Source organism: Pseudopodoces humilis, chromosome 5 (genome assembly GCF_049639895.1).
Source record: "Pseudopodoces humilis isolate 2021_Gansu_Grassland_sample_001 chromosome 5, ASM4963989v1, whole genome shotgun sequence".
Lineage (NCBI taxonomy): Eukaryota > Metazoa > Chordata > Aves > Passeriformes > Paridae > Pseudopodoces > Pseudopodoces humilis.
In genome coordinates, this window is record NC_142204.1 from 38,821,400 (window position 1) to 38,949,882 (window position 128,483).

The 128,483-nt window shown below is 38.7% G+C and overlaps 4 protein-coding genes across 10 annotated transcripts; 1 reads left to right on the forward strand and 3 right to left on the reverse strand.

Annotated features, from left to right (window-relative positions):
- Positions 1-6,327: 6,327 nt before the first annotated feature.
- Positions 6,328-43,934, reverse strand: MYRFL (myelin regulatory factor like). The gene is made up of 25 exons (XM_014248886.2): positions 43,645-43,934; positions 37,168-37,258; positions 34,183-34,250; positions 33,830-34,088; positions 32,939-33,030; positions 31,002-31,149; positions 27,669-27,864; positions 27,122-27,198; positions 25,754-25,864; positions 25,092-25,182; positions 22,061-22,261; positions 21,542-21,650; positions 20,974-21,083; positions 17,422-17,585; positions 16,776-16,839; positions 15,962-16,047; positions 15,088-15,159; positions 14,919-14,965; positions 14,649-14,813; positions 12,236-12,310; positions 10,018-10,105; positions 9,725-9,799; positions 8,669-8,777; positions 6,541-6,615; positions 6,328-6,447 (listed from the first exon to the last, which is right to left on the reverse strand). Exons 1-25 carry the CDS (start codon positions 43,688-43,690, stop codon positions 6,361-6,363), a joined length of 2,706 nt encoding a protein of 901 aa, XP_014104361.2. The 5' UTR covers positions 43,691-43,934; the 3' UTR covers positions 6,328-6,360.
- Positions 43,935-46,269: 2,335 nt separating this feature from the next.
- Positions 46,270-78,838, reverse strand: RAB3IP (RAB3A interacting protein). Of its 3 annotated transcripts, none has more exons than XM_005519355.3 (11): positions 78,801-78,838; positions 70,529-70,801; positions 70,059-70,320; positions 63,258-63,353; positions 60,697-60,774; positions 60,125-60,328; positions 55,362-55,490; positions 53,042-53,154; positions 49,510-49,609; positions 49,333-49,402; positions 46,270-46,639 (listed from the first exon to the last, which is right to left on the reverse strand). In XM_005519355.3, exons 2-11 carry the CDS (start codon positions 70,774-70,776, stop codon positions 46,557-46,559), a joined length of 1,383 nt encoding a protein of 460 aa, XP_005519412.1. In that variant the 5' UTR covers positions 70,777-70,801; positions 78,801-78,838; the 3' UTR covers positions 46,270-46,556. The 3 variants fall into 3 exon arrangements, with proteins under 3 accessions (XP_005519412.1, XP_014104514.1, XP_005519413.1); XM_014249039.2 differs by lacking the exon at positions 78,801-78,838 and adding an exon at positions 78,143-78,251; XM_005519356.3 differs by lacking the exon at positions 63,258-63,353.
- Positions 78,839-88,997: 10,159 nt separating this feature from the next.
- Positions 88,998-113,340, forward strand: BEST3 (bestrophin 3). Of its 4 annotated transcripts, XM_005519354.3 has the most exons (10): positions 88,998-89,159; positions 92,882-93,051; positions 94,724-94,818; positions 95,349-95,582; positions 100,603-100,757; positions 101,465-101,542; positions 101,961-102,113; positions 105,370-105,450; positions 106,733-106,884; positions 109,145-113,340. In XM_005519354.3, the coding sequence occupies exons 2-10, from the start codon at positions 92,900-92,902 to the stop codon at positions 110,049-110,051; spliced, it is 2,007 nt and encodes a 668-aa protein (XP_005519411.2). In that variant the 5' UTR covers positions 88,998-89,159; positions 92,882-92,899; the 3' UTR covers positions 110,052-113,340. The 4 variants fall into 4 exon arrangements, with proteins under 4 accessions (XP_005519411.2, XP_014104414.2, XP_014104412.2 ...); XM_014248939.2 differs by lacking the exon at positions 92,882-93,051 and having other exon boundaries at positions 88,999-89,159; XM_014248937.2 differs by lacking the exon at positions 92,882-93,051 and having other exon boundaries at positions 88,999-89,159; positions 94,738-94,818.
- Positions 113,341-114,682: 1,342 nt separating this feature from the next.
- On the reverse strand, positions 114,683-124,115 carry LOC102101700 (cathepsin E-A-like). 2 transcript variants are annotated; one of them, XM_005519353.3, is made up of 9 exons: positions 124,038-124,115; positions 123,683-123,860; positions 121,555-121,672; positions 120,935-121,053; positions 120,286-120,485; positions 119,504-119,626; positions 118,417-118,561; positions 115,881-115,979; positions 114,683-115,788 (listed from the first exon to the last, which is right to left on the reverse strand). In XM_005519353.3, exons 1-9 carry the CDS (start codon positions 124,091-124,093, stop codon positions 115,609-115,611), a joined length of 1,218 nt encoding a protein of 405 aa, XP_005519410.1. In that variant the 5' UTR covers positions 124,094-124,115; the 3' UTR covers positions 114,683-115,608. The 2 variants fall into 2 exon arrangements, with proteins under 2 accessions (XP_005519410.1, XP_014104591.1); XM_014249116.2 differs by lacking the exon at positions 119,504-119,626.
- Positions 124,116-128,483: the final 4,368 nt, after the last annotated feature.

Consider the following 128,483-nt stretch of genomic DNA (forward strand, 5'->3'; position numbering starts at 1 on the left):
TGAGGGATGAGGAGAGGAAGCCTGCTTTACACCCAGGAGCAGGAAGATGCAGGCTTGTCCAATAGAGGGGCATGCAGCCAAAGGATGGGAAGGATGGGACTTCTAGTGTGCAGAGGAACAGCTTTGGGTGCCTGGGAGAAGGTGCCTCCTCCAGGACACAGACTCAGAGAGGCATCAGACACTGCAGCCTGACCAGCTCCTGACCAGAAGATGTAGGCTGCTGCCAGCTGCTGTGGGGTAGAGGAGAAGGGGGGAAATAAGCTGGCTGGACCCTGGCCAAGGAGCAACAAAAGGCTTGTGTGCCATCCCCACATCGTCCTGCCCCGCCAGCTACCCAGCCCACAGAACACCATAGCAACCAGAGTTAAAATTGGGTCAGGATTGCCAGTGCAAAACCTGTTATTTTGAATATAGGGTTTGCACTGAAAATGCTGGTTCATGTGCTGTTTTGACAGAAAACATGCTGTTCAGTGAAGCTGAAGAGGGGACAGGAAACTGTGCTTCTGAGGAAAGCAGTGCCCAAAGTGCTGTGAGTGCATGAATTTTAATTTTTTTACCGGCACTGTACCTGGACAAGACACACTAGGACTAACTAAAGTGCCATTACACATCTTGAATCTCCCTGAGGTAGTCACTGGACAAATACAGGACTGGGAAACACTTATGCCTTGGCCTTTCCTTACAAAGCACAGTTCTTTCAGCTAAATGCATGACTCATAGCCAACAACTGCCACTCAGGTATTATGTGATGGTTTGCAGATGTTTATTAAAATTACTCTGTCCATACTAGAAGAATTCAACAAATACTCTGCATGCATAAGTGAGGGTGTGTGGAAGTGTAACAGTGAGAAGAGTTTCTTCCAATTACTCGATCCCCACTGTACAGAAAAAAAAACCCCATACTTTTTCTGGAGAAATATTGCTGTCGCTTGAGAAGGATATTGAGTTAACATGCCAGAATCAAAGCATTCAGGCTGAAAATCTAAATCTAGACCTAGTATACTCCTCACTGGGCCGGATTTTTCTAAAGTGCTGAGCACATTGTTTTACTAGAACAGGACCTGTTTGATTAGTCCCAGACATATATAATCCTGAAACATCTGAGCATCTCAGTGTGTCTATTTCATTTACCCTTACAACACTGACCCACTTCCAAATCCTCTTCCCCTCCACAAAGTAAAAACACAATTAGCAAAGTTTTATTAGTGAGCAATGGAGGCATGAAGGCTTCATCAGTGGTCCCAGGTCTACAGAGGGGCGGGACTGCATCCCAGCCTCCTTGTGTCACAGATGTTATCCAAAGATTTTAGTTACAAACTAAAACTTCCTAAATATCCTGTTTCAAAAAGAAGCATCTCCTTTAAGAAACCTGAGAGACATTACTCACTATTCTTTTGTCTGGAATGAACTAAAATCCTGGCTTTTAACCCAACATCAAAACCACAAGCTGGTACGATCAGCTTCACTGTTCTGCTTACTAATAATTTTAAGGTGTTGACCAATTACAATCAAATTTGATGGAGGCTCAGCCAAATTATGTTTCTTCAACATGCAAGAAAATCTGAAGCCAGGAAGTTGAAAAATACGAAACTTTTGCCCACAGAAAGAAACAGATAGGAACAATTTAATATTTCCAAAGGCAAGTAAGAAATCCCTGTGTGAGGGAGCAGCCAGTTATACTCCATCAATATAAGAAAAGCTCAGATCAAAGCCAGTCCAAGATGAAAGCAAGATCAGTAAATAATTCTTCATCATGAGTTTCCATCAGTTGTTCAATGTTTCCAAGTGTACTATAATATCACATATAAAAGTCATGTCTTCATATAAAGCAACATGTCAAATAAAAGACTTACAGCACTGCAATTAAAAAATTATGATTATTTTTCTGTCTATTTTGAAAGTAGTTTCTGTACCTAAAATGAACTGACTTATTTAAAAGACACTGTAGCACTTAGATCAATTGAAAGAGTAAACATTATATAAATCAGGTTTCCATTTTGCAGATTGGCTCAGGTTCTATGCCACAGATTTGTAGTTCAAGAAGTCGGTGACTCCTGATTGAGGAGCTCCTTGTACTGTGAACACAATTTAGCCCAATAGAAAAATCTTAACGAAAGTATTTTTCTGACTTTATAAAGCTAGCAAAAATCCTAGAAAAATGTAGATAATCAGGATTTCATCTAAAGCTCACCCCCAGGTCTCCCTTCAGACCTGTGCTATGCAGGACTGCAAACTCTGTTTTAGGATTGCTAACTTCTCAGGATAGGCTCACATCATGCCACCAGACAGCCTCCTCACTATCTACCAAGCATCTTCTGAACTAGAGAGTCACTTGAACTGAGCTGTAGTAAGAGACCAAAATTCCTTTCTGCTCACAGCTGTCTAGAGCTGTGTCAAGGGCTATCAGCAATTCCAGCTGCAGACTCACACCTCAGAAATGCTCATTCTGCTCTTCTGCTTCATCCTTGGTTTCCATAAAGTGGCCATGCAAGATTTTCAGCCTTTACAGCCTCTTGGCTTAGTGCACTGGACTTTGAAGTGATCACTGGCTCTTATTTCAAATGCTGCTGATGCTGCTAGATCAAACTTAGTGAAAGCACAGCAAAGTAATTTGAGTTACAGTCAAGTAAAAACATGAATTTCCACATCATGTTCTTGGTATGCACAGCATGGCTTGAAACCCAGATCAGATGGTACAAGATCACCCCATTCTAGCCCTTCATTTACCTTCTGCAACTTTTAGCTGTGACTTTCACACAGCCTGGCAGTTTGCTTTTCCTCAGCTCCCTCTTAAATTAGGCAGAAATATTCCAGTGATGGATGTCTAAAGGTCTCTTACAACCACACTGTGGTAAAAATAGATAAGGGAAAGAGAATTTCCTGTTCCAAGTGGAATTTACGTAAACCGTTAATAATTCATTATTCAGTATTCACAAAAAGTCTTTCAACTTAGAATGACCACTACTAAAAAAATGTTGTAACTTCATTACTGAGGACACAGAAATGGAAAAAAAAAAAAACAAAACAAAACAAAAAAAAACAAACAAAACCAAAAAAAAAAAACAACGGACATGCTTAAAATTAAAATTTTTCTAACCTTTTCATTTGGAAAGGTCACTCCATACTTCCTTTGGCTGTACAGGATGGAAAATGTTGCTGGCCATGTTTTCCCTGTGGTATTCTTCTCTGGTAATTGTAATTCAATGCCATACAAGGGAGAAGGACAGCAGGAGGCCAAGAATGTCACCAGTCCAGTGCTGTCAAGATGAGTTCCACTTCCCCAGTCATAGCAAAGTGAAGGCTTGGCTGTTAGGGGAGTGAGAATCATTCCTAGAGCTTCAGTATTTCCAGTCCAAAATGGATCAAAATCTGGTCATGTAGGTCAGTCACTCACAGGGTTTCTGATGGGGCTGGTTTCTGGTGTCACAGTTTACCTCAGTAAGCAGCTAAACATGACCCAGTGTTCTTTTAACACCAATATTTAATTTCTGCTAGGTCTTCCCTAGCTTTTGCCAAGACTGATATTTGTTACCTCAGACACGTTAGAACACAGTCTTCATACAGACACATGTCACCTTAAACCTGGATGAAATCTTCAACAGTATCTTACTTCAAACATATGACAGGACTAGAGAACCAGTTGAAAATTGTTAAATGGGAAAACTGATCTGTAATTAAATCAGCACAAGCATTTTAAGAAAGAAAATAGTTGCTATCCCATGTGCACCTCACCCTAGACTCTAATTACATAAAGCCTTTTGATGACGGGAAACAGAGTTTATTCTCCTGCTGCAGTGCTCTGTGCTACTGGGAAGGGTGTTACAATCCAGAACAGTGTGGTGAAAACCAGGTGGGCTGAAAAAGGTAGAATTTTTGTTCAAAATGCACATGCGTTACCATCTGTGACTGGTTTCCTCTACCCTCAAGTACAGACTACATAAAATGAAAGGCACAAATTTCTGATTAATTTGTATCCAAATTTCCGACACCAGTAGTCTCTGGAATATTACAGAACAGTGGTTTGTACCACAAATACTTCCCAGGAAAAAAAAACTCCACACGACAAAAAAAACCCTTAAACACATAAGGTCAAACAAATTAGTCAAATGGAAAAAAGCCAAACATTGAAACTGACCCCAACTAAGCACACGCATCTAAAAAAAAAAATCAGTGAGAAGGAGATCCTTAAAGGAAATCCCAAAATAATGACAAAAGAAATGCCAAATCAAGGCACAGAAACAAATTAAACTCTCCCATCACATTGTCAGGCAATAAATATACAATTAAGGCACAGTGGTTTACAAAGACAGTGGCAAGGTCTTTTTTAGACATTCATTTTTCTTCCTAATGTTTCCCTTTCACTGCTAAATAATTGCATTCAGAGGACAGTTGTTCAAATGTAGCCTTCACATCATAAATCTTTAAAGGCCTACAGTCTCTCTATTATATTTACTTTCTCCTTTCTACACAAAAAAAGGATTTATCTAGACATAACCTACAACACCATTTACACTTAAATTTATTATTATATCTGATTTCTTTCTGAGCAATTAATGTAAAATTTCATTTGAATAGCTTTTCCTTAAAAATGTATTTCCTAAATATAAACAGAGAGAATTTTCCCATGCAGGTATGTATCCATATGCAACTTAGCCATAAAGGCAAGACCTTCTTCTTCTTGATATTTCTATTCTTTTATTATACTAACACAAATCACAAACACCAAGAAAAAATATAACCTGAATTTAGGAGTATAAAGTTCATTCCTGGTGTACAGTTTCAGAGGGAAAAAAAAGGTAGCTAAAATATAACTCGTTGAAATAGCAGTAGCGTTGTTAAATCATGCAGCTAAATCAATCACCCATCATGGTGGTGGCAATGATGGGGCTGCTTTCTGAAATGGAAAACACACAAACAACTGAATTGACCTGTTGCTCCCTAATTTACACTTATTTTAGATGGAATTTGCAGAGTGCTACATTTCTTTTTGCATTTTGGTTGGTTTCGGTTCTGTTAGCAAAAAAAAATAGATGGATTTATATCTAAAAAAGGGCAGCAGATACTAAAAGAAGGCATATGCCTGTAGTACAGAAGCAGGTCTCCTTATTGCAAACAACATTTAATCATCTTCCCATTTTCTGAAAACTAAAGGGTATCCCAGCTCAGCAGTGCTTCTACCCATTTGCTCTTGTCTGCTATACATACAATATCATATAACTTCACAATGACCCATACCATCATCTTATTTACATATCTGTAGCAGGATGCTCTGTCTGGCATGCAGTAAAAACTTGAGCAATGCAAATTTTGCAAAGCTATCACTGGTGAACTGAGAGGAGGTGTCATGCTGCTTTTCTGGTGTTGAATTATGGAAAACCAAACCTGACTCTTCAACCCCAAAATTAAACATCCTGAGAGTGAGGTAAAGGTGCGGCAGATACTGTAAAGTATCCTCACCTAAAGATGCTGAGCTGATGCAGCTGACCTGGATACATACGACTGACAGTGAACCACTTTATACCATAGAAGTACCACTTTATATATAAATATATATATACTATAAAATGCCACTTTCAAATAGCAGGGATTTCTAGTGTACTCCCTCTTGGAGCATGTGTGGAGATTCCTCCCTTGGGTGGGGACACCTCTTAAGGTGAACTAAAGATGTTTGCCCACAACCATTGGTATGGGTGTGTAACACTGATCTCTACCCAATAATTGTTTCTTTTTTGATATCTTTAATATCATTGCTTTGATATAGTACATTATCATATACTATACTAGTTGTGTTAGCTTCTATACCATGTAGTAAGTAATTCTGATTAAGATCTTTTTATCTAACCATTTATCATAATAAATCATTCATTTTCATATATTTGGCTTGCCATCCTTAATTCTGCATGACGAAATTGTACAAAGGTTGAGTCACATGTGTATAATTCCTTAGACTTAAACCGTTGACCAAGTAGAGGGCTATCCCCTTGGCTTGTGGTAAATCCAACCACACCTAGACTCCTCTCTGAGGAGTTTAGAAAGCCAGAGGTCATTCTGCACCTTGTGACTCAAAATAGGAAGGTTTCTCTAATAAACTTTGAGGCTCCCACTCCACCCATAACAACATCATATACGCCATTACCTCATGTCTTTTTAGAAACAGTTTCTGGAAATGCAGAGCTATGTTTTTTGTCAAACACTTTATTTTTCTACTTTTTTTTTTAATTCAAAAGTGAAAAAAAACCAAGAAAGTCCCATACAACCCAGAAAGAGGTTTAAAAAATATCCAGGGTTATTTGCAAGTCTCTTTTTCATATTAAGTGTTTCCTCATCTTTTCCTCAAAGAACAGAATATTTGGCAACATTTTAGTTACACTGCCGATAAAAGTAGAAGTAGTAATCAGTAAAGAATATTCCAGCAAAGTAACGGTCTGTTGAGCAGCTAGCAAAACCCTGCAAAAGAAAAATAAAGGAGATTCATATAGGAGCTTCTTTCAGTTCAAATGCTAACTGTCTTTTGCCATGCTGTCATTTGAAAAGCCTTACCGGCACAGCTACGCGGAACGAGTACGCGCTGTCATACAACTTAGCCACGGGGAGAGCCCAAATGTGCTGGCGTCCCTAGGTGATAGATGAGAGACAGGTTAGATAACCTCATTTCATGGGAAACTGGAGAGAAGGATAGACTCTGGAAATATTTAATTGACAAATGCAGTGCAAGGTAATTAGGATACCAAGCCTTGATAGCTACAGTCAAAGTATTTAAAGACCAAGTGCTGACTTTAAACCCTGCAAATGTGGGTTTACTCTGATCAGCTCCACATGGGAACCGGCAGGCATCTGACTCCCAGTGACACTCAGATGGTTCTGAATAACTGGATTCCCTCACTCGTTTTCTAAGCAAATCCCCCAATAAATAGGGATTGTTCCTGATGTGGCAGGTGGTCTGAGAGCTTTAATTTGTAATACTAGCAAATGGCAGCTCTGCTGAGTATGGGACAGCAAGTTTAGCTGTTCTCAGAAGACAGAAAATTTCCTCCATCTATTCTAAAAGTATGGGTAGTGTTTTCAATTAGTATTTCAAAAACAGATACCTGCAAGGTTTCATGTTATATTTTATTATAGTGTTCCACCACGCAAAAGTGAAACAACATATTTTGTACCTGAAATGTTTATGCTACAACAAATAAAACAAAATTCAATCCTCACCTCTCTTTTACCTAATGATCCACAGTAACTTTCTAGCATCTCAACTCCTTCATCTTTCTCTCCTCACTTCACTTTCTAACACATCCTCTCTTCTGGAGATGATATGCTCACATGACAAAACTTAGGTGGGACTGGTGACTCCAAATGATTGCTGTTCTGCCTTTTGGTAGGGAATAAACCTTTACATCCCTAGAAAATTCCTCTTGAAAGAAATCTCTTCAACTAGGCAGCATTTCTATTCTGAGTCACATCAAATCTGAAAGCTCACTGCTGCTGGAGGCTAGTTAGCTTTAGTCTTTTGATGTGGATTTCAGGCTGACACAGGAAATCTATTTGACCAGTTTTGTCAGTAAGCTTCAAGGACAATTCCACATTGTGAAACTCTCTATGTCTGACTTAATTTCAATTCTGCTGAAATTACAGACAGGTCAAAACTTGGAAAATTTGGGCTTTCAGATGACTTTGCCACTGTTACAGAGAAGCCTGAAACTTTTTGCAAAGACATTTGAAAAGTTGAATAAAAAGTCAGCTTAAAGACTGAAGGTATCTCAAGTGCTGTAATTTGACTAAGCACAAAAAAAACCAAAAACAAACAAAACAACCCCCCACCATGTTATGTATGGGAACATAGATCAGAATTCTGAAGAAGACTCTGAAATTATTTCCAAATTCAGGGATGTTTCTCCTACAATGTGTTCAGAAATGCTATTATCATTGCTTCTGCCTTTCCTACTGTTTTAGCCAGAACAAACATTTCCAATCAATCATTGACAAATGGGGGCCTTGAAGGTGTTCTGTATGTCCAGCAAACTTTAAGAGAGTTTAAAACCTTCATCAGTTTACTGGAGGTGTTTAAAGATTTGCAAGACTTGGTCACTAAATATTTTTTTATTGGGAAAAGCTAATGTGTTTTACCAGCTTTTATCCTGATTGAGGCAATCCAGAGAATGACACACATACAACTTTGCTTTTAAAATGAAGAATTTTCCCTAAAGGGATTTATTAGTAAACTCCTGTTTACACAGAAATAAAGCAGAATACAACCATTGTTTCCAGCAAATTCTAGACTTTGAAACTGGAATTCATTACTCATAAGATAATAATGGAAACCATAGAGTAGAGGAGAGTTTGGAGGACTCTCCTAAAGCTCTGAGTGATAAGTTATTCCCATTTCTTATCTCTGGGGTTATATTGAGTTGTAATAGTGACTTCGGCTGAAGCATAATCAAAACTGTCCTTGCAGAGAATCACTGAATAGATTTTTATAAAAGTCAGCAGAAAACTGACTCCAACAAAAAGATTGCATCTCATTATGGTCATGCCAAAGCCAGCCATGACCAGCCATTGACAGACTCAAAGTACCAGCATCAGGATTTCTAGCAGTTCAGGAAAGATCAGAATTTTGCAGCCATTATTTTTATAAAAACAATTCCCAAAAGCCAGGGTATTGCTAAAAAAGTCTTACCTGTGTAGTTTCTTGGAAATCCTTTCTACTGTTTCGGCTTGAAGAATAATGAGGGCAATAATTTCCAAATGCAACTTTGCAGAGAAATATAATTAATGGTTCTGTGGTGCTTCAAGAAACAGAGAAAAATAAGGAGAAACGACTTTATTAAAAATAAAATCATTTGCCCCCAAACCACAAACCAATATTCAAAATAAAGTCATACTCAGTGGAACTCTGAATATGATGTATTAATTCCTACATGGGAGGGCTGTACTATTGGATTATAATGGCATACATTTAAAAGACAAATTTTCAGTGGCTGTAGAAAACAAGCAGACACTTCAGGAGTACTGTTATATTTCATCTTATCTGAAAAAGGCAGATGTTTACAGGGATAACACGGAAGCTCAAAAGACTGGATGAGTCCTTTTTTGCAGAGACAGGAGTCATAAACTGTTGTCAAGCAGATCATTTGGCAGCTGTTCTGGTTATTGCTGGCCTTTCTCAGAATAAAACTCCAAAAGAAAAGAACGTGGTAGAGGTGAGCTTTTGGGGAGAAAATACTTGCTGAAAGGAATAAGTCTGCTTCTTTTCCCTGCTGTAAGTCACAATTTTATGTAATACCAGTAGTTTCTGCACAAGAATCCCCCTTTTACAGGGCTTGGCACGACAGGCCCAAAGAAGGTACTCTCTGTAGTCACCCATGTTATGTTCCTAACAATGTTTCTCTACAACAAAAGAAAACTCAGATCCCTAGGCCAGAGACCACAATCCTGCCAATACACACATACATGTCTGCTCAAATGATTCTTAGGATAGAAGCTTAAGGCTTCTGGATTTCAGTACCTGCAACATTGGGTGAAACTTTCCTTGAGCTGAGAATGGTATTGGGCCCATGCAACAGCAAAGAATCTACCCAAAAGGTCTACATTAACAATTTAGTTGTGCAAAAATTCTTTCCCACTCCTCTGAATAGGACAAATTTGTGTAACAATAGACATCAGCCAAGAATTATCAAATAAAGAACCATGGCTGTCTTTTGTATGTATTTATATTAATTTTAATTGTACTTACTTCATTTCCAGTGAGATTTCTACATCCGTGGGCATATATTTGTTAAGAGGAATAACATAGCTGTAGTTTCCAGAGCTGAAAAAGGTTGCATTAATACACATGGCATTTTGAGATAGACAGTATCTTCACCAAAACATGGAAATTGCATTTAAATTTAAACAGAAGAAAATATAAAAAGGTATAAAAGACTACTGCATGCTAGAGGAAACAACTGTGAGCAGAAGCCAGTCAGGCAGCCAGGCCACATAAATGGTGCTTTATTCCACCATAGCATAATAAAACAATTCACCTACCTGCACTGCAGATTTTTACTACAATAGCGATTGTCAATGCTTTGCTGAGTTTCCAAAATCTGTATGGAATTGATTGTTGTATCAATCCCTAAGAATATTAAGAATAATGGTTTATTCTTGATTATTTCAGAAATTTTAGATACTAGCATAATAAAACTGCAGTTAGTCTACTGCCTTGATTGCCACTACAGGACTTGCTGCAGGTCTAAATCAGCACTCATTTAAAAGAAGCCTCTGGTTGATTACCTTCAGTCTGCCATTGGAGATAAGATCTTTGTTCAGTTTGCAAGGACAAATATCCTAGGAACCTAACATTGCACCATTTTCTTTTGCACAGACATTGAAGGCTACTTTGATGGCAGCTCAAGTAAAACTCAAATGTGTCAATGTTCATTTTAATATATTAGAAGCCATACTCATTCAAGTAACCACTAACTTGAAAAACCTTTTCTTTGTTGAAAGGAATAATACAGAATACAACAAAACTTGTTTCAAATTCTCTGTGGAAGAAAACTACCCAACTTAAATGAAAATTAAAATTTCTTCTTATAATGTTGCCTTGAACTTCCAAGAACTTTTGTTTTTGCAAGAGTTTGGTAATCTACAGATAGATGATGACTATAGCCATGATAACATTACTTTTCCCTTAGGCAGTACCATGTGTCTGAGAGCGCTGTCCAAATCCTTCCTGAACTCTGGCAGCCTTGGTGTCATGACCACTTCTCTGGGGAGCCTGTTCCAGTGCCTGACCAACCTCAGGATGCAGAATCTTTTCCTCATATCCAGCCTAAACCTCCCCTGACACAACTTCATGCTGTTCCCTTGGGTCCTGTCATTGATCACCAGAGCAAAGAGATCAGTGCTGCCCCTTCACTTCCCCTCATGAGGAAGCTGTGGGCCACCAGGAGGTCTCCCCTCAGTGTCCTCTTCTCTAGGCTGAACAAACCAAGAGATCTCAGCTGCTCCTCATACAGCTTCCCCTGCAGACCCTTCACCTGGTCTTACAACATCGTGCAGAAAGCACAAGGAGGACTTGGTTCAGCAAGCCCAAGCCCCTCACATCTGTGCACATTGGGTTTGCGTTTCTGTTCCTCTGGTCTACAGCAACCAATCCCTGCTCTGCAGTTGGTGAGTATAGGGTGACCTGTTCTCTGAGTATAAAATCTCTGTGTGATAGCATATACTTGATTTTCAGAACACAAATATCTACAACTGACAGAAGGAAATTGAGCCACTGTTCCACTCAGAGAAGTAGCACAGGAGAACATTTCCCTATGACACAGCAACTCATTACAACATGTAACATAGTGATGCCTCAGAGGATCTCGTCTGAGATGTGTGCACCCTTGCAAAAAAAGTCAGAAGTGAATGATCTTTTTTTCCAGATCATCCCACTGGGGCAGATCCAGGCAAACTCCTCACCTGCTTTAAGTGCACAGTCTAGATGTCTAAGTCTAGATGTTTTATCATCCACATATTGTCTAGTCTTTAATCAAATATTTATTTTTAAAAAAAACAAGCCTTAAAACAGAGGATCCACATAAACTGAAAACAAGGCATAATCCTGCTCATACTGAATGAATGCCAGAGCATGCTGCTATAACATATGTAGTCAGCAGATACTCATTTTTACATAAAAAAAATCAATATTTGTAGCCCAGGCTGGCTCTGACAGCAGTGCACAGTCACTAAAAGGGGAACCCAAAATCAAGCAAAACTTCCTGTGTCAAGGAACTTCATTTCACCTCTGAAGTGTCAGGATCTGAAGGTAAAGATGGCCCCTTTGAGCAGCTGACATTTTAATCCCTTAGGTGAGATGAGGTAAACCCCAAACACTTCCTTCACACTGTATCATGAGTTTCCTGCACAGAAATATCACACTCATATCCTTAAGCACAAGATTTTAGCCCCTGTCAAGGAAAATACCACTTGTCATTTTATTGTATCTGAAGCCAAGGCTAAAGACTCTCTAGAGAGGGCAGTGAGAATGTCTATAAAAATCTAATGAAGATGTAAGAATAAACTGAAAATTACAGTGAATCACAGGTTTCTTGTGGTCCACAGGAATTAGACTCACACGTGCTAATTCTCAATAGTGATGTATTATAAGTGAAACATCTCTAAATTCCAGAAGCAGAATTCCAAGCCTGAAAGTAGAACTTGAAAGTTATACAAGTAAACGTTTGTGGTTTTTTTTCCATTTAAATATAGTACTTACAGTCATTTCCAAGATCAGGTCTTCCACCAGGTTTTTTGACTAGATCTCGTTTGGGTAACATGTCCCTTTTGTTTCCTGTGAAAGGATGAATGCACAAACATTGCCCAAATTAGCCTTGCACAATTGTAACAGCGAAGTATGAATACAAAACAAGAAGATATTTTGTTAATTATCTCTTGAATAAAGACATGCATAACCATGAGAAATAGCTTTAAAATACAAAGCACCTCCATTCAGAAAAAGATATACACAGCTAAAATAAGTTTGCAGGTAACAAGAAACAAGTGTTTGAAATCTACAGAATATCAAAAACATTCCCAAAACGTAGCCTAATAGAAAAGATTTCATCACACACAGAGAATATCACCAATTTCTATAACAGAGAGCCAAGCTGAAAGTAAATATGCAGCCAGGCACTTCAGCACAAACCTGACCATAAAGCCACATCTTTCTTATTAGTGAGAAAATGCAATGAGCATTAAAGCCATGGAAGCAGGGAGAAGAAAAGGCCCAAATGCTGAAGGGTATTCACATTCCTCAGTTCCACAGAAATCAGTGGAATTTCAAAAGCCTAAATCCTCTAGAGAAATCAGTTAAAAGAAAGTATGAGGAAAAAAAGTCACATTAAGCTAGATGACATAAAGATATGTTGAATCTTTGTTTAAAAAATTTTCTCTTGCTTATGAATGCTTGTGTTTCTACTTGAAGTTTCTGCATGGCCTTTTCATGAATAAATCTGGGATGCAAAGGATTAGGAGCTACAATGAATGCACTCTGTAGTAGTCTGCACCCACTGAATTCAGGTATCACATTGTGGAACAGAAAAAGGTCTGTAATAACTCCTAAATTAGTATTTAATTTAACTGAAATTTTAAACAGTTCTACCTCTCCATGAATCAGACTAACCAGCTGATTCTAATCCACTTTTTATCTTGATAATTCCCCATATTTAACTCTAAGCTTTTTGTTCTGAAAACATTTTACTTTTCATTTATCTTGGCTACAGCTACAGTAAACAGCTTGTTGGTTTTTCTCCTGTTTGGATTTCATATTGACATTGTTACCCTCCATCTAGGTATTCATTATATTCAGGTTCATTAAACTTGTGCAGAACTGAAATCTATCAGTAGCTTGTGTACTGTGCTGATTTTTCACTCTTGGATCCACTCTTAATGCTATTTGGAGCATAAGACCGAGAGAAGGTAATGCTTTGTGTTTATTCTTATCTTCTTTTTCCACCTAATATCAGAAGCAGCCAGCTGAGGATAGAAGGTTTTCACATTTCATTTTTACCCATCTACAATTCCTTCCTTTATAAATGAGATTCATGTCTTCTTAATTAATCAACACTCTTTCAGGCTTCAGAGCAGTACAAATTACTCAGGTATGACTTCTACTGAGCTCTATCTGCCACGGGGCTTACTGCAGCACTGATCACAAGAATCACAAGGAACACTCACATACAGCTTGTCTGCAGAGTCAAGAATGGCCAGTGGGTGAGTCCCACTGAAACAGTTCATGCTGAGAGTGTCACAGCAATTCGTAATGCCTGCCCTGGCAGACATTTGTACTTCAGAGGCTGAACTGCATCCATCCCTGTTTTACTTCACTCTGTCAATTGTGCTGCGAGAATTGTTCCCAAGGCCAAGATAGGAAGAGTGTGAATGCTGGTTTAGTAACATTAATACTTGCTTCCAGACACTGCAAGTGTTAAGGACTGGCAAAGAGGAATACAGATTCCCACAACTTATGCATACCTTTATGCATTAATCCTTTCTTATAAATATTATAAAATTTGTAAACAATGCATCTTCTCATACACTACACATACAACATCTGGCAGACAATATCAGGAAAAGAATTCATTCCAGTTAAAATATTTTATTTTATGTCTTCAAATAATACTACTCAAACCCCCTTGAAGTAAAACATTACTCTTAAATCAGAGATTTAAGTGTAAGCTTTATGTTTTCAGGCAGTTGGTATTCTGTCTCTGCCTATGGAAAAGATACAGTACCACCACATTGTGACACAATTCAGTTTTTTGGGTTTTTTTACATCTGTTAATTCATTCTCTACTATCCCTAATCAACTCCCATCCAACTGTAGCCAAAGGTTAATTAAAGCGATTAGTGACTTTCCAAATCCACATCAAATAATTTACCAATAATGGCCAGGAAGAAAAGTGACACCAGACAAAACATCTTAGGGCTCTAAATTCTTAAGGGTAACCAGGCCGGATTTTTCAAAAACATATTGACTGTAGTGATGATTAGTTATATCAAGATTTTTTAAATCCTCTGGACTAAGGTCTTTTGTAGAAAGCTAACTACCTTTAAAGATTCTTGTCCCTTCCCCCACACTTTCCATACAATCTGTGCTCAGATTATAAATAATTAAATTTGCAACTTACGTTTTTCCTTTACATTGTTTCTTTCGTAACTTAGAGCTTTGACTTTTGGCTGATGAATTGGGCAACAGTAGACCTTGTCACAAGGCAAAATGTCACAGAAATTCACTTCAGGGATCCTGCTGATGGGCTGTGTGCTCTGAGAAACTGTGCTTTCCCTCTGCACTGCTAAAGAAAAAAAAAAAATTCTTACAAATGCTGTGTACTGGCATTTTATAATAGCCATATTATATACACATATAATGTGTATGCAGATCAGCAGAGACACAGTACCTGCTGTGGTGGTAGTGGGAGAGACTAGAACAGAACTTGTGGTACTGCTGATGAAGAAAAACAATTCATTAAGAAACGGACATTAGAGTTGAGGACCAAAACAAATTGATCCACAGTCTATTACTGGTTCTACCAATTTGAATTCACTAATGGTACTTTAACTACTTGCCTGTAAAATGGATGTTTTTCAAAACGGCTGTCATGAATGTTAAGTAAATACAGGCTCCATATTGTCAAAGCACTGTAGAAAGAGAATTGTTCTGTATATTTACATCCATCTTTTGTGCAACACAATATGAATAATACCTTGACAGTGTTGTGTTGAAATGCAATCATGCAAGTGTTAACAATCTGATCACTTTCCCTTTAGTGGGAAAAATTTCAGTTGAATTTAATGGGGTTAAGATCAGATATATATATATATATAGATAGATAGATAGATATATAGATATATATATACATATACATATATATATATACAGTATTGTGCTCATATACTTGTATTCAACACAAAATACAGCCAGTTTCCAACCTAAATACTTTGAACTGGTGGTGTGATTCTACTCAGGACACAAAGAGATTGTAAGCCACAGGTTTTTGGAGACAGAAAATGGCAATCTCAGAAGTCCAGAGCATACTTTCCACAAATCCAATGTCACAAGTTAAACTTTCAGTCACATAATTGCCTACCAAGCGGGAACAAGTTCAGCTTCACTTCACACAACAGAATCACTCTGTACATTGGAAATTGTACTTAGACACAGAACAATTGGATAAAACACGCAGAATCCAGTTTTGCAGCTGTAGTGCACTAAGGTGCACCCTATATTGTGACATGGAGAGAGATCAGCTGTGTGTCCATCACGAGAGTACCTTACTTTTATACAATGGTTTCAACTTTACAATATTGCCAGGAATATTAATTGTTCATTTTAATACATTGGGTTCTTCAAGTAGGAAGGGAAAAGGAGAAGAAGAAGTGCTATATTCTTTCAGATAAATAGAAAGGGGAAGGGAGAAGTCAAATTGTTGTTAATTGTTACCATAGTGCCATAATAGCAATCAAAGCTATTATAGTCACCCAGAAAATCTTCACAGAGCAAGAGTCTTTGGTCTTCGACAAACAAACCTAGGGTAAAAAAAAAGTTTGGTTAGTTCAAGTGTCACATATCTAAGCAACTACTAGTAGATTAAGAAATACTACACTAGGTTGACTTTACCTCACCCTTGTTTCTTTCATGGTCACCCTTATATAGGGGCCAACATCTACACATTAAAACTTCAGTAATTGAAAGGTCCCTAAGACTGTGAGTGCACTGTGCATTGTTGATAGCGTGGGGGCACCAACATTACAGAAGAAGAAAGGATAGATAAAAATAACAGTTCCTTGTCCTTTCTTCCTGCTGTTTTTTCATACTTTTGAAGTATTTCAAAATCAAATTAAGAACTCAGTAAGTGTCCAGAACTAAAAGCTCAACAGCTTTCAGTATGTGCACAGACCATGTTAAAGCAGGACGGCTATAAATACAGAAGAAAGGCACTTTCCAAACAAGTAAGATAATCTTAGATGATGGAGCAATTTGACTGTCATTATGGTACAAAGTACATTTGACCTATTATTTTCTCTTGCTCTTTGGCACTGGCAAAAGCAAGGTAGGCAAATCAGCATTGGTTCATCTTAAAGAACAGGGCTTGGCAGCCTAGGGAGACAGTCTTGAAAAAGGTCAATATATGTATTTCCTCACTCATATGATCCCCTTTGAAAAGGGGTATCCACTTCCTAAACCACAATACAGGCCAGAGAAAGTGAAAGCAAATCACAGTGAAAGACTCAGACAAGGATTTAATTTCACTCACCTTCCTGGATTTTTGTGGGACTGATTTTATTGATGGCAAGAGACTATTAGCTTGACTATACCTGCTGTAAGAGACAAGATTTCTTTAACATTCAAATGCTTCAGCAACTAATTAATGAAGAAAAGACATTTTTAATGTCACTTGCTTTAGCAATTTTAACATTTACAAAAGGAAAGGCAGAAGTGTCAGATTCATTTCAAGGACAAAGGTCTCCAGTAAACTCATTCAGGAGAATGTTCTTAAATGCTACATTTGATTTTGAAGAAAACCTGGGGAAATTGCTTAGAAACAGGAAACGCTCATCACTTCAGTGAAGCACCAATAAAGATTCTTTCTTGCAGAAGAAGCTCTGCAGATTTGCCTTAGAAGCAATTTCCAAGTCCCAGAGCTGTAACAGAACATAATCTACCATTTACTTTATGCCATAGAAGCAATTACAAAAATCACTGTAATTTATCAGCCATTTCAAACATTAATTTTGTCAGTGACTAAAAAAAATATGAGAAATTTGGGGTCTTTTGCACAACTTAAATACTGGAAAGTAGCTTGTCAATATTGTCAAGCAAAATCAATTTTCACTTCTATCACAGAGATCACTTTAACAATTTGTGGGGCAACTATTAGAGAACATCCCAGCCAGAGGTACCTGACTTTGCTCTCTTCACTGACTGTTGACTTTAAACTGTTCATCCGTTTCAGCCTGGCCAGCTTCCTATTCCACTGTTCCAATTCTTCTATTCTGACTTCAAGATTGTTAGTTAGTTTACAAAGCTGCTTTACAGCACCAACATTCTCCATAAAGATCTGATCCTGAGAAGAAAACAATGACAACATTATATACACAGTATATTCATCAAGCAGATGTAACAAGCAGAAATAAGTGCAGAATTCACCTATATAAACATAAGTCATCTCACTGTAGATATATGTCACTCATGTATGCCCATAAAACCCTTTTGCTAGACATTCATTTTCAGTAAATTGAAAATGAGGACTTGCAGAAAAATTTGAAGACGCTAAAAGGCTTTTTGCACCAAGAATTTAAACTGTATTTTACCTTCATATTGTTTTGAAACCTTAACACTGTTCCAACAGGTCTCTACCACCTGATTTTTAATGCTGCAGCTGAACATACATTTTAGAATCCCTTAGCAAAATGTACATCCAACCGTCTCCCTAGAGGCATTAGATAGGCTCAGACAAACCAGAGATTCTATCCATGTCATACACATAAAGTTAATCACACAGAGATAAGTGAGACAGATTAAAAACCAAACCAGATATCAAGCTGTGATTATATAATATTTTGCTCTCCTCTTCAGCCTCTCCAGTCTCTTACAGGATTCTTGTAGGTTCTAATAATATGATCATCTCTGCAACTAAAATAGTTCAGATACCCTCCATTTACTCCTTCTGGATATTTTACAAAGGAAAAGCCTCCTATTCTCCTACCCCTGCTTATCATCTATGTATCAGTCTGCTGCTGGAAAAGCCCTCAGTATAACCATCCAGGCAGTATTTTATCCATTTCTGAGTGAAAAATAGTTACTGATCCACTGCAGGAACACAGTGGAAGAGTACTTTGTTTGCTATGTTTGAAAGAATGGCTTTCTCATACTAATGTACAGACTGATGTCATTGGATGAAGCTATTACTGCAGTTAATGTTGCTAAGTGTTCCAGTCTAGTCAAGTTACCAGAAGTAAGGTAAAAGCAGTTTTCCCTATCATCATGTAAAAGCCATGCATACCCTTCTTTTAAAGGCAACTGCATTCCACAAAACCAGACAGCATTTAATGTAATCAGAATCAGAGCACATTTTCAGTGGCAAGTCACAAGCTTCCCTACTGCCAGAATACCAACAGCCCATTTAAATAAAAAGTGACTTCAAAATGCTCTCTTGTACCTAGAACTGTGAAATCACTTACATGGACACTTGTCACATGAATGACATGTAGCAGCTTCCCTTTCCATTGTCTTAAAATCAAGCATGAATTGCTTCTAGGTGGCTTCAACTAGCTGACAAAATTGCTCTTCTCAGAAAATGAAGGAATACTCTATTTGAGGGGAAGAAAATTGATCAGAGTTTTACTGCCCCTCTAGTGACAAAGTACTGAACACAGTGTGACTGAGAAGAAGATTCTAACTCAAACAAATTGCACATAGCTGAGACATTTCTCTAGAAAGTATCAGAGCCAAGTTCAAACATGTAATGCAATCAATTAATTCAACAGCTCCAAACTGACAGAGGCACAGCACCAGCCAACACCCTACTTATCTGGAAATAAACTTGGAATATGAGGTAACAAAGTTCAAGGTCTCGTCACTTGCTAAACTGAATGAAAAAATTTACTGGCCTTTTACTATTCAAGCTGCTGAGCTATTCTGGAGCTGGGAGCTCCAGAAACTTAAATCAGATGTTCCAACTGAACAAGACATGTTCCAAATCTCTGAATTCAACGTACATCTTAAACTGTTAGACACAGATCTCTCCTGATCCTGTCACCCCAAAGGTCATGGAATTGACATTCGTATGCTCTGTCACAAGCGTTAGGAGAAAGAGGACAAAGCACAGATCTATCTGACCATATTAAAACACCAAAGTGCCTGTGAAGTAATCCCAGATCCAGGTCTAGACAAGTAGTCAAGAAAACGCTAAGCAGCAAAAGAAGCCATTGCTGTGACAGCCCATTCCTGCTTGGGCCACATACACAACAGAATCACACCCTGCAGGGTTGAGTAGAAGGAAGGCATTCTCCATTTTTATGTCACGTCCCTGGAAGACATCCTGGCAAGCACCCTCCAGGGACCCAAGGTACAGAGAAGAAAGGGAACATGATGGGCCCAAACAGCAGTGCTGTGAGGCACTGTCAGAGATGGCATTTTGTGTGATATTTCAGCAAGGAAAACATAGGAATAAAAAGCTCAATTCTCCAACCTAAACTTCTGTCAGACAAAAAACTGAACTATGCCAAAGAAATTTTGGAGGCATTCAGAAATGCAAATGATGCTACAGCTGTCATACAATATAATAGGAAGGCCCAAAGGGCAAAACTAACCTGGAGTCACCTACCACTACTGCACTTCTACTAGCATCTAGAAATCAGCTACAGGCTGGAACACTGACCAAATACAGCAAATTTTCTAAAAGTCACCTTTTCAACAGTATCTCCAGAAGTGCTCTTTCCATAGCTTTATTTGAGGTATCTAATTCATACTTCTTTTATATAGAATACAACCTAGAAGATTTAACCTATGAATTTAAATTATTTATAGCCTATCAAAAGATGACAAGTGAAATAAAATATTTTTATAGACATTTTCTCCAAGTTTGGTGCTGTAACCTTGTGTTTTCTATAGAATAATGAAAGAATGCATTATGATAATGAATGCAGAATTGTGTTCATGACATCACCCAGACAAGATAAGGTCACCTTTCTCTAAAACCTCCCTCTTTTCATTATCAGCTGCAAGTGGGAAAAAGCTGGGAAGTGGTCTTTGGCATGCAGTGAACCAGCACTCAGCAGAGGGGCTGCTTTGAGACAAGTGCTGTGTGCAGCCTCGTGTGACTGGACTCTGTGACTGACAGTCCCTGACACCTGTATTTCTACAGGAAAAGGAGGAGAAGAGAACACAGGGCAATATCTCAGGAGTGTTCCCAACTTTTGTGTGCCATTCCAGAGCAGATGATTTTGAATCTATAAAAAGCATTTTGGATTGCCAAAAACAAAACTCCATACACACAGAGCTAGCACTTGGATTTGGTATGTAGAGGTAATACCAGGATTAAAGTAAGGAAGTTTTTATTTAACAAATAAAGGCCATCACTGCTCAATTCATTTGTGGAATCACTTAATTAACTGAAACACTTAAACACAAAAGAATGCTTTAAAGTACCACTTGTTGAACCAATGCTATGAAATCACTATCCACTTTTATTCAGAAAACATAGGGTTTTTTCTTATTAACTGTATGTTTATATAGTACTGTAATCAGTTTCAATATAGCCACCTCTTGTTGTTAAAAGATTCAGCCCTTTTCTAACAGCTGGCAGTTCAGTTTTTCTCAATTCACTGAACACCATTTCTGTAACACACGTGGGGGCTACAGCTTTTTATGGGGCACAGCATGTGCTCATAGCTCCCCACATGAAAGAACAGTCTAAATACACATCCTCGCTTTCTCCCTCAAGACCATACCTTGTCAACCATGAGGAAGTTTTCTATCTTTTCTCCATCATTACAAGCAACATCTCCAACTTCTCTAACCGCTTCAGGTAAAAGCCTCTTCACTTCCTGAGCTATTATTCCTGTTCAGGAAGTAACAAAAATGTCAGGAAACACACTGGCATACCTGCTGACCATTCTAAAAACTACAGGCAAAGCAAAAAAAATTATCTAGAATTTCTCAGTGGTAGGAAAATACAGAATTTCAGGGGTTTTTTTCTCCATTACACAAAAAAAACCCCAGAAACCTTTAGAATTCTCATTTCTCTGCAGAAAGAACAAAGTTGCTTGTAAGCACATACTTCATTCTCATTAAACTTCTGGAAAATAAATTTCCCATCTTTAAAAATTGAAACAGAAGCTGTAAAATTACAAGCAATAACTAATTTTTGCATTCTTATACCACAAGAGGTACACAGCAAAGGGTGCGATTACGGTAACCTAAAAAATGAGGATGAAATAGCAGGATATTAAAAGACACTATGGCACAATAAATATCAGTAGATGTTAATGAAAAATTGGAACAGAACTGACTTTATACCTGTTTCATGGGTATCTTTTATTCCCATAACAGATGCAAATTCAGGCTTGTAGTCATATTCCACCAGCCTCATTTGTGTTATTCTTCTTAACTGCTCATTTGTATCGACCTAGTTGGAAAAATACCAAGATTTACATGTTGAAGCACTAAGCAATCTATGACTACGGCATCTAGGGCACCACTGAGAGAGCAACTAGCCTGACACCGTTATTTGGCCAATCATCACATTGAAAAATACAGACAACCTTCCCATTCCCCACCACCAGAATGCTATTTGTAATTTTAGTGCCAGCTCCCCTTCTGTTTGACAACTCCCAGCTTCTGCAGAGAGCCTTCTCCAAAGTCTAGCTGATGGCCAAAGTGCAGCTGATGGGTCTACAGAGCACAATGGTACATCCAGTTTCTTTAAGCCAGCATTTCAGCACAGCCAGGATATAGGAGCTGCTTCCCGTGTCAGAACAATGATCCACACGTGCTGTGGTGCAAACAGAAGTGCCCCAAACACTGCAAGGCCCTCACCTCCCGGATATTCTGTTTTGCTCGGCTGTCAGATGGGTGCATGACTCTGCCCATAACTTTGGCGTTTCCGCAGACAACCAGCGCTTCATCTGGTGCATCTGTGTTAATTCCTACTCGACCATGATAGGCTATTGTCTCTGGAATGTGTCCTCGCTGCCACAGTACATCACTGTCATTCTCAAACTGCCCTGGGTTAGATGCCTGGAAGAAAATTTTTTGCTTAAAGATACAGTATAGCATAGATACACTGTTGTTTATTCTATTAGAAATGTGGGGAAAATGAAAAGCCAAATCTTAAATATTGAAATTGTATTCAAGAGCTTTTTAACACATTAACAGAAAAAAACAGAGTGGAGTTACTTCTAAGTGTTTCTGCTCACAGAGCACTGGCTTCATGCTTTTTTCCCTTGAATTCTACATTACTAGCACCTTAAGCTAAATTGACAATGTCCAAAGCTTTCCAAATTTTGACATTATACCACATAACCATTCTTTATCTACCACTAAATTTTAGCTGAGACTGGAAATCAGAAAAGAGAAAGCAAGGCAGAGATTAAACACACGTGATTCATAAAATCCTCTGTAATGTTTTAAATTAACTCATACTAAAAATTTCATGTCAAGGAAACAGGGTCTTTTAAAGAACACCAATAAAACAACAGAATGTGTAAAACAAGAAAAGACATTTGATTTCAATAGATAATTTTGGGTTGTTTATTGTTTTGGGGTGTTTTTTGTTTTGTTTTTTTAACTTTGAATTCAGGCCAAAGCAGAATCACAATAAAAATAAGCCAGGCTTTCACAAGGCTTTGCCAGCTACAAGGCCTGCCACTGTGTACTCACCACTGTTTGTCACAATTGGAGCATGATCTGATATGTCTGACAAGCACAGCTCAGCTGGTAGTTTTGTTGTGTTGGAGTGTATAAAGGGCCCGAAGATGAGCTGCTTTTTCTCGCGGTGCATTTGCACGGCTTCGGCACTTTAAGGTAGCCAGAGGCTGACTCGCTCTGCCTGCCACTGAAGCCCGGTTAGACAGCTAGAAAATTACTTTTTTTTCCCCTTCTATCTTTCCTGTTGATATTTTCACCACTTCAGAGCCTCTTGATCTTTCTGCCTTACTGCCTTCTTTTTCCTTTGTCTGAAACAGTTGCCAGGTTTGAAAAATCTCATTCCGTGAATTCTTGTTCAAAAACTGTCTCACATACATTGAAGGAGCCCTCTTCCCTTGAAATTTCAAAATAATCTAATACTAAAAATAGTGAGAAAATGTAACTTTTTAAATCTTACATAAAAATATATCTATCCTGTAAAGTAACAAGTATGAGACAAATGTGAAAATTCAACAGCTTCCCCAAAATGTAATATCTGTAACACTGTCAGATCCAGAAAGAGAAATTCAGATGAAGACAAGATTGTGGAAATTAATGGACAAATAAAGGAAAATAACTATAAAATGTGTGTAGGAATGATGCAAACACTGCTTCAGCATTCTGAAGCAAAAAAAACACAGCAGTAGCCAGGATGATAAAACTTCTCAGCAGGGCAGAAAACTGCTGAACTCCACACATTGCTTTCAAAGCCTTTTCACAGCTCCACCCAGAAATGAGCTCTGGGCCAAAATGCCCCCCAGAAACCTATCTTTAACTACAGAAAGAGGGTTTATGGCACAAGAGGATGCTCAGATGAAAAAGGAGGTAGGACTGAAACCATCTGAAAGCCCCCATCTTCCTTCTGAAACCACTGAGCAACACCCCATGGGCTGGAGATTTGCTCTTTTGCTCTCTCCAAACCCAAATGCCAAACCAGACCATAGCTGTAAAGCCTAGGCTAATGATGGGCAGCCAAAAAGGATGCAAGAAACAGCCTGCAAAAAAATAATGCCAGGACTAAAAGCTTTGACAGTCCTCAACTATTTGAGAAGCCTCCTCCCAGCTCCACTTAATGCACCAGAGCTTTTGGTCTTGCTTGACTCCAAGCCAAAATGCTAAGCCTATTCCTCTCCATAAACCAAGGGCTAGAAAGAGTCCATGCAAACACAAAGCAGCTCTTCAACTGATCCACATGAAAAAGTTCAGTGGACTGCAATCTTCCAGACACCCTCTCCATCTTTTGCAGCCCTGCCACATATTTCCCACCTTACATACTTCCTATCTTTCTAAGCCCTATACATAGTATTCACCCTAGAAATAACTGTAACTCCAGACTATGCCCAGTTCAAACATTAGCAACTACCTACTCATCACAAGAAAAAGGGCCCAGGACTGAAAACTTTCAGCAGCCCCCACCTTCTTTTGGCAGTCCCCTTGCAATCCCACTCATTCTGGGGCTCTGTGTTTTCTCTCTCTCCTAGCTCTAATTCTCCATAGCTCTTGTTACACTACAGATCTGGGTTTTTCCTCTTTTCTGAGTCTAACTGCAGGCTAAAGCTGAGTACTAAAAGAAAAATGCCCTGTGAACCAGGCAACTGAAAAGTAACAGTTAAGAGGAAAAGAAATTATTCTTCCTTTTGTTAATTTGAAACCTATATTACTTATATAATCTCATCAGAGATTATCTCATGAGTTAATCTCATCAAATTGAGAGGTGGGGCACTCTGGAAATACACTGGAAAAGCAAAGCTATGGGTCTTAAACTTCCTTGAGCTACTTGACCTTCTTTCCTTACTTTTTTTTCCTTCTCATCCTCCTTGGAAAATGAAGACTCTAGCTAATGAAAGCTTTTGCAAAAATTCCTAGCCAGTGAAGTAAATTGTTTCACCACAAATAAAAAAATAGTCTGGAAAGATAAGTATATTTTTGTATTGGAACTCATAACAAGCTTTCTTTTAAAGCTCTTCCATAGCTCTACTTACTTTTTAATTTCTGGTAATTAAAAGATAACATACTCATATAATGTGCAACTGTAGGTTTTTTCCTCAATCTTTTTGACTCAGTGGTAATTTTTATTCCCAAGAATCATGACCCCTCAATCTCCTGTGAATATCAAAACAGTAAATACTTTTGCATGAAAGTAATACAAATTTATACCTACCCTCACAATGATCTTTTCAGAGACATTTGCAGATAGTAAGTAGAACTGGTCCTGAGAGACAGCATACAGTCCAACTACCAGCATGAAGTATCTAATTTGAAATTGATTTAATCAAGACAATAATTGAAGTAATTCTTTCTCACAGAAACAAAGAGTTTTAAATACAGCTGTTATTATTGATACATAAAACAATAGACAATGTTTGTTAAATGTATTTCTTACAATATAAAAGAAAAAGTATTTCCTTAACTCTTAAGAAATATGCTTTTACAAACCCCATAATCACTGCAAATCAGCAAACAATTCAGTAATTTTTATTAATTTAAATAATGAAGCCTCAAAGATGAAAACCTTTCCTGCCTCAGAAGAAAATTATCATTTTTTGGCTTTTTTTAGCTTCCCAGTTTTGTCAGCCATTATTCTGGCTATGATTTCCTGAAACTATCTCTAACTATGAGGATGAAGTTTGAGTTTTATTCTCATATCATGCTGTGACTGCAGCAAAAGAAGCTTTTAAGCACATACCAAGTGCTTAAAAGCATGACAGAATTTGAAAAAAAAACCCACGGATTTGGTAGCAGAGATTTTTCACAAACATTGGCTCCATTCTAAAGTAGACATTCTCTTTTCTGCTTCTACAGGCCAGCTAGCTGTAGCAATACCTCTGATCAGGATTAGGTTTCCCCTTTTTTCTCATATTATTTGCTGTTGTTTCACTGAAATGCAGCCGTGCCAGTGTTACTTTAGTTATCTGGTCCCCTGGCAGATCAACTCTAAAACAGAAAAGGAAACAAGATCAGGGAAGTAAGTATTTGGAGAGCTATCTGCTCAAACCAGGTCTCTGCAAACTCATTAAAACAGTTCTGAGAAAAACTGACAAATGGATAAAACAGAGGAACCCCAGTAAAAATGCAGTAACCCTGGTTTCTAAAAATGTATTAAAAACAGTGACTACATCAAGGAGATAAACAGGATAAAACACCAGCAGTAGGAAACTGTTCTTAGTAATAAGAGTCTTATGTTTCTTGGTCTGTTTGTACTCAGTCCTGAATATAATAAAACTGTATGTGTTCAATAGGATGGCTATATGCTGCTTGACAGGATTAATAACTGCTTGCTTATTATTGGGCCTGAATTTCCACAGTAAAACTAAGAAATCTCACTGCTTGTCCTTCTTTTCATCTGCACTTAATTGACATGTCTGGAAGCACACAGTAGACACCTGTGTCTCAAATACATAGTGGTAGTCCTCTAGTAAGGGATAAATAATACAAATGAAGGATCTGTATAGATAAAATTACAGTTCACCAAACAGTCACACAAAAAATAATTTACATATACACAGAATCTATTTGTTAGTACACAAAAGGAAGAAAAATGTCATGAGAGAGGCAATTTAATGAAAATCAAGCTCTTCTTCCAAGCTCAAAGTTCAGTTTTGGTGATAACATAGTGCAGCCGTTATCCCAGCACTGCCCTAACTTGACACTGTCTTCTCTCTTTGTATTATAAAGTTTATTTAATTATTTATAGAGAACAGAGCAGCTCCAACATAGGAAACTTATGCCAGAAGAATAAACATTGGTTCTGCCAGTGAGTTAAATGCTCAAGAATGGCAGAGCTCCAGATAGATGCTGCACCTGTGTTTCTAGCAGAGTCACTCCCCCTTAAAAAGCACTGTAAATGTACCTCATGCCTACGTAGGACAGGAACATTCTGACATTTTTTAAGATTGGAAATGCATCTGCCATACAGCTCTAAGAAGTGTAAAAGAGTGTTTCTAGTTGAATCTAAATATTTTGAATATACATACTTAACATCTGTAAAGCTGTTGAAAATTTTCCTTATTGAAGTGTGATCAGGTATTTATTACTACTGTGATTCTATCTGTGCAACCACAATGAAATCTGGATAAAAAAACCAGAAAACTGGTTCAGAGCTACTGTGAGGTTCCAAGAAACAACTGCTTCATATTTCAAACAAATCATACATATTGAAACAAGATGGAATAATTTTCTCAGAAATCTTACTTAACAGGATGAAAAGTTTTTTTGCTTCGATCTGATTGGGATTGTTCAATAAGAATTATTTGATTTGGAGCTTCCACCTATAAAACAAAAATAATCCTCAAAAATTACAAGAATATTAAATTTTAGAACACATAAAAATTGAAATAGACATTAATAGGCAAATTGTTCCTAAAACAGTGAAAATGCACTCATTTCTAGTGGAATGACATAGAAATTAATAGAGGAACTGACTCCTGATCAATTGATAATTGACATCTAATCTGAAGACCCAAGTCTTTCTGCAGATGTAATTTGAGAGAGAAAAAAAACAAAACAAAGTGCATTAATTTACAAAAGAAAAAATGCTTTTTGAATCCAGACTATTATTAGCTCATTCCATGCCCAAGCATAAATACAGATGAGAACAGAATTCAACATAAGAACAGAACCTACATAAGATAGCTACATGTTCTTGGTCAAAAATTACTAAGAAAAGAGTTCACTTCAATTATTTACGTCATTACATGGACAATTAAAAGTAATAATCTCAAAGAGAAGACATACTTGCCTTAATTCCATAAGCTTTCAAGTAAAACTTTTCTATTGGTTTCCCCCCCTGCTGACTTTTGACATATTTTGGATGTCCAATGATTCTAATATGAACTGTGATTTGGAAATGATTCTTCTTTTGGCACACAAAGGCATCATCTGCTGTTGAAAAGTTAAATCCTTTATCTGTGACAATGTGATATCCTACAGCAGGTCTACAAAAACAAGGAGAAGGAATAGCAACTTTAAGTACCAACATACTTGAGTGACATCTTGAGCTCCTTTTTTCTGTAATGTGGTCCAAAATCCATCTGATTTTTAGTGACAAAACTGGACTAAAAGACATTGTTATAATCACCAGTTCTACCAGGATTTTCTTCTTAGAATGTCAAAGGTGTAAAAATAAAAACATATATTAAATGTCCTCTAATTTTAGTCTGAACACAAAATATTTGGAAACCAGAGGCTGAGAGGCTTACACAACCATCACTTACAAATCAGATATAAAGGAACTGTGTGCACCTAGGACCACAAATCAGCCTTTTAATCATTCATTATAACACTGCTACAAACAGCAGTCTGCAGACAACAAGCTAATGAGCCAGCAGGACTCCCCACTTTGTTCACAAGTTCCCACAGCAAGTGCTTCTGCAGTAGCTGCTGGGATTCCAATAAGGCTTTACTTAAGCTAAAAGAAAAGCTATTGGTATCAACCCTCTGGCCTAAGCTGTCCATCCTAGTCTGGCTAAAGCAGCTGTACTTCATTTCTTCAAAGGGCAATTCGTCACCCAAAGAGCAAGAGTATTCTGTCTCTGTAATTCACAGTAAACAAGGGAAGGTACCAAAAGATCTTTCTATTAGAGACAGTGAATTCACCATCCCAATAATGTTTCCAGTCCCCTGATTTAAGCAATGGATAATTCTGAAATAACAGACAGAAATAACTACGTGGCAAGGTTCTCTTATATAGACATTGACTTTTCTTGTTAATGGAAGTTTGATAATGATAATCTTGTATGATGCTACTGAGAACCTCTCATTAACACAATTACTGAAGATGGATTTTCATTACTCTTCCATTATTAGTTGGAAAAATCAAAATGTACAGACTTCATAGGAAATACATAGATTTTATTATTGTTTTATAAATTATGAACAGAAGTCCCCTTTCAAACAACTATTGATTACCTGGGATGGGGACTAAAGAGAAAACTACTTTGTAACTACTTCAAAATTACTAAATCATGTGTTACTTCATATTTAAAATTATAATGAAGGTTCTACCATCTCAAACCCTCATTATAAAAGAAGTAAAACTTACTCAATTTTTTTCTAAAATGGGTGATTCTTTTTTATTTATATATGAATGAATATATTTCATAGTAGGGAATGAAGTAGTTTTTCATATTTAGGTGTCAGCAAGTTCATTAGCTGATATTCTTAATGCAATTTCAGACTATTTGCCTACACACAGGCAAGCAGCTTGAGAAGCAAAATTACAAATGTCCAGATCTCCAAGCTGCAGTGTTTGAAACAATGGCTCTCAAAGAGCAATTTCATATTATAGTTTTCTGAGTATTTAATTTACAGTAAATAGGAGTAAACATATATTTTGTTCTTAGTGCAAAAAGAATGACGAGTCTTACCAAGCAGTACGGCCAAATTTGGAATATCTTTTAGGTAGCAACAGATATTCCTGTCACACAAGCATCCCTAGTAGAAATATGCTTCAAATTCCTCTTTGTATTTAAAATTTAAGTCTTCAGACATCTTTGGGACAGAGTCCCACCACAAGGGCCAAGAATGTGCTGAGCAGACACAACAAAGGGCAGAATTAAAGGTAGAGTAACCTTTTCTAATGAATCTACCTCAGCTAACAGTATTTTTGTTGTGAAAATGAAATAACTAAGACATTCAAGTACTGTATGAAAAAATGGAAAATAATAATTAACCTGAGAAATACCCCTCAAATGGGGCAGTGATTTGAAGGCATGGGATCAATCCATCTACACTAAGCAATGAGAAGCATGTGAGTGTTTTGAGGCCGACAGAATACAGGATCACTCCCCAGAAAATCTGTGCAATGTGCCGCAATTACAGTACATCTTGGAACAACAGCACTGCCATTGACCTCACTTAAAAGCAATACTGACTTCCTCTGTAAATAACACCTCAGTCCCCTCCCACAGTAATGACAACAGAGCGTGTATTGGGATACTTTATTTTTCAGCATCACATAGACTCTGTTCACAAAGAAATGCATCTGGAACCTCAATTTTAGGTGTATGAGAAGCAACAAGTAACTGGGTAGTGGCAGGAGAGCCATCTCCTGCCATCAGCACACAGCCTTCATGTAGTCATTGACTGAAAGTGCAACAGGAACTGGAAGCCACTTCCATTTAGAGTGAATAATCATATCACAAACTCAGCTGGAGGTTTCTGGGCCCATCCAGCTCCCAAGGAGTGTAAAGGTCTGCTCTCTTGTGTCAATCAATACCTGAGGAGAAGGGTTGTGTGGGACATAGTAAGATGTGTAATGCCCCTACCCCCTGGGTGCAAACAGGGAACATCAATGTCCAGGGATGACACTGGTATGTACCCAGCTCCCATGAGATATTTTGGCAGGTTGGGCGAGAGGAGCATTAAAATTTACTGTGCTGTGCTAGTCCCGTGTAGGCAGTGATAAATTTTTTGCACCAATCCTGAAAATCTAGGCAGATGTTGTAGAAAAGGGTGAATTTGTAGAAAAGGGTTCATATGCTAAATATTAGAATGGAGAAAATCAGGGATGTAAAGTGAACTTGGAATGATCTTTTCCAGATCATGTGGCCAAAAAAAATTATTTACAGTTTGATTAACACAGGAAAACTCTAAATCTTTGACTAAACAGTTGTACATCACACACACGTCTATAATTATTAAGAATTAAGTTGCATGAGCCCAGAAGTAATACTGATAACTTCTAATGCTCTCCTGTAATGCTTTAGAGCACTAAAGGTAAAGGTGCCATATGCTTAGTAATTACTTGCCCCAATGCACTTGACAAAATAAACAAAAGTTACCAGGTATCTTAACTTGCTTTTCTTTTGCCCCTAAATCCCTGAAGGGAAATCAGAAAACCTGACATTAATTTTAACCAGCGTTTCTAGTTCAGCTTATCTGATACACCTGCAAGTTCATATTTCATCATACTTTTTATACTTCCTTGTCTGTTCTTATTTCCAAGAAGGACAAGGGATGCCAAATGTATCATTTATTCCTACAAAACTACAACAACAGATAAAAAAGGGAAAAAAAAAAAAAACCAACAGAAGAAAACAATCTTTTTTCAAGTGCAAACACCAGTGCTTACAGTTTTTCGTAATTAGAGTCAAATAAGCTGTTCCACTGAGAAATTTGATACGGTTGCCATGTAAGAGCTTGACAGCATTTTTCCAAAGCTGCATTTTGTCCATCACTGTCATATTCCTGCACATCAGCAGCACAGTCCTTTAGTGTTGCTGTAGAGAGATAGTGATAATTCAGTTATTTCTTTTGGGACTAGCCAAAAATCCTGCATAGACATTTTTATAAATATATTTACATAAATGCACATACATGTAAATCACAAAAGCATTGCATATATATTTAGATTATCCTTTGCAGTTATTCCACAAGACTGTGTTATATTCTCTTGCTCTAGAAAATAAAATTTTCAGCTTTCTTGATTTGCAAAATAGTACACAAGTAGCACTTCCTATTTTTTATTCTCTCCAAAAGGATGAATAGTTTCCTTTTGTGGGGGTGGAGGGGGGAAGAGGGAATTCAACTGTACATCTGCAACACTGCAAGAAGCAATTAAGCAAAATAATTACATTTGTTTCCCATTCCCTCTACTACAGATTTGAATTGAAGGATATACTACAGGGGGCACAGTTTTCCAATAGCAAGCACATTCACCACTACATCTGGCTGATCTCCTTGCTGCTTTCTGCCTATACATTAGAGAATTCTTTGACAGACAGGGCCAACCCCAGTTCTCTGAGATATTATACATTTTATGAAGACAGAGGAAAATGTGATAAGAGAGACAGATAGAGTGCAGGAAGGATAGGAGAAAATATATAATCGAGCATATAACTAAGATCAATCCACAGCCAGTGACAGCACAGTAAGGCAGAGCCTTCAGAATCACTTCAGGCCCAAGCTTCATTTGCAAGACCCCTCAGTTCTGACCTACAGCAGAGTAAAGATAGATAGATTAGATAGATATAAAAACACCACAGTAAAGAAATTCACACCTCACTTCTAAATTACCCCCATGCCATTTTCACCCATGTCTCTGTTCTTTTTCCAATGCAGGAGAAAGTGAGATTTTATTAAGAATGACACCCAAAGAGAGCTTGTTTCAAAGCTGTATCTTTCAGTATTAAAAACAGCAATAGCAGTTTTAGATATGGAAGTGTCTGCTTGTTTTGTCTTTTCAGCAGTGGTTGACTCAGAGGACTAGCCACAATCAAGAAACACTGATTAAACAAAAGATATCAAAGGAAAAGCAACCTAATAAATCGAGTTGCTACTCATTAAAAGTGTTCTAAAAAGATTGATTTAATGCTGACAAATAATTTACTCTGAAGAAATAACAAGCAACTTGGATTTTTCACTAACAGACATGGGTAAAATTCTTCAAGTAAATTGGTTGTTACAAACTGTTCGTTCAGAGAAAGCCTCACACTTCACAGATGCTGATTCATTTCTGTACATGCCTGATAAGGTTTTTGTATTAATTGATATAAGCTTATTTTCTTTTCTTAATAAATAATGAACCAAACCAATATGGGGAAGGGGCGGGAAAAAACATACCGTTTTTACCAAGCTTGCTTATGCATACATTTTGTAGATAAAAAACAGAGTGGAGGAGATAATGGGAATTGGCAATCTCTTTGCTCATCCACCCCATTAATTCCCTGTTCAGCTGACCCAAAATGGTTTCTTTGCCCAGTCAAGTTAGTGCCAAGCAAAGTAAACAAAACATATTATCATCTCTGTAGCAGAGGTTCACATATGAAAAAGGGCAGAATATTCTATCCAGAAAAGCCTTGGGAAACATGAACCTCTAATGCTCTTCTCTTTGCCAAAGATAAATAAATCCTGGTTTTCAAAAAAGGTAAATTCCTCCAAACCAGGTACTGGAGTACAGACTATTAATAAATACAATTACCTTTTCTGAGCCAGCAGGAGCTGTGCTCCTCAAGTATTCACTTGTTTATGGTGTAAAATGTTAAATTTCCTCTTCACACACTTGCTCACCTTGTCTGGAATCCTGAGACTGCACTGGAGAATCAATCCCATCTCCTAGTAGTTGGGAGAGCTTCCTTTTTTTGCTTGATGCTGCAGAAATACTTTTATAAAAACACATGTTGCATTAGTCATTTATAAGTTTAAATCTAGATACTACAGAATCATAAGAAAAGAACACACAGGTACCTCTCATCTAATTTTAACTGCACTGTCATCCAAATTATGATTTGCTGAGGAAGGAGACTGCTGGTGGGTATTTAAAATTGAATTATCCAATTTTTAACTTCCAAAACTTTTTTTTTTATTTTTAATTTCATGAATAAAGAAGTTGATCCCATTAAAAAATTTCCACAGTGCATAAGTGGCAGGTGTTTAGTTTCCTGACATTGGCATTAAAATCACAGCTTTTATCTTGAATAATTTTACTTTTTACCAGTTAATATTAAAATACCACAACATTTTAAATAATTGAGCATCCAGAACACATTGGTGGGTTAATACGGCAGATAGTATATGATTACTGCTTCACTTGCTTACATAGATATTTAATATAACTTATTTTCTCTTGTGTCATTTGCTAGAATGACACAAGAACTTACAAAATCCTCATGCACAAATTTCTACATCAGGTATTGCAAAACACCTCAATATTTTTATAATCGAGTTATGAAAAATCTGTTGATTTCTTCTGCTGATTTTAAAATTGAAATGCATTCCTACTTCCAATCTAAACCCTAATCAAGATGTTTCAAAGAACCCTCAACCACAAGCGTCTCAAAAATGTCTAAACACTGCCATCCTGTGGAAAATTCGACACCCACAGGGATTTACAACCAGTCTTAAACCAGTTCTACCGTTTTTGGCATGTCTCACCCTTTGCATAAAAGCTTTATCATTTACCCAGAAATCTGAGTTGCATTAGGCTGGAAGTACGAATAATTAAAACCCAAACAGCTGGGGGATGTAGAATGATTCCATGGAGTCACAGCATTTTCTGTCTTCAGGCAGCAGCCTTGGGAGAAGTTGCAAGGATAGCCCATGGCACTGTGGTCAGAGTAAGTCTCCATGAACCTGCAGGGAAGCTTGCTGGGTGCCCCGACAGATGGGCATGGGAGCGGAGGCTGAAGCCCACTGGGCCACATGGCACCATACCGCGGGGCTGGAGGAAATAAACAGATAAGAAAGTAAGAACAAGGAAGAGGAGCTGAAGATCTTCCTACAAGCTTGGGAGAGGCCAAATTCATGTCACCTACTTTGTAGTTGTGGTGGGGAACATGGTTCTGATCCAGAGTCTGGTGGGGAGTCTGGCAATCGGCTTTGCCTAGGGATGAAAAAGAGATTTTAATTTCTACTGCAACAAGACATGGAGAACAACAACCAATGCTGAAAGCAAGTGAAGGGGGGACCACCAGGCTACTGACAAGGGTCTTCAGGAAGCATTGCTCAACATGTTTGCTGCCCTTCTCACAGGAGCAACGTCATCTACACTTCATCAGCCCATCTCTTGTGGTCCTGTGCTCTCTGCCAGGCAGGAAAGCCTGATCCCCCATCCCTTCTCACCCAAATCCTCCCTTCACAACCTGCTGACTTTCATATTCCTTCTCATGAGTGGTTCTTCAGTTACCTCCAGTCACATCAGTGACTCTCAACATATAGTGCTCACAAAGGATTTAAGCCCCATTCTCTCTAGACTAAAGGTTAAAAATTTGTGGCATCTTCATCTCTCTTAAGGAAGAGAAAATCCTATGCCATCTTGCTGCCATTTAAAGCAACTACAGAGGGTTCCTCTGTTACATTTGGAATAGATGGTGGTTCAAGAAATAGATTCTCAATCCTTTCAGGTATTTCTATGAATTGTCAGCTCAAACACTGCTCTGAAGTCTAATCTGAAACACAAGTCTTAAGATGCATGTTATGCTAAAAATGCTGCAGCAGAGGAAGGATGACAGAAATCTAATGAGACACACCTCCTTTGCCAAAGCTGAGTTTTCTGACAGAAGCCTAATAAAATAAAATTCCTTAAAGAGACACATAATCATAATAAAGAAATGTTCACACACACAGTGCAAATATTTTCAAGCATCAATGGTAAAATTTTCTCTATTGTTTCCACTTCAGATTTTGTACTTCTGAGTTTGGATAGCGTAAAGACAGCAGTTTCATTTTTGGTTACAGACTATTACTTCTGACATGTGCTTGTGCATTTCTTAATTGTATTGCTTCTTGGTCTTCTAACATCCACAACCCTGCATTTTGGGTTAGCTTCAACCACACAGCTCCTCCTTAAAAATTAATTTAAAAACTCCACATTAGAATATTGTTTAATTTACTTCAAAATAGATTCTCTGATGCTTTTAAATACCATGACTACACTCTAAGCTTTTTTTTCAACTTTGAATAGTTAGGAAATATTTAATTTTTATTTTTTCTTCCCAGTGGGATACTTGATCCATATATACTGAATTCCAATTGAGCTTTGTAAAATTTGAAAAGATACATACATAAAAGTCTAAACCTTCCCTTCAGCACATTCAGTTCATATTCTGGCTTCAAATGTTGCCTTGGGTACTTGATTTCTGCTTTAACATAGATTATTTCAGTAAAATAGAGAGACAGACACTTTCTAGGAGAAAGTATTTCTGAAGTACAGAGGTAGTAGGGATATATTCCATATATATATATCTTTACTGAAACCGATACTGTGCTTTTTGAAGGAAAAGAAAATAATCTGTAGCTTAAATGACTCTATATTACAAACATAGTATATCAATGAAATGTCTACTTAGCAAAGGACATGGCAACCCCTTTTCTCCTTTCACTAATAATGTGGAAAATATTACTGTGAGAAAAGATGAGGCAACCACATGGTGCTTCACTTGTGATGTAAGAGAAGAATAAATGCAATGCTGATGGCCTTTCTGATGCAATGATGATGATCTTTAATGGAAATTTCAAGGTACACCCAAGACCTTGGTGGTAGCAGCACCCTTCTCATTGCAGATGACATCATGGGATTCTGCATTTTACATGTATATATGGAGGCTTTTAATAGTTTTCTCCTTTGACGTCTTTTGACATGCTCTTTTACGAGATTTTATTCTATTTATGCACACATTTTCAGTACTACAGACAAACGGTTAAAAATGTGACCTGTATAGATCTAATGATTCTTAAATGTTCTTAATCCCATAAATAATGAAATAGGACTGTAGTATTAGTGTAAAATCCTGTTCAGCCTCCAAATCCATAACAGTTTTACAGATGGTTTTCTTGCATGTAAGTACTTTGTAGCACTGTAACTATAATATCTAACATACTTAAGCTAAATAATAGCATATATATTCACATTTACATTTTTGCTGTATTTTGTGTATAAAAGCAAAATAATAACATTTTAAAGTTGTCATAATGTTAACCTAAAACACATTTAGTCACTCTAAAAATAAAGGATATTTATATACAACCTCTTCTTCATTCTTTATTTTTATAGTGTGGGCAAAGAGAATCAATTCATTATTCATGATTTAGAGCAGGTAGGAGCCTGTTTGGCCCACTTTAAGTAAACATGTGCTGCTGAGTCTGTCTAGAATGAAAACTTCCATGTTTAATTATTTTTAAAACATCCCTTCTTGCCATGCTTCTTGGCAAGTGCCTATTAATAGTGTTTTGCCTTGAAACAATCATCTGACAGTTGTCTAGATGAAAGATTTGGGGGTTAGGTCTTCAATAGATCAATACTACATAATTTTCCACCCTTGACCATAAGCCTTTGCACTATCTATCCTTTAATAGCTTTAAAGCTAATCTCAAAAGAGACTGATGGACAGTTTCTGCTCTGAACTAAGTATTAGCTCTACTAGCTTCAAATGGAAAACTTCCATTGTCCTCTCAATTTATTATACAGTAGTCTCAGTTTTATCACTTACTCTGTATACAAACAGTAAATTAGCACTTCCAGGAATGTTAAAGTAACAGCTCTGCATTTAATGTCACAATTAGCTCAACAGCTGTGAATCAACACAGCTTCATTATCATTCGTTCTGTTGAGCAAGAAGACAACCATATTTCCATTACTTAAATTACTTAGTTCATTTTTTCTAAGTCTTCCTGTGCAGCTTCAAGAAACAATGCCAAGTGAGCCACAATCCTCTTGAAACTCAGATTTTATCATGGCACTAATCAAAACAATTGAAGAGCTGTGGCTAAGGACAGGAAGTACATGTTGCTATAATACTTACAAAGTTCCAAACTCTATGTCACTACCAATAAATTCTTCCAACAGGCTTGTATCCACCATGGGGTTTTCCAAGGCTCCATGGACATCTTGCCCTAAGGTTAAAAGTAAAAAAAGACGGGAATTGTCAGTGTTTCAGAATAAGTGATGCTGCCAATGGTCCTACACAAAGGAAAACCAAATCTGTCCTTCTCATGTGAAACAAAAGCGTTATGCTTCTGGTTTAGTCAGTCTGGGAAAAAGGATGATGAGGAATGCAGAGTACTTAACAACGTGCAGGGCCATTGCAGATGACAGTGCAGCACTGGGCAAACACCACTGAATGCATGGCATTAAGGCTTCAGGGAATTACTCCAGCAGGAGGAAGAAGGACCCTAGTCTGCAACTGAGAACAAGGGTTCTGAAGATAATTTCCAACTCTTTTACACTGAGGTCTAAACAGTTTGTTGAGTTGAAGCTCAGACATTGTGTTACATAGATCCACTTGGTGCATTACTACTCACAAGTACTGCAAGTGAGTTTCTGATTTAAAACTCCATTTGAAAATCCACCGTCTGAGTTTAAATAAAGCCCAAATAAAGCTTTAAAAATGTTTGATTTGTGGCTTCCTTTTATTCTGCCTAAAGAACCAGCCCACTAATATGTTAAATGTACTTTGTCCTTTGTTGCTTAGTAACTGAAGGCTACAAACAGATTTTATGATGATAAAGTTTCCGGAATTCATGACAACTTTTGCAGACTGTCAACGGGCACTCATTAAAAAACCCAGCCAAGCAGCCCTGCTCTGCAGGCTCCCCACCTCTGCAGCAAGCCTTCCATAAATACAGGTGTGGCCAGTCAGAATGCGTGCTCGAGCTGCAAGTGCCTCTGTCCCACCTGACACATGATAAAATGGACAAGCCTACACATCAAGAGCTGTAAGGCTGAGTCCTAGAGCCTGACACCAACCATGTCCCCTCAGCTTGACAGCAGCACGTGAGAACACAAAAGGTTAATCGCTGCCGCTGAACCAAGGAGCAGTCACTGCCTTTGGTGCGTCTGCTGTCTTCTCACTGGACTACCGTGCATAGGACACTTACCCTAATACAGCTTCAGTTCCTTTCCTGATGTCTTTGTCTGATACTGTTCCCTCTTGATCCAGTGTTTAGAAAGGACATTCATGCAAGCAGAATCCAAAAATCCACCACCTTGCACAGGATTTGCTCATTTGTCTGTCTTAATCCACATAAATCCATATTGCTAATAAACATTTGCCAAATTGCTTTGTCACCATAGATTAATCTAGGTATTGTTTACCTGTTGGTGCTGCAGGCTTAATTTTGACTGCCTTTCACTGGGGGATAGCAATTTGGAGGTGTGCTACTGATAGATCCTCGCAGCTCAACATATTGATGTTGTATCCAAACTTGTCCCATGCACACCAGAGAACAGATTCAATAGGTGCAGCCCACTAGTTTATCTCAGCAGAATTGGAACACACAAATTGTGGAAGCAGAACAGATCACTTTGCAAAACCAGCTAGAGACTGTAAAAGGGCCTGGCTTTCCTTAGCAACCTTCCTCAAACGTGTTGGATTCTCATATTTTCATTCTTCATGGCTGAACGTAGGGTCCCCCTACCCTGAATTACAAACCCTTCTCCTTTTACTAATTTAGTCCACAGGAAAATTATTCAATCACCTTCTTTTACCCCACCTGTTCTTCCTGTTCAAACCACCAAACCCTCATGTAGAATAATTTCATTGCTAACTTGAGGCCAGAAGTCAAATACAAAATGTTTGTCCTGTACCACACAAGCAAAAATTCTTTATTTTGACCAAGATCAGAGACAGGCTCTTTTGAATCAAAGAATACAGCTCTAAATCAAACATGGACAAGGCCTTTCAAATGGACATCCCACAGTCCAGAGATCAGCTCTGTTGCTAAGTAATGATAACAGAAATAGCTATCATTTCTTCTTAATGTCTCCACTTTGCATGAACAGCTAAATGGAGAGGAGGAGAATGAAAGAACAAGCAGTGCTGGGAGAGGAAGGTAGCACACCAGGAAGACAGGGCACCACTAATGAGTGTCTGTGACGCAGGTACATGGAACAGTGGGCACATTTTGCTGCCCTGTAGAGCTTCCTTAATGTACTTGCCAAGCCAGTGGTATCAATCACATGCTTGCACTGGCACCTGTTTCAGCAGAGGAGGACTTGTTGGATCATACATCATTTTTTTTTAAATGGTGGCATCTATTTCACAGGCATTTGATCACAGTAAGTACTTAACAGATATGGGCAGTATGCAAGGCAGTCCCTCACCTGGATGTTACGTGCTTTTCCTGAGGCTATGTGGCAGGACAAGCCCTGCAGTGTGGCCTCTGTGGACACAGCTTCCTGCACAGAACCACGTGCCTGGCCAAGAGCTGCTGGAGGGTATGTGGAGTCAGCAGCCTCAGTCATCAGCTTGCACTCAGCTTGCAGTTCACGCTGCAGTGTGCCTAGACATCTCTGGGAGAGTCTGCACTGAGTGACTTTGGTGTCAACTTTGGTGTCAACTTTGGTGTCAACTTTGGTGTCACTGTGCAGTGGACTACTCAACAAATGCAATGAAGGTGAAAGGACAAGGCAGTGCCATGGCAGGGGGCTCACACACAGATGTTTGCAGAACACACACTGTAGGCACAGGCTGCATGTAACTATATATTTTTCTCATTTCTTTGTAAGCTTGATACTTCTGTTGCTTGATCTCCAAGTCTAAAACCTGTCAGTTCTTCCACTGTCTTCTGTTTCCCTGTCCATTCTTGCCTAGCCTGTCCCTAATACCCAGACACAGGCCCCCAAGGAGAAGTATGAACTCCAGCCTCTTAGTTTGGCATGTATTCTTTGGCAGAAATCCCCTTCTTTCCTCCAGACATGAGGCTCTCATCACCTGGCTCCTCAGTTTGACTCTATGGTGTTGTGACCACATCTCAATCCCTGAAAAACCTACCTTGATCCATTCTCCCAACATTTTCATGTAGCCTTATGTATATCTGCATTTAAATTGACTGCCTCCTTTTCAGTGGTATCTAAATGGAGAGTGAAGAATGGGGGACAGAGAAATAGTATTGACTAAAAATACTAAACTAATAATTTCCTGACATTAGAGGAGGATGTCAGGAAGCTTCCAGCAAAGTCCAGCTATCTGTAGTAAGATCAGTGTTAAAATATCAGTTACTTTACGCAGGAAACAATCCTTCTATACAGCTCAAGATGTAAAAACAGCACAGAGAACATGGTCAGGGTTCAGTAATGCTTGCTGAACAGACAAATACATGTTTGCTACAAAGCCTTGCAACTTGAGGGATATGTTTCTGCTTGAGAACTAGTAACTGATTTCCATCTACAGTCACTTCAGCACTTTATGAGCTCCACTATATAAGCTCAATGGAAAGTCCAGCTGCACCTCATTGACTGACACTGATGTAAGTTATTACTTACAGGCCCTTATTTCACGATAAAGGACTCCAAGAACTGGTTGCCATTTAAATTGTGCACAAAAGTCCAGCTCATTTTGACTGGAACAGACCTGTTGTCATTGACACAAGCTGCAGAGTTACAGGGTTCTAAGTATAAACCAGCTGCAGCCAGCCAGGAGGTATTGCAGCCTAGGTTATTCAACTTCAGGAAGACCTGTTACTCCAAATTGTAAGGAGCGAGTTTGTGTTAAAATATACTTTTTTTCCCCCCCAAAGTAACATTTTCTATAGAAACAAATCTTACCATCAATATTTTATATTTTTCACTTCATTTTTTATTCCTGTTTAAAACTCTCATCCTTAAAATGGTATGTAGCACCTCTGGGGTTTAAGTGTTTTATTTTTAAGGGTATTATTTTAATGTTTCTTCAGTGGCTTCATTATTTACCACAAACTCTAATCAATATTCCATGTCACCCATGCAGAAGCAGAAGCTTGAGTGTATAGAGATGATTGCAGTAAGGGAGAGATTTCTTTAGGTGACAGACAGCACAGTAAAAGCACATGCATTTCAGACATGCCAAAGTACCTTACAACAGAAAAGACCAAGTTCAATAGCATAACAAGGCTGGCCTTCTACCAGGTCTCTCAAACTATTGATAACATCAGCAAGAACAGGTTGTTCTGCCACACACAGGCGGAAGAGCTAGTCAGGAGCTTTGACCTTCCCTTTCCCTTGACAAATAGGAACTTACTGACTCTAAAATGCAAAATGTTTTAATTATAAATACTCTTTTATTAATTATAAATACTCAATAAACGCTATTTCTTCAAAATAGGAAAAAAATCTGCATCAAAGTTGCTCTCTCTAATGTGCAAGTGAAATGAAACAGAAAAAAATGAGAACTTCCCAGCCACACAAGACAAAAGCCATTTACTTAAATGAGAAAAAGCCAAGGTCAAATCCCAGAGTAATATCTCATCTAAAAGGTCTAACTAATATCTAACTATCTAACTATTCAAAGAAGTGACTGCCAGGAAAACAAACATTATCTCACCTTCCTTGAAAAAAAAATCTTGTTTCAGACTGTCCCCTTTCAATACTGCAGATGCAACTCTGTCTTACTAGTGAGTGTCACAACAAATATGCACTCTAAGGAACTAAAGCACAGGGCAGAGGGGACTCTTTGCTCATGAATTTCAAATAATCTTACAAAGCAGATCTATAGATTCATTAACTGCCAACTCATGCATTTATAAGCCAAAACTGATCCACTGAGGAACCACTCAGTAGCACCATTCTCCACTTGATATTGCAAGATCCAGTTTTTTCACAGCCTCAAAAAACAATGTTCTAACACTGCTATGACTAATCAGAGACCATCAAATCAACACTAGCAATTTATGATTCTTGCTTCACGAGGTTTTGCCTCATTGAAGTGTTACAAAGCCAGCCCACAAGCTGAAGTGCCAAGTTGTAAAGATGCCACTACTTAAAACTGCTTTTGTGTTCAGTAAACACAACCCCTGCTGGAAAAGAGGGCTAACCATCTCTGAACTTCAGCTTGCTCCCTTCTCAGACTTACCTATGGTTTATAACAGCAAGAGAGCCGACTCCATGCTGAATGATTAGCTCTTGTAGCCTTGACACATATCTGTGTCCAGATAATGAAATTCAGCCATCTAACAGCATCACAGCACACTGTATGGCCTTAGCAGACCTTTGTCACATTCTAATGGAACACAGCAGAGCCACACATTACAGAAGGGACATGACATCCCAAGATGTTTCGCTTTTCCTGTAATTAAAAGGAATCAACAGGACTTCTCCCCCTCACACTGGCAAAAGACTTTCCAAAAAGAGCTGAAGTAATAATTATAAAAATTTTTTAAAAAATCCTGATAAAAACAAGAATTATTCTGCTAAAAGCAAAGCCAAAAAAAGTTTGTTAGCCTTTCAGTTCCATGACATAAACTAAATTTAAGGAACATTGTATGAACTTCCTACCATCTATAAAAAACACATTTGCTGGCTAGCAGCTCTAGATTGTAGCTCACCAATTTAAATTTCTTGGCTTAAATGTATTTCCTTGGTCAAATTTTTAATTGTCCTAGCTTGAAATTAAAATTCAAAAGTTTCAGTTGCCACCTCTCACTCAGGCCAACAGAGGGGCAGGGGAAAAAAAAAAAACACAGAAAGAAAATCACAACAGAAAAGGTAGTTTCCCAAGTTACTTTGAGATCAGTGAATATCTGCATAGGTAACAGATGGAAAACAAATCCAACAAAGGCAGCTTAGAATAGAACGGATAACATATTAAAAACAAAACAAAAAGCAAAGTGCAAACTGGAGCAAGGGAAAGAAAATACTTAGTAAAAAAATGTAAAAAAGCCTTTGAACACATTACCAGAGTCAAAAAAATGCAGTTTTATTATGGAATCTATTGGGAACTGCATTGTGAAATAAGAGAAAGTTATTAAACTAATTGGACCAGTTTGAATAGAAAATGTCTTGGAGAAAAGGGAGGACAGATTATTCCAGACAAAAGACCAAAAAAATCCAAGTCTAACTCTTCCAAAGGGTCCTGAGGATTTTACCGTTTTACCAATTACAATCAGGCTATTTCAGAAGAACATTAGTGGAAAGAAAACCTCTTTACCTAACATGCTAAAACTGACAAGGAAGTGAGATCTCTAACCACATGAAAATCACTAAGATTTCAGAAGTGTTACACTGCAATGAATCTTCAGTCACTTCCCAGTTTTTCTTCAAGGCAATTACCTCACCTCTACTGCTGGCTTTGCTGGGTCTGCCTTCCCTTTGGTATTCTGGCCAGAGCACAAAGAAAAAGGCACTGCAGCACATCTGTACCATTTGTAATAATTCATTCTGGTACTGTCTTCCACAATAACTTATTGTAAATACAGCTTTGGGTTTCAGAGCATTTTTTTCTTCCTCCTTTCTTCCTCAATTACCCCCAATTTCTGGTTTTGCTGCCATCAAAAATTGTTAAGGATTCTCTTGAAATTAGTCCTACCTTCAAAGAACTTCTGCAAGGCCTCATTTTCTCCCACGACATCCATGAAAAGCCAGTAGAAGTGTTTTGCTCTGGTACTACTTGAATAGCTCCCACTGGGACAAATGCACTCTCTTCCAGATGATTATGAACATGCCAAGGAACATATCATGTTTTTATCAGAGGTTTCAACGACTTTGTCGCAGCTGATTTCATTCCTCCATAACTGGAGTCAGGGTTATAATTAGGCTTTATGTAAAGGTACACATAAAGGAGACTCTAACAAGGTTTTTGGGGGAAGATGATGTGGGTTCTAGCCAGTCAGTAAGTCTAATGTTCTTGTTTTAAGGACCTTTGTTCCCAGTACTAATTACACATGCGCAAAAAATGCAGCAATAAAAACTACTTATCTTGTCTTTGTACTTTCACACAGGTCATGTAATTAGTACTACCAATGAAAGCAATAATAATCAAAAATGCAAGAGCAAAGCCATCACTGGCAGGGAGGTAGAACTTCTATGTTGTTACTATTATTGAAACTAAATCACACATTAGCCTGTTTGGCTAAAGTAACACTGGAAAACATATGAGAAAGCAGAACATGGGAACAAAGCTCTTTTAAGGCTAGCAGCAAACTCTACTTTCTCTTAGTTCATCTTTAAACACTGAAAACTGCCCATTCTGTCACCACCAAGCAAACAGGAGAAAAATACTCAAATGTTTTGAGTAGGTATCTAAAAAAGGCATTTGTTGCATAGTTATGAACTAAAGCTCTGATGAAGTCTGGAATTAGGACATTTTTGGAAGTAATTATACCCACCAGAAAAGTAGTTGTTGTCCAGTTTTTACAAGCCCCAGGTACTCACAGTGACACAGGTTTCTCATGATAAAAAGCTCATATGAAAAACATAATTTTGGAGTAGGGACATGAAGACAGAGGTCTTCACAGCATTTACAACATGTTGATGCAATTGAGCCAAACAGTCATTACTACTGAGATGCACTACATGGGGTACACCTTTGTACAAGAAAATCACCTCAGCATAATACATTTTGGATACTACCATGTATAGAAAGGACCCTTCTCTCTGCTTGAAGGCACGACAGGATTTTGTAGTTGTAAAGGATATTAAGTCAGAATCGCACCAACTACTGGTAACCATTTGCCTACTGTCATGGGCAAATGCTATGACATGAGCCATAGCTAATCATGGGAACAGTTCTATTTCATTATCTAAACTAAGGATTAACAAGCATTTAGGAAGCATTTATGAGCTTAACATATTAATACCAATAAACACAGCTTGTTTTCTAAGAGTGAGTAAAGCCAGACTTCCTTGACATTTTTGAATGGATAAACAATCCTTTAACGACTGCTGGTAGAATTATTCCAGGTTTCCACAACAGCAAGTAGTACCCAGTAAGGGGAGATTAAGAAAAGTATTCTCTCAGTACTAAAACAGCCCAGGTTGGACATACATACCCCATTACTAATAATATCTAGGTTCAGTTGTTTGTTTTTACCTTAACATTGAAATATCCAGTCAAAGCCAACATTTGCAAAGTGTTTTCACGTATATACAAGCAACACAAAGATGGTACTAAATTTCACCACTCATTCTATATTGACTTCTATGAAAACAGAGAACACTGCAGCAAGACAGTGATTACGAATAGTGTTGGTTTTGGTCAGCATCAAAGAGATCTGCATCTACTGAGATGCCTCTAAGTGAAAAAAAAACCAAAATATGTAAGTTCACCTTCTAGTCAGTTTACCTGTCAAAGTTTTAATCCTGTGTGCAACTGATTAACAGTTGTCAGGACTGAGATCCCATGTTCTTCCAAAAAGGCAAGTCTAGTACATACCCACAACCATGTTCCTTGTAACATCATCAACTCTCTGCCTTCAGCTGAGACAACACCCAAGAAAAAAATGACTGCTTGAACTTCAAGTGCCAAAGAAAAACTTCCAACAGAAAAAGCATCTCTTAAGAGGCCAGGATCCTTTCTCGGGTTTCTCTGACACCATTTTTTTCATACACACAAATCGTAGCATTATATGGAAATTATCATCAGCATGTTAAAGAAATCACACAATGGAAATTTCCACGTTTCAAGAACAACCACAGGGAAAATTATGTATAAGACATTGAAAACTGGAAATTCCAGAAGAGTGGAAGGAAAAAAACTAATTTAAAGGAATGAAAAAAATTTAGTGAAAGAAGAGGGAAAGACAAAGTTTTTAGCAGTCATAGAGGGGTCAGAATAGATTTCTAACCAAAGTGCAAACAAGATAATTTTATCCATCCTTCATATTTGACAAGCACCCTTCCTTAAAGAGAAGATAAATAAACTCAGGTTTATTGTGCTGTGACACTTCACTATATGTGTTCCTCTTCCTACATACATATTGTTTAAAATTACAAGTATAAGAAAACAGCACTTCAAACAATTCCAAGCTCTCCCAGATGTATGTTAACTGTTCTGGCATGCATCCATAGAGAGCTGCATAAGTGTACCTAAATGCTACAATAAAGAAAATACCAGGCATTTATTTATTCGCTCTTCATAAAATCAGTTCTACATTTTGGAGTGTCCTACTGGGGAGGTTAACATCATTCTGCATCACAAAGAACAGAAGACAGAGACTGTTTCAGATTAACACTTTAATCAGAAGTTTTGTTTTTAAATGTAAATTACAATCACTGATACACCTGCAAGTGCTTACCACATTTGTTCAACTAAGTATTATATGTACGCATATACAGCATAGGTCAGTTTAAAACAATCACAGTACTTCTTAGTGCCATCTGCAAACGGAGAAAGATCTTGGACCCACTTTGTGGAAATAAATATCAAGTGACAAAAAAAGGTTCAGCAACTTTAGTTATGTATATTCAATGAAGTTCATGCACGCGCAAGAGTAAAAAGTTTTAGAGCTCTTCTTTGTAATAGCCAAGTTTTGCTAGTGACATCTCTCGTCTCAGCTGCATAACTTCCCAGAACATCTGATCCACTAAAAAAGACAGAAATATCATTAAATATATCAAATTCACATTTTATTTCAACTGATGTATTCAGGCTGCCTTATTCTACATAAGTTTTGGGGAACTTTATAACAAACATCTGGTAAAACCAGCACAAGTACGTGTACGAGCTAATTGTGCTTGGTTATGACAAAATTTGTTCAAGCACATATTCTGAACATTCTAAATGAGAGTCCCATAAAAATTCCTCAGATTTTAAATTTCTTTAAAATGGAGAACAGAACTATATCAGTACTCCTTGTCAGTTTCAATTAATTGCAATTTCTTATTTAAGTTTCCCTGTCCCTAGACTCATTCTGTAAAACTAAATGACTACAAAAACAAAAAAGTAGAGCTTGTTGAGTAAGAATTGTTTCACCAAAGAATCTGTAATTTTGTTAAATTTTGCCATTTATAATCTTTCTTGCTCCTTTTTTTTCTACAGTAATCTGCTAGCAACAATAACCTGGGTAAGACAGACCCTTTTTTCTAATTTCATCTATATCTTCCTAAACATGATAAACCTAAACACATTGGCTTAAGCTTCTAGACATCACAGCAATACAGACCAAAATCATGGTGCATATAATTATTCAAGACAAAATTTCCATGTAGTCAAGATCCTGATGTAGAATGTCTACAAGTATCATTAACCTGAACAAATACAAGGTTTTCCCTACCATAGTTCAAAAAACACTTTTGTAAAAGTGACCTCTGTCTGAAAAATTCTATGGCATACTAGTAGAAATGCATGCAGAACATTATACAGACAATTACAATGAGTGCCTACATTCCTGTGAATGTATTGTTGAAATCCTTATATAAAACGAGGAATGCAAATTCTATGTTCTAGTAGTAAAGATGACAACTGAGCTAAAACATTAAACTCTTTTCTTTTCTTTTTTCTTTTTTTTTTACAAACTTCTTGGGAGGAATAAATCAATCTGATAATGCTGAAAATATTTCATAACATGATGTAAAAAACCCATTAATTGAGGGGTTTTTTTTATCTCAATAGCAAAGTAAACAATTTAGTTGAAACTTCACAGGTCCTTTTGGTGAAAGTAAAAGCCTTTTAACTACAAACCATATTAAAACTTAACATATTTTCAAGATCTTCAGTGATTCTAGTCAGTCAGTAAAAATTACCAACATCTGAAGGTTTTATTAAACATAATTAAGTATAGGAAATAGCTGAATTTCCAGCAAATTCCATGACCCTTTAACATTGAAAATTAACAGCATTATTTTTTGTAAGTAAGTCTATCTATCACCTCAGGAGTACTTCAGGTTTGAAATATTTGGGTGTAGCTAAAATCCTGAGCTCTTGAAATTTGGAAACATCAGGAAGAGATGACTATAGGTGAGGTAGCAAAGCAGGGCTAATTCTAGCCAAATTCTTGATGAAGCAAATCCACAGAGACTTGGAAACTGGAATAATGAAATGCACAGACATCCATAAATATTACAATGTTTAACTGTTTTACTTTCAGAAATGCAACTGAACTAAAAAAAACTTACATTTTCACAGTGAAAACAAATATTCTAATTTACTATTGGCACAGGGCTAATGACACTTTTTCCACTATCTGTGCTCAGTATTTCTGGGAGCCTGAGTGATACGACCTGTTTCAAAAAAAAATTTGGACTGAAAGCTGTTTGGCAATATTCTTTGACAGTTAAATCAACTGTGTGCAGTCTAAACACAATCAAATCACCTTCTTTCCCTTTTATAGTGATAAACAGGTAAAGTGGTCTTGAAAATGAAGACAAAACTATGCCTCCAACATGCGATATATTTTTAAATTCCAGAATTAAGTAACTAGGTGTACCGTGAATATGTTTTCACATATTTTATATGGACATACTGGAACCACATAGCACAGCTAAGCAAATTCCTGAATTACTGTGCAGAAACAGTTCAAATAGGCAGTTGTTGGATATGATATTCTGACATGACCAAACCAACTGGGTAATAAAAGGTAGGGAACCCCTCCCAAGTCACAGCCTGAAGCAATGGCAGTAAAAAACACTTTTCTCTTTTGGGGTGGAGGGTAATCAAGCCTTACATTTATAACCCGAGCCCCAGTCAAGATTTGGCGATGCCACTGCAATGATCTCATTTCTCACCTGCACTCAGATGAATGATTACAAGTTTTCTGTATATATAAAAGGTTACCTGTTTACATTTTGCAATTTTACTCAAAATATTGTCTTTCTTGCCAGTTCCCCCTGAAAAAACAGTCTGACAAGAACAGTTATCTCAATTGCCATTGCACAAAATGAGAAGATGTGCCAAAATACCAATACCAGATCAAACCAAACTGAAGTTTTTTGTATCCAAAATGCCTCCACATTCCATGACAGATATTTGATTTTTGATTACTGTGTGGAAAAACTGTGACTAACTCCCCTAGTTAGATTTTGCTTTAACATTTCTTACTGTATAAGGGGTTTTTAAATGGACTAAAGAATCAATGCATTATAATTTTCTGTTTTAAAAAATAACTTTATTGGAGAGTGAAATACCACAGTATTCTCAAGATTACAACAATGACTATAAACTGATAACTTGTAATGTCAGGTCACAGCTAGCAACTTTGTTGCACAGAGAGCAACTTTTAGGAGCAGGCACTATGTAAATGTCTCTTTATGTAGGTCAAATACAATTTTTTATACTTACCATCTTGCTGCTTCAACAGTCCTTGCTGGATGTACCGAATATATGTAAAGAAGTTACACACCGAAGTGATCTAAACTCATATAAAAATAATGGTGGTTAATGTAATTTTGTATACAAGTGTGGAAAAAATAGCTAAATAGCTACTACACAAAATTAAGTCATAGTAAATCTACTTACCCTGTAACGACAGAAAGGAGAAATGTAGTAGTAACTGCTTGAATCTCCTAATTTGATTCTATGCTTGCATGACTTACTTTGTCCACTGAGAGCACACTTCCTACAAATATAAAGGTCACATGATTCAATAAACAAATCTGACATTAATGCCTAAACACATGTGTTTATCGTGTGAATGTAACTGCTTCATATTGGCAAAGACTGATGAGTCTCTCTACCTTCATTTTGCAAGCCGCAATTATTACATTATGTTGTCAACTATTTGAATTCCACAAGGCCTAATTTAATTTCAATACTGGTGCATTATGATGCTTTTTTTGAATTCTAAAACTTTCTTCAGGTCTGGGAATGCACTTCCATATTCACTAATTTAAATTGGCTTGACAACTCTGGCACAGTGGGATTTCTTTAATTAACTCTTAATATGTCAAATAAACATTTTAAAATTTGATGTTGATTAAATCATGATGCCAACATTTAAACAGATTTTTTTCAAGTTCCACTTGATATTATAGATATTATTGATATTATTGATATTATACCTCATCCTAAAAAAAATCAGCCCCACAGAAGAGCAGTCAATTCTCTGAGATGCATTTTAAATCCAGTTTTGCATTTATGCCCAAATTGAAATCATATTTTACATTCAGAGTATAAAATCTTTTGGGACAAAGGAAAATGGCCTGTCTGGCAGAAATTCTTTCTGTTACGATTCCAAAAAGTGAGAGTAAAATAATCAAATTTACTTCTGGTGTATTGCAACTATGCAATATTCAGGAAAGGTCATTATCACCACAGACTGTTCCCAAAAAAAGAACAATTTAGGAAAACAATGGATTTTTAAAGATAAGAACAATTTGATTTATTCGGAATGTCTGTATTAGAGCATCTCAGATGAACTGGGTTGTTATGGCAACCACTGTTTCATTAATTTTGAAAGCTGCTGGTTCTTCTTTCTCCCATTTCTACCTCATGAAATTAGGGAGTCTAAGAACAAGCAGCCTTTCAAAAGTGAAACAAAAATGACTAAGCTCCTGTGACTCTGAACAGTGGCTCACAGGCCCTTTTAAATTGCCTGCAGATGATCCACAGAACCATGTAAAACAGGAGAAAATTGATGTGTGTATTTTATGGTTTTCCATAGCAATTTATGAGGACTGACAGCAGTTCATTAATACAAGAAATCCTAAAGTAGCTGAAGCAAGCTGGATCACAATTTCAGTCTAGCTTTTGTCAGAAGACAAACTTTCAACCCTAGGAAAATAAAACCCTTGTATTCCTCTGGTTACGTAACTGCCTCCTCTATGTTGTCCTCCATCACACCAGTTAAATCCTGAGGGCTCCTGCTGGTGACTCAGTTTCGTGCTGTGCAGCACACTCAGCTCAGTGCTTTGCTCCCCATGGGGACAATTATGTGAATCTTCTGGGGAAACCCAGCTGTATTCTGTTAAGGCAGCACTCACTACACACCATCACAGTTACCATTCAGTAACTTCTGTATATTCAGAACCTTTCTGTACTACTATCATAGCTCTCTGTCCTCCTCCCCTCACTATGCTATTTAGGCTCTTACCCAGTATTTTATGCATCCATTCCCCTACATGAATGTACAACAAAATGCAAATGTACAACAAAATTACTTCCTTAAAAGCATTACTCTAGCTTTTGTTATTGTTTATTATCCGTTTGTCTATATTAAGGTACCCACTTAAGAAGACAGTTTCAATGAAAAAAAGCATTCTGCACTGTATGAAAATAAAAACCTGAAACTGCTATGCTGATTCAGTGAAAACTGCAACACCTGTTTCCCATCCAGTGCAAATAATAATATATAAGGCAAAGCACAATTGCTGTCAAATTACACTTAAATACTGCAGATTCCTTACCTATTACTTATCTACAAGCAGCTCCACAAAAGTTCGCTTTTACAGAAGAGTTGGAAAACGAGAAAGTAATTTCCCTGACCTTTTGGTATAGCTAAAATAACTAAATTACAACTTGTGCATCGTCATCTCAAAACATCAATCTCTATCTTGCCAAATATTTAAGGATTTTCTAAATTCTGATTTAAAAGTTATCCTATACTGGAGAAAAAGGGTTAAAAATATCCAGAAATTTCTGAATGATGCAGTTCAGTCTCCTGTCTGGCTACGTATTTCATCACATCAAGATGTAGCAAAGGTACTTGAACCGCAATGACTTTAAATCCATTTGCCAGTTGTTCTTTAATGACACGTGACTTGTTTCATTGGTTTCTGACTGTCCAGATTCTCTGCTGTTTTCATGGAACACAGTTTACAGTGGCAGATTTTGGACAGGAATTCACTATCCCTTGAGTAGCTCCACTACTGGTGTGGGCCCCTCTGATGAGAGGCTGCTGCAACTCAAAAAGTGTGTTCTAGTGACAGGAGGAAGTTGAAAAGTATTTGAATGCTTGAACTTCACAGGCTAGAAGGGAGCAAAGACTAAGTCATAAAACACAGAAAACAAGTTTTCATTTTATACAGTTTCTTTAAAGAGAAAATAAAGAATTTTGAGATGTGTCAGTTGTAGTTTCTCTTCCACACAACAGAGGAAAAACAAGGATTTAAAAACAATGGCAATGAGAAAGAAAAAAATCTTGGGAGTCAGATGAAAACATTTTGATGGAAGTTTTCTGTTGTAAAATTGAGCTCTCTCAAATCAAATATTACAGAGTAAATTGTCAACTTGTCCAAAATACCTCCAAGAGAAAGGTCAAGTCCTTCTCAAGATTTGGAAGGATTCAGATTAATATCCAGGCTGACTTTGCTTTCTTACTCAGACATCCACTAAGGCATCCTACAATCCCTTTCCTTCTCCACATCATCAAAGCCCCAGTGCCTCAGGCAAGTCACTCCCACCCAATTTCAATGTTTGTATCAGTACCTGACAAGAAATCTTCCTTCACACTTCTCAAGGACCATTCCAGAATTTATAAAATAACCTTCCCTCCTGGTCTTTTAAACATACTTCCTACTTTAGGTTCAAACTGTCATTTGTCTTCATTCCCACTTACATTCCTCCTGCTCAAATTCAGAGGATTAACTATATTTCTTAAATACTTTGTCAGCATCCTACATATGTCCTAGTTTTTTCATGCCACAAGTACTCCAGATGTCATAAATCCAGCCTGTACTATTTCAATACCTATTTCTTTCATTATACTTTCCACCTGAGAGCTTCCAGTTCAAAACCATCTGGTTAAAGTATCAGAATGGTCTTCTCCAAAGAGGTGAATGTTACTTTCAGGGTCAATGCATCAAGACAAGCAAAAGTCAAGCTCTCCCCAAATTATAAGGTTTGTTCTATATTAGGGGTTATTTTGAAGTTTCATTTATTAGATGTTTACTTTCCCATAAAATTTGTAACAACAATCTTGAAGTCTTAGATTTTAGGAAATTAAATTTAAGATACACAAATCTGACTGAGGTAAACAGTTGATAGCAGTTTTCTCAAGCCAAGAGATCTCAAATGAGTCAAGATTATCCCCCTATGTGTTAGCTCAACATACTTTGGTCCCCCACATTCAACTGCAGAAGCTTTCACAAATCGAACAGGTTGCAAGCCAACAGGTTCAATGCTCAGAGTGTTGTTTTCAACAGCTTCCAGAACAGCTGAGGCCAACTGCAAGAGAAATTTAGAAAGCAGTTAAAAACAGCTCTACTTCATCCATTGCTTCAAAGCAGTGACATATTTCTTCTTCTGGAAAGTTAAGAACACAGTGGGGGAAAGAAAAAAAAACATCAACCCACCAAACAAAAATTATATTACAAATAAGATTTCACTTTTATCGCAAGCAAGAGGTCCCATTTCCAAGCTCCTGTACAAATTCTGCCCTACAAATAACCCTGCCTTCCCTGAGGCAACCTAACTTCCTTTCCTGTTCCTACAGCCAGGAATGTAGTTAAGCATGTTTAAAACACTATTTTCAGCCTTTCCTCATACACCCAAATAGCACACGTATTTGTACATGCTGTGCTCTTGTCAGAGACAATATGGCACAAACTTTATTTTAAAAAACTGTATTGTGTTTTATGAAAAATACATAATTACGCTGCATACATTTTTATCTTGAATAAAACAAGTAAATAGCATGTCACTGTTTGTCAGCTAAACATTGCTCTAGCAAGGTGTTCAAACAAGACTGAACAATATATAGAAAAGCCAGCTGCAACTTTCAAACACTGGTCCACTTAAAGTTTAACTTTGCTCAGGTTTTTCATGCTCACTCCTTATAAACAATCATAAGACACTGGAAATGTGACTTTGCTTGATTGGAGTGAACACTTGCCCAAGACCTCTGTTTCAAATAGAAGCCATTACCTGGTTTTAAAAAAGGTGCAACTTATATTACTAATGAAATAATTTTGTTCCAAAGTTCCTTCTACTAAGTAATAAAAATATTTTTTCTATTGTGCTTTAATTATTTTAAGACCAGGACATTACTATTAAAGTAGTTCATATGAAATACTCTCTCTGCCATCTCCCAAAAGCAGAACCCTACACCTATACACCAAAGGCTATGGAAAGTTAATGTAATACTTCAACCATTCACATAATTGCACTTTCAATTATTCAAAAACACAATAGATGTGTAATTTATTGTTTGGTTTAACTGCACACTAGCCTATCAATAGTCAAGTAAAACAGAAGCTGGTCACTACACACAGCATCTGGAAACAATAAATGGTGTAACTGAAAAGTGCTAGAAGCCTCATTCTTCCCTTAAAAGGCAATACAAATCTACAGTAATTATACTACCAATGAAGAACAAAATCCAAAATTAAGTTGCTGCAAAAGACAACAGGATGGCCTACTTACTGCAGAAGCAATTTAATTCCCATAGTAACCAAGTAAACTCTTTAGTGGGAGAGGTTCATATGATGCTGTACACCAGCCATAAAAAACTGGTACACAATTAACTAAAAGAATGCGTGCGCTTATGGCCAGCAAGTAACAGCAGATGAAAAGCATGGGAAAAGAACATAACACCTCCTGAAAACAACATATAAACATTATGAACAGAATGTAGGATTTTCTGTGTGAGCTGTTTAATTTTACTGCGAAAGAATATCAGTACTTAGGCCTTTAAAATTTCTTGTTCTTATTTTAATAAAGATCTAAGAGTATGCTCCCTTTTCCCTACTGACCAATACTATAAGGACAGCCTGTAAATGGTGCTTAAGAACAAAAACTAAGCAAAGCAGCTGGATCTGTAATCAGTTCCATGTTATTCCCAGGACAGGTAAAACTCCAGTCTTTCCTGTGTATGGGAGAATGCGTGAAAATAACACAAGGAACAAAGTCTCGTAACTTGATTCCTCTAAAACCGTATTTACCAACTGCCCCTGTTGAATCTTAAATCCTAAAGTCTAATTCTCGTAACTCAAACTTCTCTTCAAGAAAAGGCCCAGACTATGCTTACAGTCTGCTTTGACTAATATGAGAGATCAGTCCACCAAATTAAATATATTGGTCTCTACTGCCCCCTATATAAACAAGAGACAGAACACAACTTTTACACTGTATCTGAAGTATCAGGAAGAAAACTTCCATCCATTCCTACAAAGATCAGATTCTAACAGACAGGAGTAACATATGAAGAAGTAGACATAAAAAAGCCGTATCTAGAAGAGCATGAATTGAATGGAATAGTGAAGAAAACAGTGGTCATTTCAGTACTCCAGACTTTAGAATTTCACTGTAAATTCTCACGCACTGAAACAAAAATGGTAAAACTTCATATTGAAAACAATATAATAGTCTTTTGGCTCCATGTAACATATTTAAGGGGAAGACATCAGTCAGCGCATTTAGACCATTTCCATTACCTCACTTTTGGAGAATGTTAAACATGGAAAAATATCTTCCCGATAAATTTTGTCCAAGAAAGGACATGTTCTGTCCATAGTAGGCTCATCCTTCCAAGATCTGAAGTCATTGTACAGAGACAGGTCAGCCTAAAACACACAAAAATTCACATATTTTAGTAATGTAATTATCACACTAGTGTCTATCATTTGCAAATATCCACAGGTAAATAATCAGCATTGAAATGCTTTCTACTGTAATGTAAAAATTGAAAGAATGTAGTGTGCAAACTGAAAGAAAGCTATCATGGTTCAGCTACAAATCTCTTCTTAAATCCACTTTCCTAAGCCTGTAAATTCAAGCAAATCAAAACGTATGATTTTCAATACACAGAGATCATGCATCTACTGGTTACCATTACACCAGGGACAAGCTAATTACCCTTCCCCCATTTCCTAAGCTTACAGATAGCTTTGAAAAAATTAGGAAGAGCCAGAAAACAGTTTCCATCTTCAGGCATCTTCATTATAGTATTTTAGCTCACCTCCATTTATGTGAGTTAAGAAAAGCAGAGAAATTCAAAGAAAACAACTGCTATCCTAGACAATTCACATGTTCATGCTGCATCTGATTCCCAACATCCAAACACAAAAAGAAAACAGACTAACACACTGAACATACTAAGAAAACAAAACAGGAATTCAATGTACAACTCAGTTAAAAGTATACCATTATTCTTCATTTTTCATATTTATGCTAAAACTCTCTCCTACATCTCCCTACAACAGAAAGGCAAGGTTGTTCGCTGGGAATGATTTGTGAGCCTGCTCCCACCACAGCTCCACTAGTCAAAGAAGAAATGCTCAAATTATCTATTAAATCGTGCTCAGATGAACTGTGTTCTGTGTTAGGACAAGACAATTGTACCTGTTTTGAAAACACTTTGTTTAATCATCTCCAAGCTGAGATCAGTTAGCAGTAGGATGCCACCTACCCAGTGTGGTGGTCCAGAGATGGGTACTATGTGGTTATTAAAAATCTATTTGTGTTATGGGGCAGTCTGTCCCACGGGCTTGCTACCTACCAACAGCTAGAGCACACTGAGGTGCTCCCAGAGCACATCATCTGCTTTAGGGTTACTTGAGAAGGACCTTTCATGGGCTCCAACACTGCTGCAGGACACAAGCCAAGCAGAGTGGGGGTGAGTGCTTCTGACACATGCTCCTAATCCAACATGTAAAACTAACTCCAGTCCCAAAGGGATATACAACACCATCCTGCTCCCCAGGTGCAACACTATCATCAGACTGGTTTTGACTTTCTACTTCAGCACCTTTTGTCCTGTTTAAATCCCTTTCTGGAACTACAGCAGACCTGTACTCCTAAAACTATATGCAGGAGAAAGATAGGCCAGGATGTGAATTTAAAATTTTGTACAATTAAAATAATAATACAGATAAGATAATGAAATGGGGAAATAGTATATATTAAAAATTGATTCTTAATCCTATTTAAAAGATCAGTAATGCTGCCTTGAACCAACCTCTTTTTCACTCCCTGTGCATCACCCCTTCTGAGTTATCAGCCATTCTTTTACGTAAATGCTTTGGGGAGTTCTTTCACCATTTTCAGGGATTTTTGGTAAAACTTAATTCTTTGTATTTTCTTTTTTTTTCCTTGCAAAGTAACCTACAAAAATTAGACTGGAAATTTTGTTTTTCATTAGAGCCACTTGCATTACGCTCAGGTACAATCAGGAACAACTATCTTAATTAAGCTAATCCATAAGTGTTCTGGTTGCTAAGTCACCAACTTCATTGTACAAGTGGAATTCAATAGGTGTAACTGGCTCCCTAAAGAAACATTTCCCATAACTTAACCCATCTTGGGTCTGGCTTTAAAAGTAATACAGTCAAGAGATACCAGAAGAAAAACATCCATTTTTATTTGTACTCTAGAATTCTAAAAATTAAGATGCATTTTTTATTAACTTCGTTATTTACTAGATTTACCGAATTTTACCCAAACCTACAGTTTATAAAGAAGCTAACTTGAAAAAAATTGTTCAGTGACCATAGCTTGATAATCTTCATTTTCAATCTAAATAGTGTGATACATGTGTATCTCCTCCCTGTCTTCACTTATGCTTTCATTAGATCCCAGTTTTGATTACCTGAAATTAAATATACTATATAAATGTAGCAATAATTCCAGTTAAATTTTAAATGCTTTCATTACAGTAAATATGACATCAGCTCTTTGAATAACACTGATGCACTTACCAACATTTCTGGTGAGGGAATGCTACCTGTCTGCTTAAGATCTGGGCAGCTATTCAGCTTATCTCAATCTATTTAATATCTAAATTCATCAGACATGTCTATTTATCCTAGAGGTTACTACCACACGCTAGGAAATATTTCTCTGGGATGTTGGCAGCTTTTTAGCTCCACTGCAATTTAGGGTGGACAGACAGACACTCATGACTCTGTCTACATTCCACAAAGAAATCTGAGAGCCAACCTGTATTTGCACCCAGCTCCATCCCACAACACAAAGCCCTAGGTGGGTATACTCTGCAAAAGGGTCCAAAACTATTGGCTCAGGGCCAATAGACACCCCTGAGCAAGGGTACTCCTGACCCTCTTTAGAAGTCAAGTCACTCAAAGTTAGAAGAATAAGATCCACAGAATAACAACTCACTGGCAGGAATAACCAGCAAGAAGGGGACTGAACCAGGGTTTCAGACCCAAGCTCTCAGAAATGCAAAAGATGTACCTTAGAGCAGCTATAAATAAAACCAGTAAACAAAATGACACAGCACTGGAGAACAGGAACAGCTGGGAAGGTATGTATCCCCTGCTTAAAACAATGTCCTAGCTACCATGCCAAAGGCACTCTTGCTTTTTTCACCCCATTCTACATTCCATTAAATACTCAGAAGTGTAATAGAGAGAAGAGAAATAAAGAAGAGAAGAGAAATAAAAATACTCAAGTCCCAGTGGGTGGAAAACCTATGTGTTTCTAGGTGATTCCCTAGGCCATGACTGGAAGAAAAAGTCACCAGTTTGAGCAGCCTTGAAGTGTCTCCTTATGCAGCCAACAAAAAGATGAATTAACTAAAGAAAAGTGCCAGGCAGACTGGTTCTTCTTCAGCATGATCTCCATGAACACCACCTTCTCTCCACGAGAAACTGAGGCAAAACAGATTTCTCTGGTCTCTCACTTTTGCCCAACACTCAAAAACATCTTTTTTTTTTTTTTCCCCCCTGTATGAAACACAAACTGGAAGATACCATAATTTTCTAGGTTTATAGTAAAATGTCGTCTAGTACAAATGCAGTTAATGGTGACAGGCAAAAGAAAGTATAAAGATCTAGTCAGCATATTACCCCTCTGACAATAGCCAGCAGCCACAGAGCTGGTTGAAGAGACATCTGAAGGAAAGGGTAGTGATGCGTACTCTTTTACAGCCTCAAAACTCCTAGCAGTCTGTAGCTAAAGAAGCTTTCTAAGCCAAATGTCATATCTATCTTCTATATATCTTGAGAGGCTTTTCTTTTGTCACTTTGCATGACTTTATTTTGAACATATTTTTAATCTTGCTTCCTTGTGACAATGTTTCATTATGCACTGACTAACAATTCTTCTCCTTTTAGCTTCCAGAATTTTCATTAATTCATTAATAATTGTTCCTCATTGATCTTCCCATGTCAACTGAGATTGCAGCAATTTTTCTTCTACCTCAACTATCTCTACTAAGAAGTCCTTCCATTAGGTTTGACCATTTTTGTCACACTTCCTGCTATTTTCAGTGTCCTTTCTGAGATGAATACATCATAGCTGCATGTACAGAAACACTCTTACTACATGTTGATACAGCAGTATAATACTACTTCTTTTATTATTTATTCCTTTCCTAAGAACTCCTAAATCTCTGTAGGTCTTTGACCATCACTGAACACTGAGATGGGGTTTTCAGACAGTGATCAGCAAGGACACTAGATTTTTTCCCAGTACAACACACCTCTTTCCAAGACCACAACTTCAAGCGTGCTAGCTGCATTTTTTTTCCCCTAAATGCCCTGTGTCTCATTTATTGATTTTTAGATTTCATCTGCTGTTCTACTAACCATCCAGTAAAATAAGCTCCTTCTCAACACTTCGGTCAATTTTTGCTACTACCATTCCAAGGACTCAAGTACCAATACCTTGCTCCTTATTTCCCCATTTTCAGTGACATGAGCAGATTTAAAAAACAAGCAAACAAACCAATAAAAAACCCAAACAAACAAAAAAAACCCAACCCACATAAAAGACCCACATACACAACCCTGAGGATTCCAGGGACTCATCACATGTTCTCTAATTACTGATTTCATCTTTCCCTGACCTCTTTCACCCACTACTGATCTAAATAATGACTCTTCCTCATTTTTATGACAGTTTATACAATGTTTATGAAAGTTTATGAACTTTCAGTGATGGGCTTCATAAAAAAGCCACCAGGATTTACCATTCAGTTATACTGTTTGGGATTTTTTAATCACCACTTGCAATTCCAATATTTGAAATCTTATCTCATCTTCCCTTAATGACTTAAAGGTAAATAAGACTTGGAAAAATCACTGCTTATTGGTATGTAAGGAAAGTTCTTTCATTAATGAAAACTATCTCTAAGATAGTCAGCATTAAATGAAGATTTAAGATATGCTCTATTTATTATAAAACAAAACAATAAAGCCAGTTTATCAGCAAAAAGAGAATGATCCTTGTACATTACCTCTTTACAGTCTTTTACAATTGGCTGCATCATGGTAAGGTCCTGATGACTGCCACCCATAGCACTGCTTGTACTCTTGTTTCTTGCATGGCCTTTCTTAAAAGGAGTTCTTCCACCAGACTGGAAATCCTTAGTTGGAGATGTTGGTGAAGTAGACAGTACTAGTGTTTTCAATGCTGCTACTTCAGCCTGGAGGACATCAATCTTCAAGGGCCAGGGGGAATAAAGTCATTAAGAAACAAAAAAAGTATTTGTTTATAAATATATTAAATCACTTAACATCTCCAGCTATCTTGGTGCAAATCAAAACTTCAACTTCTAACAGTACTAACACACAACTACCTAAGCAATTGCACATAGTAGTAGCATTGGCTTCCTATGCAGCTTGCTGGATGACATGACGCTGAAACACCATGTCCACGGGTGTTCACTAAGAATATGTCACACAACACAAAACAACTGAGTATATATCCTAAAAATGTATACAGGTAATGCTCTACATCTTTATGATTCACACTTCAGATTTAAAACCATGTGAAAATACAAAGCAAACAAGTTGGGAAAAAACTGACCTTGCCTTGTGCTTCTTTTAACTGTTTCTCTGCAGCAGCTTGTTTGACATTTGCTTCTTTAACCATTTTGTGTGCTTCCTACAAAAGATGTTTAGCTAGTGTAAATGCTTCACACAAATTTATGAAAAATCCAACAACTAATGACATACTTTTGCTTCATGAAGACTACGTGTGACAATTAAGATGTGCAATAGTCTGAAATTAAATAGCTACATTAAAAAAAAAAAAATCCCTACAAATCTATGACTTTGATTCATCATTGGCCAACTAAGGTTCTCCTTGGTTCTGAGCCCAGATTCACAAATTCAGCAACTCCACCCACCCCACTCCAGCAGGAACAATACCTGTCATGAACACCAGCCTCCAGTCACGCTTCAGTGTCTGACAAGTTCCTTGACCCCCAAGAGAAAGACTCAACCAGTAGCAACAAAAGCAACATAGGCACAGTAGCACATTCAAAAGAACTTCTCCCTTCTTGTAGCCAGAATAACCGGTTTTAGATAACTGTAAATTTCGGCATGAAGGAACCAGTCAAACAACTACGAAGTCTAAATTCTTGCCATCAATAAAACAGACAAAACAACAGCTTAAAAACACTTCATCATTTAATAAACATTTTTCAAGTAGAATGGAAAAAGCACTAATAAAACAACCCAAGTAAAGAAACAAGGCTAAGCCAATAAAGAAGGAAGCATAAAAGGACTGAGGGTTTTTCCAACATGCTTTTACCTCATAACTCTAAGCCTTTTGTCTGTATAATGTATTTGTTTAGGCTCTGATCCAGCAATTTGTGCCTATGATCAAATTACTCTTCTCCCGTGGTACTTAGTGAAGCCAATAAAAATCAGAATATCAGAGCCACCAACCAAATTATTTGGGATAGGATCCTTTTCATATCTGTAAAGCGCCTAGCACATCTGGACACTATATAAATAGAACAAAAAAGTTCATACATTGTCATACCAAAAGATCTGGCTCCCACTAGCATACAACACAGCTGTATAGTATGGGTTTGTAAAATTCTGGTAAGTAACAAGACACATGCAGGAATGAGAACATACACATTTATACAATGTGTACAAATACATTTAACATTGACCATGCAGTTTCTGCTTTGTGATGCATATTTAAAAGCAAAGCATGTTACTGTGCTATTACAGTGTAATAATGTAATATATGCACCCAGCTGTGCAAAACAAGCCTCAATCTTCCTCTGGGATGCAACAACAGAAGCCCTAGCACATCCCTTTATATGGCTGCTGAAATTAGTTGGATTCAAAATTAAACACGAATTCAAGGGCTGCAGATCCCAGTGCAAAAAAATCAATAAACCTCACCACTGTGTCTTGTTAGAGCCTCTAAGAGAAATCAAACCACAAAAGAAAACTTAGGGTAATATGCCTATAACAGTCTGGACAACTCAAACTATTATTACTAATAAACTGTATTTCAAATATATTTTTAATAAACTGACACACTGTTCTAAGCAATGCAATGTCATAAATAAAAAAATTTCACTGATAATTTTCCTTTTATTCCTCCACAGTTAAAATACCTGCCTGACATTTTCCTCCTCCCAGCACACACAAATAATTATAATATAAAACACCCTTCCACTCTTTTACGTTTTTACACAAAGGAACTGCTTAATATTTTAAGTAACCTTGCTCTGTCAGGATGTAGTTTGTAATTTGATTTTTGAATGTCAGTGTTTTCAAGTGTTTTAACAGCACTTTTATACAATATCATAGGTTTAAAACACTGCTTCTAAAACATACCTAATGTTGTATCTTTATGCATATGCTGAAAATCTATACTTACAATTTAGTAAATGTATAAGGCATCCATGGATTATGAAATTTATTTTGACAGTTAAAGATACTACAATTTAGGCTCAAAGCATTCCTATATATATTCCTAAGAAAATATGAGAACTGATCCTACTTCAGGTTATGGATTTAGCATTTCATTTCTGTGTAATACATCTCACAATCTTTGCTGGTACTACTGCCTCTTCCTCAAATGCAAAGGTTCCACTGAAAGTTCAGGCTTCTCACTTGGTAATCAGGTTTCACCCTGGTGCATCACTCAGCATTAATGTTTCTTTTGAAGTCTGTGGGTGTAGCATGCTACCAGAGCCAAAATTCAGAAGCTGAAAGTATGGTTAAGTTATGTACTTGCTACCTCCATTCATCTGGAACTACGTTATTTTTTTATTTAGTCACCATGGCAACACCAAATTTAGCTCTTATCTAGATAGCCTTGTTGTCAGACAGAGAAGCTGTCTCAAAAATAGTTATGCCAAAAAATAAGCTGATATATTTCCCTTATTTTCTTCATTTTGTGTCTCGGCAGATTGACAAGCTCAATAAGGTGTCTCGCATCTAAGCAAAAAGCCTGCTGCATTCTCTTAAGCTTTTACTTCAACACTCCCAAGTCTCCAGGACACAAATCCCTTTATGCGCTTATTGATGAAAAATTCAGCATACAATATACTGGTTCTACATAAAACATCTGGCTCAGCTTCTCTTAAGTATATCACATCGAAGACTCCAACAAACCTCAAACAGACTAGCTGTAAGTTCTTCCAATTCCTGTCCAAGTTGATCTCGCACTTTAGAAAGCCTTTCACATTCTTCATCTTTTAACTTCAGCTCCTATGGAAAATTGAAAGTTATTTATTCTGACTTAGAGTAGTAATTTGGCCTTTTAAAGCTAATACCACATGAGAGGGGGGGCAAAAAAAAAAAGCAAATAATCAGAGGAGCATAAAACCTTTGCTAAACAAAGCCTTTCAAAACAGTCATCTCAACACTAAAAACAATTGAATTAATGCTATGCATATACAGCTGTTTCTTCCTGCTGTGCAGAATTATACCAGGCCAATCTAATGCATACCTAAGCTAAAGACCAACATTTCCAAAATACTCTGAAGTAAAAAAACCTTTTTTGCCCCTGGAAGTATGAAAGGCTGTATTCACATAAAATATAGATCAAATTAATTGTTGGGGCAGACAGAACACCAGTTCATCTACCCAATCCTTTAAACATGCTTAAAGTAATCCTTTTTTAAAAAATTTAAAAATTTATTAAAAAAATAAAAAAACACTGACTCGGGACAATCCGCAGTTCTAAACGAATCTTAAAACATATCTTACTATAAATACTGTCTTCCAAATATCTCTTTACAGTGTTTCTGAAATCATATGTTAATTATATCCTTGCCCTTGTTTATGCAGATTTATAAATAAAAGTAAAGCAACTTAATGAAATTCAAAATGTTAGTGTCCACCTCACTAAAATTTGAGTGAAAGTCTGACCATAACCAGTTTTGCAGTAAGATTTTAACACAGATTTGGCAGTATAAGGGTTACGTATGCCCAATCTCATCTGTACTAAGGATAAAGTGGGGTACTTTGCAGAGAAGTAGAAAAAGGCTGACAGGAAATTTGAAAGAAAGTTCTTCTCCCCTTCCACATCCATTAAACCCTGGAATCCCTTGCACAAAGAGAAGGATGTAGAGATAAAGTAGAAGAAAGAAAAGTAGCCAACCTTTCAAACTTTTTTTGGCCCTAGCTCCCTTCTCATCCCCATCCATCTCCTCTTTTTCCTCTTCCCCCTGCCAAGAAAGCTATTACACTACCATCATTCCTGAAATACAAGGCCAAAGACTGTCACTAGTAGGTTAAAGACTTCAAATACAATCTAGCAACGATTTGTTCTGAAAACCTCCATAAGCCAGTAAAAAATAGCTGCCTTAAGAAAACTGCACGAGGCCAGTCACAAGAGAATCATAAAAAAAGGCCCAAATGGCAGCTTCACTTGAGTTTTTGGAAGGTGGTTAGTACTTCTTCCAAAGACTTCATGACTGAAGTAATGTTGCATACAACTATGTGGGAACCTGCATCTTGCCTTACACATGCTGGTATTAGGTCTTGCTCTCAATTTCAGCAGTGAAATTGGCAATAGATTTTTCTGCAAGGTGAAGGTTCCTGTTTGACTTCAGCTTGGAGACCGGACAAGAGTTTAGGGACCCTTCTAGAATCATTTAGTATCAAAGGCATTATTCCATCCTTTTATTTGGTTTTAACTTTGAACATTTTGATTGATTTTTCATTTAGTTTATTTGTCATTTGGATTTTTTTGCTTTCAATATGCAACTATTTCGTGAGGTACCACTTAAACGATGGTGATTTTTCCAAACACGTTATTTCTCAAATTCGATTCAAATCTTACTTGCTAGCTACTATTCTGTGCACAGTGACCTCTTTCTCAAAAGAAAAAATCCAAAAAGGCAGCAGGAAAACAGCTACAGATGGAGACATAAAAAGGATAAAGAAATAGAAAAAGAAAGTGGAAAATATATAATTATTCTGTGTTGGTTTAAAGTATTTCCCATATAAAGTATGGTTCTTAATCAGGAAATTTAAGCATTTTGCATCAGAATCTTATATCTCAAAAATGAGTTGAAACTTTTCCTGTAAATGCAGAGGAAAGATCAACATTTCCTTCGGCTTATTTCCCTGATTTGTAAGCACAATGCTACATATACATCGATAAATCTTAAAAGTAGGTTGTATCAATATTCAGGACAAGAGCTGTCAAACTAACAATGCAAGTAAAACTACCCCAGGTTCACCTACCACTACCAATACACTACTTACATAAAACACTTACATTTTGCCTGCAACTGGAAAGATTAGGAGAGATTAGATTAAAATTTAGGCGAATGAGTAAAGTTTCTTAATGAAAACAAAAAGACAACACCAGGCAGTCTACTACGCATGGCTGCTTAGCTGGATTTGTCAAACACTAGGCAAGTTTCCATGACATGATTCAGGAGAAGCATAATGTAAAATATTATTTTTGTCAAGTAAATTTAAGATCAGTTTTTTTAGGCAGGGAAGAAATGAAAAATGCTCAAAGCAAAAAGCTTAGAAGTTATTAGAAACATTACTACTGCCTGTGGCTTAAAGGCATTACTAAAGACTTCCCAGCCATACCCAATAAAGAAGGAGAAAAGACAACTGTGTGTGCTAACCATTCATGCTGCAGTCCTTTACACATTACTGTTCTGAAAAAGTAACTACATGAAGATGAGGAACCATTATAAAGCACACTACAAACATACTTACAGAAGGCAAGAAAAAAAATTAACGTGCTTGGAAAAAAAAAAACAGTTAAAAAAAAGTCTGTATCAAAAGGTCATATTGTTGTTTATTTCTCTTTGATCTTCTCAGACAACAGGGTGGGTATTTTAAAAGAACCATGAGATAAGAATTGCAAATTACTGCTTCAAAACCATTCACACTTTACATTCTAGGAAGAAAATCATCCTACATCTAGCTCAGCAATTTAAAGTCAGAACTAGATGCATAATAACAAGGAAAGAACATTTGCTACAGATATCACCTAAATTCTGAACTGTGGGATACTGCTGAATTCTGATGTTGTCAAAGTAATTATGTTAAATGCAGTCGTATTTGACTGGTCTTCACTCAGCACACAAGCTGAACAAGCTAAATAAAAATCAGTCTTTTGCATTCAGATCCACAAGGAAGCGATCTGATGCGACAGAAGATCCAGAATCTCCTTTCAAAGTTAGCAGCATTTCACAAACTATTGAATTATGGTGTGGGTGAAGATGTTTCTATTCTGCTTTCATGTAGCCTTCTTTCTGCTTGCTGGAGAAAATTCCTCTGCCTACAATGCACTGTAACAGTGTAAGTGGCGTGGAAACTTTGATGAAAGACAGCCAGGAACTGCTAAAACACCTTCAGAGAACCAATGCATCTTTAACCATCACAATCCTGTGGCCTTACAGTTCAACTGCAGTTTGATTTTAGAAAAGACTGAAAGCATACGCTTCAGTACAGTTCTAACACACCTCATTTTATTGTTAACTTATAAGAAATAACAGAAATTTTAAAATGCTGTAAAGTACTGTACAGTACCACTGGAAATCCTGGGTAGTTATTGTGAACCCATTCATTGATTAATCCATGCAAAGTTTCAAAATATCATGTTTTACAGCAGATCTGAAGACATGAGATCAAATTGTAACATTCAGTTTGTTTCTGAAATGAAAAACGTATACAGAAATTGAAGCCTTTGAAAGAAAATTCTAAATCTGAAAATCAGGCTCTCAAATTATGTTAAAATTGACAGTACATTCTATACTATCACCTCTTTCACAAAAGTATCGGGGGGAAACAAACCAATTTTACTAGGAAAATATAATTCATCCACATTTTACTACAGAAAGTCAAACATGGCTTTACTTGTTACTAACAACTGTACAGGTCTTACTCTAAAAGACCATAGGAATCATGGAAACCAAACATGTTACAATCTCTGGCAGACTGCTCTTTCTTCATCAAAGATGGTCAAAATATCAGTTTGTTTGAGAAGGAAATAGCTTTGGGTCAAATCACACAAAAATTCAAGAAAAACGTGACTATCAAATGCTAAAGCTCAGAAACAACAGGTAAGCTATCCAAAACATATGCAGGATGCTGATTAACTCAGATGAAAAGCAAAAGGTATTCTCTCACAAGGACTCCGCTAAATTTGTATAACAAGAAATACTACGTATCAAAATACCATCACTGTTCTCTGGGAGAGCTATCTACATGTGGTTGACCTATGGTCAATAACCACAGTGACAGAGCTCAATCCAAACATGGCAGAGAAAATACAAATGCATAGAGACATGAGGACATAAGGTTCCAGGCATTACCTTCACTAAGTCTTTTAACACCACCTCACTTCCCCTGATGCTGCTTTAGAAGATCAGTGAAACAAGAAGGGTTCAGATGATCTAAAGCAAACGCTACCCATCTCCACCTTTAGAATATAGCCAGAAATTACTACTTCATGAAAAAATAAGCAAAACAATTATCTGAATGGTCTCAGAGATTGAAAAAAAACATGTAATTTTAATTAAGGGAGCATTTTAAGGCAAAAGTATGTAAAATCATATATGCCCCATTAGTACAGAGTTCAGCACTGCTTTTAACCTCTGACCAAACCTTCCTCCCAATCTTATGAAATTATTTGATCCTGCAACTGATTTAGATTGAAGTAGAAAGTGTATTTTTCTCTCGTCAAGACATGAATTTTTGAAAGACTTTTTTAACAATCTTGCCAGCAATGCCATTCATTTTAGGAAGTCATAGTCTTAAGAAATCCAAGGCACACACAAAACAGGAAAAAAAATACTTATTCTATTACTGAATAATTTATTCAGAAACAATATTGAAATGTCTAACAATTACATGGCATACATACATTATCTAATATAAAAAAAACAAACGTGACAGCACTTTAAGAAAAGAGTTGCACTTCAAGCAAAGCGAAAAAAAAATCAGTGGATCCCTAAACTTGAAAATTTCCTTTTTCTTTCTAGTTCCCTTTGTGATCACAACTGCAACAAATTCAAATCAATCTTTAATGTATAGTACAATAGCACACAGCAGGAAATTTGGAACAAATGAAAAATGCAAAATAGCAAATTTGCATTTAATTTGTTCATTCTCCATAGCTTGTAAAGTTTCCAGGCTCAATAAGCTCACTAAATTCAAGTGCAAATTATAAATCTCATTTTTCTCACTAGTAAACAGCACAGAGAATTACAGAGAACTTAAAGCCGTTGCACAAAAGACAACCAGTTACACAAAGACACCCCCTATTCATTACATCCCTACAGGGTTTGAACTGAGTACTCATCAACAGACGTGTATATGCTTGGAAACAGAAGTTTAAAGATTGCATGACATATGAATATCACAGACAGGATACAGCACTATGTCAACAGCCATGAGTTTTGGAAGAAAGATACTAGAGATGAGTTATGGATAGGGAAAAAATAGTCCTCATGCAGGAAGACAGTGGGTATAATGGAAGAAATAGGGTTTACTCTTGCACAGTCTGTGCAGACCCTCTGATGTGACTAAGCAACCCTGAAACAGTGCAAGTTTAGAGAGACAAGCAAAGCAAGTTACCTCTGCAGTATAACACTGGTAAGAATCACATGAAGAGTTGAGAATTAGCAAGAACGCTGACATCTGTCTCAAGTTAGTGCTGAACTGCTTTTGTTAAGACCACACAAAGAGTTTGAGTACACATAACATGCAGTTAAGTATGTCCTAGCAGCCTTCATGGCATTTCCTTAAGAACAGCCCTAAAAAAATTTCAGAGTGAAACAGGAAATATTTCAATCTTTAAGAGACAAAGTGGTACACATTGCAATAAGATTTTTAGATCATTCCAAGCTATAGTAGCAGATCCAAATTGTAATTTTCAAGTACATGAGCTATAATTTGGTATACTGTAAAAAAGAGCTTTTCTAAAGTTTGGATGTTAATTAGTCCTTACTTTCTAGTGTTCCAAGTTTAACTGCTAGGATTATATATCCACATGCAAGGTCCTCAAGTTTAGCTCGTGTTAATGTTTCCTTTCAGTGGTCAAAAGCTAAGCAAACACACACATTAGCCACCACTCAGCAATAAATCAACAGAAAAAGCAATGTATGAATCCATAGTTAAGGTTTACTGGGACAGCAATGATGACTGCATCCAACAAGAAAAGGTAACAAAACAGAGGGCAGCAAGTTCAAACACAAGATGAGCTTAAACCTGAACAAGAATGGAATCACCTAGAGGAGAAGAAAGGGCACAGATACAAATAGCACAAAATATACTCAAAAACTTAGGCACAGAGAAATGTTAAAATTATAAATAATGGCTTTGCATTTATATAGCACCATCCATCCAAACAAGACAAAGCGCTTTACAAATATTAATGAATTGAGACACAGTGTCTTCAAAGGTATCCATATTCAATTTGAAGTGTGTTGTAACAGTACTCTAAAGAACACTAGAGACATTTTTACAGGTTGTTTCCTATGCAGGCATTCCCCTATGAAACGCTCCTGTTTCTAAAGCATTTATAAATTCCATGACACATGCTACACTTCTAAACTCTAGAGGAAAGACTCAAAAGGTAATGTCTATAAATACTTATTCAGTAACAACAGAATGACAGAAAATTACTCCTATTCTCAAATGTCAGAATGAAGGAAAGCCTACATTTCAAAAAGAGAATGTTTAACCAGATATTGCAGCAAAAGTTTCCATAGTTAAGTAGCAGCAGCAGCACTAGAAAAAAAAAACATTATCAAAGAATAATTCTAAGACATCGGCACTGCACTTAGAAAATTTTACATTACATAATTACATCGTAATAAATCCGTAAGAAATAAGCAGACTCCAAATGCACCTTCTGGCCCATCTATCATTCTGCAGTATTAGAAACACTTCGAAGAGAGAAAAAGAGGGAGAAAACAAAACAATGAACCTTACCCTCTGAGCTTTTGCAAGTTCTTCCTTCAATCGTTCATAGCCCTTTTCTCTTACTTCCAGTACAGATGGGCTCCGTAAGTGAGATAAACTGTCTGTACTCAACCCAAAAATATCTTCATTTCCTTCAGCAACATCTGCTACTGTAGTACCCTGCAAAAGCTCTCTCTCTACGTTATTGCTCTCCTTCCTGGCATTACTGTGATTGAGTGACCCACTCTGGGGTCCAGAGGTAGAACAAAGTACTGTGTCGGTAACATTGATGCTGTAAAGAAAACAATATAATTTTTATTTATATAATGCATTAAGGGTAAGTCTTTTAGAAAGGAAAGCAGTGAAGTTGAATATAGAATTATGGACACGATTTAATATTACAACACTGTAAATACTATTAAAATCGTATCTTATATGAAGCAAATAGTTTATATGCAACAAACATCAACAATTTAAATAAAAAGACACATGGCATTTACCTGACACCTGATACTTCTCCACAATTCAGTTGTCTGGGAGATGAATAAACAGGTTGTGTAGGAAGGTCAGAAACATTTAATGCGTTGGGTTGGATTGGTGTGGAAACAACAGAAGGATGTGGTCGGTAGATTACACTGGGTGAGGTAGTTTGTTCCTGAGTCCCTGGCTCATTTACTCCAAGAAGATCTGGTGTAGTAGGCGAAGCGAGGTTCACTTCATGAAAGCCTTCCAAGGGGTCACTGGCCATAATAAAAGCCTCATTATATGAATCCCTAAATGAAATAATCACATTATCAGAAAGTAAACAGGAAATAAATATATCTGACAGCTTCCTGAATTTAAAAAACACTCAAATATGTTCAAAGTACTTTGTGACAGAATGCAAATTGCGGGCTACTCCTGCAAAAGTATAAACTTCAACCACCAAAAATGTTTTTTCCCACCCATTGGACTGTTGAGTCCAGAAGATCTAACAGCAGATTCTGCATCTAAATGGGATGATAAAATGAAGAACATACTCAACATCACAAAACAATGTAATTTTTATTATAATCAAAAGCTGTTTCATATCAAAACAAATATATTTCATTCATGAAAGAGGGGCAGACCAGGGAATCAGCTAAGAAAAAAACCTCTAAACCTAAAACTTCCACTTTTCATCTCAATGAAGCAAATAATCTAGGACAGAAATCGGTGAATGTGACAATTGCAAATAAGTGAATTGTGAACAGAAATATATTATAGGTAGAAAGTACTATGAATTGGCAATTTAACTGACAATATTTCAGTTTGTTTTTTAATTACATATGCTATTTGTAAGATCAACAGAAAACACAGACAACACATGATTTTTACAAGTCCTACTTTCTAGCAGTTTATCAGAGATGACAAAAATCTCTGCATAATTCAAAACTGTGTGTTGGAAGTATTATGAAGAAATTTGTGAAGGAATTACTTAGCACTGATTATTCACTGCAAAAAAAACCCCACCTATTCCATGTTACATAAATACAGAAGAGAGAAATGGCTCAAAAAGATACTTAATGCTCAAAAAAAAATCTAAACAAAACAGTACATTGTATTTTACAGAGAAAGCTGCTTGCATCCTACACTTGAAAAGACAAGGAAGGGAGAAGATCTATAAAGACGATAGTCACAACCATGACTAGAGGATGCCATCAACCTACATGTACATCCACTTCATTAGCTACTTCACAAAACACACAGGAAGACATCAAGAACGGAATCCCAAAATTACATATGAAGTGATGTTTTAGTTAATTTAAGACTTTCTGGTCACTTTAATCTCAAAGAACACTATTCAAAATTCTTCTGCATCTCAAGGATTGCAGCATGTATACATACCAGTGTGAAACAAGGAGCTTTGCCAAATCAGCAGGCACACGTGATAGAAATTCAACCATTCAGAAAGCAAGAATATGTTAATTGCTAAAAAAACCAAACAAACAAAAAAAAGGTAAAAAAAACCTCACCTCCCTCTAAGAAACTGTCCAGACTTAGGGACAAGAAGGACCTTACACAAATTAAAAGGAACGTTTTTGTTTCATATTCCTTTTCTGCAGAAAATTTTATGCAGAAATTTGTTTTATTTTGAACTCTTAAGAGCAGTTGTACAAATATTCACACAGAAAAAACACTGCCAGTTTTGGGCTTTGAAGCTTTCCTATAACAGAGATGAAAAGCTCATTTTTGAGTTTAAGTAACTTGGGCAAATATTGCTGTTTGTTTTCCCTATAGTTCTTCTTAACTATTAGAAGCCTTATAATTACATGCTCTACATGATGATAAAGCTTGTTAAGTAGACAAATTAAAATGAAATGACACAGCTACAGGATATTTCTTCAAAGTTCGATTTCAAGAATGTTTACAGCGCAATTATTACATAATTGCTTTACCTTTAATAAGCTAAAATACTGCCATCTTTATAGTTCATCACCCCAGTTGGAAAATACCCACATTACAGATCTCAAAGTCAGGGTCACATCCACAAACACACTTTCCCTTCCTTTGTTCCCACCACTCTCTTTTCACCACCAAGCCAGCCATACCCTACACAATTAAACTGGCAACATCAACCTGTCACACTTCCCAGTTCTTAGGATTACAGTCTTTGGTACTGACAAAAGACACAGGCTCTAAACACGGATGCAGAAGGGCTGCCTGGATGCCTTGCCTTTTCTGTAGCACCTAGAAAAGTGCACCCAAATCCACACAACAGAATCAGAAATTAAGACCCACCTGAGACCAAAACAGAAACACAATTCTGCCACATAAACTCTGCTGTTGATTAGTTTCTATTTCAAGTTTGAAAGCTGCATTGCACTCTTAAAACTCACAGTCTGCCCTGATATTTAGTAGAGATATAATGGAACTTCCTATCACCAGTACCACTGACCGCTTGAAGCTGCACACCCCATTGGGCTGAACTTTGCCATGCAAGGTTTTTTTCAAAAAACTGTTTTTTTTTTAAAAAAAAAACTACTTAGCCTTTTCCAAGAATAAAAAAAGGCTCAAGAAAAGTTTATTTGTTGTTTTTTAATTTATTTTACTATTTCTGTACAAATCTTAGGGCTCTGTTTGGAGAAAATACTTTAAGTACACAGAGTAAGCAACAGGTTAAAAGATGCACCATGCCTTGTATTTATGATAACAGACACAAATTTGCCACTCTAAAGTCCAGAAGGCTATGCTGACTCAAATAGACAAAAAACAATTGAAAGTCTACTTATTATCTTTCAAATGCTCAAATGCATTTCTAGCTGTCCCTCTGGACCATCACACACCCTGGAGTATCTTCAGGGTATGGATGGGAGGAATCTATCCTAACTACATGGTCCCACTCCTTTGAGAAATGTTCTACTTAACTGTTTTCTACAGCTTTTCCACCTAACCTGCCTACATCCTGCAGTATTTTTAACAGTAAAAAAAAAAAAAGAGTTCAAACCAAAAAGATTAGGATAGTTACAAGACTATCACTCTGCTTATACATTAAATATTGACCTCAGCCTAAACAGTAAATAAATCCATGCATAACTTCTCAGCTATCAAAAAATAAGCTCCATCTGATACAGGAAGGAAAAAAGTTTAAAAAGTTATACAAGTTATTCCTGGAAGAGCCAAAAATGAAGTCACTCAGCTATATTTTTCCCATAGCCTGTCAAATGGGCACTCATAAGCAAACCATCTGTGTAAAACACTTTCATTCACAATTTTTTCTTTCCTAAGATTACTTCTCACTAGGCAGTGAGCAGGCAGAAGCTGGGTACACCACCCAGACAAGACAAAGAAATCCATATTAAGTATCTCAGTTTCAAGATTCATCAACACCATTATGAAGACACATAAATAAACCAAAACATACATGCAAAAAGCGAGGTGGTTGTAAAATTAAAAGCTCTCTTTTAGGAAAGAACTCCTCAAAGTAATGGTAACCAAAAGGAGGTTTAAAAATGCACATTAAATTTCAGTGTCATTACAGATTAGAGGCTTCCTTAAGGCTTGCAGGAAGCATTCACATTATTGACTAAGGCAGCAATCAAGAGCCTTGCTGTGAAGGAACATGGAGCAAATGGTAATTGGAGGGCTTCGCTAGGAGCCAAGCTGACTGCGTGCAAAGAACCACACTCTGCTGGCACAGCACTCTTTAGTAGTAGTTCTGCTACTGTGAACAAAAGCTGATATTCTGACATTTCAGGGCAGCACACATGTTAAATAAAATAATTAATTTTCTTAGTACTTTTTCTACCACCTTAATGTAAGGTGAAAGCTTGGAATCGCATTAGTGCCTACCCAACATAGTTATTTTTGTCTTAGTTGATACTATGCAATTAGAATCACATAAAAAATGTCAAGTACTGTAATAAATCAGGATGAAATAAATAAAACAAAATAATTCATTTCCTTATGCTTTCATCTGGAAATAATGCAAATTTGGATAGAGCTGACAAAATGTCATTTTTTTATTACCTCTTTGCTGCCACACCTGCACTGCTGAGTTACCACAACTTCATGAGGAAACTATGCTCAAATCTATTACTTTCCCTAATAATAAACTAAAATGTACTACAAAGACATCAGTTTAACAACAGTTGGTTTAACACTTCCTAAAGCTTCTAACAGAAATTGAAATTTTTAATAGCAGTAAAATCAAAATGCTTAACCTAATTTTTCTGTTATAACTCTAAGAGGGGTTTAGCTACTTTCCTGAATCAAAGCACTCAATAACTAAATACTAAAAGACTCCCAGAAAGACAGTAATTTATTGTGGTTTGTTTCCTTTTGGGAAAAAAAAATGTTGAAAACCACCTACTACAAACTCTGGAGTTTGTCTTTCACAGATTGCTTTTAAATACCAGACACTTTGGAGATAATTCTGAACAACCTCCTAATTTTTATAGTCCATTTAAAAGCAATGCCAACACCAAACACTGCACACATCGGTAATCTCATTTTTAGCTTTAATAGTAAAAGAGTACAATTATAACAGAATGGCTACCTGCTTGAGTAGGAAGAAAAAAAAAATCCCCAAAGAAGAAAGTTAACACCTCTAAACATTTTTAGCAAGAGGAAATTCTAGTTAGTATTTATCAAAAGAACGTGCCTATTAGCCATTGTGGTTTAACCTCCATGCAGCAAGCCTTTTAATATGTAACTCAGTCTCAAAGACTTCATTAGACTCCAACATCTGTTTCAGCTGATTTGGAAGGGGTCTGGAAAGTGAATTTTTCCTCAAAATGACTGCCACTAGTCCACCACTGGACCTGCATTCTTCTCAGTCATTTTAGGGAAAAATGGTTTTTTTTTTAAATATTTGGTATTATAGAGCCTGGAATGTAATATGTTTTAAAATCTAAAGAACTCAGTAGGGAATTCAGAACAGTGGACTAATTAATACCTTTTAAAGAAACAGTTCAATGAAGTAGTAGAATATAGCTACTTCAGACCTATCAGATGCAAACAGGCAGTTTAAACTTTCAATTGTTGTAAGGCATATACAGGCATTATTTTCAAGTTCAAAACTAATTCAATTACATCTATCCAGTATAAGATATTCACGAGATGTAGGCAGGACAAAGTTTGGTAGATTTTCTTCCTAAATTATCTTATATTTAATCTTAACCAGAGATTTCAAGCAAGTTTAAACACCATTATCCAATGCCAGCTGATTGCATGAACACAATTCAAGATTTGGCACAGGAATTTCTTTAAGATTTGCAAAAAATAATTCCCAGTTCTAAAATTTAGCAATTATGATAGAAATTTCTGCTCCAGGAACTCAAAACAATTTTTTAAAAAAATTTTTTTTTTTTTGAGACAGTAAGAAAGCACTGGACTACTCCAGTCTTTACATATTCTACTTTTATTTTTAACTGACCTCACACCATGTATTTACCAGCAGATGATAAATTAAGCAAGACAGTAAAGGGGAGGTAAACTGTAAGTTTGACAAGTCTACAGATTTTAACAGCTAGCAGAAACACACTTGGTTTAATGTGAGAGTCTTTTTCTACTGCATTCCCTCTAGTGTTGTCATATAACACTATGATGTGGGTCTTCTATTTTTACTCTCACTCTATGCATTGAAAACACTATTTTGCACTGTATTAAAAGAAACACAGTCTAATTCATAGCAGGATTTTATGAAGTTAAAAGGATTTTTGTTTTGATGAACTGATGATGAAAAAATCTCTTTTGAAAACTTTATAATAGATGTATCTTCAACTAGAAAAATATAGGCACCAACAGCAAGTGTCTCTCTTAGAGAAACAAGCAGCACACGAGATTCAATGACCTATATTTATGAAGTGCTTGTGAAACTTATAAATAAACATGGTTTAGAATCTAGTAGATAGTACACCCCTTACTAGAGTGAAAAGTCAGTGCTTCGAAAATACAAAGAATACCACAAACTTTCATTGTAAACAAACATTCAAAGAATGCTGTTCTGTTCACAAAGACTCTCAAACCAAGTTAATTAAACTGAAAATACGATTCTCTTTGCAGTTGCTGTTCTTTTTAAAGCAGAGCATTGTTCTGCCTTATCTTGGAAACAATTTCACAAGCCCATCTCAGGTTTAAACCTGATCACAATGACTGTAGTGTCATTCTTGCCAAGACTTGGACCTAACGACCCTCTCGTTTTCAGTTAACACTGAAAATATTCAGTAAGTAAACTTAAAACTTCAGTAAAATTTCCATGAATTTCCTGACATTGTAACTGCAAATGCATTTAAGGAAGTGTTTTCTTAATTTATTAAAAAATGGTTAGCATATTAGTGCTAATAGTCTCTAATACAAGTCTTGACAGGTTACAGTAAGACAGTATTTTACATACCATATTAAAAAGGGTGTTAAAAATAAAAATCCAAAGTACACATCGCTTTTCTGAGAAAATCCATAAACCTAAGTGGAACAGTGAGTGACCATCCCATTTGGTATTTTACATGAATTTTTAAACCATGTCAATAAAAGCTGTGAAGATACCATCAGTCTATAATCAAAATGCTTCTTGTGACTGTTCTGTTCTCCTACATAAAAAAGAAATTCCCCTTTTAAATATAGCATATCAAGATGGATATTCCAGTCGCAGCTGTGAGGTGCCCTCCCATTTGTTATTTATTAAAAGCATAATGAGAACAGTAAATTATTTATCCTTCTTTGCTCACTAGGTAACATTAACCAAGCACAACGGACGAATGACTGCCAAAAGACAATACAGAAAGCCAAACTTTAACCCTTCCAAAAACTCATTAAACAGATCTATAATAGAAACAACAATAAAATTATTAAAGCAACAAGATTTCAGGTTTTGCCCTACAGTGAGGAATACAAATATTTGAACAGATGGTAGCTGCCAATACATACTTCTAGTCTGAATGACCTTACATCTGCTTCAAAAGAGAAGCTGATAATTTCAGTTACAGCAAGTCTGTAGAACATTAATTATTTTATCTATCTAGATAACTATTTTTGAGACTTCGTAAGAACATGCTTTAAAATGAACACAGCAAACAAACCAAGCAGCATAAAACTCAGTATACTATCTGCAAACAAAACAGACAACACTTTTAAACTCATGAAAACACTGTAGCTTTTTGTCAGCAAGACAAACTCTGACGGTATCATTAAGGCTTTGGTCACTCTGTGTTCTCCTGCTTCCAAAGCCCTGCGACTCCCGGGGAATCAGCGGAGCAGCAGAAATGTCAGCACTCTGGCAGCACAAATTTCTACATAGCTCATCGCTTGAAATTAACTTGCAACCAAAATTTACTTTCTGAGCCTTACTGTCCAACATAACTACATTAAAAATTAAGGCTAAGTCAAATATGCTACTTAACTACTTCAGCTAACAAGACCACTTATCGGCGACTAAGTATGACCCTCAATATTGCTCGACAGACCATAAAGCAACCACAAACGCTACAGGCGAGTGCAGCCCCACTGTCCCATGGCACAGAACGCCACTCTGGTCCCTGCCCACGCTGTTCTGGCGCCCCTCGAAGGGGATGAAACCCGCGAAACCCACGAGGGGCCCTGCCCGGCCCTCTCCCCGCTTCTCTCTGCCCCTTTCGGCGCTCTCCCCTGATCCGCACCTGCCGCCGCGCCTGCCGACAGCTCTGTGAGCGGAGGCGAAGCGTTCAGTACTAGCTCAGCTTCCTCTCGCATCCCTCCTCTCCTGGTCTCGGTCACCGCCGCCGGGCCGCCCTTCCCCTCGGGCGCCCCACAGTCACTACGTGGGGAGCACGGCAGCTGCTCCGACCCGCCGGCCCCGGGGATGCGATGGCTCTTTGTCCGCCGTCGCTGCCTTCCCCGGACCAGGCGCCCCCGGCACTTCCCGGGCTCATCCTTGAGAACTACTTTTGCCCAGTTTTCCCTTCGACCGCGTCTGCACTCGGGAACAAACGCATCCCTGCCGCCGACAGACCCTTCCGTGCGCACGCAAGCCCCGACGGATCGAGGTACGCCCTCCCGCCGCAGACAGGCACAGCGGCATGGTCCCACGCTCCCACGTTCATCCGGGCAGGGACCCACAGCCGCCGCAGCCAGCCCGCGCCCGGTCACGGCGCCCCGGCTAGGGGCAGCGCTTCCCGCCGGCGCCGGCTCCGCCCGCCTGGGCACAGGCTGCCGGAGACGCGTCGGCGGGCAGGTGCAGCAGCACTAGCGGAGAGTCACAGCCCGGGCAGCCACCCCTCGCTCCCACTGGCGGAGCCGGAGCCAGGACCGGGGTCGCGCAGCCCCCGCCGCACGTACCTGCCGAGCCTCGAGAGAGGAGCGGCCGCCCTCGGCGCCGCGTCCCCCCAGCCGACCTGCGGGGCCGGGCCGCGCATGCGCGGCGCGGCGCAGCGCCCGCAGCAGGGCGGGGGGGCAGGTGTGCGCGGCCCCTGCCGCCCCCTAGCGGCGGGGCGGGGGTGACCTCCGTGAGGGGAGCGGGACGGGGGCGAGAGAACGCCCCGGGCCCGCGGGCCTCCGCTCGTCACCTGCGCCGGAGGCTTACAACACTGAAACTTTGGTTACAACACTGAACACTTTCCCGAACTGTGTTCGGGAGCAGGCGAGGACAGGGCTGTTAAACCCTGAGTGTTTTGTTGCCCTGAAAAACACAAGGAAGTTCATCCATTCCGTGTTTAATGGTATGCAGTAACAAAGGCACGGGATCGAGCAATTGAAAATGGGAAAATGAAAGAAATACCAGGTGGTTATCCAGCAATTTTCATTCACGGGGCATGCACTGCTCCAAAGCAGTTTCCCAGCCTGCCTAATGTATGTCTTCATTAAAGACTGAACTGTACACATCCAATTTCTGAAATGAGACCACATTTAGAGCTATAAAAGGACTCATTTGCTAAAGAGAGGTGTTTTTCCAGATCCAGTAGTTTGATAAAGAGCGATTACTAGTATGTCTCATCTGGGCTTGGGCTAAGCCATCCCCATTGCCACCCTGACACGAGCATGATACTTGGCGCCCTTGAAGTCGTGGTCTGTCCTGTTCTGTGTGTCCTGTCTCTAAAGGTGATAGGCAAAATGTTATAAAGCTGCTATAAATAGGACTCTGTTTCACCACTGGTCTGATTACAGTGCCAAAGACTATGCTTCAAATGACAGCAATATTAGCTGGACCATGTACTTCCCTTGCTGTTAATGCAGCTGAACTGAGCCGTGTGCGGTATGGTGAGGAACTTGAGCAAAAAACTAAGGTAAATAAGACCTTGTCCCATTCATCAGTTAAGGAATTTAGGCCGCATTCCAGTCAGTAATTGAAACTCTAATTATCTTGACAGCTTTCCACTGAATGTGAAAGAATCCTGTTTGGCCAGTCCTGCAGGCATAGCCACAGGCAAGTAATGTTCTGGTGGCACATTCCCCATGGCATTCACCAAGCAGGAAGTTCATTGAGAGCAAAATAATATGACTAAGATTATATCAAAGGGCAAATGTATCATAAAGTAAATACAGTACCTATAAGTACTATTATCTTCTAATTTACTTTCCAGTATGTAAATCTACACTGACTACAATGGGGCTCAGGCAGAAAAAACTGCTACAGAAAGTCATCATCTATAGCTTTTCTGGAAGCAATCTGAAAACTAAAAACCAAAGTGCAAAAAGTAGAATATTCAAATATTCAAACACCAGTATAACTTGAAGTTTGATGTAAAAAACCCAAAAGAGCAGAGATGTTCAGTATAAAGACCTTGAACTTTAAGTTATTTACTTTGCTAATATTGACATGAAATAGAATCCAGGCAGCGCTATCAGAATACAGGTTTGACAAATTAGAAGATGCATCAGAAAGTTTATTAAAAACATGATTGCAAAAGAGATGACAAGTGGAATCAGAAGTTGAAAACAACCTATTAAGACACAGTAAACCAACAAGAGTCTATAATTAGGATCTGTAATCCAATAGTTCTTAATCCTGTACAATGACTGTGCTTGGCATGACAATTTGCTGTCTTAACCAGATTAGACATCTTGCAGTTCAAGAAATAAAAGCAATACAGTTCTGAAGACATTTGACTGCTCAAATTAATCACCAACAGATTTATGTTGTCAAAGTACTCTTGTATTTTGCTCTGTGTAATACTTTAAAGAGTCAGGCAGCAACAAACCACCGAAAGCATAATTTATAGGGTTAAAATTAAAAGCTAAAATAAATTTCATTAAATCCAGAGTAATAAATAAGATAAAGAGTATTTTGAATGAGGTTGGGGGAAAATTAAAAGATATTTTAGAAGAGTATTTTACCCAGCCCTTTGCCCTTTCCTGAGCTGCAGGGCAGAGCTACTCCTCCAAGCATCATGAACTGAGAGCCAAGGTCACCAGTGAGGGCACAGCCAAGGACAGGGCCAGGTGGCAATAGCAATGAGCTTTGCCATACACCAATGACCATCACCCAAGTTTGAGATGTCAAATCAAGTCCAGGATCCATTCAGGAAGTCTTATCAGGATGAGGCAGGAGGCAGTACTAGAGACATGTATGACCTGTGTGCAGACCTACATCTGTGGTGTAGGTCTGAGGCTCATCCAAGGAAGGATCATCCAAGACAGACGGAATTTAGTTAACGTTTCTCATCTCCACAGAGAAACACAAATGCCAGCTAATATAATTTTCCCCCCTACAGGTTAGAGGAATAAAAGATATAAAATGAACTGTACTTATTACCTCCCTTTTTGTGAAGATGTTATAAAACAATAAATTCAAGAAAGCCAAAGGATGAATCTATTAATAGTAGTCACACATGCATTGAAACCCCCCAGTACAGTGAAAGAAAACCCAAAGAGTGATCCACTATATACAAAAAAAGGTACAGAGACTGTAAGTCTTGTCTGTTTTAGAAATTTCCTCCCCCCTCCTTCTACTAGCTCAGCTGAACCAGTGCTAGCAGTAGTGGGAACTATGGTTCCCCACTCAGGCATATTTCTTCAATGTTTAGCTAAGCATTTTGAAAGCAAATCCAATCAGTACATTGGCATAAATAAGCTTCCAGCTTATTGGAGCCCAAAAACTTATCTCTATGCTGCCCTCCCTGTCTAACTAATAGGATATCAAAACTGGTGAAGTCTGTGTTATTTTTCAAATCTACCCACTAAAAAAAGGCCCAGAATAACAGAAAATAAGCAGGATTGATATTAACTGCTCCTGCAGCTCTTTCTCAAAACTTCCAATAGTGAAAGACAGAACATCCCCACTAAGCAATGCATTTCAGCGCTGAACTAACCTTGGATTTACAAATATCTCCCAAAGTCTAACCTCATCTCCTGTGCTACAGTGTAGAAGAGGTAATGAGCTTCTATCAGTGGATACAGGAAGCAGCAATCTTCAGGGCGTTTGATAGCATCATCTGTACCCTCAGTTTTGTCAAAGGATAAAAAATTATTTTGATCTTTCCTCATAGGCGATGTTTTTTAGACCTCCAATTGTTTTTATTGTTCTCTCTGGGTTTCTTCCTGTGGGTCTTTATCAGAGCAGTGCTCAGTTCCAGGCACAGCACTTCAGCTGAGGTCTGACCAGCACCGGCTCTAAACTACCACACATCTACTTAAACATCCCACCAAAGATCCTTTTCTTTTTCTCTTATGACAGCAGAATGCTGCTTAATCAGTCCTTCTCCAGCTTGAGTATGAGCTCACTTATGAATTTTCTTCTTTGTCCATTGATTCTTACTGAATTCCAATCTTGTTCTGAAAAAAAATAAATATGTTTAAGACTCTTCATATCCTGCAGATTTGGTAAGTGCACTGGCATTTCCATCAGCCAAGTCATTAATTAAAACACTGCATATTATCAGATCCAGAATGATCCTCTGAGCTGAGATGCTCCTCTTGAAAAATTGACCTTCTAAAACCGTGGTTTGAATGGGGTTTTCATACCTATCTTGTATTGTTTTTACAGTAGTTTATGCTGGACAATGTGCCCCTCCCTTCCTTATGAGATGTCACAGGAGGGAATTTCAAAAGCCTTAGTAAACTCTATCTGTATCACATATATTGATTCTTTCCTATTTTTCTTAAAATGATTTGTTCAAATCAGGTAACAAATATTTTGCAGCATCAAAACCTCAAAGTGCTTCATAATCTTCAGCTCTGTTATCAATGTTATCACCTCTGTTTTCCATGCACTAAATTAATGTCAGAAACAAGAGCTTTAAATAGTGTCTAAAAAGGAAATGTTCATTAAAGCGCTGTATTCATTAATTGAAAGTCAAGGCTTGCATGCTAAAAAATACAAACTTGGCAAATAAATTCCTTTTATACACAACGTATATCTACAAACAACCAGCAGAACTCACTGACGCGGTATTAAAACAATAGCACATTCTTTATGATTAAAAAAACAGAATAAACACTGTTTCATGAATATGCAGAACACAGCCTAACCAGGGAAGATAAAAATTAATAAAGAATATAAATTCTTCATTGACTCTTAAAATAACAAAGATTAAAAAGAAATTTCCCATTCAAGCACGTTAGATTACACTTGTCCTCTTTGACCATAAGACTGATTCTGCAAACAAGCTGCCCAAGTAGACAGATTCTTCTGTTGAATATGAAATAATTAATGCCTGTAGATTTTTTTGAAGGTGCTTATAAATGTAACAATACTAAGTAGAAGAAACATAACAACTGAAATGGGCTTACTAACTTATGTAAGGACTGACATGTGGCTTTGTTTATCTTTAGAAGCTAGCCAGGGACGGATCCAGAGTGCGATTAAAAATAGTACAACATGTTCATTCCTAGTTGGAGGACAGCAGAGATACCAAACCTGAACTCAGAAATCAGAAAATAAAAATACAAAATACATTTTAACATGGAAGTTAGCTCTCCAATAATCCAAACAAACTTTGTAGACCCAACAAACCTGTTGTTATAACTCAAGAATTCTTTTACTTGATGTGACTCCAAAAACAGCTCCACCAAATACTGAAAAAAGCAGTGAAAGGCATCAGGTGAGAATTCAGGAATCCTATGTTTTATTCACAAGCCTGCTTTGAGCCTGGGTACCTTCCCTGTGCCTTAATTTTTCCATCTCTAAATGGAATTCATGAAACTTCTTCCTCCTTCCCCATAACACATACTTGTGATAAATTTTAAATAATTTTTCAAAGGTCTTCATTCTTTCAGAATGAAGTTCCTATGAGAATGGAATATGTGGCTTTAATGGGCTGGTATTTCTTATTTTTGCTCAACAACATAGAGATTCAAAATCAGACTTCAGTCAAGCCTGCCAGTTATTGCTGAGCTCTGTTCTATGAGGTGAAGCTGACCTTATGGAGAAAATTTTACAGGTACCAACCTGTAAAATATCACATATTCCCTATGTGATAGAAATACCATTTTATTCACCTTCTGTTTAGAGTTACCTAGTTGGTACAGGCACCACTCCACTGGGCATAGGAATGCCTCCCAGTTTAGAGCAGCCTTTTCTTCTCCATGTCTTCTGTCTTCTTGAGCTTGGCATACTCATGATGCCAAGGCCCTGCAAGTACAGTACAGCAGAGCAGCATTTCTGAAAAATAATCTGAATTCTTTACTCAGTTGCATAGATGGTAAAAAATGCTTAAGTAGTACTGAAACCAGAGCAGTTTCAGTTGCACAAAAGAAAGGGATTACTGTTACACTTTCCAAAGTGACCTTAAAAGTTCCAGGCCTCCCAGAAGTCTAGTGTCCAGTATCATATACATCTCTGTTACCTTCATTGGAAATGTTCTCTCACACTCACCGTGGTAGGAAACATTTTCTGTCACCTCATTAAAATAGTCAAAGCATGGATTTACCCAGAGGAGAGTGAAGGATAAATTCCCCAGCTAGCACCATTCAATGCCCGTGAATGCTCTGGGCCATGAACTAGCTCAGCAGCAGCACAGCAAGAGGGTTTCATCTGCTCTTGGCTAACTCATTGAATCTTATGTCAAACAATGAGACTTTACATGTTGTTCAGGCATTTTTTCTAAGTAAAAGTTGTAGATAGGAGAGAATGAGAGTTTGTTGAAATTCAGGTGGAAATGATCAGGCTTGTTGTCCACAGAAATTCTTTCTGTGTTTCTTTCTGTTTTTTCCCCTATTAAGCAAAATCTAAAAAGTGAACAAATGAAGTTTTGAGGAAAATGTATGGCACTGAAGTATGCAAGAGAGGAAAGCCAGAGTTAACTTTAATACAGGGCTGGCAGGACTTGTATTAAACCAGTTAACATCTGGCTGATGGAGTAAAGTCCTCAGTTTTATCCTTTTCATGTGTGTATTACTGCTACTTTGAATAGCAGAATGTTTTATTAGAGTTCTTTTAAATAAAACTATTTAAATAAGAGAAAACCCATGTGAGTTGTTCCCTTAACAAAATAACAAAAATAAGTTAATGATGGTTAGCCATCTCAATGTAATCCTTTTTTAGCACATATACCAATAATCCTATTCTCACAGATACAGCAACAACAACTATTCCAAATTCTTTCCAGACAATAACTAACTCTAAAAAACTCACCTTTTCTAGACACATTTCTCTGGAAATGCTCTTCTGTTCTTAGTTGCTTTCCTGTTCTTGGAATCTCTTCTGTCTTATCCTTCACTTTGTCTCTCATACAAGCAGATACTCCAATAAATCTCTCTGCCCAAGAGACAACACAAGAAAATCCTTCATCCCTATAAATCACGTTTGCATTTGCTGGTACCATGACTCTAAATTTTGGGCTGAGGTCCCCTGTAATTTGAATAGAGATAATGAAGTGTGTACTTTCTCCCATCAGCTGCTGCATGGTTTAATCACACCTCTAGCAGAGTTACATAGGGTGAATTACTCCAGAGTTTTGTATTGCTCATCACTGCATGGTGATCTTGATCATCATTCCTGTAGCTGGATTTTCATATACACAAACCAAAATATAATCATATGAAAAATTTCTCCAAATAAGCAAAGCTGTCCTTATAAACTGGGAGAAACACAATGGCTCAGTTGTAGTGTTATGCGTATTATCCATTTTTACATACCATTTTTATTGTTGTTATTATTATATTTCCACGCAGATCACGAGTCATCATTTGCTATTCTGAGATGTACCATCCCTCACTGAAAACCTAGGCCATTAAGCCATAAAGAGCATGAATTTATGAGGCTCCCAGTGATACCTCAAAAATCTTTACTGAGAGCACAAAAATGCCTGTTGTGCAAACAAAGAGGCATTATTAACTCTAATATGAATATATTATATGAATATTTCTGGTGCAAAATAAACATTTAAGTGGGAGAAAATATTTGTCTTTCTCTAATTTAAGTCCCTAAGAAATGCAGAAGATATTAGTATATATTATGAAGCACAGACTACCAACTATCAGTATTCTTCAATGTCCAGAACAATACAAAATTTTGTTAACATAACTTCTTTATCAAAAAGAAAATTACAGTTTTGCAGCATCTGCATGTGAAAACAAAAAAAGAATGATTATGCAAATGGATGTGCAATCAGCTGCATTTTTAAGTAAGTACAGAAATTGTCTAATATCTAGCATTTGATAATGTGTAAGAAGTTTTGAAACCTTGGTCATATTGCAAAGTAAAATGACACTGACTTCAGAAAAGCCCATCCATAGAGCAAAATCAATCACATCTCCTTCTGTGATTGCCTTTTAACCATTTAGCTTTCACTTAAACTATGCTAGCATATATTAAATAACCTACCCAGATTGTTTCAGATGAACATGATACTGAGCACTTTGGGGACATAAGTCCTAAGTCACTAGAAAGCTCTCCCAGTCAATCCAGGCACTGGCTTTTAAATCCAGTTCCTGGACACCTTATTCCTGGATGCATTGTTGATCTCATCTGTCTGCTAAATCCCATGGTGACATTGTGTGGCTGTGCCTTTTGCCAATAAAAGGATTGTTGAGGCTATTAAGAGTCACAGTAATAATATTTCTAATAGAAAACTCAGCACTATTGCATAACAAATGATGTTTATTTCATTACAAGGAAGTTACAAAGCAGAGTATTTTTTTGATTGCAGTTTTACAGTACTCAGAGAATTAATCTGTCAGGACAGCAGGCTTTATCCTGCAGACAAATTCATTTGTAATCCTCTCAAGTATTCTACCACGTGACTTCAGGAGATAAAAGAGCCTCCTTTAAAGTATATTTCCATAACCCGCATTGAGTGATGCTAAGTACAGTGGTATCTCTCCCACTAGATTAACTTTTAATTATTGCAATTTCTCTCATGAAAGAGACTGCAAGATAGCACAGCAAGTCTCTACACAGTCATTCTATGGGCAGAGGACATTTTATGTTAATTTACTGATTTATTTAAGACAGGAATTCCAGCAGCAAGTGACAGTAAGTAGAAAAGTATAGCAAAACTCAATATATTCTCATTTGAGAAAATCTGACAGTAGGTTCTTTAATACTGCTCTCTTCCCAACACTTAAATTATTCACTTCCTTTCAATAAGAAAATTCTTTCATGTTGTTCAGACCACATTTTAGCCTATTTTTTATGGTATTTCTTTCGATATTGGCATTATGTGTTGTTGTTACAGATACTGAAGTGCTTGCTTGAAGCTTCACTAGTACATGATATGTATTCATGTCTCTTCCAGAAATCTTCCAATATAAATGGGTTCAAAAATCAAGAGGAAAGAGAAGTCAAAAGCATAAATATATTAAATAACTTTGATGGATTTCTATCTGTTGCACTCAACTGTCTTGTTAAACACCCATGGATGATACTAGCAGAAACCTGTCTAGTTACACATTGCCAAGATGTTTTTGTCTCTTGTAAGTGTCCAAAATACAGCAAGAGAAAATGAATGCAAAATACACCATTATTGGTGATCATTAGTAGAACTGCATATAGAAAGGAACTTCTGAAAACTGTTTTTGTAGATGAAACCACATTTCCCTAGAGGGAAGCAGAGGAAGACAGGTAAAAACATTGCCTATCTTTGGAAATATCTGGCAAGGAAATAGAGACACCTTAGAGATAAAAAAAGGAGTAGTTCCTACAGAGCCAGTCCCAGTGGAGCTACACAGATGGAAACCCGTATTTATTTCTGCCTCTGAAAACATAGGAGCTCTAAATCTCATGTCTTCTGCAAAACAGCTCAGAGCCAGTAGAGCAATCTCAGCCACTCCGATCTGCAGGAATACTGAAGAGCCGCCAAGAAAACCACCTGATACCCACTGACACACAGAGGTGCTATTATTTACTGCTCAGTGAGACCAGCAAATGATTATGCTCAGCAAAGAAAAATGTTTTAGTTCTAAGTAATTATTTTACCAGTGACCTTAAAATATCCCTGTTGTTGAGAATTTTCCTTGCGCAGGGCAGTTTCTGTAATAGGATCGGGCAGTATGTTTCTTCATGCCAAGTCACTGAATGCTAAAATGATTTGTCATCTTTCGCCACAGGCCACTGCCTGACACACACATGCCACAGTCTAATATCTTGCCTGCTTTGACATCAAAGTGTCTTTCTTCGGTCAGCCATTAACAACAAGAAGAAAGGCAAACAATAGCAGAAACTTCTATTCTTTCTGGGAGAGCTTTAATTAAATAAATGGCCTCAAGTAGCTTAATGGGACTAAGGCAGGGGGGGAAACCTTTCATCATAAAATGAATTAAATCTATAAATCTTGCTTATTCTCTCCCCCTGCATTTTTTTTATTTACTTCACAGTCACATTATTTCATTCTCTGCTGAAGTTTATGGCAACATTATATGATATCTCCTGGGCTTTCACAGTCTATCACCTTTTACAGCTCATTCTTAATGCCATGGGTCATAAAAGACAGAGTTCATCTCATTTTACAAAGGGGAAGAGGGAAAGAAGTCCTATGTAAAACCTCCAGTTGCAGAAGGGTTTTCACGTGCTGAAATATACAATTGTGAATAGGTCCACTGAGACTTTTGGTAGCAGCAACTCTGCCTGTTTTGAGGGGTGAGTGATTTCTACAGCATACCCCAAAGACCTGATTTCCCAAATCAAATCAGCAAAGCAGAAATACAGCAAATGCTGTGCTCCAGGGTGGGACCAAGGTGCAGCTGGGGCACATTTTCAGGTTTGGTGGGGCTGTCTCTGGTCTTCCTATTTAGATGTAGTTAATCATTGCTATTCATTGATGTGTCTTCACAGGACCCTGTTAGAGACATATCACTTTTCAAGACAGGTCTCAGAACAAAATGCTCCCTTCTTGTCCATCCCATTTTGGAGAAAATAAAATATTAAAAAAAAAACTGTATGCACCAGCCAAAAGCATTGCAAGATTCTTCATTCAAATGAAAGAGGTCCTTCCGATGGCAAGTGGCGTTATAATTATAGACTAGAAAAGAGCAAGATCAGCAGCTGCTGCTGCTGCTGCTGCTGCTTGCGTTTGTTCCCTGTGTAACTGACAGGACAGAGTACTTGGCAAAAACAGACTTCCAGAAGTGGAAAGACATTTTAACCCCTGTTCTTGTCAGTCCACTCCTCTTAGTGCTCAGCACCAGCAACCCCTTGCTTCAGGTTAAGGGAAGAGCAAGGTGATTATTGCAGATCTGAAGGGGACTTGGTTTAGGACGTCTGAGGAAGAGGAAGGGTCCAGGATTTGCCTTCGGGCTTGGATTGCTGAATCAAAATAGCAGGTCAGTGGATACAGCATAAGCTTAATATGTTTTTATAGTTGGCTTAACTCAAATCTCTCTCACTCACTTTCTCTTCTGTGCTGTAAACTAAAAAATAAGGTGAACAATGACAAGGGGTAGGTCTGTATAGAGATACTATTTATTTATACATTCTGTAACAAGATTTTCAGTTAGGAAATACTGATGGCTCTTATTTTGTACTGTCATTTCCCTTTGAATCATAATGCATCCTGAAATTCTCAGCCAGGCAAAACTCCCATTTACAATTGAGTTCAATATTAATGGAGAGGACGCACTTATATTTTTATCTTTTTATGCCTAAAGTCTTCTGAAGATCTTAGCAAAAGTGGAGCAATATATAACTCACATTTCAGTCTGTGCTTGAGAAAGTTTCAGAAAGTAAATAAACACCAAGTAAAAGAAAAAACAACATCACAGATACAAGTCAAGGTCTCTACAGGCATCAGACGGTCATAAACTTGCGTTATGTCCTCAAAACTCACAAACCCCTACCAGCAAAAAGTCTAGCCCTATATCTGCTGATGAATTTAAGGGCAACGTGACAATTAGGAATGTTTTTCATGACACTGGTGCCAGTGGTATCTGATCTAATGTACTCTCCTTCTTCAGCCCTGGCCAAAAGAGTGCTCAGAGAGGAATGTGCTGGGGGGCATCGTTATGCTTTGCTCTTCCTGTCTATCTCAGTTTTAGCTTTTTAATTTCCTGTGGCTATAAGTAATGTAGGAAGGACTCTCTGCCAGCATTCTGCATGTGAACCAAGGGCTTGGGACCACCGTGCAAGAGCCAGAGTAAGCACAAGGCTTTACGCCAAAACTTCCTGTTGCAAGGGGAGGCTGTACCTAAATGATTGTAGTTGCTCTCAGAGAAAAAAAAACCACACAAATGCAGATTTGAATTTGTGTTTGCTGCATTGAGAAATCTAACCAGACAAACACATAGCTGTCTTTCATAGCTTTGTATAGTCTAAACTGTTCTGTAATCACCTAATCTGACCTAATGTTTATTTTAAGACATTGATTATTCTGAAGTCCCTATATGAACCTAATGATAAATGTTAAGGAAAGCATTTGCATAGCAGGAAGATAAAACAGAGTGTGCCACAGGCAAGAAAAGGCAAGGAAAGCAAGGCACCAAAGCCTAAAATTGCTGTAAAAGTCCTACTTTTCTTTGCCCCATTTCAGAGGCAGAAAGAAAAAGCAGGGACATCCAGTATCTTCCAAGAGTCTCTATTCAGAGTCAAGAGCATTGAGTAAGGTGCTAAGAGATGGCTGGAGTGTGATTAAGTGAAGTGTAGTTACTAGAATCAAGCAGACAAATTGCATTTAGTGGCTAAAACTCTTCCCTCAGTCTATTGCATGGGGAAATATTCTTAATCCTGATTCCTATTATCACTACAGCTCTGTAATTTGTGGCCAAAGCCCATCCATAAGGCCTTGCAAGACAGGATTCACTTCAGGTCTGTAGAGAAGGTAGACCCACTTTGTCCAGCTTAGCTACTGACCAGTTTCTGGCACTTTCCACTTTCTGATAGCTGGGAGGAACAAATCCTTCCTGAACCTCCAATGCAGAAATGGAGAGTCATGTTTTTGACACTAATGGCTGCCCTCCTGCAGTGCTGCAGATGCTGCAAAGGTGCTGCAAGCAATATTTTTTCCTCTGTGACCCACAACAGAAGAGACCTCACAGAAAGTTTAACAGATGCTGAGATACCAGGGGAGACGAGCAGAACCCCTCAGCCCCTGTCTATCTCATTTATTCTTCCTGAAGGTCATCTTCTGTCCTACGATTTGCCCTCAGCTTAAAGATCCTAAACAAGAGGGTGACTATCCAATCCTCTGTTCTGATATTTGGCTGCCTCCACAGTTAGCAATTCATGTTCTGTTTCATCCTGCATTTATCCAACTTCACCCTCTCATTGTGTTGTGCTGAGGGTCTGTGTTCTTGCCAGGCTATGAGCCCTCCCGTTATCAGACATCTTTTCTATATCTAAGTCCCTACATTCAGTCATTCCCACAGGAGATTTCCATTAAAAAGTGGATATTAATGGGGAGATAGAGACACACTTGTTGGTGATATGGCTTAAACATGTACTCCACAACATCAGTGGGCAAGATCTAAAGGCTCCTACAGCAATTCCAGGAAACGCAGTATATTTTTAAGCATATTTTTTACCCCTTTCCTCCCCTATAGCCCAGCCACAGATTTCTTTCATTGTTTATAAAGCCCCACTTTTGCTAGAGAATGGACATCTGTGCCTCCATTTTCTTAAGCATTGCAGCCTGACCACAAGATTTTTAGCAGACAGGACTGCATTTCCATGCATGCCAGTCAGACAAGTTGGCACTTGCACTGAACTTCTTGGACTACAACAATGACAGCAAAAAATTTCAAGGTCTGTGCCAAGGCTCAGGAGAATAAAAACTATCATTTGGATTCTAAAGACCAAAACCAATGCTTCTTAAAAAAAACAGAAACAAAAACAAAAGCACCACAAAAAATAATCTTCAGGCACATGCTGGCAAATATTGAGCAGTCATTCTGCAGAGGAAAAGAGACAGCCTGTCAGCAATACAAGGCTTCTGGTGTCTTTTCCCTGCTGATTCCCTTTGTGCCTAAAATAAAAACTGGCAGTTTTACAGGTGTCTTTTAATGGCTTACTTTATGCTCTGCATCAGATACACAGCCAAGAGGCACAAAATACTTGCATCTATTTACTAGGAATTCAGATTTTTCTTCCCCCCCAAAATAAATTTGCTACAGTGGCATCACGGAAATATAGGCAAGAATCATATTTGTGATACATAGTGACTTTCTTGAGATTTTGTGCTTGTCTTAATTACTCTCTTTCTTGTGTGCTGTATAAAACTGCTTTCATTCACATTTGGAGCTAGGATTTGTTTTGTAAGCATATGAAAGTTCCTGTCGCATCTCCCTGCACTGGGTAAGCAAGTACCAAACCCAGCAACAAGTATTTACCTGTGTATTTTCTGTTGTACTTTAATTACACCGTGTCTCGCACTACCTACCTGAGCAGCCCTATGGCTTGTTTTGCATGGCCATGCAATGCTGAAGTATTGATGAGTAAGTCTGGTCTCAAGGAGAGAAATAAAAACATTTCCCAGCTGATCTCAGCTGCTGTCGTAATTGTTAATGAAAGAGGCAGTCTCCAAATCTCATTTGGTTTTTCAATGATTATAATTACCACAGCCAGCTAAAAATACTGGCTGGGGATGTACATGCATTTGTGGAATTTAGCTTTACTTCTCTTACCAAGAAGCTGAAAAGTTTTGAAAAAATGTCAAGCAAATTTGTTTCCTATTCTTTTCCCACACTACAGTGGGGCAAACTGAGAGTAAGCAGAGACTTCAGAGGTGTAACATGTCCCTGCTACTGCCACTCAGAAAGGTGGCCACATTCACTACTAACTGCTGAGTTTGGGTGGTCACTGACGTAAAGCCCAAATACAGCCTTGCATCAGTCAATCTGCAGGTCTCAACAGGGCTTGTAACTGCAAGATTTTATTTTTCCCTCTCTTTCTATATATATATGTGAATACAAACACCATGTATTTATGTACACATACTATTATATATTTAAATTTACAAGTATATCCATATATCTATCTATACAAGGGTACATTCAGGTTAGGATACACTGTCTAAACTATTGTTGGTGTCCTGCTTCTCTTCTACTGTTTCTAGGCCCAGCTTACCACGACGATGACAGTCACTTATTCCAGCAAAGTAGCAAATGCCACTTTCTTTGGATTTCACAGATTACTCCTAAGGTGGAAAGGCAGCATCTACAAATTGCTGTACAGAGAATTTATTGTTTTTGCTACTCTTTACACAGCGATAAGTGTATTATACAGGTACACTCTTTCCAATTCACATCTCATTAAATGTTATGCTGAAGTTTCAGACTTCCTAGTGTTAGGCTGATAAATGATGGGGGGAGGTTACTATTTACTTATTGTCTTTTCCTTGGACATTTTCTGATGTGCTTACCTTTCCATGTTTCCTGTAAGGTGGCAGAGAAAGTATATAGTGTCAATACTGTTTATCATATTCAGCTGATTGTACATTTAGCCTAGCACTGAGCAAACACCCTACTGAAGTTAGACTGAATAAAAACTCAGCGCTAGCCTAGGCTATACAGCTTTTGTCATTCTGACATTGAGCTGTCAGTCGTGAGCGTGCCTCCCTGCTTTAGATCATAGGTATAGACCTTTTACACTCCCTGCAGAACTCTGTCTTTGGTTGCTTGTTGGGAATTTAACAACATTGAGAGGTAATAATTTTAAAGTGAACTTATATAGCCAGGAAAAGCAAAGTTTTGCTTCAAGCTAGGAAGGCATGCAGCCTTGGTTTTTGAGCTTGCAAAGAACCAAGGAAAACTGCGTGGAAGCCAGACATGGTTATTATCTGTATGTCTCCCAGCGCCTGGGAGGAACATGTTAGAAGAAGAATTGCTTTTTCCACCAAGGCATGAATTAAACAACATATGACAGATGCAATGCATCAGTTGGTACAGTGAAACTTTTAATTGATGAAGTACATTACATAGAAGTATCAAAATTATGGTTCCGTTCTTACCATGACCTCTAATTAGATCTCTGCTTTTTACTGGAAGCAAGGAGAAAATGAGCTTCAGTTTTTCTCTGATTAATCACTATTTTTTATTCAGTAATCTATACCTGTAAAGAAAGAAAGAAAATTATAGCATTAAGATGTAAAGGAACACCAAAGTCTCACTATTATTTAATCTTTCTTTTATTGAAATGTCAGGCAATTGAAGACCACAGTAAATACACCATAGAAAGCTTTCTATATGTGCTCCAGTTTTTACTGCACAATTGTAAAACCCAACAAATATTTCTTGTGTGTTCCTTTTATAAGAAATCAAAGAATAACTGTAATACTCACCTATACAAATAAAATTATACTGAAGCTTGTTGTATTTAATCAGATGTCTTTTCCCAAGGGCAGAAGCTACTGCCATGGTCCAGTTGCTATCATTGGGTGAATATTTTCCTGATTGCAAAATAAATACAGTTGTATTTTAATCTTGTAGAAAAGGAAAATTTCATGGGAGTAAGAATAAAAAACCTGTTGCAACAATGTAACATTTTCAAATCAGAGGAATTTGACTGGTAACCTTTTGCAATCCAAGTAGACCTGAGCATTTCCAATATGTACCCCTCTGAAAAAGGAGAGTAAGTTCTATTTGCAGACTTAGAGCTTGCTGCCATCTTTGGTATGTATGGGACAGCAAATTGATTCTCCAGACATATTGATCCAATTAGTAGTGCCAGTCAAATTAGTCCTGAGAAAACTACAAAGACCAGGGAATAATACTGTTGTTTCCTCCAGCTTCTTTAATACCTGCCAAAAGTGTTTAGACCTTTACCTTTAAGAATTTTCTTGAAGGCATTAGCCAAAGCTGCTCCCCGGTGCACATATCTGATTATTTATACGTGTTTGCACTTAGTAGATAGTGCCAGAATATTATGGAAGGACAGATACATTTTATTTTTGCTGCAGATTTTTTCTTACAGGTAGCCAAAAACGGTTCTTTGAAAAATTATCAATTTACTGTGACAAATATGCTGAACAAATCCCAGTAACTTTTGTGCTTGGTAAGTACCGGTTAAAAGTGAAATTATTCTCCAACTCTGTTCAGGCATTTTGTGAATGTTGGTGCATGGAAGCATTTCAAAGCTGACAGGCTTGTGAGAGGCTAGAGGTTCACAATAATCATCCACTTCCAGGTCTCTTCAAGTTCAAGTTGCTCATGTCATATCAACATTTACGCTCATCTCCCTAATACACTAACAAAAAGGGTTCCCATAGATCTAGATCTAGATCATGCCCACTAACACTGATATCTTGTAACTGATCTTCCAATGAACTAAATCTACCCTAGGTTTTACTACAGAAGAGGAAATTTGGAAATTTGTGGGTATGAGATACTCAGCTGGAATGTACTGTTACATTGCAATGTCCATTAAATAATTAGTATTTATTGCATCCTGGGTTTTGACATGGTTTATTGCATTTATTCTGGGAAAGGTAGCAGCTTAGTGATATGAACAACGCTCTGCAAACTGAAATTAAAATAACTGAAACCGTGATAGTCACTGGACTTTTTTTTCCTTCTAACCCTCAGGTTTCTATGTTACTTTGGTGGTGAATCGCTGGTGGAACCAGTTTGTGAACTTGCCATGGCCAGATCGTCTGATGCTGCTCATCTCCAGCTGTGTCCAGGGCAGAGATGAGTATGGGCGCTTGTTAAGGAGGACTCTCATGCGTTATGTGAATTTAACATCTCTGCTGATCTTCCGCTCTGTCAGCACAGCTGTGTACAAAAGGTTCCCCACCATGGACCATGTGGTAGGAGCAGGTACTGTGCTTTGCTTCCCCAAAATTGCTTTCCTTTCCCTCAGAGGCAAGGCTCAGGGACGAAAGGAGCCAGCCTCATTTTTCCTTTCCTGTGGCCCCATGTGTGCCTCATACCAACCCACATCAAAGCAATCACCTTTTTATTAGTGACTTAAATGACATAACCTTAAGAGTGCATCTTTAATGTTCTTAAAGTCTTTAACAACACTATAGAAGTCAAACGAGTTTGACACTCATGTGAATCTGCTTTCAGACCCCGTGGAGGCAATAGGCCGGCCCCAAACACTCGATACAGCTTTATCTCGATTTTTATTTAAGCAGACTGCAGTTTAAATACATTGCACATTTTAAGTGTTGTGATTTACTGAAAAAAATCCCTCAGCCCCAAGGGTTTTTTCTTTCTAATGAAAAACTTAACTTAAACTTAGTTTTTCAAGGATAAATATACTAAGTATTAAACATGTCTTTGTTTTCTGTTTCTTTCAATAACACAGTGAGTGAAATGATGGTGAGGAGCATTCAATCATGTCACTCTTTGACTGTCTTTCAAGGGCTGACTGCTCAGTATTTAAAGGCAAAGTGTGGCACTGTGCTTTCTGACTGGCATGGTCAGTGTCAGAGGTAGAACAGCAAAGCAAAGACATGGGGATGTGTTCCAAATAGAAGTCATGTTTTCTACTGAATGTCTTGAATTTCTTAAAATAATTCCTTTGGCAGAGATTAGTAAGCAAAGTTGTAGCAAGTTAAAATATACAGTATGTATATACATATACAGATTTCAATTATGTGTGAGAAGCTTTGGATATTAAAAAAAAAAAAAAAAAAAGCTAGGCTTACTGAAATAAAACCCCAAACTATTTATGTTGGATACATTGAATTTTAAAGCTCTTTTCCTTGTGCTGTGCAACAAAACTGTTTACCTGAGCCTGTGAGAGGTCAAGGAAGCTTCTGTCACTCTCCCCAGCAATCTGCTTCCACTATGCACTGGAAAATTACAACATTTCCAGGCAGCTAATCCAGCTCTGCCTCCCTATTGCTAGAGACAATCTGTTCCAAAGAGACAGAATGTCACAGCATTGTACCAAAATTGTAGACCAGAAAGCAAGTTTTGATTGTTGGGTTTTTTAACAGTGAAAAATCTACTATAAACTGTGTATGTAAGTATAGATAATATAGTCAGCTCTGAACTTCAGTACTTATTTTGTGGGTTTTAATGCATATTGTGCTGCAGAATTTTTATTGATGCAGTACTGAGCATTTCAGGGTATGTTTTGCTCCTATTAACATCCAGTGACTTAGACAATACTCTGCAATAATCCCCTCCCTAGCTCCCTGTGGCATTGCATATCAGACTGCATGCAAGGGAGGCATTTAATATGAATGTGAACAGCACAAATCTGATACTTACAGCACAGTCATCACTGAAACAACTTATGACAATTTTGCATTTTGCTGTCACACTGAGAACAGCCATGACATAACTATTGCTAATGCACTTCTTTTCTCAGCAAATTAACTGCTTAAATTCATAGATTTTAAATTTGAGAACAGGGCCACAATAATCTAGTCTGACTCATCCATAACACAGGGCACAAAAGCTTGCTAGCAGCATCCTTTATCATGCTGCAATTTCTGACTGAGCTGTAATACCTTCTAGGAATACGATCAGCCCAGATTTAAAATTCAGATGGATATACTGGAGACTACACCGCATCCTAGGAGAACAGACATTCGCAACAGTAAACTTGCTGTTGAAGAGTGACATCTTATTCTCAGTCTGAACTTGCACATCTTGTTATCTTCTGTTCACTGGATTCTGTAATAGGTTTGGGGGTTTCTTTCTTTAATTAGAAGAAAATGTACTTTTTCCCTCAGTAGTTACCTGTTAGCAGACTGCATAAAGGCTTGAATGAAATTCAGGAGCTTCACCAACTGTAGTCTCTCCATATAGGATACAGTCTAGAGTGGCTGTACCTTCCTCCTGACTCTTTTTCATCTTTTAACACTCTTTATGGAACTGTAGACAGTAGGTTCATGGAGATTCACTCCTTTATGATGCTGACTGCTGGGGCACACACGCTTTTAAGTGTCAAATGCCTAGCAGCTGTCCTGAGCACAGCAACTCTGTTGGCTGCAAGGTGCAAGAGGGAAGCTGGATGCTCAAGAACACAACTGTTAAAAAACAGAGTAATGGGTGAGCAGCTGAGCAGAGAGCATCCCAAAAGAGCTGATGGGAAACACTGAAGAGAAACATGAGGTGTGAGCTCAGCAACATGAATACTTATGGATGGCTGTAAACTGCAGTCCCAAATCCTCTCCTGGAAGGAAACACCTGAATTAACCCTTTCCCACATAACACAGAAGCAGAAAATTAGGCTTTTATCTACTTGATCATGTTCCTTCTTCTCTAACCACTAGTATTAAAAATATTTAATGTGAATAAGCTGAATCAGTCTTGTGTCAAACTATTGAGTTTTGACAGAACTGAATACTCTTTGAATCACTTAAGGAAGGGCATGTGCAATTTTTTTCCCAGCCAGGCTTGTGTTCTCATCAATAATTTTCCTGTAAGATCTCTTTGGCTGACACTGTTCACATTAGTGTCCTTTGATTATTTATTGATCGGACCCCATGTCACTCTTCTGATACTTTCGCAAGGATTCAATGTTCTGTCATTTCTTAGACCATCCTTTTCAAGATTTTGGCACAATATTTGACAAATATTCCCCATTTTCTGAAGCTGCTCCAGTCTTCTAGTGCTTGTCAAAACCAGTATTGTTGTTTATAGAGTTTCTTGGTTAATTCTTTGAATACTCCTAAATAAAAACATCATGACCATATTTAGAAACCAGTTGTAATTTTAAGAACGGAAGTTGGATATTCTCCTCTATATTGGATGGAATAGAACGTGTTTCTTTACCACTGCAATAACAGTGAGCTGTTCTGACCTGTATGCCAGCAGTAAGAGCAATCCAGAATTACTATTTTCTGCAATAAGAGTACTAGGCATTATTAATATTCATCAAATATTTAATCAGTGTTAACACAAATATTTCAATGCCAGTTTGAACTTTATAATTAAAAAAAAACCAGACTTTGTTGAGCTTTCTGAACAGAAGGTGCCCCGTTTCAGTGGAAAGATGAACTGATCCTTGCTGTTCTTTGTGACCCCTTCAGGCTATGTCTTTCCAGAGCCTACATTGACTTGCATTCAGTGTTTACTCCAGAGTCAATTTTGCTGTTTTTCTGTCTGTCTATTTCAGCCTGACAGAAGCATCTTTTCCTGTCCTGTAATAAGCAGGCTGGCTGGACAGAAACTAAAGGCAGACTGAAAGACTTTTAGGAGGCAGGAGTCATGACGAGCAGGTCAATTTGTCCAGTTGCCTACTATTTCTGTGGAGTTGATTATGAGAGGTAGCTGCAAAATGCCCAGGGAACTTTTAAAAACGTTATCTCATTCTGTTCTGAAATTCTATGATGCTGCATGAGTACTGTCTCTTGCTGCTGAAAATATATTTCCTCTTCCACAGTGTTTTCTGTCCTGTCCTTGCCTTCCTTCTCAGTAGTTGCAGTATTTCATACCTCCTGTGTAGGCTTGTTCCAACTGTACAACAGTGATATTTTCCTCAACAACAGAATATTTAAAATCACTGTGGTTAGCAAATCTCCTTTAATTTAATTCACATTTCCATGCAACACAACTGAGTTTCTATGTATTTATTTGTTTGCTGTGTTATGTATCTTTAGCGATGTTAGCCATATTCTTGGAGTCTACAGTCAATTCTCTTACTGAATTTTCAGCATTCAAACTTGTGACTGGTTGGCTGAGCCCCCTATTTTTGGGCTGTCATGTTACTAAGTTTGTCTTATTTCAGAGCTAATGTCAATACAACAAAATAAACTTTATAGCCACCCTGATAGATGTCACACACCTGAGCAAAAATTAAGATCCTCCAAACTTGACAATTGCTCCAATATCAGAAAATTCAGGATTTGGACAAAGGAAAATGTGAATTTTCTGAGGTTGTTTTTGTCAAAGCCTGGGTGGAAGGAAGACAGCAGAGCAGAGCTTTCTTCCTCAAGGGGGTAGAGGTGTTGCTCCAAAAGCCATCTGCTCCCTTGCCAGTCCCAGGCAGAGACTGGCTCTGGTGCAGGATTTGTCACACTCGGCCCTGGCTCCCCGGTTTTGTGACCTTGGACTTGCTTGTAGCAGGGGGAAGCAGGGCTTCACGAGGCAGGGGAGCTCTTCAGGAAACCTAATAGCTTCCCAGCACCCCAGCAAGGCAAATTGCTAGGCAGAGAGCAGCTTGCAGCCCCACAGCATGTCACCTGGCCCAGTGTCCCCTTAGCAGCGGGATTCCTGTGCACAATTCCCTCTTCATCTCTTTGCATGCCTTCATAACCCCAAATAAAGCATCAAACAATCTGTCAGGGAAGTATTTCACTGGCAGAAGGCACACACTCTGTTGGGCTCTGTTTCATGCACTTGTATCCTCTGTTGCTTGCTCACTGCTTTACAGATATAACAAAAATTAATCAGAATCAGAAGGTCATATAACTGCCCTTATATTATATGTCAAAATGCTTCTGAAAGCCATCATTGGTGAAAACTGTTTCAGTTTTGACTGATATATCCAATTCCTTATTTTTCTGAAAGTAGAATATAAAACTAGAGAGTAATTTGTACAATTCATAGTGTTTTATGTACCTACCATAGATCAGCAGTTAGATATGAGAACACAGTAATAGTAAATTATTGCCTATATCAGTAAAGAGGAATTTAGTACAGGTAGGTAATGCAAAAAGAAGTTCTTTCAAGCAAGATCTGTCCTGGAATTTATTTTTTCTTTAATTTTTTGTTTGTTTGTTTTAAAGAAGAGATTACTAGTTAGAATTGTAAGTTGTGTTTGGCAGAGTTCTATGCAAATATTACATAAACAGAAACATATTCTGAATTTGTAGTATCAGTAGTACTGAAAGCACAGAATAAATGAAAGTTGTTTTGGTGTTTTGGTAAACAGGTTTTATGACAAGACATGAAAGAAAACTTTTTGATGACCTTAAGTCTCCCCACCTGAAATACTGGGTCCCATTTGTCTGGTTCGGAAATTTGGCATCAAAGGCACGAAAAGAGGGAAGAATTCGAGACAGTGTGGATCTGCAGACACTGATGAATGTAAGTAGAAAAAGAAAATCTACAAAAAACTAATCTGAAATTGCTATGTTGCTTTTGACTTACAAAATTTGTTTGATTTAGTATGCACAGATCTCCTGCGTCATCTAAATGACCTTACTCAGGATTTATCCCACTTTTTTTTGTGTAACAACGTACACTTAAACACACACAGCAGCATTCACTGGGATTCTATTTAATATGACTAAGGAGGAATTGAAAGGAGCAAAAAATTGATGAGCAAAACATTATTGTAACATCAGTCTAAATTCATACTTATTCCATTGCTAAAAATATGAGAAATGAGAATAATTTGGCATTTTGAAGATTTTATTATCAGCTTTAGAGAAGATAATCTCTCTGAACATTTCATTAAGTAGTAAAATATCCTTTTTATGATACAATATATTCTCTTTCATGTATCACTAATAATAAGATATCACTGTTAATAAGATAGAAACAGAAGATGAAGAAATACAAAGTATGCTAAGCACTTCAACTCCATAAACCAAGTCAACATCCAAACAGGGTGCTGGGTACCATTATACTATCAATTTATATATACTATACTTTCTTTTCTCCCTGTCCTTTTATATGTGCAAAAATGAACTGCAACAAAATATTTATCATTCAGAACTGTACCCCATGCAATTTTATTTTGTTATGGTTTCTTGCTGGTTGGTTTTGGTTGTTTTTTTTTCCCCTTTTAGGAGATGAATAAGTACCGGTCATGGTGTAGCCTTTTGTTTGGTTATGACTGGGTTGGAATTCCACTGGTCTATACCCAGGTACTGAGCTATTATCTGGTAGAAAATTCAAAACACAGTTTTCATAAAAGGGGGGTTGGTACCAAATATTCATGGTATAAAACATTCATAGTCCCAAACAGAGTCTCTTGAGATATTGAGCACTGGTTCACTGGCACAGGATCATGGAGGCCTGGCTAACTGCTTAAGGCATATTTAATGCAGAGATGTTTTGAAGATCTTGCATAATTTGGAAGAGGGGAGGGAAGCAGTGAAATTTTTTTCTCTTTCCTAAGTGTTCTTCCTGGCCACAAATTTTCCTGTGGCCTCTGTATTTGCAATACTTCCTACAGATTTAAAAATTATATAGCAAAAGGCAGACAAAGGCCATTGGGTGTGGGTTGCCTTGTGCATAAGATTGTATTAATTCATTATTTCAATGAAGTTCTGTTCTTTGCAGGTTGTTACTCTCGCAGTCTATACCTTTTTCTTTGCCTGCCTGATAGGGCGTCAATTTTTGGATACTGACCAAGGATATCAGGGACATGACTTAGATATTTACATTCCAATCTTCACACTGCTGCAGTTCTTCTTCTACGCAGGATGGCTCAAGGTATATTGGCTTTCTGGCCAGGTGATGGGGGAACCCTCCCTGGGGGGCTGGTCAAGGTGTCAAATCTGAGACACACATGTAAAATCACCAGTGAATACTGAAATTACACCAAAGTGAATTCAGCCTGAAGTGTTCTGTGGTCATATAGAAATATCATGCAGTACATTTTTAATTCCACCTGACAGACCATATGGTAAGAAGTGGTTGTGAATCTGAAAGAACCCATTTTAGCAGCCACAAGTCCCCAAGGGAGTATTACTTTCACAAGACCTCAGGACTTGAACTATAAAGTGACAGAAAAGAGATTAAAAAAATCCTTCCTCCTACTCCATTCTGCAATGGGGAACTATGGCTGAAGACCTGGCATCAGCTGAAAGGGACTGAATGTTACTTTCTTCTTATGATCAAAGCTGGTAGTATCTGCTGTTAACCTCATCAGATGCAGGCAAATAAAGGTTTTTTCCCCCCCAGTTCCAGAGGGCTGTGAAAGAGTGACAGACAATATTGGCTTGAACTCCACTGCATAAAAATGTTCATTAAAAAGAAGAGTAATAGAGGAACTGGATGCTGCCAAGCAGCCTGTTGATGACTGCTGGTCTAACATATCACAATCAATCTGATAGCTGAGTAATTAAGCCACATATCTCAAGGTGGTTCTCTCCTCTGCAATAGACTAACTGGAAAAAAGTTTCTTTGGGGTCCATGTACATTAGATTTCCTTTTGTGTTTATTAATCATGGTGGAAACATAGAGCTAACTTTTCTGTTAGAATGTAAATTGAACAAAGTTGGCCAGCTTTAGAGACACCTTCCCACAGCCAGCTCCAAAGGGCAGAGTAGAGAAGGCAGCACACTGAGCTGGCAGATTGTGAGGAAAAGTGCATGCAGGACAAGCTCCTCTAGTGCCGTGTCCTAGGAACTGAGGGGGAAAAGGATTTTGCTGCATAGGGACCAGCCTGGATGGGAGCAGGAGAGAGGGGAAGGGAGGCTGGTATGGTGAAGGTAGCAACTTCTCCTGGAGAAAAGTGAGGTTTTATTTCTAGGCAGTATCTTCCAGTTATGCTAGAGGGTTAAAAACTGCAAGCTGTTCCTCTTGACCACCCTACTGGTGCTCATGAGGGGAAGTGGGTTTTCCTTCTTCAGCACCCAAGGTTGTTTATAGCTTCTCTTCCAGTTAGGCTCAGAGCTTCTAGCCAGCTCCTGGCTGTGGCAGGTATGAGATGCCATTGTAACTGAAAAATCTTCTGCATAAGGAAATGAAAGGGAGGAGAAGAAGCTTTTAAAAGTTAATTTAATATCAGCAGTGTCTCCTCAGACTGGAGGTTTGTCCAAACCTTCAGTGCCCCAAGTCAGGATATTTTTGTCTTGAAGGTTACAGCCAGTTTCCTGCCAAGTGTGCTGGACTTTGGCTGCCAGGCAGTAAAAAGGGCCCTGAGGAATTGACTTCCAGTAACTTGGCAATTCCTCAGAAATAATGGGTAAACTGAGCTCATTCTTTGGCCTCAAGCCTAATCTGTTATACCTATAATACAGGGCCAAAGTTTCCCATTACATGAGACTCTTCTAAATCCCCATTTTCATTACAGGGACAAATGAACTGTCCAAATACAGAGTTTAGTTGTCCAGCACTACATTCCTTTCTGGAGAATAAAGTCATGTCTCACATGCCAGTACCAGGTCAGCCAAGGAAAAGCCAGCAACACTGTCTGCTCTGTCCCAGACCTCACTTTTTTAAGCTCGTGTGATAGGTTTTATAGTAGATTTTTGGGTGGTGATCAGCTGGTTTACACAAAGCTGATCCATGTCTTCCCTGGAGATCCACAACACAGACTGTGTTCTGCTTCCTCCCTGTTGCAGCACTTTCATAGCTGTACCCAAAATTTAATACCATGTCAAGGAGTGTGAGCAGAGGTGACCCCTGTCTCCTTTCATTGCTCCCACCTTACAGGTGTTTTTGTAGTGCTAATCTACTCAGCAGTTCTGTTGTGTGCCAACGCTGGCCTGGGAAGTGGTGGCCTTGGAGAGTCAGCAAGTGTTTATCACAGGTACAGCCTAGAGGCACATAGGAAAAATATCCAGGGAGCAACTGCCTTACAGCTATAAGTTAATTAGATCATAGCTGTCCATAGTGAGTTTAATGAACAGGACTGTTTAATCATACAGTTTCTTTACCTAACCCACGTCAAACAAAGGACCTTACTGCTGCTCCTGTGCATGGCTCTAGTGACCACAAGGAGTGCTTGGAAGGGTTATCAAGAATGTGTTTAGCTTTGAAACCAGGGCTTGAAAAGATAAACAGAAGGAGAAAAGAATGGAGGGGAGAGAGTATTTAATGTGTGTACCAAGAAACTAGGAAATAGAGAAGCAGTCTGAATTTCCTAAAATTTTTTAAACATTTTTCTATTTAATCTTTCTTTTACCTCCATCAGCAGCTATGTCAATAGCTTACTCTCCACACAATGTACTTTAGTGATTATGGGGGTGGTGGGGGCAGTCTCTGGGGATTTTTTCACTGGCTATAGGGAGCCAGAGAGGGTTCCCTTTCCAGAGTAGCTCCAGACTAAGGTACCTCACTACAAATGTGTCTGAGCTCACTGATTGTGTCCTCCACAGGATGAGCTTCTGCCCTGCCCTGTTTTAACCACTTCAAGTACAGAAACCTAAGCCAGCAGGTTGAATTAAAGAACGGACTCAGATTCTGTCTTTGGGATTTGGCTAGCATGATGCACACAGTCGACTTGAGTCAAGTTTTTTTGTAGGCTGCTCTTCTTCAAAAGCCTTGGAAGGTTGCCATTTGGGTTAATGTTGATAAAGAAGCAGGGGCTGAGGTGGAGAGATGAGCTCTACTCCCTCCAGTAGACTCCAGCTGCAAGGCTTGGGAATACTGACCCCATGCAGACAACAGTGCAATAATAGAGCCTCTAGCTGCTAAGCCATTCATTTAAATGAGCCAAAGACAGCAGTAAGAAAGGTAATGACTATTGGATGTGACAATTACCTTGGCCCTGACGTGTCTCAGCTCCCAGTAGGCCAGGGCTGGCGATGATGATTGACAGCACCACGAGGCATAGAGATATGAATCTATAGTGAAAGCAAGCTGTTCCTTCGCTAGGCTGGCGGAACCATCACACAGGAGCTCAAGCTATGATTGCAAGTGACAGGCAGGGAGAGACAGAAAAATCCAATCCTAATTCCTCTGCAGCAGTAGTCCTGACGCGGCATGCCAGCCTGTCTTCGCTGTCTTGTTTTCTTTCCAGGTCGCTGAACAACTCATTAATCCGTTTGGAGAAGATGATGATGATTTTGAAACTAACTGGTGCATCGATAGAAATTTACAGGTTGCTGTTACTACTTCTACTTCCAGCTTTTCTCTAGCATAGGTTATCATTACATCTAATAATATGTCTTATACTGAGGAATAAATCAGGGCAACAAGTGCCAGCAAAACATATTCTTTCCCTGAAGGATTACCTGTGGCTGTGATCCACAGAACTTGTTTTCACAAGCTAATTCATCTTGATTTTGCTATTTGGCATTTACAATGCCTGACTAACCATGCAAACAGCTGACCTTAAATTATAAGACCATTCTGTTCCTGGAAAAACGTGTAATGTAGGTCAATCCTGCAAAATCCAGAAGTCATTCCCACATAGATAATAACATATTTTGTTAATCTGAATGTCTCAAGATTAAAATATTGCATATGAACCTTCCTTTAAACAGAAAGGCAGCAAAACTAGTAAAAAGACCAAGCAGGGCCCTGAACTATTAAGCGGGCCAGTACCATGATTCATGTTCAGATGCTGTCACCCAGGGCAGTATCTGTGGTCAGCACAGGAGCCAGTGTCCCCAGCCACAGGGACCATGAGATGACAAGGGTACAGTTTTATTCCAGTTACCCCAAAGAGCCCTGGCTGCTATGCTGTCAAGGAGAGCAGAGACATGAGGAGGTCCCACAGCACCCACAGCTCCCCTTGCATAGAACCAGGCACAGAGCTGGCTGAGGTGCTGTCAGACTCCACTCCAGCAAAGCAGAGCACAGGAGTTAGGGAGAGCAAGGGCCAAATAAACCACCAAATTAAGCAAAGTAACCAGATGCAGGTATGTACAAGAATGGGAAAGCACTTCACACTGACAAAGATGCTCTCTGGCTTAGCAGGATACTCATGCTAATGTGCCTTAGAACCTGTTGTGTAAAATTTATTAGAGGGATGTTCACATACTTGATTTGGAATGTCTTAAAATGTCAATAAAACCTATCAGAAAGATTCTTGACCTCTGGACATTTTAAGGAGCATGTGTGTAATACTTTACACAGACTTTCTGTAGCACATGAAGGATCACATTTAACTCATTATACATGTGGGAAGGACTTCAATCTGGGACAAATATCTTTGCAGTACAGAAGATTCAAGTTATGATAACATTTGTGCCTTCATGAGTCTAGGCAGATATAGGGGTTTTATTTTGTGATACTGAGTCTCCTCCTAATGCCCAGGCCATCGTACACTAATGTTAAAGGGTTTCTGAATGAAATGTTGATCCAGAGAGTATAAAGTAGACTATTTCATATACTCCACTATGTTGAAAGTGAAATGATTTATGCAAAAAAAATTTAAGGTTTCACTTCTGGCGGTGGATGAGATGCACATGAATTTGCCAAGGATGGAAAAAGATATTTACTGGAATGATACCTCTGCCCGGCCACCCTACACAAAAGCAGCTGCTGATTACTGCATTCCTTCATTTCTTGGATCGACTATTGAGATGGGGTGAGTGGCACTAAGGATCCTTAATGCCATCAGAAAGATCAGCACCCCGACAGTCTGCAGTGACTGGCAGACAGTCAGGGCAGGGATGCGGGCTCTGACAATACCGCAAGCAGGGAAAATTGGAATGGGAAAATAGGAGGGAGTGGACAGTGGCTGGTGTTGGTGGGAGGATGTCTGCAGTGGCCCATGTGTTCATCCAAGCTGTGCACAAATATCTTAAATTGTATAATCATTAAATAGAGCATTTTTGCAGGGAGGGTGTGCTGATAGTCTCTGAGAACAGGGTGATACCTGAGAACAGACTGACTTTTCTTAATAATACTTGCTTTGCTACATTTTCTTCATGCATCCCCAATTAGTAAAACAGCTATTCCTTTGTTCATTTAGTTAGCAGACAACAGTTGAAATCAGTCCAGATGTCTGTGAAGAGCAACAAGAAATCGTCTTAAATGTTGTATGACTTTTCATTGACTAATAATCTTGGCATGGAAGTTGAAATGGTCAGATTTTGTGAAGGTATGAAGAGGATTTATTTACAGAAATCAACAAAGAACAATGGTTACAAAGAATAGAGGGTATGGGATAGTCCCCTTTTGTTGAGATCTGTATGAGAAACAAGTGACAGGCCAGTTAGCTTAGAAGCTGTTAGTTTAAATACTTGTGACATGCTGTAATATAGACAGGTCAACAAGCGTAAATACCATCAAGCTTGAAAAAATACCAGACAAGTAGGTGTTCACATCTGAAAACATTTTTTAAAGCTTTACAGAAGCCATTTTTTTATCTTAAAAAATTATCTCAGGATATTTATAATTTTCCCATAATTTCCCACCTTTATCAGAATAAAATGTCTTCAATTTTTTGTTTCATTTGGCCTCTAAATTGTGATTTTTTCATTTTTGTTCCTCTTATTTTTTTCATTTTTGCATGCATTCTACTACAAAGGACAATGGTTTATATGAGCTCTTTTTATCACACACAGCCTTCTCAGAAGTTATTTCCTTCTGGAAATAACTATAAAATGGCAAAAAGAAAAGTAAAGAAGAAATATAATTTATTTTAAGGTAATTTCTAGGGGGGAAAGGTGGCAAAGAAGAAACATCATTAAGTCTGCAAACAATTTTTTAATAAGAAGTACTTCACACAAAAAATGGAGAAAGGAGTGAATGAAAAGTAGCCTTGGATAGCTCCTGTGGAATGCAAACAGCTCTGATGTGTTTACTTTTTATTAATTATCTTCTCATCTGAAGCATTTCTCTGGTTATATCTCCAAAAATAATGTGTAGTTCTTACGCAAACTTAAAAACAAGTTCTAAAAATTCTTCCAAGTCCAAAGCAAATATATAAAATTTCAGTCCAAGTGCAAAGTCTTCTCCAGTCACCTCAAGCTAACATCTGGAACAGGTTGCCCAAAGAGGTGGTGTATGTCCCATTTCTGTAAACATTAAGGTCAGGTTGGATGGGGCAATGAGCAGCCTGATCTAGTTGAAGATGTCCCTGTTCATGGCAGAGAGGTTGGATTAGATGCCTCTAAAGGTCCCTTTCAATGTAAATTATTCTATGATCTTCACAAATGCTGGATGAAGTTCCTTTGTCCCTCCAGGTACTGTTGCCTGCCTCTGCTCCTTGCCTCAGATTTGGCCAAAGCCCCTTTGCCATTCTTGTCCTTAGGACAGGCAACTGGGCTGGTTTGGCTTGTCCAGACTGCACTGAGTCAGTGATGTGTACTGAATTCACTGGCACATGCAGCAATAGTTGCTCTCATGAAGCACCAAGGCTGTGCAGAAGAAGAGTACCAGGTACAGGTGAGACCTTCAGACACACTGTCATGCCCCAGAAGTAACTGAGATTTGGCCATCTGAGTAATGTCAATATTTTTTGAAACGGTTGTCCTCTGTTTCCAGCTGTAGCTTTTTCACTGTTGCTATTTTTGCCTGAAGGATTCTCCTGAAAAAGTAACTACAGCACTGAATAGGGTTCCGTTCTCTCCTTTCCCTCACAAGCCTAGCACACACCTAGCACAAGCCTAACCATGTGCAGTTGCCTCAGAAGGCTGCAGCTCAAATATGAAATGGTGCCAGATGCCTGGCTGGATGCCTTTCCTGGCACCCTCATCCTTTCCTTCCTTCTCTTTAGGGACACACTAGGGCCTTGGTTCCTATGCCTTGGCTCCTGTGTCAGAGACAGAGGGATAAATGTGCATAGAGACCCAATGCTTCCTATATTTAAGTGACATCTACTACCTGGCTTTATTTGGCAGGCTGGCTGATACTGAATTCCTCTATGGGGAAGAGTGGCCTTGGGAAGAGGAGAAACACCAGAGACAGTATTCAGTTTTGAGAAGAGTCAAGAGGTTTCTCAGCGTCCATGAGGGTCCTTCATACCCAACTCAACACCGCTACAGTCGGCAGACAAGTGAGAATTCGGTGTTTTTCCCAGCAGATGAAAAGGGGAACATCAGACGGCTGCAGGAAATGCACACAAGAGGGAGGCACTCTACCTCAAGCTTCAAGAAGAGATATGAAGGAGTTACAAGAAGTAACAAACTTCATGGTAGCCGAGAGCTAGGACCCATAACAGAAACCTCAAGGAATGAGGCACAGTTTGGTGACAGTGACACTTCATCTGAGACAACCAGGCCAGTTCCTGAGGTCATCGTTTCTGAAGCCCAGGAGAATGAACCTGATTTGCCGGACAAACCAGACCTGCCAACAGAGCGCTCTGCAAGCATGCCAGAAGAGAAGCTCCAAAGGATCCTAGCTGAGGCAAATGTGGCTCTTCTGAACAAACACCTTTTCTCCCCAGAAATGACTCCATACCTCTCAAGTTCAGAGGTGCATCAGTCACTTCCTAGTGTGATAGGAGAGCATAAACACGAGCCCCAGGTTAGTAACATAGCTGGTCTCATAACAGACCACGAGAGAAACCTTCAGCGATGGAGTTTACCAAGCTTCCATAGTCCTAGTACAGCATCAAATGCTGATGCTGCACCACCTTCAACAGATTCTGGGACAACCTCACAGCAAAGGACATTCAGTGATGGAAAAAATGCTACTTCTGCTTCTGCTCCACAAACATTTGAGATGCAGGACTTATGGGAAAACCTGGACAGTAAAGAAACAGCCATAGTAGAATTTTCTAACGAGGAGAGTGAAAGAAAACTTTGACAATTCTTCCTCTGGGTTTGACTGAACTTCTTGTCTTACCTTGAACGTGGTTCTCACACAAATTAGCTGAAAGTCCAGAAGGGCAGACTCGATACTCAGACAAGTCATGAACAAGATCCAAGAGAGGATTTGGGCACCTATATAGGAGGCATAGTGGTGCCATACTTTAAGCCACTTGGTCACTGGCTTGAAATCTGTGACCCTGTGGGAAATATATTTACAGGGAGAGCTGGGAGCCTAAGGGTGTATATGGCAGTGAGCTGTGTAGACATGACTAGAGGAAACACTAAGGTTATCAGAAGAGTGGGTATGGTTCTGTCCACTTTGGATATACACTGAACTCTGATGCCTTTGTCTGCCCCACCAGCTTGAGGTCCATGTCATCCCTGTAAGATCTAACAAGTTTTGGGTTCTACTCAAGTAGCTCAAAGGCAAGACATGGGCTTAATTCCTTTCTCATCCTGGAGAGATCCAGCCCACCATCTCTCACTGCCTGAAGGAACATTTGAAAAATCAGGCCCCTCATTTGTGTAGGACAGTATTCTGCCCCACTCCTGATGAAGCTATGCCACTAAAGAGTAGAAAAAAAAATAAAAGTATTAAATGTTTCATTTCATTTTTAAAAATGGAAGGTGCAAAACAGCTGACAAGCTGTGCATGGGATGACTGAGCTGCAGAGCACATATGTGACATACCCAGTGACACTTTATTGTAAAATGAGGCTCCCAGGTGGCCTCCCTAGCAATGACAGGGCTGCAGCACTCTCTCAAGAGGTGATGGAGTTGCAGGTACAACTAAGCTTAGTGCTCCACTCTTGTGGAGATCGTCAGCAGGAAGTGCACAGGCTATAGTCATCCCAGGCAGACACCAAAGGGGCCCATGATTCCTACCAAAACTGTTCTCCACTTCCTGAACCTCTCCTCCATTCTCATGCTTCCCAGATATACCACACACATTCTTGATTAACCCAAACCTGAGACAGCATTAGGTGGCTCCTGCTACTCCAGGGATGACCAAGCCACCTCCCTAAACCTGCTGATAGTGACCTGACCTTTCAGCTATCACTCCTGCAAGAAGTCTCAAAGTAGGCCAGGAAAGCAGCCACAGCGCCTTGGGTTTAGCTCTGAGCCATGTTTACAAAAGTGCAGTCTGGAGCATGTTGCCAGCATTCTCCAATCTGTGAGTATCCAAGTAGAAGACAGACAAGGGAGAGACAAGGTAGCTCAGGGACTGAAAGAACAGAGAAATGGGGGTACTGAAAGTTATGAGTCTGCAACAACCAGAAAAAGCATTATGGACTGCATGGACAATGAGTCCACCCAGCTCTCTTGCTCAGAATGTTGCATTTCAAAAAACAAACCAGCCTCTCTGCCATGGTCACTGGAAACACCAGTGGCTACTGGGAGACTTTAGGACTCCCTGATCCTGGGAAGGGAATGAACTGACCTGCCTGTTCCTGCTCCTTTGGCCAACAACTTAAGTGAGGAGCCCTTCTAGCTGGTACCACATACAGCAGGACTGTATCTCATCTGGGTAGGCTTTGAACAAAAAATCAGCTGCCCTCCCCACTTGTACTTCTTCCAGCTTTATTTCAGTCTGGAAAATAGCTCCTGCTGCTGTATATTAGGCACAGTCTAAGCAGAGCCATGCTCTCAAATCCTCCAAAGACACTAGACAACAGCACATGTATCCCATCAGTTTAGGAAGCAGAGAACACATGGCCCAAGGAAGCACTGTTTAAACCCATATTATGGGAATTCCTGATATGCAGGGAAGCCAAGCACAGATTTGTCAGACACCTATGGAAGGACTTCTTCACGCCATGAGAAGAGGTGACACTGGTGTCTGACAGCAGTTCAGAGTCAGGCTTTCTAGTGCAACCTCACCCTTGCCACTCCACAAGTCTTCAGGCAATTCAGGTTGTTATATTCAGGTTTGACCAACAAAATGAGAAACTCTGGAGTGAAATCATACAGAAATGAACAATGCCTTGGCCTAGGAGTCCAATTTTCTGAATGGCCTTATGCAACTTCTGGAAGCATTCCCTTTTTCCTCCTGATTCCCTCTTTCTTCTTGTAGCTGAAGCCACATTTTGCAATTCAATGTTTCTCAATCTAATTGCATCTGCAATTGTCAAGGAACTTAATTTACCAATGAGCTTAACTTACATAAAGGGCTAATTTTAAGTATAAACAATACATTTTAAGGACAGCCAGATAGCTCCAGTCACACAGCTAGGAGCAAAGTAAAAGTAACAGCTGCTCTCCTCTATAGCACTTTAACTAAAGTCAGGAGAGCAACACAAGTTTCTGGGGAGTTTGTCCATAGTCCTCCCAGCCATGCATGTATAGGAAGGGTTTTCAGCAGCTCTGAAGGAAGCCTGGCCCTTTATCTAGCTCTCTCCTCACAGTAGACAAGCTTGAGGGGTGTACTTTCCACTGTAAGAGAAATTAAGCCAGAAATTAAAGATGACTCAAGTGTCCACTACAAATCTGCACTGAGAGTACAGTTCCACCATACCTCCTCCCTCTAACCCTTCAGACAGCTTCCACCAGGGCTTAAGGTATTGGACCAAAGTGCTCTTTGTCCCTAACCCAGACATCAGCTTGTTTCATCCCAGCACATTTAAGCAGGAAAAGCTTTCCCAGCTTCTCATCATCCAGCTCTGCTCATCTTCTTCTCAGGTTGGCCGCTGCCTAGGAAGCACACTGCTGCTTTCCATCAGGACATTATACATCTAATCAGCAATGATTTTGCTACCTCTCCCACTCACTCTGCCAGCACTCCCTGGCCCTGCAACTGTGTTCATTACTTGATGGAGGCTAAGGGTGGCCACGCAGCAGCCATCAAGTAGGCAAGAGCTTCAGTTAAGCTGCACAGAGGTGTCTATTACACATGTAGATACATGCTAAATTAGGAATTACAGCTCTGAAGTCACACAGTGCCATCTGTAATACACAGCCAGCATTTCATACAGTGGGCCAGCTCCAGGTTAGCTACAGTATTCTGTTCATTGCTTCTGAAGAAGCTAGTGCTGGGATAAGTTACCAGAAAAATTTCCTCTCCTCATTTAGTCTTATCTCACTTTGGCAAACATCAGTGTGCTCTGATTTGTATTAAATTATCATTTGGGATTTTGTGCTCTCTTAGGCACTTCTCTCAGTAAAGTATTTGCCTTGGCATGGTAAATGGAGTATTTTAGCAAACCAAACAATCTACAATTCATGTTCACAGGTATAAGCAATGTTGAATTATTGCATGAATAAAGGCACTTTGAGAAACACCATCATCCTGGTTGTACTGAACTCTCAAGAAGCACTTCTGGCAAGGGCTTGACCTATCATGCAAATCAACTTGATGTCTACCAGGAACAGCAAGGCACTTACAGAAGCTGGCCAAGTTGGACAAGGATAGAACAGGGCCAGGATAGACAAGTAGGTCAGAGCAGCAGTCTGCTCCCATCAGATGGTGTTAATCTTGCACAAGATCAGAGATATCAGAACAAAGAGAGGGCATGCTGCCTGACTTTCCACCTGTTTCTGATGTGTTCACACTCTGTGCTGGAATTCACAGAGGCAAGATATCAGTGCTGGGACTGACTGTTTGGGGGGACATGTCCCAACACCCTTAAAATCTTCTGCTGTAAATAACAGATCTCTAACTCTGATTGCAAACTCATATTTGAGAAACAGATACATATTTTATATATAATGAAAATGTACCAGAGTGTTAGGTATGCTGCATAGAAAACAAAAATACCTTGCTGCTGTTAAATGAGGGATGGGGCTTTATAGATGTTTGTTTGTCTTGGTTCATGACCAAACAGATGACATTTTCTAGACAAATCAGTTAGCTCATGGTCGATCCGTCCTTCAAGAGTGGCATGATCAAGGCAAGGCTGGCCTGAAATACACAGTAACTTCACACAGCTCAATCTTGTCTGCAGAAACAGACAGCTGGCAGCAGAGCCTCCTTTGCTGGAGGTTGAGAGCCTGGATGCCAAATGTGTAACACAATGTGGCTGCAAATAGAGAGTCATGAAAACAGGCACCAGAGAGAAGGATTATTTCATTCTGAAAGTCAAGATCAGTATTTCAGAGATACCTACAGGAAAACAATCCTGTTTTTGTAATACTTACTGAGTCTTACCACTGAAAACTTACAATCTAAAGGGCTGTGAAACAGCCAAGGCAGCAATGGACATTGCCTTTGGTCTGTGCCAGGCACATCCAGACAGACAGCAGCAGCAAGTGCCTGGGGGCCACCAGCCTCTGTCCCAGCAATGCCACCATGGGGCCAGTGTCCATCTCCCCATGGCTCTGCCCTGCTGGGGAAGTGCCCAGTACACATGGCTGGGACTGCAGACATTGTTTTTGCTTTAGGAAAATACAAGCAGCCCCAACACATGACATTTTTTTCCTCCAGGACAGAGAGCAACCTGAATTTTCAATTGTTGTTCCACCCTCAACTCCCCTTCCTCCCAGAACTGGAACCACTGTAAAGAAACATAAAATGTAACTGAAAAACCAGTGCTAAGATCAAAGCAGATTTTGTTTGGTTATGTTTTATTCATGTGTATGGGGGCAGTATCAGCTTTGGCAATCCAAACAAATACTCCAATGGGCAGAATTTAGGTGAATCTTTTGCCAAATTAGTGCAGCTACCTGTGGCTGTTTCATCCGAAACTTCTGCCACTGCTGACAAGAAGTGGCTGAGCAAGGGGCAGTAGATGTGTAATGCTGGTGCATGGGTCCCATAACTCATCTGAGGTGGAGGAACACTGTGGTCTGGGTTTTCTAGCATGAATAGATGCTGCTCCAGCTGCTCACTCTGCCAAGAGGGAGAGGAGACAGGCACTAAAAGCAGCCTCTGATCTAAGGCATGGACATCAAATGCCCAGACCCAAAAAAAGGAGAATTATCAAGGGATAATGAATCCCAGGGAAAAAGCAGGTTTGAGAGGTGGTGTAAGGAGCAGGAAATCATGCAAGGAACAATAGCTGAAGTTAGTGGCCACACAGGCATCTGTCAAATTCCCTTTTATATAAGCTAGTTGAAGCAAGCTAATTTAAAGAGAATTTCCACGGCACTCAGGAAACTAAGTTGAACAAAACCCAAACCATGGAAAATAATGATGGAAAGGAAAGCTGTAGAAATGAGGTGGAAACTAGTGCACAAGAGAAAAAAAAAGGATAGTCAGACCAAGCAGGACTAGGATTAGTTTTCCCCACACATAGCTGCTATCTTTTCAGCCTGGCACAGTTCAGCATTTTCATTCTTCCTGATCTTTTGCAAATCTGAGTGCTGAGCCACTCTTCTGTTTTATCTGAGAGCTGTAGTGTGAGAGTTACTCAGGAAAAACTGTTTCTCCGTTGTAAACATATAGATATTTAATCACACTATATCATCTGGGACAAGGATCACAGCAAATTCCTTAAAACTTGGATGGGGACAACACAATGCCCATTTAGGTCCAGAGTTTCAGCAAACACTCTTCTTCACATTGTTGAAGATCATTACATTAACCTGAGCTAGGACAGAATAAATGCTATTACAGCTCAGTAGTAATCCTTCCTGTGAACAGCTTTTGCAAATCCCACTCTGTCATTCCCACGGTCAAAAATACAGTAAAATGCAGACATGAAGACATCTCCTAAAATCCAGAGCGAGCCAGTGCGAGTGGGGATGTCAAGAGACTGAAAGCCGCTCATGCAGAAGGTTTGGTCATCGATAGACTCCTGGAAGAGAAAGCAGATGTCCCTGCAGCAGCCTGCTCCATCCCCAGCTCAGGGGGTGAGGAGCAGGGAGCAGGGAAGCTGTGGATACACACCTTTATGATGTACTGCTCTGCTGTCAGCTTGTATTCGCGGTGTCCGATTGTGAAGCTTATGTGAGGCAAGCTCGACAGTCTTCTGCAGTCTACGAGAAACTGGACACAATGCACTGACTGAGATGGGATGGCTTTGTTTTTCTTTAAGTATTGTTCTTTGAATTCAAGGCTTTTGGAGTAGGTAATAGTGAATTTACTACAGAGAAACAGCATCAGGCTGACTTACAGCCTAACACTGCCCTCCAGCTTTCCTGTACTCAGTCAAACCAGCCCAGCAGCCCAGACCACTGCACCTTAGGGAGCCAGGGCTGATGAAAATCCTTTCAAGTCCAAAAAGAAATGAGGTGAAGGGGCTCCAATATCCTCCCTGTGCAACTCAAAGGCAAAACGAAGTGTGTGAGCCCCAGCGAGCCTACATCAGCAAGGGCTGCTGAGCAGAAGTTCTCCAATGCTCTGGCCTTGACAGGCAGAGGGAGTGCTCCAGCCACAGAGGGAGCACCGATGGGTGCAATTCACCCCAGGTCCTCCCATAATGCCATCACTCTAGGGAAAAAAAAGATAGTGAGGAATACATCACTTTATGCTTATACTTTGCCCTGGAGTGGGATTTAAAGAGTAGAAGGGCTAAACTCTGGCATAGTCATTAATGGTCATTAATGTCCATAAATAATTTATTCAGTTACATTAACAGAGAAGATAATTTTCTGGCCTTTCTAGTTATTTCATGAAACAACTGGTGAGTGAAATGGCACTGCAGAATGCTCCAAGTCCCAGAGGAATCTGTAATGTAAACTGTAGTGTTTTAAGTCATTGTTTTAGAGGCTTCCTAGAAGGAAGAATCTGCTTTTTGTTGTTTTTCAATCTATTTTATGAAAGAATAATCCTACATCTTCTGTACACTTACCAACTTACATTAAAACAAAACAAATTATGGGATACAGAGGAAAAGGGTAGAAAAAGCCAGTAAAATGCTTTTTTCTAGAATACTAGAAGGGAGACATAATTATTTTATATAACTATTACAGAATTAGTATATCCAGAACAAAACAATCATTGCTGAAAAGAGATAAAAGTTCTGGTAAAATCCGGGATGGATACACTCACTTTTACTGGGATAAATTTGAGCCAATATGTGCAGTCTGTCTGTGATTGCTGAAAATCAGTCATAGAAAGTCTTGTTTTCAGAATGCTTTTTTGTGAAATCTGGGATGCCCAATGAATGTTCTTAGGTCAGCACTGGTGTATATGAACCCACACAGCAATGACCCATTCCTTGTTTGTATTAGGCTAGTATAAGTACATTGGAGATGCATATTTTATCTGTGTTCATTAGCATGAACCAGCTTGTTATCAGAGCATTCTCTTTGGCATGTATCTAAAAATTTGAACAAAGTCAAGATTAAAGGTTTGATTGAGAAAGAATCAAGAGCCTCGGGAGTTACACAGAGGTCACTGCAAATCCTCCTCTTACAAATGAAAGTGGATTAAGGATCCACTTTTGTCTTTGCTCTTTGTCCAGTGCACTGGGCACTTGCAATACTCCTAATTTTATTCCAAGAGTAGTTTTGGGTCAGGATCAAGATAAATTGAGATTAGTCAGTTGGTTAGAACATGGTGGTGCTAGTAACACCAAGGTTGTGAGTTTGATCCCTGTACATGCCATTTGCCTGAGCTGGACTTGGCGATCCATGTGGGTCCCTTCCAATTCAGAATATTCTGTGAAATGCAAAATTAACAAAAGCCACAAACAGCAGCTTTCCTTGAGCACTGGAGCTGTGGCAATGTGCTGGTGACCTGTGGGAGTCAGCCAAGGGCCAGCAATAGGCACGATAGAAATAAACTGCTCTTTCCCTGGGGGCAGGTACAGGAAGGACTGGTGAGGAGTGTCAGCAAGGGAGATGCAGGAGACAGCAGCAGGGGAGAAAGAAAAACTAGCAAAGAGTCAGAGGAGTAAGGTTCAGGAGGAAGAGCAAGAGCCAGGAAGCCTTGTCCTGTACCCTGTGACTCGTCTGTGAGGAGCCAGCATTGTGAGTGACGCTGATGTGCATCCCTCCCAGGAGCTCTGGCACAACACCAACTGCTCCACTGCAAGCCGACAGTGAGAGGTCCTGTCAGTGAAACCACTGTGGGGCTGTCATTAAAATACCATTCCCTTTCCATCTGATGCTGACACAGCTGGCCACCGGGACCAAATCCCTCCCAGCTTGAGAGAGCCAACAGCTAGAGCTAGAGACCTCCAAAATACTTTGAGCTTCCAAAAGAAAAGTATGTCTCATGCAGAGTACAGATCAATTCTTCAAACAGATGTCCCCATTATTTCCTTACACACCACAACAGAAGATGAAGTGAACGTTTGGGAAGAGGGCTGAGGCAAGGCATATAGGTCAAGAGCAGCTTGGCTCAGAGCTCAGGGCTGTCCTGGAAACAAGGCTTTTGCTGGCACCTGTCTAAGAAATAATTCCTGTTATTTTCCAACTCTGCATCATATACCAGTTTCTCTTCCTCTCTAGCTGTTCCCTGGCTGTACAGTTTTTACCTCTCCAATATTTGATGGACTTGCCCCAATATATTCCTGCAATCGCCTGATTTGTGAAGAGGGGCCGGTGATAAGGGAAGTGCCCGAGTCAACGATGGCCTCGCAGCCATGGGAGCAAAATGCCACCCGGCCCTGGATCTTTATACTGCAAATTTAAAAAAAAAAAAAAAAAGAAAAAAAAGCATCTTTAAGCAAATGGCATATACACTGTGACTGAAACACCATATTACTGCTGGCTAAAGTACCAGACTACTGACTGAAGTTAATCCCAGACAACAAGGGACAGGACAAGAGGAAATGGCTTAAAGTTGCACCAGGGTGGATTTAGATTGGATATTAGGAACACTTTCCTCACAGAAAGCATTGTAAAACATTGGAACAGGCTGCCCAGGGAAGTGGTAGGGTGACCATCCTTGAAAGTCTTCAAAAGATGTGTGAATGTAGCACTTGGGGACATGGCTTAGTGATGTACTTGGTAGTGGTGCTGGGTTGACAGTTGTACTCAATGATCTTAAAGATCTTTTCCACCCCTAATGATTCTGTATTTCTATGATTAAAACTAGCTGCCAAGCTCTGCTAAAGACAAGAATGTCTGTGGACCCACTTTTCTCTCTCGAGACTCCTACAACTCTAATCATGTGCTTCCTGCTGATGAATTTGTCCTCACCCCCAGGTATGTGTTCTCATCAATTTAGGCAGTGTGCTAGAGGTGCGACAAGGGAACACTGGCTACTTTGACCAAAATTAGGACAGATGAAAGCAGGACCCAGAGCTGGATTCTATTCCTGGGTGCCTTAACCTCTTAACAGAACAGTCCACAAAGACTCATCTTGATCACCGGTGCACCATATATAAAACAAACTAACATGCTCTCCAAGAAACCAGCTGCCCATGTCACAGCAGATTTAGAGAACCAACAAACCCCGATCTCATCCTCGTGAACCCCTCGTTGCAGGGCACTGGGGTAAAACACTGCAGCTGAGTCCTCCTGCTCCTGTGTCACCAGGTGTTTCTGTCTCTGGGGGTTCACCTAGGGGGGTGAATTCCACCAGGTTTTTTAAACACATGTACATACACACATACATACTTGTTCATGTGTATTTGCCAGTAGCTTTTCTCAGTGACTGGGACCCAGTGGATTGAACCTTTGTAGCGAGAATGGTCTATTCCCCCCAGAATCAACTCACCGCCATTCTCAGTGTCATCTCCTCTGAAAGCAGAAAACAGTTTAACACAGAATGGGAGTGTGCCAGCATGCACCAATGAGATTACGCTTAAAAAGCAAAAGTCAAATTAAAGCCCTTTCTAAATTCAGATATGAGTGGCTAAAAGGGATTATTACTAAAGTATCACTGTATATGGTCTAACTCAGACCCTTCAAACAACCTCTGAGAAGACTTACTGTAGACACCAAGGTAGGCATCAGGAGCAGGCTGAGCCAGTTGCTATGCTCAGCTCCGAAGAAACACTAAATAGGTGGAGTTGCAGCTAGGTCCAGATTAGGGAACAGTACTTTTCTGAAATGTGGCTATTTGGGTGTAGCATAGCACTTCTGTTCATCTGCACAGGCCAGAGGGAAACCTCTGGCAACAGACATGGCTAGTCTGAGCTGGGAACTTTTATTTATGACCAGCTCCAACAAGAATAGATCTCTGTGAAAAAAATCATGGTCCTCCTCAGGACATTTTTTCTTTTCACGCCATAATCCTCAATGTCAAATTGAAAACAAAAAAAAAAACCAACACAAAGAATCAAAAGATGGGGGAAATTTCTTTCTAGGGTTGAAGCTTTATACAGATGCACAGTTGTTTCTATCAACAATTGAAATAGATTTACTTATTTTTTCGCAGTGTAATTTTAAAGGCAGACCTTTTCAGATAGAAAGAGAAGATTGGCTCCTCTACCAGGCGTTGGTTCATGATGCTGTCAAACACAGGCAGAGCATTGCCCACTGCTAAGGAGGGGTAGCCTAAGCCCAGTACACCATCAAAGTGGGCAAGGACAAAAGTTGTTCCTGGCTCAAACACCGACTCACCGAAGTCCTGTCCCTTGATGGAGATGTTACTTATCTGTTTGGTAAAAAAAAAAAGGCAACAAACAACCAACCAAAGAACAGCCACAACTGAAAATAATGAGATCACTAATAACAATATTTCTGATCCATATCAGTGGATTTATTCAATTTATAAAGCCTGGCTATCTTTGTGTGACTTGCATCAAAATAGCACATGCCCATTTGGCAGGTAGGCAGCACCAATTCCATAGAATGCCTTAATTATGTGGCTGCTTCTTCATAAGCCCAGGAGATGATCCAAGAAGACAATCAGAAATGAAAAATAAAATCTGAGGCATTTGTGTTGGTATCCCAAAGCTACCACACCTCTAAGGACTCAGCTTGGTGGGACTTCACCCTGCCCTTGCTTAAACCAGGCAAGGTTTTCCAGGGCAAGGCCAGTATCTGAACTGCCCTGAAAACAGCTGATGTGGAGGCTGACACCCATTTTAGGTGGACACTCACCTGCAGTGTGTCTTTGCCAGCAATGCCCAGAAGCTGTCCTGAGCCATACTGCAGGGAGAAGGCTTCCCCTCCGTGCTCATATGAATCTGACTTGAAGGACTTAAATTTCTGGTGCACCCCTACACAAAGAAAATGACATCTCTACACTGAGGGAGGTCCTGGCAACCCACTCACTCCCCAGTGCAGAATGAGATGAGATGTCAGAGAGCCAAATTTTTGTTTCTCTCAAGAGAGAAAGTGTTGAGGAAGTACTGTAGGCACCTCAGTTCCCCTGCAGACACCCCTGCTTGTCAGTACTTGAGAGGTAATTTTGCATTTTGGAGAAAAATTAAAACAAAAATGGGCATTTCCACCTCTGTTGGTAGGTCTCCCAGGTCTATTTTCATGCCTTTTACCTCATGGTGCAGAGGGACTCTGGGCAGCTGCAGCTGGTGCTTGCCCTGGCTGCAGAGTGACATGAGGGACAGAGAAGCAAAGTGGGGAGAGGAGAGCTCCAAAGGGATGCTCCAAATTCTCCCTTTGCAGATCCCATCTGCAGGCAAGCTTCTTGGGGAAGGAGAAGTGGGCAAGGCCTCTGGACCCAAGACAAGAGAAGCATCAGGGAGAAAAACATTTCTTACTGCAGGCCTCGCTGATGCAATAAGCGGACGGGACCCAGAAGTTGGAGGAGCCGGTGTCAAACACGACAGTGAACCTCTGGGGCGGTGTCCCGACGCTCACAACCCCGTAGTACTGCGCCTGCGGGAGGAACAACCCGCTCAACCCTGGGCAGACTCCAGCCAGATATTCCTGAGGAAGAGGCCTGACCGGGAGCATCACACAACGCTCCCTCAGGGGCTTCTGCATAAACATTTAAACATAAATGCACACCACAAGAAGAGAGTCTGGTTCCACGAGTGGCTTCAAGCAGCAGGTTTTATTCCAGCTGAATGAACAACGGTGTGGCATTTTTAAAGCCTTTTAAGCAAACATTAGATTGGTTTCTCTATGGAGTCAACAAACCCACTTGTACTGGCTTCAGAGGTGGCAAGGTCATCCTCAAGATGAAACTCTCACATGACCACACAGACTTTCAGGCTGTTCCTTACTGATGTCAATAAGAAATCAGTGTTGCAAAATCAGCACAACATGCCTCTGCCAGCTTCAGAGGGCTCCGACCAGTGGCACAAATACTCAGTGTGGCTTCCCTTTTTCCTTTGTAATTAGCAGCTATTAAAGCAAGTCAAAAAGTATTGTGTTGCACAAACTGTTCCTGATGTACTGGACAAAGTTCGTCCAGCAGATGAAGAAACCGCTGGCCATCCCTGGATACCAATTGAGACTGAGATAATCTGTGAACACGTGAATGCTGGAGCCAAGCGCTTATCCACATCCCGTACACAAGTGTCTAAGTGCTCCTATCTGGCTCTGGAAGAGCACTTCAGCATTAAGAGACCTATTTTTAGGAAAAGGCATTTCTGGAATTCAACCACAGATAGAAAAGCAATAGCTAGTGCCAAACTGTCTTCAGCAATACAAGTATTTGAATATGTACCTTCAAGTGCATACTTGTTAGTTAAAACACTGATGTTTCTGACCCCAGAATACACAATCTGAATGAGATAATCTTGAAAAGGCAAGCAAGCGTGCCATTTAAGAGAATATCCAACTATACAGTAGGATTCTATTTCTTCCTGCATTAAACAAAGGGATGTTCATTAAAAAAACCAAAAAATAAACACCAAAAAACATACAACCAGAAAACCCACATATACACTGCAATAAAACTGTTCCTGGTGCTACCTGAAGATGCTGGGGAAGTGGGTTTTGCTTTGTTGTTTTGAGATTTTCATATATCCCTCTTTGAAATAAGCTTTAAAGCAGGTTGAAATGTTTCAGTGTCCTTTGTTCTTCACATACTTATTTCTTTATGGCCCTCAAGTGTCAGTAAGTTCTTGCTGAATGAATTTGGATTTCCCTTCGATTCCATTCCCTGTTCAGATGAAGACTTCGCAACGTTTCTGCAGCTTAGTTTCCCTTGAGATAAGCATAGCAGAAAAACCAAATAAAACAGAAAACACAGACCATCCAAATGTACAAAATTCAAAAACTAGGAAAGACAGCTTACAAAATCATATATCTGCTGACTTGCCTGTCTGAGATCCAGTGAAATTAATATTTTTTTCCTTTTTCAGCTTAGATAGTAAACCCTCCCAGGTCAGTCTCCAATATTTAATACATATTAAACTTCAGATATAAAAGCAGAAAAATAAAAAACTCTACTTAAGTCTTTGTCATCACTGATTTATGACTCCACCTGAAGAAATAAATGAGATTTGGAGGATTGTTTTATAACACAGAAGCATCCAAGTGTCTGGTAAACAGAATATGACTAAATGAAATAATCATTTATGCTATGAAAAACCCTATAGCTCACCAAGACTGATATAGGCAAACCTTCCATATTTCTTTGGGGACCCAACTGAGTCCAATACAGGTCTATACAAAAATAAAACTTGTCACAGAACAACCACTGCTACTCTACACCAGCTTTCCACTCAGGTCCCATGCTATCCTAGATCTAGATATGTTTTATTTTACAGATTGCAACCTAGTTTTTATGATCTAATATTTATAGCTTAAAGCAACAAAACACCACAAGCCCTATAATTTCATTGACAGACTAGATGTGAAATGTGCTGGGAAAAAAAAAACTGCCTTCAGTAGAACGATGAGTCCTAATGATTGCATTACCAAAACTGTACTTACATTCATGTAATCATACAGCCTTTCTGAAGTAGTTCCTACTGATAAAGCAATATCTGCAGGGAAACAATGCAGATACCTCCGGGCAAAAACATCAGGGTGGTGATTCCTCCAAAATTCCTCTAATTCTCCCTTTTCCTTCAGCTGTTTCTTGATAGATTTGAATCGAATCAAGGGGATTCTATGCAAATAAAATAAACACAAAACAAAACCTGATTGTCCTTTCTAGAACTGTCATATACTCAGTTTGGTTTTTTTTTAAAGGTTTCTTTTTTGAGACCTCAAGTAGCAACAAGTACAGGTCACCCCATGAAGCCAGCTGAGATGTGTGCCAGCGAAGTCAGATGTGTTTCCTTACCGTTCCAGAGCCACGATGAATGGGATATAAACCACAGCCAACAGTATCACCCTCATGGCTCCAAGCAGTTCACAGTCTAATGACACTCCTTTGCTCAGAAGTCCCTTTTTTATGGCCTGTTGTCAGCTGAGGGCAGCTCGCCAGGTCAATCAATCGCAGGAGGTCAGTGCTTTGGCAGAAAACTGATTCATTTACTCTCAGACTAATCGCTGGTTTGTGCAAATAGTGGTGTCCAGTGCAGCTACTCAGGCACAGATAACCAGGGCACAGTCTAGACCAAATAGACATTTAACTAACAATCCTTAATGCTTTTTACATAGATATAATACATGGGGTGAGCTTGGCTCCTGTTAGCATGAGAAAGAGGAAGCAGTCCAAGGACTTGCTGCTTTTCAAGCGAGATGTTGCTCAGAAGTGTTCAATGCAGAGAAAGAGGACAAACCATTCCCCATTTGCATGGAGACATTTCAGCAAGGCTGAGCAGACATTTGGGCTTGTGACAAGTCAACCCCTAAGAGCTGAAGTTTAATTCCCTATTTATGGGAGAGCTCCAGTTTAAACATAAATGTGACTGCCACCCCATAAAATGGATCTTCAAAGTAAAAAACACAACAGTACAATACTGCAACATACAGTAAAAACCAGAAATATTTTTTCACACATTTCAGCAAGACATTTGGAAGAGCTCTCTTGGATTTATTTTCCTTCAAGTTTCCTGAGGTTAGTGGCTCCCACCCCTGCCTGACACTTGGGTTCAAGTCAAGCCTGCAGAGAAACAGTGGTGTCAAAGAGAGGCTGATTTGGCAGAGCACAGCCCTCAACCCACCAGCTGCCCAGGAGGAAGCTGAGCCCTGAGTCTGCAATTTATTTACAAGGCTTTTTGAATCTTTCCTCTGCACAAGAAAGAGCAGTAAGCAACCATGTACTGCAGCCTAGCATATATTAAAGCCAGCTTTGAATAATCAGCCATTTTTGCTCAAAAGGCTATGGTAGGATGCTGGGAAAGAAGCAACCACATTTTGTTCTTTGCAACACACCATGTATTTAAAATAAACTTCTCACTATGCAAAGGTGAACTGGAACTAAGTAATTCTCACAAAAGAGAGCAGATGTACAACAGCACAGCAAGGAGTGAATGTCAAAGAACATGGAGGAGGCAGGAGTTGTCATCTTCTGCTCCAGCAGCAATGTCAAGAAAAAGCAGCAGAAAAACCCAAACACGCAGCATTTGTGAGCCAAGAAGGGGTTTAAATGCCTGTCACAGACTCTAATTAAGTACAAAGTAAACAAAAATTGCTCCTTTAAGTCACTTCCCTTGCTATGTCAGACTGATTGAGGAGGAGGGTATGAGAGCCTTAAAATTGCTAAGTTTAGAGCTCTATTTATTAGTTACCCTGGATTTTGAAATACATAGTTTTCTTTTTCCAATGTACCTCCAAAACTGTAACGGCTAAAAAACTCAGCAAAGGCTGAGCCTGGTGTCATCACACAGCTGCAGGCAGAGCTTTGGATCTGAAAATCCACCAGTATCTCTATTATAATATCTTGTTTCAAAAATAATAGAATCTCAAAAATGTATCTTTTATATTGATTTCTATTTTATTATAATCTTTTCCAATTATGTATCTCTGAGTAATATTCCCCATTTCTCCTGGACTCAGTGGTTTTACACAAGTTACAGCAAACGATCCCACTCTGTCCCAGAGTCACCTGGCCACTGAGTTGCAAGAGCTGGGTGCTGCAAATGGGAACGGTGAGCAAAGATGTAGCCATTTGTGAAATTCTAGAAAGCAAGGTCATTCCTCAAGGACCCCCCTCCTGTCACCTGATGGACAGCAGAGCAGATGTCATGCCCTTGGGTAGGGCAGCGTCACTTTGACAAGAGCAAGACAATGTCTGTGCTGAGTGCCTTTATCACTTGGACTTTTCCTCAAATGCTACAAATGTTTCTGGGAAGTCATTAATGTTCCTTTTGGAGGGCACCACAGTAACTTTGAAGACAAGAAATGGTTTTCAAAACACCACCTGGGTCTACGGTGAGGACTGCCTTTGCCTTAGTGCCTTCACTGAGTGGGTGATTCTCAGAAAGAACATGATTGTTCATTTTATTGCAAGTGTAGTCCTTTATTAATCCACACACAAAGGTTATTCTTTCCCAAATTCTCTGATCTCACGCTATGTTCCAAGCAGACATTAACTTCGCTAACAGAGGTACAAAATGCAGCAACAAAAGGTCATCGTGACCTTTTTTGATAAGCTGGAATAATGATTAAACTACAGTGGAGAGGATCCCTAAGAAATAGTTATCTGCAGCTTAAAAGTTCCATTAAGGAGAAATAATTAAAGTGGAAAAAAAAAATACCCATATCTGTATCTGCAGACATAAGGTACTTCACAAAGTTATTTATCTACATATGGACTGTTGAGAAAAATATGCCTAAACTATATCATTAATATATTAGCTATGCTCTTATGTTGTAATGATTAGTAGGTTATCTGAAAAAAATTGTCTAAAAGACAAGGCTTTGCTGTGGATGTATATTCATTATTAATTATACCAAATGCACTTGGTTTTCCACACCCATAGCCTACAGTGCCTTAAGGGGAGGGAACCCTTGCCTTCAGAAGGTGCTACGGCTGTTTAGAAATGAAAAACAAATACAACAACCTGCTGACACATTCCCCACAGTGGCCCTCTGACAGGGACCAGAGTATCAAAGCAGTGAAGAAGTGTCCAAAGGGATATGCTCATGCAGTGCAAAGTGGCTTCTTGCTTCTGGGACACCATGCTCAGCACATCCCACCATCAGAGAGGGAACTTTCAGGCCCTCTATTCCACAGCACCACCACAGATGACTGTGACACTTTGTTCTCCAGGCTTGATACTCCACCCAGCTTCTCCATCCAAAACTTACTCTGTGGCACGCAGGTCTCAGCACCCACTCAATTCTCTGTCCTGCTACAATACTGTTTCCCAGGTGCCCTCTTTATTGTACTCCTCTATACATTTCATAGCATCACTGCTGCATGACAGCCACTCATCTTGTGGGAAAAAGGGTCATAAACATCCTATAGCCTATACCTAATTGATAGCTAAGTGTTGCTTTACATCTGAAAGCAAGTGATAGAACAGACCTCTATATAACTAGATTTGAACAGAAATCCAAAGGCCACCTTAAGTGGTCCCTCTTCCTCAATTTTCTGTTTGCTCTGCCTTTTAGTTTTTAAGAGTGTGTAGTTCTCAGCAGTCACAGATTTTGGTAGCACAGCACCTAATACCCCGAAACCAACTGCAGATTGTTCAAAGAAAGTATTCTCCCTAAATTACAGAAAGCGTGGAGAATGACAGCAATGAGCTGTCATTCTCGACAAAGAACACAGGTGCTGAAAAGGCTATTTTACCTTAAAACACTCTGCCAGCTTTCACATCCAAAGTTCATGGTAGAGCCATGGCCAACACCCAGGCAGGGCAATCATAGAATGGGTTGGGTTGGAAGAAATTTTAAAGATCATGTAGTTCCAACCTGCCCACTGCCCTGGGTAGGGACATGTATGAGTACCCAGGAAAGCTTGAAATAGCAGCAGCTCAACATGTCAAACTATGCAGAGGTTCCTACACACAGGAATGCTCCTAGAAATTAGAACTGAATAGCAAAATGGGTCTTGATGAGAGAACAGTTTACATCGTCACATCTAAATAGCCATAACTTTTCAAAATGGGACTTACTTCATTCATAACAAGTGAGAATCTTGATGGAATTAAATCCACGGGAGTTTCATGACAGGTTTTGGTATAGACACGGGAACTGCAGTAGCACAGCTGGAAAGAGGATGGAGAACAACCTTGGCGATTTGTGATAGCACATTACGTTGGGATTCAGACAAGGAGTAAAACATAATGTAATGAAAAAGGCCCTGCTGACAAGAAGTAAAACATAATGAAAAAGGTCCTCCTATACAGTCAAGAGTGCCAGAGGCTATAATAAATACCATTAAATTAGGAACATAAACAGTAGAACCGCTCAAGATAGCAGTTTGCCAAGTATTTGTGTTAAAGCTTTAAGATAAATACGGGGTGGCAAGTTACACTCTGAAATCCAAGTATTTGGCACCTTTCAAAATACATCCCTGAAAGTGCCACTCATCTTGAAAGTCAGTCAAGTCTTGACAGGTATTTTAAACAACAATTTGATTATATCTGACATTTCTGCTGAAAGTTTAATGAAAGTTAAACATCTGAGGTTAAAATTTTGGTCTGCTGTGGTGTTTACTTTCTCAAGCCCATCCTTGCTGCCTGCACTGGCTACACAGACAGCACAGCTGCAGCAAGAGGTGTGGGACTGGGTATTGGTGTGACCCTAATTTTGTTTGGGGCAAAATCAGAGAACATTTACAGTGTGCAAGAAGAGGAAAGAAAGAAGGAATGTTTTCGGGGGGGCAAGCGAG

Excerpts from the sequence above, each read along its gene's own strand:
- BEST3 (XM_005519354.3), top strand. The coding sequence starts at position 92,900 with ATGACAGTCACTTATTCCAGCAAAGTAGCAAATGCCACTTTCTTTGGA. Across the intron at positions 93,052-94,723 it reads GCGATAAGTGTATTATACAG|ATTTTTTCTTACAGGTAGCC; the intron begins GTACACTCTTTC and ends TTTTTGCTGCAG. Across the intron at positions 106,885-109,144 it reads GGATCGACTATTGAGATGGG|GCTGGCTGATACTGAATTCC; the intron begins GTGAGTGGCACT and ends TTTATTTGGCAG.
- LOC102101700 (XM_005519353.3), bottom strand. The coding sequence starts at position 124,093 with ATGAGGGTGATACTGTTGGCTGTGGTTTATATCCCATTCATCGTGGCT. Across the intron at positions 121,054-121,554 it reads TTGCATCAGCGAGGCCTGCA|GGGTGCACCAGAAATTTAAG; the intron begins GTAAGAAATGTT and ends TTCTTTGTGTAG. Across the intron at positions 120,486-120,934 it reads CTGGCAAAGACACACTGCAG|ATAAGTAACATCTCCATCAA; the intron begins GTGAGTGTCCAC and ends TTTACCAAACAG.
- MYRFL (XM_014248886.2), bottom strand. The coding sequence starts at position 43,690 with ATGGATGTCGTGGGAGAAAATGAGGCCTTGCAGAAGTTCTTTGAAG. Across the intron at positions 21,651-22,060 it reads CAAAACAGAATATCCGGGAG|GTCGATACAAATGAGCAGTT; the intron begins GTGAGGGCCTTG and ends TTTTCCAACTAG. Across the intron at positions 16,840-17,421 it reads AGTGAAGAGAGCAAAGTCAG|CAGGTATAGTCAAGCTAATA; the intron begins GTACCTCTGGCT and ends TGTCTCTTACAG.
- RAB3IP (XM_005519355.3), bottom strand. The coding sequence starts at position 70,776 with ATGGCCAGTGACCCCTTGGAAGGCTTTCATGAAGTGAACCTCGCTTCG. Across the intron at positions 49,610-53,041 it reads GTTGAATGTGGGGGACCAAA|GAAGTGTGCTCTCAGTGGAC; the intron begins GTATGTTGAGCT and ends TTATATTTGTAG. Across the intron at positions 46,640-49,332 it reads ACTGTTGAAGCAGCAAGATG|TGGATCAGATGTTCTGGGAA; the intron begins GTAAGTATAAAA and ends TGTCTTTTTTAG.